General features: G+C 41.7%; 3 protein-coding genes, 1 long non-coding RNA gene and 1 pseudogene across 7 annotated transcripts; 2 read left to right on the top strand and 3 right to left on the bottom strand.

Annotated features, from left to right (window-relative positions):
* Positions 1-15,074: 15,074 nt before the first annotated feature.
* On the bottom strand, positions 15,075-17,498 carry LOC110487756 (annotated as a pseudogene).
* Positions 17,499-21,221: 3,723 nt separating this feature from the next.
* Positions 21,222-24,098, top strand: LOC110489477. The gene is made up of 6 exons (XM_021562175.2): positions 21,222-21,393; positions 21,792-22,142; positions 22,378-22,734; positions 22,905-23,021; positions 23,134-23,189; positions 23,332-24,098. The coding sequence occupies exons 1-6, from the start codon at positions 21,351-21,353 to the stop codon at positions 23,461-23,463; spliced, it is 1,056 nt and encodes a 351-aa protein (XP_021417850.2). The 5' UTR covers positions 21,222-21,350; the 3' UTR covers positions 23,464-24,098.
* A 24,967-nt stretch (positions 24,099-49,065) lies between these two features.
* Positions 49,066-130,794, top strand: LOC110489029. Its single transcript, XR_002468511.2, has 3 exons — positions 49,066-49,269; positions 130,330-130,399; positions 130,520-130,794. It is a non-coding gene; the product is annotated as an uncharacterized LOC110489029 (long non-coding RNA).
* Positions 82,006-109,858, bottom strand: LOC110489026 (NXPE family member 3-like). Of its 3 annotated transcripts, none has more exons than XM_021561574.2 (6): positions 109,700-109,858; positions 90,815-90,891; positions 84,470-85,242; positions 83,756-83,823; positions 83,164-83,370; positions 82,006-82,911 (listed from the first exon to the last, which is right to left on the bottom strand). In XM_021561574.2, exons 1-6 carry the CDS (start codon positions 109,770-109,772, stop codon positions 82,367-82,369), a joined length of 1,743 nt encoding a protein of 580 aa, XP_021417249.2. In that variant the 5' UTR covers positions 109,773-109,858; the 3' UTR covers positions 82,006-82,366. The 3 variants fall into 3 exon arrangements, with proteins under 3 accessions (XP_021417249.2, XP_021417251.2, XP_021417250.2); XM_021561576.2 differs by having other exon boundaries at positions 109,651-109,743; XM_021561575.2 differs by lacking the exon at positions 109,700-109,858 and adding an exon at positions 108,311-108,492 and having other exon boundaries at positions 82,007-82,911.
* Positions 122,470-128,421, bottom strand: LOC110489028. Of its 2 annotated transcripts, XM_036943183.1 has the most exons (6): positions 127,939-128,421; positions 127,287-127,660; positions 126,768-127,095; positions 124,670-124,786; positions 124,471-124,523; positions 122,470-124,334 (listed from the first exon to the last, which is right to left on the bottom strand). In XM_036943183.1, the coding sequence occupies exons 1-6, from the start codon at positions 127,979-127,981 to the stop codon at positions 124,203-124,205; spliced, it is 1,047 nt and encodes a 348-aa protein (XP_036799078.1). In that variant the 5' UTR covers positions 127,982-128,421; the 3' UTR covers positions 122,470-124,202. The 2 variants fall into 2 exon arrangements, 1 of the variants encoding a protein (XP_036799078.1); XR_005035958.1 differs by lacking the exons at positions 126,768-127,095; positions 127,287-127,660 and having other exon boundaries at positions 124,191-124,334; positions 127,939-128,029.
* Positions 130,795-131,328: the final 534 nt, after the last annotated feature.

The following is a 131,328-nucleotide window of genomic DNA, read 5'->3' as shown; positions in this document are numbered from 1 at the left end:
ACTTACCATATGCAAGAACGAAAAATAAATAATAATAATACATTGAGAACTACCAAATATTTGACCAAATATACATATTCACAGTGATGGAAAAAGTATTAAATTGTTGTACTTGAGTAAATGTAAAGATTCCTTAGATTCCTTAGAAAATGACTCGAGTGTAATGAGTACGTTTGGGTGTCAGAGAAAATGTATGGAATAAAAAGTACATTATTATCTTTAGGAATGTAGTGAAGTAAATGTAAAGGTTGTCAAAAATATGAATAGTAAAGTAAAGTGCAGATACTAAAAAAACTACTTAAGTAGTACTTTAAAGTATTTTACTTAAGTGCTTTACACCACTGCATATTCACAGATTTATGAAGTATGTGTTCATTCTATGATACAAGTTCAAATGAAACTTAATGAACTAGAGTTATAAGTCTCTGTTTTTCAGTTAAAAACTCCATTTGAAATGGATATAAGTTGTTATAAATGGTATATCAACAAAGTATTATAAAAAGAGACGAATTAACTCGATTATTAATTATTCTGAACAGTACTGACACATACAGTTACTTTGTAAAGTATTCAGACCCATTCACTTTCTCCACATTTTGTTAGGTTACAGCCTTATTTATTTACATAATTACATTTGCAAATTTATTTACATAAGTATTCAGACACTTTGCTATGAGACTAGAAATTGAGCTCAGGTGCATTCTGTTTTCACTGATCATCTTCGAGATGTTTCTACAACTTGATTGGAGTCCACCTTTGGTAAATTCAATTAATTAGACATGATTTGGAAAGGCAAAAACCTGTCTATATAAAGTCCCACAGTTTACAGTGCATGTCAGAGCAAAAACCAAGTCATGAGGTAAAAGGAATTGTCCTTATAGCTCCGTGACATGATTTTGTCAAGGCACAGATCTGGGGAAGGGTACCAAACAAAAGTTTGTATCCACCAAGAACCTTCTTAAAGCTGTCTGCCCAGCCAAACTGAGCAATCGGGCCTTGGTCACTGATAGAGTTCCTCTGTGGAGATGGGAGAACCTTCCAGAAGGACAACCATTTCTGCATCACTCTACCAATCAGGCCTTTATGGTAGAGTGGCCAGACGGAAGCCACTCCTCCGTAAAAGGCACATGACATGTTATGGTGAGTGAATGAGGACCCAAAAGCGAACTAACTTAAACAGAGCTTCTTTAATAACAAAACATAGGTAGGCTCAGATAGACCGGCAGATTCCGACAGGACAGGACAAGGTTACAGCAAACATGACGATAGTCTGGCTCAGGCATGAAACACAAACAAACAAGAATCCGACAAGGACAGGAGCAGAAACAGAGGGAGATATAGGGACCTAATCAGAGGGAAAAAGGGAACAGGTGGGGAACGGGGTGAATGGGTAGTTAGGAGGAGACAGGGAACAGCTGGGGGAAAGAAGGGGAGAAAAGGTAACCTGACACGACCAGCAGAGGGAGACAGGGTGAAGGGAAAGGACAGAGACAAGACAACATGACAGTACCCCCCCACTCACCGAGCGCCTCCTGGCGCACTCGAGGAGGAAACCTGGCGGCAACGGAGGAAATCCTCGATCAGCGCACGGTCCAGCACGTCCCGAGAGGGAACCCAACTCCTCTCCTCAGGACCGTACCCCTCCCAATCGACAAGGTACTGGTGACCACGGCCCCGAGGACGCATGTCCAAAATCCTGCGGACCCTGTAGATGGGTGCGCCCTCGACAAGGATGGGGGGGGGGGGGGGGAAGACGAGCGGGGGCGCGAAGAACGGGCTTAATGCAGGAGACGTGGAAGACCGGGTGGACGCGACGAAGGTATCGCGGAAGAAGAAGTCGAACTGCGACAGGATTAATGACCCGAGAAATACGGAACGGACCAATGAACCGCGGGGTCAACTTGCGAGAAGCCGTCTTAAGGGGAAGGTTCTGAGTGGAGAGCCAAACTCTCTGACCGCGACAATATCTAGGACTCTTAGTTCTACGCTTATTAGCAGCCCTCACAGTCTGCGTCCTATAACGGCAAAGTGCAGACCTGACCCTCTTCCAGGTGCGCTCGCAACGTTGGACAAAAGCCTGAGCGGAGGGGACGCTGGACTCGGCGAACTGAGATGAGAACAGCGGAGGCTGGTACCCGAGGCTACTCTGAAAAGGAGATAGCCCGGTCGCAGACGAAGGAAGCGAGTTGTGGGCGTATTCTGCCCAGGGGAGCTGTTCTGACCAAGACGCAGGGTTGCGAAAAGAAAGACTGCGTAAGATGCGACCAATAGTCTGATTGGCCCGTTCTGCTTGACCGTTAGACTGGGGGTGAAAGCCGGAAGAGAGACTGACGGAAGCCCCAATCAAACGGCAAAACTCCCTCCAAAATTGAGACGTGAATTGCGGACCTCTGTCCGAAACGACGTCTGACGGAAGGCCATGAATTCTGAAAACATTCTCGATGATGATTTGTGCCGTCTCTTTAGCAGAAGGAAGCTTAGCAAGGGGAATGAAATGGGCCGCCTTAGAGAACCTATCGACAACCGTAAGAATAACAGTCTTCCCCGCTGACGAAGGCAGTCCGGTGACAAAATCTAAGGCGATGTGAGACCACGGTCGAGAGGGAATAGGAAGCGGCCTGAGACGGCCGGCAGGAGGAGAGTTACCGGACTTAGTCTGCGCGCAGACCGAACAAGCAGCCACGAAACGACGCGTGTCATGCTCCCGGGTGGGCCACCAAAAACGCTGGCGAATGGAAGCAAGCGTACCCCGAACGCCAGGGTGGCCGGCTAACTTGGCAGAGTGAGCCCACTGAAGAACGGCCAGACGAGTAGGAACGGGAACGAAAAGAAGGTTCCTAGGACAAGCGCGCGGCGACGGAGTGTGAGTGAGCGCTTGTTTTACCTGCCTCTCAATTCCCCAGACAGTCAACCCGACAACACGCCCCTCAGGGAGAATCCCCTCGGGGTCAGTGGAGGCTACTGAAGAACTGAAGAGACGAGACAAAGCATCAGGCTTGGTGTTCTTAGAGCCCGGACGATAAGAAATCACGAACTCGAAACGAGCGAAAAACAGCGCCCAACGCGCCTGACGCGCATTAAGTCGTTTGGCAGAACGGATGTACTCAAGGTTCCTATGGTCAGTCCAAACGACAAAAGGAACGGTCGCCCCCTCCAACCACTGTCGCCATTCGCCTAGGGCTAACCGGATGGCGAGCAGTTCGCGGTTACCCACATCATAGTTACGTTCCGACGGCGACAGGCGATGAGAAAAATACGCGCATGGGTGGACCTTGTCGTCAGAGAGGGAGCGCTGAGAAAGAATGGCTCCCACGCCCACCTCTGACGCGTCAACCTCGACAACGAACTGTCTAGAGACGTCAGGTGTAACAAGGATAGGAGCGGATGTAAAACGATTCTTGAGGAGATCAAAAGCTCCCTGGGCGGAAACGGACCACTTAAAGCACGTCTTGACAGAAGTAAGGGCTGTGAGAGGAGCGGCCACCTGACCGAAATTACGGATGAAACGACGATAGAAGTTCGCGAAGCCGAGAAAGCGCTGCAGCTCGACGCGTGACTTAGGGACGGGCCAATCAATGACAGCTTGGACTTTAGCGGGATCCATCTTAATGCCTTCAGCGGAAATAACAGAACCGAGAAATGTGACGGAGGAGGCATGAAAAGTGCACTTCTCAGCCTTCACAAAAAGACAATTCTCTAAAAGGCGCTGGAGGACACGTCGAACGTGCTGAACATGAATCTGGAGTGACGGTGAAAAAATCAGGATATCGTCAAGGTAAACGAAAACAAAGATGTTCAGCATGTCTCTCAGGACATCATTGACTAATGCCTGAAAGACAGCTGGAGCGTTAGCGAGGCCGAAAGGAAGAACCCGGTATTCAAAGTGCCCTAACGGAGTGTTAAACGCCGTCTTCCACTCGTCCCCCTCCCTGATGCGCACGAGATGGTAAGCGTTACGAAGGTCCAACTTAGTGAAAAACCTGGCTCCCTGCAGGATCTCGAAGGCTGAAGACATAAGAGGAAGCGGATAACGATTCTTAACTGTTATGTCATTCAGCCCTCGATAATCTATGCAGGGGCGCAGAGACCCGTCCTTCTTCTTGACAAAAAAAAAACCCCGCTCCGGCGGGAGAGGAGGAGGGGACTATGGTACCGGCGTCAAGAGCTACAGACAAATAATCCTCGAGAGCCTTACGTTCGGGAGCCGACAGAGAGTATAGTCTACCCCGGGGGGGAGTGGTTCCCGGAAGGAGATCAATACTACAATCATACGACCGGTGTGGAGGAAGAGAGGTGGCCCTGGACCGACTGAACACCGTGCGCAGATCGTGATATTCCTCCGGCACCCCTGTCAAATCACCAGGCTCCTCCTGTGAAGAAGAGACAGAGGAAACAGGAGGGATAGCAGACATTAAACATTTCACATGACAAGAGACGTTCCAGGAGAGGATAGAATTACTAGACCAATTAATGGAAGGATTATGACAAACTAGCCAGGGATGGCCCAAAACAACAGGTGTAAAAGGTGAACGAAAAATCAAAAAAGAAATGGTTTCGCTATGATTACCAGAAACAGTGAGGGTTAAAGGTAGCGTCTCACGCTGAATCCTGGGGAGAGGACTACCATCCAGGGCGAACAAGGCCGTGGACTCCCTTAACTGTCTGAGAGGAATGTCATGTTCCCGAGCCCAGGTCTCGTCCATAAAACAGCCCTCCGCCCCAGAGTCTATTAAGGCACTGCAGGAAGCTGACGAACCGGTCCAGCGTAGATGGACCGACAAGGTAGTGCAGGATCTTGAAGGAGAGACAGGAGTAGTAGCGCTCACCAGTAGCCCTCCGCTTACTGATGAGCTCTGGCTTTTACTGGACATGAAGTGACAAAATGACCAGCAGAACCGCAATAAAGACAGAGGCGGTTGGTGATTCTCCGTTCCCTCTCCTTAGTCGAGATGCGGATACCTCCCAGCTGCATAGGCTCAGCTCCCGAGCCGGCAGAGGAAGATGGTAGTGATGCGGAGAGGGGGGCAACGGAGAACGCGAGCTCCTTTCCACGAGCTCGGTGACGCAGATCAACCCGTCGCTCAATGCGAATAGCGAGTTCAATCAGGGAATCCACGCTGGAAGGGACCTCCCGGAAGAGAATCTCATCCTTTACCTCTGCGCGGAGACCCTCCAGAAAACGAGCGAGCAAAGCCGGCTCGTTCCAGCCACTGGAGGCAGCAAGAGTGCGAAACTCAATAGAGTAGTCTGTTATGGATCGATTACCTTGACATAGGGAAGACAGGGCCCTGGAAGCCTCCTCCCCAAAAACAGATCGATCAAAAACCCGTATCATCTCCTCCTTAAAGTCCTGATACTGGTTAGTACACTCAGCCCTTGCCTCCCAGATTGCCGTGCCCCACTCACGAGCCCGTCCAATAAGGAGAGATATGACGTAGGCGACACGAGCAGTGCTCCTGGAGTAAGTGTTGGGCTGGAGAGAAAACACAATATCACACTGGGTGAGGAACGAGCGGCATTCAGTGGGCTCCCCAGAGTAACACGGCGGGTTATTGATTCTGGGCTCCGGAGATTCGAAAGCCCTGGAAGTGGCCGGTGGATCGAGGCGGAGATGGTGAACCTGTTCTGTGAGGTTGGAGACTTGGGTGGCCAGGGTCTCAACGGCATGTCGAGCAGCAGACACTTCCTGCTCGTGTCTGCCTAGCATCGCTCCCTGGATCCCGACGGCTGAGTGGAGAGGATCCGAAGTCGCTGGGTCCATTCTTGGTCGGATTCTTCTGTTATGGTGAGTGAATGAGGACCCAAAAGCGAACTAACTTAAACAGAGCTTCTTTAATAACAAAACATAGGTAGGCTCAGATAGACCGGCAGATTCCGACAGGACAGGACAAGGTTACAGCAAACATGACGATAGTCTGGCTCAGGCATGAAACACAAACAAACAAGAATCCGACAAGGACAGGAGCAGAAACAGAGGGAGATATAGGGACCTAATCAGAGGGAAAAAGGGAACAGGTGGGGAACGGGGTGAATGGGTAGTTAGGAGGAGACAGGGAACAGCTGGGGGAAAGAAGGGGAGAAAAGGTAACCTGACACGACCAGCAGAGGGAGACAGGGTGAAGGGAAAGGACAGAGACAAGACAACATGACATGACAGCCCGCTTGGACTTTGCCAAAAGGCATCTAAAGGATTCTCAGACCTTGAGAAACCAGATTCTCTGGTCTGATGAATCCAAGATTGAACTATTTGGCCTTAATGTCAAACGTCACATCTTGAGGAAACCTAGCACCATCCCTACGGTGAAGCATGGTTGTTGGAGCATCATGCTGTGGGAATATTTTTCAGTGGCAGGGACTGGGAGACTAGTCAGGATCGAGGGAAAGATGAACGGAGCAAAGTACTGTGATATCCTTGATGAAAACCTGCTCCAGATCGCTCAGGACCTCAGACTGGGGCAAAGGTTCACATTCCAACAGGACAACGACCATAAGCACACAGCCAAGACAATGCAGGAGTGGCTTCGGGACAAGTCTCAAGTCTTTGAGTCTCCCCGGACATGAACCCGAACGATCATCTCTGGAGAGACCTGAAAATATCTTTGCAGTGACGATCCCCATTCTACCTGACAGAGCTTGCAGAGAGGAATGGCAGAAAGTCGCCAAATACAGGTGCCACATCCAAGAAGACTCGAGGCTGTAATCGCTGACAAAGGTACTTCAACAAAGTACTAAGTAAAGCATCTGAACACTTATTAAATGGTTGCTTTTTGATTTTTTAAAACAACTTCTACACATCTGTTTTTTCTTTGTCATTATGGGGTATTGTGTGTAGATTGATGAGGGGGGGGGAACTATTTAATCGATTATAGAATAAGGCTGTAACGTAACACAATGTGGAAAAAGTCAAGAGGTCTGAATACTTTCTGAATGCACTTGTACGTGGACATTTAAAGATTAATTCCCTACTGCTACTTGTTGACATCAGCTAGCTCAAAGTAAGTGGACCACTCCAGAAGACATTTTGAGCAGAAACATGGATGTCATTCCATTGTCTATGGTATTGCATCAGGATATTGTATTGTAATATTGTAAAAGTTCATTCGAAAGCAATGTCCTGAGATTATTTAACCAAAACGCTTACATTTTGTCTAAATAGAGATGCTTGACTGAGATAATTTTGTCCATGCTGTATCTGAAACTAAGTTCTCTCCCAGTCTCAGTACCTGATATCAGAGTACACACTCTCCTATGGTGTCTCTCTCTTCTTTCTTCCTCTTTTAGTTTTCTTCTCAGAGAAATACAATGCAGCATAATTCAAAATATCTGTGTATGGCACCTAAGTAAGAGAGTACAGTAAATAAAACTAAATTGTGCACAATAACAGAAAAGTCTAAATAATAACATTATCAATAATATGTTCAAAGGAAATGTACATTCTGAGTCTAAGATTCAATTACCTACATAGGGAGCTGGACTGCCAACAATGTAGCTTTTAGAGTTATTTTCCCTGACATTTGAGGATATTGCTTTCACGGTGAACACTGCAGACATCAGCTCAGAAAATATCTTTGAAATTTCAAGCGTGCTATAACACCGATCTAACGTGGATCTGAGTGAATCCCGTCGTAGTGTTATATTTTTTCTTACTAGTTAATGACAGGCTATGGCTATGCAAATTAATGTTTAACTAGCAATACAAGCAAATTGTCATAGCTAGCTAAAGTTAACCAATTGGTTCAATATTAGCTAGCTAACATTAGGCCATAACTAACAACGCAAAATGGCATTCTGAGAGAACATCACTAACGTTACACACACCTTATACACATAAGTTAACGTTAACTAGCAAGCCAGCCACCTAACATCAGATAATGTTATCTAGCTAATAATAAACTTTAACTTGGGATCTTTTTTTTTTGTGCCTTCGTTTATGTTTTTTTAGGGCCTCCCCACTACACGAGGATGAGGAAGTGTTTTGCTGTTTGGGGTAAGTTTCTCAAAAACATGTGATATCACAAAAAGGTGTCTGGACCTTTCTGTAACATGCCATTTACATCAAAAATATAGATATGGTTTAAAAAAAGAAAACCTATACTTTAACAATCAGACTCTCTTGGGCCAAGGAGAGCAATTGGGCTGACAAGTCTCAGGCAAGGTTACCTCATCAGAGGACAAGATTCTAAATCGCCTCCGATACACCTGGATTCTACTTTAAAGTTCTCTTTGGAAGGCACTTCATTTGTATTTCTAAGATGACATGTAATGACATGTAGCATTCAGTAGCAAAGTGTGGCCTCACCTGGGGAACCCTAACCAAGAAGGTAGCAAACTGAAAGAAGTGGTGCTGTCTTGTGGATATCTTATCTGCCTCAAAGCACGAAGAGGATTAAGTAAGTAAGTTCAGTAGCAAAATTGGCTTTCCATCTTGTTCAGCACCCCGGCTGACTGGGTGTTACCAGTAGCTTTTCTAGCATGTATGATGATTAGCTAGGTATTTTTTCACATAAAAGCAGCCAGATATAGCCTCTTTTGTCGTGCTAGGTATCTAGCATTAGCTTACGTTATCTAAACGTAATCACCTATCTAATCAGCTAGCTAGAAATGTACCAATCAAAATTATTCTGTGACTTACTCAGAAAATGCATTGCAGAAATAGCTACCAAAGGGGACTCAATTCAGGGAACTAGGCATGTGACCCACATCACTACTTCACAGGAGAGGCATTTGAATGTAATGCTTTTTTTCACCAGAAATGCCTTCTGGAATAAGTGAACGTTCATGTGCCTTAATAACTAACTTGTATACCACCTGTAAATACAAATAAAATGGTTGTATTACGTTGGTTTAGCCACGGAAAAAGTCCAGAACGTTGCCGCTACCCATGATTGGCTGAGATAATGGATAGGTTGGACGTGCCGAGAGACGAGTTTGGATTGGTCTACCATGTTGCATGCTTCTGTCTATAACATGAGCTACTCAGTATATGATAGATAATCATTTTTACTATGGCTTTTTTGAAAAATATGGTGATGAACTCCAAAAGTGTTGCTACTGCTATCGACTTTCTGGAGAACGATTGTGCCATGCTGACTCTGAAAATGAATCAGACGATGAGGAAATCCCTGATTTAGATAAAAACATTTTAATTGAACCAGACGTTGTTGAGTCTTCTGATGACAGTGATGGGGAAGAAACAGTGATCAACAGTGTTTTTGTCACGGAAGAAGTTGACTGACTTTTGAAATCAGTGGAATTCCTGGTGTAAGTATTGGCTATTGCATTGGCAACATTGGCTATTGCCATGTTGTCAAGTACCTCAGTACACATTTTGGTCATGTAACCTACATAATTGATACATTGACATGTACAGTTGCTTTAACACTAAAAAAATATTGACCTAAAGGAAACACTGTGTGTTTGGCACCAGATCGAAATTTACTGGGGGGTAGAGGTTTCCAAAATAGGGGAGGGTTGTCAAACTTTTTTTTGTTGCTTTGGGGAGGGTCGTGGGTTTTTTGGAGGAGCACATGGGAGGGTACTGTGTTTTTTCTCTGGTTTACATTTGCTCTTCTGCTCGTATTTTCCTTATAAACAATGGCTTGACTTACTTTTGAGATCACCCTAAAAAAAGTTTAGAATCGTTTGTGATGGTTTGGTATGGTGTGGCTATTATTAAGCTTTCGCTACTGCAGCCCTATGATATGAAGGCAGTGTGCCCCGACGCCCCAACTGTCTCCGACGAACTTGAGGTGAGGAAAACTGCCTACCAGCATTACTCCTATAATCTAACAATATAATGCTTATCTTTATACAAAATATTCTGATCGGAAATTGACAAATTACCCTCCCTCTGTATGTTTATATCTGTATAGCAGATACAGTAGCCATTTGACATAAAGAAATGCATGTCTGTGTCGTAGGATGCCACCAGCATATCTCTATATCTCTGGGGTTAGGCCAAAGCTTCTCTTCCTTTCATATATAGAAGTTTAAAGCCGGATTTGGATACAAAAAGATTTCCCAAGCTTTAAACATCCCAAGGAGCACTGTGCAAGCGATAATATTGAAATGGAAGGAGTATCAGACCACTGCAAATCTACCAAGACCTGGCCGTCCCTCTAAACTTTCAGCACATACAAGGAGAAGACTGATCAGAGATGCAGCCAAGAGGCCCATGATCACTCTGGATGAACTGCAGAGATCTACAGCTGAGGTGGGAGACTCTGTCCATAGGACAACAATCAGTTGTATATTGCACAAATCTGGTCTTTATGGAAGAGTGGCAAGAAGAAAGCCATTTCTTAAAGATATCCATAAAAGGTGTTGTTTAAAGTTTGCCACAAGCCACCTGAGGGACACACCAAACATGTGGCAGAAGATGCTCTGGTCAGATGAAACCAAAATTGAACTTTTTGGCAACAATGCAAAACGTTATGTTTGGCGTAAAAGCCACACAGCTCATCACCCTGAACACACCATCCCCACTGTCAAACATGGTGGTGGCAGCATCGTGGTTTGGGCCTGCTTTTCTTCAGCAGGGACAGGGAAGATGGTTAAAATTGATGGGAAGATGGATGGAGCCAAATGGTTCAAAAATAAACATATCCAGGTGTTAGAATGGCCAAGTCAAAGTCCAGACCTGAATCCAATCGAGAATCTGTGGAAAGAACTGAAAACTGCTGTTCACAAATGCTCTCCATCCAACCTCACTGAGCTCGAGCTGTTTTGCAAGGAGGAATGGGAAACAATTTCAGTCTCTCGATGTGCAAAACTGATAGAGACATACCCCAAGCGACTTACAGCTGTAATCGCAGCAAAAGGTGGCGCTACAAAGTATTAACTTAAGGGGGCTGAATAATTTTGCACGCCCAATTTTTCAGTTTTTGATTTGTTAAAAAGTTTGAAATATCCAATAAATGTCGTTCCACTTCATGATTGTGTCCCACTTGTTGTTGATTCTTCACAAAAAAATACAGTTTTATATCTTTATGTTTGAAGCCTGAAATGTGGCAAAAGGTAGCAAAGTTCAAGGGGGCCGAATACTTTCGCAAGGCACTGTATTTTCTATTTGTCTAGTTATTGTGGTGTTGAAACTGCAAACCATGATATAGAAGTGACTGAAGTCGGTATGTGAAAATATTTGTAACTTTGGGGGTGGGTGCTTTTTTTAATGACACTTTGAGTTGGACAAGTCCCTCCCCCCAATACATTCTCCAGCCTATCAGATAGGTCTGTGAGTATAGACTTGCCATTTTTGCATTTCATGGGCAGAGGACAACTGCAACAGACGTGTAAGAGCTACTCACCAAGATGATCAAAATGGGAGTGATTGTGGTACTTCTCAGTTTGATGTGTAAGAGAAATTCCAACCTTAACCTATTTTTCAATCATTAATCATTAATCATCAATGGCTTATTTCCTAGACCCTAGTTCTGGACTAAAAGTATTCTTAATGGAGATGGCCTAATCTGTGTCTGGGAAAGCAGCCGTTTATCATGTATTTCTAATATGCAGTTCATGATACTATTTTGAAGTCTTAAAGGAAACATGGTGCATATGGATAAAGACTGTGAACGTTAAATAAATTGTAAAACGTTTCACCTCAAACACAATTGAAGGTGTTACAGAAATTAAATACATATTTTCCCATTTAAGTTGAGTGCTTCTTGTAAATGCATTTATAACGTAGGCAATAGTTGTATATTAATTGGCATGGTTCTAAAATGTGTTTTTACAGATGTGACGAAATGCAATGATCAGTATCAAACTCAAGTTCGGGAGGTTCATCCTGGGGACCCAGTGACACTATACTGTGTTTTTTCAAAGGAAGATATCAATATGTTCTGGTACAAACAAATGGTGGGGCAAAAGCCTCAAACTATTGTAACAATGACCAAATATGATATGCCTGTATGGCACAAGGACTTTAACCATTCATGTGTCAATGTGGAGAAGGCTGATGCTGATGGGATGTATCGACTTGCTATTACAAACACGGACCCAACAGATGAAGCCGTTTACTATTGTGCAGTGAGAACAGCCTATGAAGTCAACTTTATCAATGGGACTCTTTTACTTTTGAAAGGTAATCATAGTATCTTAAAACTATTAACATTAGTACATTTACATGTTATTCACACAGCTCGCATCGTACCCACTGTGATGTTTATTTTTTTAATGCCAGTTAGTAGCATACACATATGTGTTATTACAAAAGAAAAACCCTCATTAATGTATACAATTAGCTGACAAAACTGAACTCTTCCAATCTTTGTGAAGCATGTGATACATTAGAGAATCAAAACATGTATCCCGTTTAGGTAAGAATCACCAAAGGTCACACTACCATACCGTGGTGCAGAGGCCAGTGTCTGACCCAGTCCATCCAGGACACTATGTGACTCTACAGTGTACAGTATTCTCTGAGACCTGTACAGGAGAACACAGTGTGTACTGGTTCAGAGCCAGATCAGGAGAATCCCATCCAGGATTCATTTACACCTCTGGGAACAAGAGTGATGAGTGTAAGAAGAGCCCTGAGACTCCTTCTACTACACATAGCTGTGTCTACAGCCTCTCCAAGAACAACCTCAGCCCCTCTCATGCTGGGACTTACTACTGTGCTGTGGCCACATGTGGTGAGATCCTGTTTGGCAACGGAACAAAACTGGATGTCAAAGGTACTTTTATGACCACTATTAATGCAAATGATCAGATGGGAAGATGCCTCGTAACCTTAGAACTGATTAACATTGCACCATAATAACAAACAGAGGTCAACAATCAATTAAAATGCCTACTAGGATATATGGAACTTACAATGCAGCCTTTTAAAAGGTTGGACAGAGAAGTTCCTGTTGTTCATTATTATTATTTTGTTTTTAGATCATAAAAAGCTGTTTTCATTGTATTGTTGTTATGTTCACCATGTATTTGTAGTAGGGATGGACTGTAATGCACTGGTTCCAGTTGGTATTGGTCTGTGTGGAGCATTAATGCTGAATGCTGTGTTACTGTTCTTCATCCACTCAAGTCAAAAGGAAACAAACGGTGAGTATTAAACTGGTGCTGTAATTTAATAACTTTTGTCATAATTAAATAACTGGTGCCATAATTTGCCATTTTCTTGACTACATGAAACATTGAATTTTAAACAATTAAATTGTTTAATTATATTTATCCAAATCATCATGTTGAGAGGCTATTCAAAGTTTGACTTTTTTTTATTTTATTTTTATAATGTAGTTCCTATGTACACAATTTGGTTGGAAAAAATACTTACTTGTTTGAATATTTTCCTGTAGTCTAATCAATGTTAGTGTGATTTATTAGTGTCCTCAGCAACCAGTCTAGAGACAATAAGCTCAGAGCAGCTATTCAAAGAGTGTGAGCTGGTTACAAGTCAAGTGCTCTAATTTCCTATTTATCTTTATATATCTCTGACATTGTGTCACAGTGTCAACTTGCTCACACACTCCCAACATGCTGTTATGCTGGCAAGATACTGTTATGCAGGCACCATTCTTGGTGTTTTTCTCCATCATGTGCACTTTTACTAATCCAGTTGTTACTGGAAAAATCACACTGTTCTTGCTGTTGTTTTTTCTAATGATTTTGTCATAATTTCAATGACTTATGCTGTGGAAACAGATGACACATCTCTACAAATCTGTGATGCCATTCTCAGTGCTGACCAGTTGGGTCAACAGGTACAAATCCTAGCTTTCAAAAAGTATGTCCTCCTCCGAGGGGAGGTGGTGGTGGATGTGCTTAATACATTTTTTTTAAGTATGTGACTAGTATCTTACTTAATGAATAACATCAATGCTATATTTTTTACTGAGGCCAGCAATTTGAGATGCCTGCTCTGCCACTCTACTATTCTGTAACAAAGCCTTGTGGAAGTGATTCACTCATCTCAGGAATTGTTGTTTTTCTCTCCATGTTTCTTCTCAGGGATTCAGTGGTGACTGGCTACAATACACTGCAGTGAACTTTACGACCAAGACAACTGGAACCAGGAGAAAGAAACGAAAGAACAAGGGGAGCATCCAATCGGTCAACCATTTTAAGTTGCAAGCTGACAGAAACAAGCAATATTTTTTTACAGACATAGATTACAGTTTGTTTTCTATAGTTTAAAGGGGTGTACATCCCAGAGTTACTAACCAATCCTGCTTGTGCTTTCTTGTTTCTTTGATCATTTCTGAAATTAAGTGTGAATGCATGTGCAGTATGTTTAATTAGTAGTCCATTTCAAAGAGTTGAACTTTGATGACAATTGTGTAAATCAACTTTGTAATTTTATTAAAAGCTCCATTTTAAATAATGTGATGAATCAGACAATGTTTAAATGTAAAGTGGTTTGATGATCCGACACAGCCCTGCTGGTACATGCTGGTGCATTATAGCTATAAACATGCTGTTGGAACTCAAGAAATACTGTAGAACGTAATTAACCTACATTAAATACAATGTTTAAGAAGGTATGCTATCTTATTGTTTGTTTCATGGGTTACAGTAAATACCACAACAATCATACATTTAGGAAGAATTATTAAAACAATAAAAATATAACTATTATACAATTATGCATTATTGCAAATAGAGAAAAATTACTTTGAAAAATGTGTAATACTTTTAAATTGCAACAAACTTTACTGTCGATAAAATAGTTAAGTAATCCTTGTCTGATCCAGAACGGCTCATAGGTTCAATATTTAATAATGGAATGCAGCTTGATGTACAAGTATACCTCCTGGACAGGACACTTAACCCAATCCATCTCCTTTATACTGAGTGCCAAGCAGAGAGGCACCCAGTCCCATTTTTAGAGTAATTGGAGTGACTTGACCAGGGATCAAACCCTCAACCTTCTAATCTCACGGTGAACAATAAGCACACGGCAACTTAGTTGGCTCACAGTTAAACAGTATGTCTATACAAAAGGCTAAGACACAATAGATATGATACAAGAGAAGAATATAGAATCACTAAAGAAGTCTAAAATAACAAAACAATCACAGATTAAGATTAAAGACCAGATTTTAGATTAAAGATAGATTTTACTGCATGATTTAAAGACCTCAATGGTTTCTGGCCCTCTACCTCACAGGACAAGCCATTCCATAACAGTGGTGCTCTGACAGAGAACACTCCTAGAATAACAAGTTTATTCTATGATACATTATAGTACCAGCGAGGCTAAAATGTCATGACTGTCTGAATACATTATATACATCTATACTAATAAGAGTTTATTGACCAAACTACATCCATTCCTCTGCTCATAAACAACATTCAGTCCCAGTCTGAACACCTGACATCAGAGTACACACTCTCCTGAGGAGTCTCTCTCTTCTTTCTTCCTCTTTTAGTTTTCCTCTCAGAGAAATTCAATGCAGCATAATTCAGCGTAACTCCATCTTGATCCTGTGAACCTTCATGTTTTTTTATAAATAAATGTAGTCATAATAATAGTAATAGTCGGGCAACAGGAGTTTCTAGAATCATATTAAAAATCTTCCACAAACAGCCAAACTAAAAATGTCTACCAACAGGCCAATATTATAACAGTTGTATTTATTTACCTGCTCACATTCGGTGGTTGAGTTGTCATGTCCAATATGCTGAGCAACACTCACTGCTAACATGAATAAAAACAAGCATCAACATGACAAAAGTCAAGAAAGGTAAAAGACAAAGGTTTTATAGTTGACGGCAAATATTGTGTATTAATCATAAAATGTATTAGGTGATCAACTACAGTTTGTAATACCAAAGAGCTCAACTTTATAATATTCACAAATTGGTTTTTGTTTTTCTGGTGAAGACGAGGATAATGATTACAACCACACAGAAAACAGATGTCACTCCCAGTCCAATGACGACATAATCCAGCGATCTTTCTAAAGGGAAGGAAAAATGTAACAGTAAGATGGCTGACTAAATACTTTTTTGCCCCACTGTATACTGCATATATATATATATACCTCCCTTATATTAAAATATAATAAATAGTATAGAGATACTGTATATAGCACCCTTAAATAAAAATACAATTGTAAGAGCGATATACCACCCTTGTATTAAAATAAAATACTATAAGAGAAATACCACCCCTAATTAAAATAAAACAATAAGAGAAATAGATACCACCCTCAAGATTGGCTCTTCCATATTGACTATGGCGAAATAAGGTCGCCTAGGTAGAGAGCTCTGTAAATATTGTACATATTTTCATTATTATTATTATTTTAAAGTGTTTTGTTTTTGCTTATTTTTTTATTAATGTTTTGGTTTTGAATGTTCTAGGGTTTCACTTATTTTTTGTGGTCTTGACTTACAAGGTTACTGGACGGAGATGAAAAGTCTGTTCGGCTTTATAGCTGGCTAGCTGGTTGGAATGATACAGCAGCATCAGCTTATTTTGTTTCATCTGCTAGGGAAGATAACAAGGACAGAAAAGAGTGTCTGGAAATGGCAGAGGAGATTCAGGGACAGGGACTGTTGATGTGTGAACGCATTTCCAGAAGACATGGCAACACCCAGGTGGTTGCTACGTTTTTGGTAATGGCGAACCAGTACCGACAGAAAGCAGCGGCTTCTATGGAGCAACTGAATGCAGGAGAAGCAGGTGTGGTGCTCTGATGAAGAGCCACTGGCCTGTTTGTCAGACTGTCTATGTCTCTCTCTTTCTGTACCATTGATGCCCCCTCTGCTCAAACTATACTGCCTTTCCAACCCAAACTGACTCAACTCCCATTCCATCCTCCCCAGCTAACTATAGACATTCAATCTCCATCCCCATCATCTCAATTTTAATTTGTTGTGTTGAATATTTGTTTGATTACAAGCTAAATATATGATTATTATTATCATATTATGTACATTGGTTGAATGAAGCCACATATTGAAGGATATATTTGATTAAATAGCTTGTGTTTGAAGTTAAGTTTAACTATCAATAGCTTGTATTTTGTTTTTAGCATTTTTTTTGTATATACTGTAGTTTAACATTAATTTCTGGTCAATAATGAGAATATTGTCATAGCAAAATGTACTTCAACCCCTATGCTATATGCACCACTTAAATATTACTTTTTTTCTACATTACAACTCATAATATTCATTACCTACCAATATTTGGGTTTGTTCCGTCGCCAAACAGGATCTCCCCACATGTGGCCACAGCACAGTAGTAAGTCCCAGCATCAGAGAAACTGAGGTTGTTCATGGAGAGGCTGTAGACACGGCTCTGTGTAGGAGAGGGCCTCGGGGCTCTTCTCACACTCATCACTCCTGTTCCCATGGGTGTAAATGACTCCTGGATGAGATTCTCTTGATCCGGCTCTGAACCAGTACACACTGTGTTCTCCTGTACAGGTCTCAGAGAGTACTGTACACTGTAGAGTCACAGAGTCTTCTGGTTGGACTGGGTCAGACACTGGCTGTTGCTCTACAGTCTGGTAGTGTGACCTTTTCTGACTGACACCTAATTGGGGTTGTTTTTATGAAAGAAATGTCAGTGTCACGTGAATACACAATTATTGCAGTTTGGCTCTCTAGAATCATATGTATGCAGCACCCTCAGCATCTATAACTATGGATAACTTAAAAAACAAAACTGTTGTGATAAACATTGAGATAAGAGTCTCCTGGATGGACTGGGTCAGACTCTGGCTGCTGGTCCACTGTCTTGTAGTCAGACTTCTAACCATTTCCTAAATTAATCAGAACATAATGAGCAATTATCAGACTTTCAAATAGTATAAGAGAAACATATTTTACTGCAATCTTTCTGTAGGCTGAGAAATTACAAATGTACTTAGCAAATATTTTGTTTAATTACTGAACAAATTATTGTCCAATTAACATAACTTATAAATATAGATTAAAATGATTTTACCTTTCAAAGACAGAAATGTGCAGTCTCAAAATTCCACTGTCATCTCTCTTCCAATTGCACAATAGTACATGGCTTCATCTTCTGGGATCGACTTCATGATACTAAGGCAAAACATAATCTGATCCAATTTTACATTAAAGTGTGAATTATTAAATCCAAAGTGAAACACAGGCTCTGTTAAATATTTATTCATTGATGAGACAAGTTGTGGAATACCTCCCACAGTTTGCTTGTACCAGTGCATTTGCTCATCGTTGAATTCCTCTTCTGGGAAAACACATAGCAGTGTTACAGGATCACAAAGTTGAACAGTGATCACAGGACTTAGCAGGTTAACATGGTCTACATCTAAATCAAATGGAAACAGAAACACAAGCATACTGTAGTTATCACACAGACAAGGACAAATGTTAAACAAGAGAAAACAGTAGTCTGTGAAAATCATTCCAGATTAAATACATTTATTTAGCTTTCTTTGTTTCTTAGCACTGACTCAAGTTTTAATTTCTTTTTAGATGGTATGTGGGTTGGTTGAACGTTCTAAATGTCAATTTATCCTACCCTTCAAGAAGCTTGAATTGTATTGAATTGCACGGCACCACAACAAAACATGTTTTAATATTCTACCAGTGATGAAATTGTACTTACACACTGCACTGAGAATAATCACAGCAACTCCTAATCTGACCATCATGGTATAATTTGGGGAGGTGGTGTTTGTTTTGTCGGTGCTTAAATGACAACCAAATATCAAATATTCAAACTTGAAAACATACCTCATTGGCTGGAACATAGTGTTCAATACTTCCTGTAAAATTGTCCAACCCGTGACCCATTTCTTCGGTAAACCTGACAAGCCTGTTGTCATAAGGTCCCCACCGTAGCTTACATGTTACTGTATACTATGGTGTCTCATATATAGTTTATTTTTAAGTGCCTAATTGTCCTATCCACATTACTTTTTGTTGTATGGATACATTTGTATAGATTATGTAATGTATTTTGGTGATGCCTGTACCATTTTTGACCGTGATTGTTTTTAGTGTCTCAAATGTGGTCTCAATGTGGTTTTAAAAATATCTGTATTTTGTATAATTGTATCGTTGTGGTTTGAAACTTAAATACATTTGTCTAACTAACTATATCAATGAATTTCTTGTTTTTTCTGTCTGTCTGCACAGTACATTTGCTGTATATTTCCAGCCTTTTAACTTGTTTTTTTAACCTGTTTCATTGAATTGTTTTTGTCATGAAAACATCTGACTGAAAATGCACTTGTTTCCCTTGTAGGTGTTTTGACTACAACACTGTGAAGTCCTATATCGAAGTGGTCTGGGATCATTTAAGGTAGACTGGGTTGATTACCTGAAAGCTCTCAAGTGTCAGGCTAAACAGGCAGTAACCAGTGGACCGCTCAGAAACCCAACGTCTTAAAGGATACAAGCATGTACAAGCACTGCGCTACACCCACAACAACATCTGTTAAATATGTGTATGTGACCTATAACATTAGATTTGGTTTGATAATTATTTTTTACAACAAAATGTCTATTTTTGATGTAAATGGCATGTTATAGAAGGGTCCAGACACCTTTTTGTCATTTCAAATTTTTAGAAACTTACCTCAAATAGCAAATCACTTCCTCATTATTGTGTGGTACAGAGGCCCTGGAAAAACCCAAACAAAGGCTCCAAAAACACCCAAATATGTCATTTTAGAAACGTCAAAGCTCTCAGTATAGGGATGCAGGTCTTAAGATGTTTACCACATGAGATTGTGTAATTACAAACTTTATCCACAATGTTATATTCCCTTTTGTGTGACTCGAGACATTTCCCCTAACCAGCTGTTCCAGTGTTCATGTAACCAGCTGCCACATACACACAGTCAACTAAGTGTATGTTATCTTCTGACCCACTGGAATTGTGATACAGTGAATTATACGTGAAATTATCTGTCGGTAAACAATTGTTTGGAAAATTACTTGTGTCATGCACAAAGTAGATGTCCTAATCCACTTGCCAAAACTATCATTTGTTAACAAGAAATGTATGGTGTGGTTGAAAAACAAGTTTTAATGACTCCAACCTAAGTGTATGTAAACTTCCGAATTGAACTGTATATATATAAAATATGAATATCATGGTGGACACCTAAGACTTTGTACGCAATGCCCTGATACATTTAGTGCTCAAATCTCTGACAACTGAACAATGAGGTGGGCACAAGGAATAGTGTTTTGTCATTTGTTATAGGCTGTTTTTAAGGACACGTAAATGTGGCTCATATGGCCAACATCCCTCATTTATTGATGACGCTAGCTGCGCCAGGTTGGATCTATATATGGATGTCAATTTAAAAAATCATATGGCATATTGTTTTTATGAAGATTGTCAAACACTCTTGCAAGTGGGCTAGTCCAGTGTCACTTTGATTATGCCTGCACATCATGGTTCACCAGCAGCCACAAACATCTAAGGATTATGCTTCCAGCCAAACAAACGTGTAAGAATTGTACCTGAACTCCCCCCTCATCTGGAGGTTGAGCATTTTTTGTCTCTATCTCTGTAATGTGTCTGTTTCTATGTAATTGTATATGTATTTACGTACAAAATAGGGACCACAATGGAAATAGGTCCCCGACTTTATTGTGCAATACACAAAAAAAAGCCTTCAATACTTGGTGAGTCTACAAGGTAGGGAGGGATGTATTTTCTGTTTGTCGAGGTTGCCACAGTCTAGTTATTGTGGTGTTGAAACTGAAAACCATGATAATGAAGTGTCCGAAGTCAGTAAGTTTTCTTTATTGGTTGTGTGGTGCATTGGCACATAAACTTGTCGGTGGAACATCCATTGCATATATTTTATATAATTATAAATACAGCATCAAAATGTAGAAAATCTGATTCCCTCTAGCTGATCATTGTTTGCAGCTGGCTCTGATCGTAGTGTAATGAAACAGGCAGGGAGAGTGAGCACATCTGCAGTGGTCGGTGAACCCTCAACCTTCGGGCCCATAGCCCTGCGTGGCATCGACTGTGCCACAAAAGCAAGCTAAAGTGGCAAAGTCAATATCCACGTTTATAAACACAGTTATTGTTATTTGTGGGTGTAAACATTATTTTGAGTAAATTCTGTAAGGGAGGAGAGTGTTCAGTCTATTTTACAGTAGAACAGTACAACATTTGAAAATATTTTTAACTTTGGGGAGGGGGGTGCTTCTTTTCTGACACTTTGAGTTGGACCAGCCCCTCCCCCCAATAAAAGTATATCTGTCCCTTAGATAACCAACCAGGTTGTTGGTGGGAAAATCTAACAGGAAGTGTAGCATGATTTAGTTTTCTCCAGCCTATCAGATAGGTCTGTGAGTATAGACTTGCCATTTTTGCATTTCATGGGCAGAGGACAACTGCACCAGACGTGTAAGAGCTACTCACCAAGATGATCAAAATTGGAGTGATTGTGGTACTTCTCAGTTTGATGTGTAAGTGAAATTCCAACCTTAACCTATTTTTCAATAATGAATGGCTAAATTCCTAGACCCTAGTTCTGGACTAAAACTATTCTTAATGGAGATTGTGAAAAGCATTCTAAATGGAGATGGCCTGATCTGTCTCTGGGAAAGCAGTCGCTTATCATGTATTTCTAATATGTAGTTCATTAAACTAATCTGAAATGTTAAAGGAAACATGGTGCATATGGATAAAAACGGTGGACATGTTTCACCTCAAACACAATTGAAGGTGTTACAGAAAAAAATATTTACGGAAAATATTTTCCCATTTAAGTTAAGTGTTTCTTGTAAATGCATTGCATTATCACTTTATAACGTAGGCAATAGTTGTATTTTAATTGGCACGGTTATGAAATGTGTTTTTACAGATGTGACACAATGCAATGATGTTCAGTATCAAACTCAAGTTCGGGAGGTTCATCCTGGGGACCCAGTGACACTATACTGTGTTTTTTCAAAGGAAGATCTCAATATGTTCTGGTACAAACAAATGGTGGGGCAAAAGCCTCAAACTATTGTAACAATGACAAAATATGATAAGCCTGTATGGCACAAGGACTTTAACCATTCACGTGTCAATGTGGAGAAGGCTGATGCTGATGGGATGTATCGACTTGCTATTACAAACACGGACCCAACAGATGAAGCCGTTTACTATTGTGCAGTGAGAACAGCCTATGAAGTCAACTTTATCAATGGGACTCTTTTACTATTAAAAGGTAATCATAGTATCTTAAAACTATTAACATTAGTACATTTACATGTTATTCACACAGCTCGCATCGTACCCACTGTGATGTTGATTTTTTTTAATGCCAGTAGTAGCATACACATATGTGTTATTACAAAAGAAAAACCCTCATTAATGTATACAATTAGCTGACAAAACTGAACTCTTCGAATCTTTGTGAAGCATGTGATACATTAGAGAATCAAAACATGTATCCCGTTTAGGTAAGAATCACCAGAGGTCACACTACCATACCGTGGTGCAGAGGCCAGTGTCTGACCCAGTCCATCCAGGACACTCTGTGACTCTGCTGTGTACAGTACTCTCTGAGACCTGTACAGGAGAACGCAGTGTGTACTGGTTCAGAGCCAGATCAGGAGAATCCCATCCAGGAGTAATTTACACCTCTGCGAACAAGAGTGATGAGTGTAAGAAGAGCCCTGAGACTCCCTCTCCTACACAGAGCTGTGTCTACAGCCTCTCCAAGAACAACCTCAGTCTCTCTGATGCTGGGACTTACTACTGCGCTGTGGCCACATGTGGGGAGATCCTGTTTGGCAATGGAACAATCCTGAATATTAGTAGGTAGTATATATGTATATATCTCAAATCTAAAACATTCTTAACTGAAGCCATGATTAAAGGTTGAATAGTATCAGTTCTTGTGGTTTTACACTTAAAAAAGCATCTATATAACTGTATTTCACATAAGTATGAATGTCAGAACTATGATTTTGTTTTACATTTCTAGAAAAAGCAACAGATCCTGTAATCATTGCTCTGGGAGTGACCTCGGCCGTCTGTGTGATTGGGATCCTTATCCTCATCTGCACCAGACATACTAGATCAGTTTGTGAACATTGTAAAGGTCAACTATTTAACTTTGCAAATTGTTATTTAAGGATTATCTGAAACGGTTTTGCAAATTTCCCTTTGAAAGTCTAGTAATGTTGATGCTTTGTTTTTATTAATGGAAACAGTGGGTGCTTCTCAGCATATCAGACCTGACAACTCAACTAGAGAATCAAGCAGCAAGGTAAACACAGCAAAGTTGTCTAAACAATATTGTCCAGAAATGTAACATGGCATTACTTTTCTCACCGTATTATTTTAAAACTACATATCCTGTTAGGGTTTAATATTGTATAATAGTTTGATGAAAATACGACTATTCACAGGATCAAGATGCAGATACCCTGAATTATGCTGCATTGCATTTCTCTGAGAGGAAAACTAAAAGAGGAAGAAAGAAGAGAGAGACACCACAGGAGAGTGTGTACTCTGATGTCAGGTGTTCAGACTGGGACTGAACGACAGTGCAGAGGAATACATTTGTCAAAAATCTATTTTTTAATTGCTATTATATACTTTGTCAAGACAAAAAGCAACACTCTTTTTGTATCATAGAGCTTCGGGGTTTTTCTCATCTCTGCAACCAAGAATCAAATCCATTTTCTAGACTAATGTGAGTAGCAGAATCAAGACAGTCTCTTTCCTGTACGTTATTGTTCATGTTTTCACTTAATTCATGAATTGATCCCAATTGTTGTTGTAATGTTAAATTAACCTTGTGATATTTACCACAGCATTTCTTGAGTTCAAATTTGAATTTATGAATCTGTTGATGTACAGTATATTTTGCTTTATTACATTACAAAATGTAACATTGCACATTAAAACACATTTCACCAGAAAATATTGTTTCCATGTGAACCCAGTGCAGTCTCTCAAAGTTATATTAACAATGTCATAATGAAATCATGACAAACCACCATACTGCTTCCCATTGGTGATCTGGGCACCCTTTCCAACCATGTACATACTGTATGTCCACATGGTACCGTCCTCATTCAAGAACTTGACAACACTCCCTCTTACAATTCCTACAAGATACCCACACTGCAGTTTCACTTATACCCTGTTCATACTGAAAAACTGAGCTTTACTGCACTGCCCTGGTTGTCTGGCAAGCATAAAGATGTAGGATCTTAATTTGATCACACTGTTACATGATCAAATTGTATTTTTCACATGCTTTGTAAACAACAGGTGTAGACTAACAGTGAAATGTTTACTTACAGTGCCTTGCGAAAGTATTCGGCCCCCTTGAACTTTGCGACCTTTTGCCACATTTCAGGCTTCAAACATAAAGATATAAAACTGTATTTTTTTGTGAAGAATCAACAACAAGTGGGACACAATCATGAAGTGGAACGACATTTATTGGATATTTCAAACTTTTTTAACAAATCAAAAACTGAAAAATTGGGCGTGCAAAATTATTCAGCCCCCTTAAGTTAAAACTTTGTAGCGCCACCTTTTGCTGTGATTACAGCTGTAAGTCGCTTGGGGTATGTCTCTATCAGTTTTGCACATCGAGAGACTGACATTTTTTCCCATTCCTCCTTGCAAAACAGCTCGAGCTCAGTGAGGTTGGATGGAGAGCATTTGTGAACAGCAGTTTTCAGTTCTTTCCACAGATTCTCGATTGGATTCAGGTCTGGACTTTGACTTGGCCATTCTAACACCTGGATATGTTTATTTTTGAACCATTCCATTGTAGATTTTGCTTTATGTTTTGGATCATTGTCTTGTTGGAAGACAAATCTCCGTCCCAGTCTCAGGTCTTTTGCAGACTCCATCAGGTTTTCTTCCAGAATGGTCCTGTATTTGGCTCCATCCATCTTCCCATCAATTTTAACCATCTTCCCTGTCCCTGCTGAAGAAAAGCAGGCCCAAACCATGATGCTGCCACCACCATGTTTGACAGTGGGGATGGTGTGTTCAGCTGTGTTGCTTTTACGCCAAACATAACGTTTTGCATTGTTGCCAAAAAGTTCAATTTTGGTTTCATCTGACCAGAGCACCTTCTTCCACATGTTTGGTGTGTCTCCCAGGTGGCTTGTGGCAAACTTTAAACAACACTTTTTATGGATATCTTTAAGAAATGGCTTTCTTCTTGCCACTCTTCCATAAGGCCAGATTTGTGCAATATACGACTGTTGTCCTATGGACAGAGTCTCCCACCTCAGCTGTAGATCTCTGCAGTTCATCCAGAGTGATCATGGGCCTCTTGGCTGCATCTCTGATCAGTCTTCTCCTTGTATGAGCTTAAAGTTTAGAGGGACAGCCAGGTCTTGGTAGATTTGCAGTGGTCTGATACTCCTTCCATTTCAATATTATCGCTTGCTCAGTGCTCCTTGGGATGTTTAAAGCTTGGGAAATCTTTTTGTATCCAAATCCGGCTTTAAACTTCTTCACAACAGTATCTCGGACCTGCCTGGTGTGTTCCTTGTTCTTCATGATGCTCTCTGCGCTTTTAACGGACCTCTGAGACTATCACAGTGCAGGTGCATTTATACGGAGACTTGATTACACACAGGTGGATTGTATTTATCATCATTAGTCATTTAGGTCAACATTGGATCATTCAGAGATCCTCACTGAACTTCTGGAGTGAGTTTGCTGCACTGAAAGCAAAGGGGCTGAATAATTTTGCACGCCCAATTTTTCAGTTTTTGATTTGTTAAAAAATTTCGAAATATCCAATAAATGTCGTTCCACTTCATGATTGTGTCCCACTTGTTGTTGATTCTTCACAAAAAAATACAGTTTTATATCTTTATGTTTGAAGCCTGAAATGTGGCAAAAGGTCGCAAAGTTCAAGGGGGCCGAATACTTTCGCAAGGCACTGTAAATAGAAAGATAACACGAGGAATAAATACACAACTAGTACGATTAACTTGGCTACTGTATATACACAGGGTACCAGTACAGAGTCATTGTGAGGGGGTACGAGGTAACTGAGGTAGATATGTACGTTTAGGTAGGGTAAAGTGACTAGGCAACAAGCTAGATAATTAACAGTAGCAGCAGCATATGTGAGTCAAAAGACTTAGTGCAAACAGGATCAATACAGATAGTCTGGTGTCACGAACCGGCTCGAAGCCCGTAACAAAAGGGAGACAACGTGGAGATGAGGAATAACAAAATATATTCATTAACTAAGGTAACCTAAATGCAATTTACTTCTTACAGCTCCCCCCTACTTTGTGCAATTTCCGCCTGAAGACATTCCCAAATCTAACAGCCTGTAGCTCAGGCACAGAACCAAGGATATGCATATTCTTGGTACCATTTGAAAGAAGTTTGTTTACATGTGAATTGAATGTAGGAGATTATAACACAATAGATCTGGTATAGATAAAACAATGAAAAAAAACATATGTTTTTTATTTTTATTTTTGTGTCATCATCTTTAAGATGAACAAGATAAAACAAACATTCAGATAGGATGATGGGGACAATTTCAGTAAAGAATATAAGAGGGCAACAGTACTTGTGCCATGTTTCAGAATGATAACTTCCAAAATGAGTGTGCTACATGACATTTATCATGAAGTCACTCAGGTGTCCCACACAAGTAGCCCAAATGTACCCAAGTGGCCAAATTGGTGAAGGTATACATTTTGAAACAAATAACTATATTCAAAATAACAAAATGGTATTCTAACACCCCCCCCCCCCCCCAAAAAAAAAAAAAAAATTGAGAAAAATAAATGAAAAAAAAACATGGAGAAAAAAATCATTATTGATTAAAAAATATATGAAAAAAAATATATATATACATTTACAAAATAACATGGGCAACTATTTACACACTTTCAATATTTGGAAGACCCTTAGTCCTCTATCAAATCAAATCTATTTATATAGCCCCAGCCTAAAATCCCAAACAGCAAGCAATGCAGGTGTAGAAGCACGGTGGCTAGGAAAAACTCCCTAGAATGGCAAAAACCTAGGAAGAAACCTAGAGAAGAACCAGGCTATAAGGGGTGGCCAGTCCTCTTCTGGCTGTGCCGGGTGGAGATGACAGTGGTTGTAGAGGGTGCAACAGAACAGCACCATAAGAGTAAAAATGAACCGTTTAGGGTTCCATAGCCGCAGGCAGAACAGTTTAAACTGGAACAGCGGCAAGGCCAGGTGGACTGGGGACAGCAAGGAGTCATCATGCCAGGTAGTCCTGACGCATGGTCATAGGGCTCAGGTCCTCCGAGAGAGAGAAAGAGAGAATTAGAGAGAGCATACTTAAATTCACACAGGACACCGGATGAGACTCCCATTCGGAGTCAGTGTCACTGTGAAAGAAAATGTTCAGTTAGAATAGTTTCACATATGAGCCCTGTATCAACAGGTAGAATAAACAGATAAATATAGAGAGTTGAAGGTTGAAGGTTGAATATATTAGGTTGAATATATTATTATAGTATTATTACCTGCTAGAACTACTGTCTCTTTTATATTGTGAAATTTCAGCTAGATCTACTGTCTCTATTATATTATGACAGACCAGCTAGATCTACTGTCTTTATTATATTACAAAAGACCAGCTGTATCTACTGTCTCCATTTCACTTTGGCCATTGATGTGGTCCTGCCCTCTCCTCAACAGCCTCAAATAGGCTATTTCATGTGGGTTGGGGTGGGGCGGCAGACACACGCATCTCACATTGCATGACATTACATGTTTATATATTGCTTCTAAAATTAGAAAAAAATCACAAATAATATTTTATATTATTAATTTCAAAGAAGGGCATTAGCATGATAAATCCTGTTGATGCGAGGAGTTCCTCTAGAGGAACACCTCCCCCCCCCCGTTCAGCTCAAACCTTGGCCCATGGAACGCAAAAAATATTCTTAGAAATATTTAACCTCCACACATTAACAAGTCCAATAGCTCAAATGAAAGATAAACACCTTGTTCATCTACCCAGCATGTCAGATTTTTTAAATGTTTTACGGCGAAAACACACCACATATTTATATTAGACCACCACCGAAACCAAGACAAGCGGCAGCCATTTTGTCCCAGAAAATATAAAATTATAAAAGCAGGATTAAAAAATAAATCGCTCACTAACCTTTTGAAAATCTTCATCAGATGACAGTAATAGGACATGTTACACAGTACATTTTTTTTTTCAATAATATGCCATATATATCCATAAATGTCCATTTACAATGTGCTCATGTTCAGAAATTACTCAAAAATGCCCGCAGGAAATCTAGGTAGCTCGGCAAGATAACGTAAATAGACATCATAAACTTTGGCTAAATATACATGTTCTACATATAGTTAGAAAGATACACTGCTTCTTTATGCAACCGCTTTGGTACATTTATTTTTAACGTTACAGAAATCGCACACTATTCAATTTGCTGAGACGGCGCTCAGATATAAGCTACATTTCTCCGTAATGTTGGAGTCAACAGAAACACAGATTTAAGCATAAATATTCCCTTACCTTCGATGGTCTTCGTTCAGAATGTTCTGGAAGGGTTCATACTTACCCAATACATCGTTTGGTTTCAAGTCTTGCATCTTTGTATTAGCTACAGCTAATAACATCAGCTGAAATGCACCCAAAATGTCCTCTGGTCCGGAAACGTTGCACATCAAAACTTCAAAATGACATATTATATGTCGACTAAACAGGTCAAACTAAGTGCAGAAGCAAGCTTTATGATGTTTTTAACACACAAAACAAATTTCAATTCAACCGGGCATCGTTTGCTCTTCCCAGGAGTGCTGGAACAAAGGAATGGCTGTGACCAATTCGCGCACTAACGCACAGGTTTTTTTCTCGCGGCACTTACTCAAATCACTCCCATAGGGCCAATTCTCGCGCGATTTGAACGATTAAACGCTCTACAGAAAGAGGACATCTAGTGGAAGAGATGGAAAGTGTCCCCAAGATCCATAAGTGGTTGGGAAGGGTAGGGGCGATGACGTCAAAGTTGCTCCAACTTTCATGACCACAAAACTAGTTTGGAAGAATGCATGCCCTGTGAGTTCTGCTATACTTACAGACATAATTCCAACGGTTTTAGAAGCTTTGGAGTGTTTTCTATCCAATAATAATTATTATATGCATATATTAGCAATTTTTGACAATTTTTTTTTCAGTTTACTAGGGGTACCCAATTTCTCCAAAGGGGGCGTAAATCTGCCATGCCCTCAAAGAGATTTACCAGTCCAAAACGATGTCCTCTCCCGTTCAAAAAATATTCCTCCGCAATCGCTAAATGAAGCATCCTACAACAATCTCTGTCTCACATTCCCAAATCAATTTATTCTAAAATTGTGTCTACATCTGTATATCTAGACTTAGATTTAGCTTTCCCTGACTTAGTCGCCATAATGATTGATATATAAACAGCTGAATCTGCGCGTTTACCAAACAATGCAGTGCGTAATATGTGCTTCTCCTTCCGGTATGAAACTTCAATAGCGAATGACTCACTTTACACCGGAGCTTATTACATGGGTTGGTCTTGCAACACATAAACATGGCATATTGCCATTTAGCTCAGCTCATTGGCTATCTACCCAGCTAGATTTCAAGACGATCAGTGGTCATTGGGTTAAAAGACAGTCAATCAACGAAACAGCAGGCAAATCATTGGTGCACAATGATGTCATGACTTGTTGTCTTCAAATCGGTTTCTTTCAGTCAATACGTCCCACGAAATGGCCCATCAGGTTTGATTGTGTTACAAACAAACCAGTTGATTGCAGTGAAACCAAACATGACTGGAAAAGTCACATTCTGTGTGGGTTATTTACCTGGAATGTATCGTCGAAAATGGAATGAGACGGAATTCACAACACAAGCGGTTCACAAAATGTTTTCTGTTAGGCTAAAAAACGGATTTTATCAAACAAAAGATCATTCATTGTGTAACAATGAGCATTGGAATTGCAAACAGACAAAGATCGTCTAAGGTAAACAATTTATTTAAATGCAGTTTGTGATTATGTTACGCCTGTGCTGGTTAAAAAATAAAAAAAAATATGGGGCTCTATGCTCAGATAATAACATCGTATTCTTTCGCAGTAAATCATTTTTTAAATCTGACGACGCAGTTGGATTAGCAAGATTCTAGGCTTTCGATACATGTGAGACACGTGTATTTTCATGAATGTTTAATATGACTATTTATGTAGCGATCACCGTATGTTGTGGAATTTCAGCCCGCTAGCGGGTTCCGTGCACAGAGAGGTTAACAATGGCATGTGTAATCAGTAATCAGTAGTGTAAGTGAGTGTTTTGCATGCATAAATGTGATAATGCGGGGTGTTCAAAGGTGCCAAAGCAAACAGTCAAAAGGCCACAAAAATACCACAACAAAATCTATGAAGGTGTCTGCATGGAGAGAGTCTTCCCAATGAATCTGGAAGAGGTCTATTTATCCTGGGACACACCTGGGCCCAGGTGTTTCCCATGTAGCTGACGACCCTCCCAACTCCGCCCACCGGTATCCTAATAAGGAAACAAGAACAAAGAGAGAATAGGGCAGACTCCCCCTTATAAAACCGGGGATCCAACAAGGACCCCGGAACAACATACCCTGCCCCAGCCAACCTCATCCTCAGACCTCAGCAACCTATGCGCACAGGAAGCAACTTTTAAGAGGAAAGAAGAAAACAAGACCAGGAGGGAACAGACAGGAAAGAGAGAACATGACAATACCAAACAATGGTGAGTCACGTAAACATTCAGGAACAGGGCGCACGAGAGAGTGCATCAGCAATCACATTATCAGTCCCCCGGAAGTGCCGCACATCGAGATGGAATGATTGTAAAAATAAACACCATCTCATTATCCTCTGATTAGGACACATCATGGACCTCAAAAAGGTGAGAGGGTTATGGTCGGTGTAGACCACAATAGGTACTACTCCCGACCAGACATACATGTCGAAGTTTTGTAGCACCCAAATGAGTGCTAGGGCTTCTTTTTCAATGACCGAATAGTTCAACTGATAATGGTTAAACTTTTTGGAAAAGAAACTAACAGGCCTCTCAACCCCAGACACATCTGCTTGCAGCAAAACTGCACCTGCCACCACATGACTAGCATCCACCTGCAAGGTAAATGACAAATCCACGCAAGGAGCTGCCAACACCGAAGTTGAGGTAAGCAACCTCTTTGCATCTTCAAAAGCCTGTTGACAACGAGTAGACCATACGTAAACAGCCTTAGCTTTCAGCATCTGTCAAGGGATCGAGTTTTACAAAAACTATGGTAATAACCAATCATGCCCAAGAAACGCACCAGTTCCTTTTTAGTATTTTGTGGTGGAAAATCCTCAATAGCTACCACTTTAGCCAGAACAGGACGCACTTCACCCTGCCCAAAAACCTTCCCAAGGTATGTAACAGTCGCCTGAGCAAACTCACATTTAACCAGATTGATCATGAGGCGATCCGCAGCCAGACGTTCGAACAAGGCTTGATTACGGGACAGATGTTCCTCCAAAGTATCTGCATATATCACTGCATCGTCCAGATAAACAGCGCACCCGGCCAGACCGGCGACAATCCTGTTCATGAGTCGCTGAAAAGTGGCAGGTGCATTACGCAGACCAAAACTCATAACCAAATACGAGTACAGACCAGAGGGTGTAATAAAGGCAGAGATTTCACGTGCCCTACTCGTCAGTGGCACCTGCCAATAGCCCTTTAACAGGTCAAAGTTGCTCACAAACTTAGTTGCGCCGACTTGATCAACGCAGTCCTCCATCCGAGGAAGAGGAAATTAATCTGGTTTAGTGACACTGTTTACCTTACGGTAGTCCGTACAAAATATGTTTGTTCCATCCGGTTTACTGACGAAGATACAGGGAGAAGCCCAACTGGAGAAAGAAGGCTCTGCTGTCTTACTCTCCAGCATGTACCTGACCTCAGCATCCAGACAAAGCAGTTTCTCTGAAGAAACTCTATAGAACCGCTGACGAATGGGGTCAGCATCTCCAATGTCAATATCATGTTCTATTAAGTTTGTACGTGTAGGTGTATTAGAAAACAAACCTGGAAATCTCTGAAGCAGACCAACCATCTCTTTCCGCCCATCAAAAGGTAGATGAGTGAGAAGGCTGTCTAAAATATCCAGTGTCTCTGAATTTTTCATTCTACGCTGCAGTATGCAATTGTCGGGACCAGGAACATCTTCCTCCTCATGCACAGATCTAGCATGACAAGAACCCAAGGAATAACGGTACCAGTCAAAATAACAGGTTTACCGTCCTCTGTAGACTCCCACTGTTCAGTTTCAGAGGAACGTGCATAATAGGGTTTTAACAAATTTACATGGTACAGTTGGTGTGCTTTCCTCCGTTCTGGAGTGGCAACTAGATCATTTTGCTCAGTGTACTGGCACACCACTGTATATGGACCTTGAAACTTGGCTTGAAAAGGAGAACAAACAATTGGCAGCAGAGCAAGAACCTGGTCACCCGGACTAAAGAGACGAGGCTCAGTTCGGCGATCAAATATGCCCTTCATCCTCTCCTGTGAAGATGATAGCTTCTCTTTAGCCATTTCACCAGCGCCGGACAAGTGTCGCCGGAAATCACACACATACGATAACAGGGACTGAGGAGGCTCGGGAGACTTCCAGTCATCTTGGAGAATAGATAGAAGTCCACGCACCCTATGTCCAAAAACAAGATCATTTGGACTGAACCACGTACACTCCTGTGAAACCTCCCTAGCGGCTAACAGTAACCAAGGCAACCCCTCCTCCCAATCCTTATCCACAATAAGCTCTCAACAAAGACTTAAGTGTTTGATGGAAACGTTCCAGTTCTCCTTGACTTTGCGCATGATAGGCGCTAGACAAATTGTGTTTAATGTGGATCTGGTACAACAACCTAATCACCTCCCCCAGAAAACAACTACCATGAGACACCCACTTTCTCATCAGGACATCCTCTTGGAGAAAATAGCCATGGGCGACATCTCCCAACTGTTCCACAGGCACAATTTGGTCACACAACTCTTCTAATGTGGGATCAGTCCTTTGCACATTGATTAGATCTGAGCGGGTTACAGATAACGGGATAACAGGGAAAGTAGTGACATACTTGCGTTATTCTCATTAGCCGGCGCAGTGACCAGTTCGCCACGGCTCATAGAACGCATTACTGCACACGCAGAGAACACCTCTGGGAAACTCTGTACACTCATCAGGAATCCCAACAAATGACGGCTTAGTGGAAACCACTAGAGATGGAAACACGACAGGCCACACACGCTCACCAGCCAAGTTACTCCCAAGGATAACGTTGATACCCTCAATAGGCAATGAAGGACGCACCCCCACAAACCTCACCTTTCACCAGTCCACAATCCAACATCAGTTTATGCAATGGAACTGACAGAGTGTTCAAACCTATTCCGCTAATTAGAACACTATTCCCCAAATCAGTCTCAGTAGAAAAGTGTAACACAGACTCCAACATAAACGATTCAGAGGCACCTGTGTCTCTCAAGATCTTCACTGGCACTAGGTCCTTACTTCCTAACATAGACACAAAACCCTCGGTAATGAAAGGTAAATAGTTTGGGTCAATATGGACTTTCACATGCCCCTGGGCCTGAGACAATGTGTGAACTGATGTGGAACAGACGCAGCTAACACTGTAGGCTTAGATTTAACATAAGCACACGTAATGAATTTACCCTTTGCCCTGAGAACCGGACATTCGTTTTTACAATGACCTGAACCTTGACAGTAGTGACACTCTTGACACTCTTGACCAAAGTCAGCTTTACCACGGGAGTCAGGCGCAACCCTAATTGAATGGAACTTGAATGGAACTTGAATGAACCAAAGTATCTCGGTGAGCGAGGCGCAAATCTCTTTGAACGCCCCCACTCACTCCGAATACGAGGATCTGCAAAGACACTTTTGTGAGTCAAAACATATTCGTCTGCCAAAACCGCAGCTTCAGCGACAGTCTTTACTTTTCGTTTGTTAATGTACGTGGCAATACGATCAGGGATTGTGTCATTACATTTCTCTAACATAATCAGATCACACAGCCCTTGGAAAGTCATAACACCAGCAATTAAACTGTGAAGATCATTCTCACACAAACTCAACTTGAGTCTGTTTATCATCCCTTTTTAAAGTTCAAAATCGTTGGCGGTAAGCCTCAGGAACCAATTCGTAAATCTGTAACACAGCTGTTTTAACCTTATCATAACTGGCACTGTCGTGTACACTAAGAGCTGAATATGCTTTCTGCGCTTTACCAGTCAGCACACACTGCAACATTAAAGTGCCGTCAGAATCAGGCCAACTCCTAGCATCAGCAACATGCTCAAACAATGAAAATAATGTATCAGGGTCCTTTTCATTAAATTGAGGCAACAACCGTAAGTTCCCAACAATATCAAATGTGTCCGGTGCACGACAAAAAGACGAACGACCACTAGGTAAATCTGGGTCACCTTCCCAGAACAAACTCCCCCCTGAGATCTTTCCTTCCGTAACCAACTCTATCCACTCTTGTTGCAGCTTGATTTTAGCAAGCTCCATATCTTGTTTAAATGCCAATTCCTTTTCATATTTTACACGATCATGCTCTAGCTTCTCATGATCATGCTCTAGCTTCTCACGATCATGCTCTAGCTGTAACAGAAGCAGTTCTTTCTGCTGTTCAAAAAGACTACTAGGACTAACCGATGGCATGGCCATTGTAACGTTACGGGGAGACGGTGAGACCTCAGCAGAGGCAGCCCCAGTGGTAACTTCAAGAATACCACTCTCCATCAGATTGGCCCTCAATATCAACCTAATAGAATTTCAGACGTTTATCACTAATTTCAACCTTGTAGTGTTCAGTGACCTTCAACCGCTGTTCTTTAGTACATAATTCTAACATTTCCCCTGATGGAAAGTGAGTGAACTTGTCTACATAAGATGCCATAGTCACAAGAAAATAGCAAACATGGAGAGAGTCTTCCCAATGAATCTGGAAGAGGTCTATTTATCCTGGGACACAGGTGTTTCCCATGTAGCTGACGACCCTCCCAACTCCGCCCACCAGTATCCTAATAAGGAAACAAGAACAAAGAGAGTGTACGGCAGACAGTGTGGGAGGGTCGTCACACTGCGTAAACTATTTTGCACTCTTACGGCTTGGGGGTAGAGTTGAAAGACTTGGCCAGGTCGATGAAGATGGCTGCACAGTACTGGCTTTTATCAATGGTGGTTATGATATTGTTTAGTACCTTGAGCATGGCTGAGGTGCACCTGTGACCAGCTCGGAAAACGGATTGCACAGCGGAGAAGGTACGTTGGGATTCGAAATGGTCAGTTATCTGTTTATTAACTTGGCTTTCGATGACTTTAGAAAGGCAGGGCAGGATGGATATAGGTCTAATAGTTTGGGTCTAGAGTATCACCCACTTCGAAGAGGTGGATGACTCGGCAGCTTTCCAATCTTTAGCGATCTCGGACGATACGAAAGAGAGGTTGAACAGACTGGTAATAGGGGGTGCAACAATGGCAGCGGATCATTTTAGAAAGAGAGGGTCCAGATTGTCTAGCCCAGCTGATTTGTACGGGTCCAGGTTTTGCTGCTCTTTCAGAACATCTGCTATCTGAATTTGAAGTAGAAGCTGGGGAGGCTTGGGCAAGTAGCTGCGAGGGGTGCGGAGCTGTTGACCGGGGTTGGGGTAGCCTTGCAGTCGGATGCCAAGCAGTTGCCATACCAAGCAGTGATGCAGCCAGTCAAGATGTTCTCAATGGTGCAGCTGTAGAACATTTTGAAGATCTGAGGGCCCATGACAAATCTTTTCAGTCTCCTGCTAAGTAAGAGACGTTGTCTCTTACATTTGTATTTCCATTTCTATTTATTAGGGATCCCCATAAGCTGCAACCAAGGCAGCAGCTACACTTCCTGGGGTCCAAACACACCAAAGCACCCACATTACATATAAAACAAAAGATGAAACAGTGAACTATGTTTGTACTAAGTGAGCTAAAGATTAAACAGTACATCATATAACATCCCTACACCACCACATATCCACAGCCAAAATGTTCAATTCCACCATACAACATTATCACAATGTGTGAGTATGCATGTGTCTGTACCTTTGTGTGTGTCTCTTCACAGTCAACATTGTTCCATAAGGTGCATTTTTACCAGTTTTTTTAATCTGATTCTACTGCTTGCATCAGTTACCTGATGTGGAATAGAGTTCCATGTAGTCATGGCTCAATGTAGTACTGTGCGCCTCCCATAGTCTGTTCTGGACTTGGGGACTGTGAAGAGTTTTCTGTAGTCCACGATCAGCTCCTTTGTCTTGCTGACATTGAGGGATAGGTTGTTGTCCTGGCACCACACTGCCAGGTCTCTGACCCCCTCCTTATAGGCTGCCTCATCGTCGTCTGTGATCAGACCAACCACCCTCGTGTCGTCAGCAATCTTGATGATGGTGTTGGAGTTGTGAGTGGTCATGCAGTCGTTGGTGAACAGGGAGTACAGGAGGGGACCATACACACACCCCTGTGGGGCACCGTGTTGAGGGTCAGCGTGGCAAAGGAGATGATACATATCCTCACCAGCTGGGGTTGGCCCGTCAGGAAGTCCAGGATCCAGTTGTAATGGGAGGTGCTCAGTCCTAGGGTCCTAAGCTAGGGCGTCAACCATGGCTCTCCACCTCCCTCATTTCTCTGCGAGGCCTTTTTCCTCTTGTCAGGTGATCCATGTTTTATTCAGTTCCTGTAGAGTGGAGCATCTCTAGTTGGTTTTTGGTCTGTTTATTTCATATCCCAGCGCTTGTCTTGTTATGTGTATTATGTCTTTCCTGAGTGATCCTGAGTGATCTCCATTTTCTTCTCCTCAGACTGATGATGACCTCTTTCTTCTTCATTCACAGCTCTTGGTTTGTTATGTTGTTGGGCCACTATATCCTCAGTATATACTGCACCATTGTAAGTTATTGATAAATATTCTGAGTGAAGCCCTTTTATATAATAATTGAATTGTGGCCTTGATCTTTCCTTGACCTCGTTCTAAAGTCGCTAAAGCAGCTATTCCTTGACCATAAAGGCCTGGACTAGAATAGCACTGTCCTATGCTATCCAGTTTGTCGGGTAGGATCTCTGTAACACGTGTACCATTGCTGTACTTACACTCTACCTGTCTATGTAACCACCAGGTTAATACATAGGTATCGTTGGAAGACAATTACTTTTAACTAGGTGTAATTTCTAACAAAAGATAATATTAGAGTTGATGTTGTGCTATCTTGATTATTATATTACCTGTACAATGAGCTCAGAACTTTGATAACTTTTTGTTGGCTATTCCTCTTCACATAACTATCAGCAGTGACTTCCTTTGGCATGACATTATCTGAAAACTGTACAAATAGCAATGAAGCCTATTTGACATTACCCTCTTGTAAAGCACTTCCGGAAAGAGTTGCAGGTGTCTATATAATAGAAACATTGAAAAGTGACACAACTTTAGCAAATAACAGAATAGTGGCCTAAATGAAAAACTGCAGGGGTAACTGTTTGGGTAACCAAAAACACTGTTGCTAGTTCGGAAATGTAACAGGAAGTATTGTGTTTTTTACACCAGCCTATCAGGTTGGTCTTTGACTTCAGAACTGCATATTGGTACATACTTATTCCAAGTGTTTCAAGAGGACTAACCTGAAGTTGGAGCTACACACCACGATGATCAGAATCTGGGTTGTTGTGGTATTGTTTAGTACAATATGTAAGTCTGGTAATTCCTACCTAGACTTGTCTAACCATAATGTGGTTGAGCTTTCGTCAGTCCATCAGGTCTAGTTCTTCTGATTAACCTAAACTGTTTTGCAATTTTAGATGTGACAAAATGCAACAATGTTCAGCGGCATATTCAAGTTCAGGGTGTTCAAATTGGTGACCCAGTGAGTCTCTACTGTGTTTTCTCAAATCAAGTATACAATGAGGGAAACATGTTCTGGTTTAAGCAAATAACAGGGGAAATCCCTCAAGTTGTTGCAAGAATGCATAAATTTCAGCCCAAGCCTGTACTGTACAAGGAATTTAACAATTCACAACTCAATGTGGAGAGGGCTGAAGCTGACGGGATATACCGTCTTACAATCCCAAAGATGGAACCAATGGATGAAGCTATTTACTATTGCGCAAGTAGGACAGACTATGAAGTGAACTTGATCAATGGGACTTTTTTAGTAATAGAAGGTAATGAGAAGATGTTAATGCCCTTTCTTTTTTGTTCAGGGTTCTTACGTCTTCATATGTTTTCAATGTGTCTGTGTGGTTTTAACATTCGTGTGCATTTTGGAAAGTTTTGTTTCAGACTGATTCATATGAAACTATAAATGTAGCATTTAGGTAAGAATCACCAGAGGTCAGATTACAAGACTGTGGTACAGCGGCCTATGTCTGACCCATTCCACCCAGGAGAAAATGTGACTCTGCAGTGTACAGTACTCTCTGAGATCTGTACAGGAGAACACAGTGTGTACTGGTCCAGAGCGAGATCAGGAGAATCCCATCCAGGTGCCATTTACACCCCTGGGAACAGGAGTGATGAGTGTGAGAAGAGCCCTGAGACTCCCTGTAGACACAGAGCTGTGTCTACAGCCTCTCCAAGAACAACCTCAGCCCCTCTGATGCTGGGACTTACTACTGTGCTATGGCCACATGTGGTGAGATCCTGTTGGGCAATGGAACAAAATTGGACATGGCCACTGACACGAAATGCAATGAGTCAGGTAGAATCAGTTGAATTAAAGTGTACAGATGTAGGATCTTAATTTGAGCCAGTTTTCTAAAACAGGAAAATAATCGTTCAGCAACATGAACTCTGGATATAATTAATAGACGATTTTGTAGGGGTTGATACATTTTTTGGTTAGGGCAAATTAAATCTGCAATTTCAAAGTGGAAATTACAAACTTTAGAATCCTTCAGAAAACTCAAAGCACTACAAGTTCGCATTTCCTGCTGTGCAGTAAAAAATTTATTAACATAAGAGTGATAAAATTAAGATCTTACATCTGTAGGCCTAATCATTAATTTATATTGCCAATACATTATGTAAGCCAATACATTTTTCTTGGATAAAAATTATGATAGATACTTCATGACATTCATATTTATCATTGTTCCAGAAAAGGCTATGGTAGTAGTGGTTGTTGTTGTTTTGGCAGTGGCGTTTGTGTTGTGTGGAATTGGGATCATCTTCCTTGCCTGCACCAGAAGTAAAAACAAGTCTGTGAAAATTGTCAAGGTAAGCAATACAATTACGAAAATATGCAAGATAACTTTTGCTACCCCCAGTAGTTTTGAATTGCTATGGAGATTTATCTTGTCTTTCGTCCCTGTCTGATGACAACCTTGTAACTCCATTTTTGCCAATGTACATTTTTTTTTAACTTTTACAATTTTTTCCCATTTCCTGACAAGTTTCTGTTTTGGAGATGAGAGGTTTTCATCAGACAGCGACGCTTTGTTTGATTTATTGTTTGTTTTCTATTGAAGCAGCAGCAGCCTGTCGGGGAGGAAGACATGGTGGATTAAGGGGAGAACAGGTATATTAACATTGTGAAATGGATCAATTCCAATTTGAGGGTGAAATTTGTCAATGACTCCACTACATAGCTCATGATAACCCTTGAAAACGAGTCTATGTGATTAATAACGAGACAGTAATTATTATTAAATATTTTCCAACCAATACTGTCTCATAGAAACTTTCAGTATTTCTGTGAACACAACCTTTATAGTTTGAAGATGTAATATGAAAAGCATGTATCTGAAAAGTATTTATTTGTAATAATCATGGTGTTACTGTGTTTCTAAAATATGTTCCTCCTTAGGATCAAAATGGAGATACGTTGAATTATGCTGCATTGAATTATGCTGCATTGAAAACTAAAAGAGGAAGAAAGAAGAGAGACACCACAGGAGAGTGTGTACTCTGATGTCAGGTACTCAGACTGGGAGTGAACTTCGTCTATGTGCAGAGGAACTTAGCCAGTGAACTTAGCATCATCATTCTAAAATGTAACATTAATAATACTTACATTTGTAAGTCAGTGCTCCTTCTACACAGAGAAAATATGAGAATATCACACATTTAATAAAACATGTATAAAAATCATGATCAAGCAGAACATTCATTCACTCAATGGAAGAAAAGCTATAGTTTTTCTTAAAGGGATATTTTTCTCCCCCAAAATGTTTTAAACGTTTTGTTAGTCCACTGGATACAGTCCCAAACAATTGTGCATGTCAGCATTTAACAAAATAGAGCAGTTTCAGTAAACATCTATAGGTTTGATGATCTTCCTCGTAATCATCATCATCATCCTCATCATCATCGTCAACACCATCATCATCACACGTTTAGCTTTGTACCGAAAGTGCTCTACTTTGTCAAACTCATGATTTAAGACTAGAGACCCTGGGATCCAGACCACGTGGTACAAGACAAACATATTGTGTTCTGCTGAAGCTCTTTTTTCATTCTTGCTGTTTGGATTAGAAAGTAAATGGTTGTACAGCTAAGGGGTTGTACTGCTGTAGAGCTGTGTGGGTGGCTGTTTGAGTGAAACAGATGTGGAGGAGAAGGAACCAGCACAGCCATCTCGATATTGATGCATCCTGTTGACAACATCAAAAGAACCTCCCCAGTTACATAGATTAGACTGAAGCCCTTTGTTCCACAATGAAACACAACTGGTGTTAACCCAACGTGAAACACAGCTGGCATTAACCCAACATGAAACACAACTGGTATTAAACCAATATGTATAAAAGAGGTTCAAAGAAGGGAATATATTGATAAATTTATCAAAACATATAATAATGATTAAAAAAATGGTGAATTTAAAAATAAATAACCAACTAGGTCAAAACACTAAAGCCCTGGCTTTATTTCACAGAGCCTCAACCTCGAACTAGCCTCAACTCAATCACCTCCCCTCAGAGTAGGGGAATGGAAAAGGGTTACAGTATACAAGAAAGAATCCATACTGATAGTCAGTTACAAACAGAGTGAGAGAGTCCTGACCCACCCCTAAATGAAGATAGCAAAGTGTTACTAATGTCATAGCCTTTAGCTCCGCCCATCAAGGGGAGGAGGTACCAGTAATGCTCCAAACTAGTGTAGCAAAAAATAGACTGGTCAATCTGCCGTACAGAGAGATTGTTCTCAGGTTTTATCTGAATATGAATACTTAATTTGCATTGGCATTAAAAAAATTAACAGGTGAAACATAAAATGGTTTGTTGTACTCAGTTGAACAAGTAGTATTAGTCCCAACATGATGGAGTGGGTTTTTGTTACTAGCTATTGTTAAAATCTTCTGCTGTAGTTCAAGATATGCCCAGTACTTACAGTGCCTTGCAAAAGTATTCGGCCCCCTTGAACTTTGCGACCTTTTGCCACATTTAAGGCTTCAAACAATAAGATATAAAACTGTATTTTTTTGTGAAGAATCAACAACAAGTGGGACACAATCATGAAGTGGAACAACATTTATTGGATATTTCAAACTTTTTTAACAAATCAAAAACTGAAAAATTGGGAGTGCAGAATTATTCAGCCCCCTTAAGTTAATACTTTGTAGCGCCACCTTTTGCTGCGATTACAGCTGTAAGTCGCTTGGGGTATGTCTCTATCAGTTTTGCACATCGAGAGACTGAATTTTTTTCCCATTCCTCCTTGCAAAACAGCTCGATCACAGTGAGGTTGGATGGAGAGCATTTGTGAACAGCAGTTTTCAGTTCTTTCCACAGATTCTCGATTGGATTCAGGTCTGGACTTTGACTTGGCCATTCTATCACCTGGATATGTTTATTTTTGAACCATTCCATTGTAGATTTTGCTTTATGTTTTGAATCATTGTCTTGTAGGAAGACAAATCTCTGTCCCAGTCTCAGGTCTTTTGCAGACTCCATCAGGTTTTCTTCCAGAATGGTCCTGTATTTGGCTCCATCCATCTTCCCATCAATTTTAACCATCTTCCCTGTCCCTGCTGAAGAAAAGCAGGCCCAAACCATGATGCTGCCACCACCATGTTTGACAGTGGGGATGGTGTGTTCAGCTGTGTTGCTTTTACGCCAAACATAACGTTTTGCATTGTTGCCAAAAAGTTCAATTTTGGTTTCATCTGACCAGAGCACCTTCTTCCACATGTTTGGTGTGTCTCCCAGGTGGCTTGTGGCAAACTTTAAACAACACTTTTTATGGATATCTTTAAGAAATGGCTGTCTTCTTGCCACTCTTCCATAAAGGCCAGATTTGTGCAATATACGACTGATTGTTGTCCTATGGACAGAGTCTCCCACCTCAGCTGTAGATCTCTGCAGTTTATCCAGAGTGATCATGGGCCTCTTGGCTGCATCTCTGATCAGTCTTCTACTTGTATGAGCTGAAAGTTTAGAGGGACGGCCAGGTCTTGGTAGATTTGCAGTGGTCTGATACTCCTTCCATTTCAATATTATCGCTTGCACAGTGCTCCTTGGGATGTTTAAAGCTTGGGAAATCTTTTTGTATCCAAATCCGGCTTTAAACTTCTTCACAACAGTATCTCGGACCTGCCTGGTGTGTTCCTTGTTCCTCATGATGTTCTCTGCGTTTTTAATGGACCTCTGAGACTATCACAGTGCAGGTGCATTTATACGGAGACTTGATTACACACAGGTGGATTGTATTTATCATCATTAGTCATTTAGGTCAACATTGGATCATTCAGAGATCCTCACTGAACTTCTGGAGAGAGTTTGCTGCACTGAAAGTAAAGGGGCTGAATAATTTTGCACGCCCAATTTTTCAGTTTTTGATTTGTTAAAAAAGGTTGAAATATCCAATAAATGTCGTTCCACTTCATGATTGTTTCCCACTTGTTGTTGATTCTTCACAAAATAATACAGTTTTATATCTTTATGTTTGAAGCCTGAAATGTGGCAAAAGGTCGCAAAGTTCAAGGGGGCTGAATACTTTCGCAAGGCACTGTATCTGGCAATGCACACAGGTAGCCTACAATATTGATTCAAATGTGAATAAGTTGTTTAATTAAAGATTTCGTATCGGAGGCCACAAAGACAACATCACATGCAGTGTTTCTACAGGAGGCTGCTCAGGGGAGGATGGCTAATAATAATGGCTGGAACGGAGTGAGTGGAATGGCATCAAACACGTGGAATACCTGGAACCATGTGTTTGATGTATTTGATACCATTCAACTCATTCTACTCCAGCCATTACCACGAGCCCATCCTCCACAATGAAGTTGCCACCAACCTCCTGTGGTAGTATGCCCTGTATATAACTAGGTGGTACCATGTGTCCTGTATATACATTAACTCGGTGTTACCGTATGTCCTGTATATACAGTAGCAGTCAAAATTTGAAATTGTGTATCTAGTTATTCAAACATTTACAGCAATCCTTTCATTAAAGTTATTTAGGTTCTTTATTAAGTAATGAGCCAACATAACCCTGATGTAAATAAGTCAACTTTGCGTAAAAAACACTGCTATTTGAAATAATGTTAAAGAACAGCAGATCTATTACCCAGGCCTGTTTCACCTCCCCACTAGCGAACAGCAGACCTAATAATATTTTTGTATAACTTTTTTAAACCTTTGTTTTACTAGGAAAGTCAGTTAAGAACAAGTTATTTTTTACAATAACTCTAGCCCCTAACCCCGATGCTTGGCCAATTATGCACCGCCCTACGGGACTCCCAATCACGGCCGGCTGTGATACGGCCTGGAATCTAACCAGGGTGTATGTAGTGATACCTCAAGCACTAACGTGCGGTGCCTTAGACCGCTGCGCCATTCGGTAGCCCTTAGTAGTTTGTCCCTATATGACTAGAGTAGCCCTAAATGACTACAGTTAGCCATATATGACTAGCCCTATATGACTAGCATAGCCCTATATGACTAGAGTTAGCTCTATGTGACTAGAGTTAGCCCTGCATGACTATAGTTAGCCTTACATGACTATAGTTAGCCTTATATGACTATAGTTATACTCTACTGTAGACTATAGTAGAGTAGCCCTATACGATTATAGTTAAGACCTTTATGCCTAGAGTTAGCCCTATGTGACTAGAGTTAGCCCTGTGTGACTATAGTTAGCTTTATTTAATAAGAACAAATTCTTATTTACAGTGACGGTCTACACTGACCAAACCCTATCGACGCTGGGCAAATTATACACAGCCCAATTTTTATTTCATTTAACCAGGCAAGTCAGTTTAGAACAAATTCTTATACGCAATGACAGTCTACCCCGGACAAACCTGGACGACACTGGTCCAATTGTGCATCGCCCTGTGGGACTCCCAATCACAACCAGAAGACATGCAGCTTGGATTTGAACCAGTGTTGCGACCCAGTGATGCCTGGATTCGAACTAGTGATGCCTCTTGCACTGAGAAGCAGTGCCTTAGACCATGTCACTGTCATGTGTCAGGCTGTTTGTGAGACTGTGTATGTAACACGTTTCAGGTAAGACCCAGATGCAGACAACGTCGAAGTAACAACTGTTTATTAATCCAACAGGGGCAGGCAAAAGACAGGTCAAAGACAGGCAGGGGACAGTAATCCAGATAGGTGGGGCAATGGAACAGGACAGCAGGCAGGCTCAGCGTCAGGATAGGCAGAGGTCAGTAATCCAGATAGCTGTGGCAAAGGTACAGGATGGCAGGCAGGCTCAGGGTCAGGGCAGGCAGAAAAGGTCAACACCGGGAAAACTAGAAAACAGGAACAAATCGAGAAATAGGAAAAGAGGGGAAAACGCTGGTAGGCTTGACGAAACAAAACTAACTGGCATCAGACAAACCAGGAACACATGTATAAATACACAGGGGATAATGGGGAAGATGGAGGACACCTGGAGGGAAGTGGAGACAATCACAAAGACTGGTGAAATCAATAAAGGTGTGACAGTATGGGAGTAAGTGATGGAGTGTGCAAGATGGGAATAAGTGTCTCTCTGTGTGTATACCCATGTGCTGGTAATTTTGTGTTAGTAGGTACACATTGATATGAGTGAGACTGATCATGCATGTGGGTGTCCCTGTATGTTTGCTGTTGGTGTGTAGACCTGTGTGTTTGTGTGTAAGCATGTGTGCGTGTCAAGCATGTTCCAAGGTTGTATGTTTTGTTTAAAGTGTAAATATGCAGTTTAAACAGTAACAAAGGGGTCACTCCACCACTGAGGGGTATCCTACAAAGCAGGTTTGAGGAGTTAGCGAGGTAACTTTGGTCAACTCTGAGTTCATCTCAGGATAGCCAGTCAAATGAAATTGCGTCATCATCCCCTTAATTGATTATCTCAGTAATTTAATTGGATTACTTTACGTCACCTTTGGATTACTTTCCCCTTTAGGAGGCTTTGAGAAGAAGACAAAACGGATCCATCAAACGCACTTAGTGTGTCATCATATTGGTCTCTGACTTGTGGTCAGACTCGCTCAGTTGGAAGACATGGTAACTTTTTTCAATGCTGAATTGAACGTCATTGAGAAAACAGAAAGGTGTAATTAATTTTTCGCAAACATCTGAACATTTAAGAATTTTAAAGTAATCCAAGAAGTAATCATCTTGTTTTTAAAAGTATCTATAATCTGATTTCAATTTTTTGGGTTGTAAACATAACCAATTACATTTACCCGTTTTGACATGTAATCAGTTACTCCCCAACCCTGTACAGAAGAGAACATGAACATGACTCATGTGGACTGTATGACCAAGCATCTGTAATGATCTGTAGGGCTTTGTAACATTTCCTTTGTTATTTATCTAAATAAAAGAATGTTTGCATTTGTACGAATGTGTGTATACCAGCATATGTGTGTCTGTGCGTGCATGCATATGTGCATCAACAGTCATGAGGACCAGTCAATATGAGTCAAACCTTGCTGGCCATTTCAATATACTTTTGCTCTTTTGTTTTGCAGCAGTGTTGCTGGCATGTTTTGCACGCCCACGCTTGTCAAGTGGTGAGCCGGTTCACAGTGGTTTAGCTCATAGGTGTAGGTTGCGGCGGTCCATCTCTGCACTTTGGACAGACCTCTGAGCTGTTTACTCCCTACAGGACTGTCTTCGCTGCCTGTGTGTGTAGCCACAAGATGCACAGCTATGTTATGGCTGTGAGAGACTTTGACAAACAAGCTAATTTTAGCAAACCTGTTAACTTGAGAGTTGTAGGGCCAGCTTCACAGACATAGAATAAAGTTTGGAGTGAGCCTTGTTCTCACTTAATACATGTCTAACATTTACCCTCAACAAGTCTTGATCTAATGTAAGTATGTTTTTACTTGAAGGCATACTTTTACTGACAGTTAGTAAAAGTCCTCTAGGAGCACATCTAAAACATGTTGTTAATGCAGTGTTCAATGCAACATATGAAAAACTGGTCATGAGGTTCCTATACATACATGTTCGTTGATGTTTATGACATTGTCATGACATGTCTTACACTCAAGATGTGCTTTTCAACTGATATCTGCAGTGTGCTTGGCCTAAGTATTGAACATTTACACAGGGAGGCTGTTACAGAAACACTGAACACTGAAAAGCCCCACTCAGCTTCAGCTGCTTGGCCAGGATGACATGTCTGCTAAGGGAGTGTGATTTGGTTAATCAGTAACTCTCTGAGACTCACCACGTTGATGTGACCTATTTTCAGACAGAGCTGTTTCTATGACTTACCGGATGTATTGTATCCCTGTACAACAAAACTCTTTTCAAAGTGCCAGTCCTTTGTGCGTCCAAAATGTAACCCTATTCAATTATTGTTGGATAGTGTTATAAAATATGGGATTTTTGATGTCTTCAATTATTTCTGGCTTGTCGTTCATCTTCATGTAGGAAAGATTGAAGCACAGAGAGCAGAGGCTTTTTAGATAACCATGATGATATTGATGAGGATGAGGAACATGATGATACTGATGATACTGATGATATTGATTATACTGATGATACTGATGATACTGATGATACTGATGATGATGATTAAAATGATCATGAACTAACATAGAATATGCTGTGAAAGAACGTAATTTTCTGAAATCAAGTCATTATTGCCAACGTTGTTAAAGACACTCATAGTCTATGATAGTACGAGGGGGGGGTTTCATATTTTTTTCAACCAACTTTTAACCTAAATCCAATGACATGGTTACATTTGTTGTTGATTTCATGTCGAATTCACAGTTCGTTGACAGCTCAACCAAATGTAAATCAAAACTACTCGTTGAACTGACCCAGTGGGTGAACCTGAATGTCTTTGTTGAGCCCCAATAAATCCCCCAATAAGTTCCAAAAGTCTTGCTGCTACTCTGCAGAATATGTGAATGATATGCAGTTGTGTTTTGCCTCATAGAAACACACAAGTACAGTCAACATCATGTGGAGCTCTCAACAAAATATAAATCCAGCAAATTATATACAATGGCACATAATTGTTGTTTGTTAGCTGGTCTCAACCTCATGTGAGAATGTCTCTATGATATTTTCCACCCACAGTGCACCTGGTGTGAGAGTGAGTCTGTTATAGGAAGAGTAGCCTCTAGAATTCACACCTCTAACACCAAAACCACACTGATGTTCAAGTTTCCAGGCATCATTGTTTGTCTCTGGACATGTTTTGTGTTTGTTGGTTTCATTGCGGATGGCTAAAAGACCACAGTGGAAAATGTCACAGCCCTCTCGTTCTGGAAGCCCTCCCTCCTTATTCAAGCCAAACACAGATGGAACCCCTGGGTCTTATTCCCCTGAATGTGACCCCCTCACCCTTTTCACTATATCCACTGATGTAGCTACTTCTACCCGTTAGGAATAAGAACTTCACTATAACTCCATACGCTTGCTGTTATTCTCAAACAATAGGATATATTTGACTACAAGATATTGGCTGAAGAGTGAGTTTGATTCTCCCCAGTAGTCCACTCTACTGTTAGTTTTGACAATACTGAGTACAGTATTTGAATTTTGAGGGGTCAAGCCTCTCTACTTTTCCAGCTGATTCCTTTACACTTGTGTGTATAAGGTAGTTGTTGTGAAATTGTTAGGTTAGATTACTTGTTGGATATTACTGCATTGTCGGAACTAGAGGCACAAGCATTTCGCTACACTCGCATTAACATCTGCTAACCATGTGTATGTGACAAATAAATCAAATTTGATTTGATAAAACAGAATGAAACATTAGCTCATGTTAGTAAGGGCATATTTGATGATTTAATTGTTTAATGAGATAAAACAGTGAAGGCTAACAAGATAAATAAAATTGGTTGCATAAACCATGACCAATAGACTACAGCATATTAGCAGTATGAATAGATTACAACTGAGAGAGAACATCGATGTGGTTTATAATTATAAGATTTAACACATTGACCTACGTTTTGACTGTGAGACTGGTAAGATAATTATGTTCTAAACTGGTGAAACAGCGGCATCTGGTGAAAGACTACCAGAGCACCATCATGTAAAATGTTCCTTCCTGATGCTGTATCAATTGTAATGTCGTTGACAGAAATGTGACCATGTTCATGTTACACCACTCTGTTATGTCTTACAATGTAACATGTGCTTTGAATTATTCCTTACTCATTGAATAACTAAAAAAACACATCTACTGTCAAGATGAAGTTTCACTACTTTAGACAAATAACAGCTGTTATCACGACAGTGATCATGACAGTGAGCAGTTACATATTGTACAAGTTCTCCTTTTAGCCATTTCTCATGGTCTTGCACAGTTTTCCATTTAGTATTATCAAGCGATCAACACCGTACAGTAGAGTATCACTGGTTTGCCGCTGTGAACACACCAACCAGATTTTTGATCGGTGTGAAGTTCCTCATATCCTTAGAATGGAACAAGGTAAATATTAACAAAACCAATCAAACAATAAACATGTGAAATGCTTGAGTTATTTGAGCTAAATTCCCCTTGAACCACACCCTGTCTGTCACCACTGTATACTGCAGCCAGTGCCGAGTCCATTTCTGTAGTGTTGCCTTTTCCATTCTGCTTCACAACACGAGGACACCACAGAAGAAGCTATTGGGTTAGCTAGAACAGAGAGTTGTACCAACAATACCTACATGACAATTCAATGGTGGGGCCTTTTACTGGAACAGTGGTTTATTTTGGCCTGCCTACCATTTCACATATCAAAATGGTGATCCAGGAAGCATATTTGGATTCTTCCTGGCACTGCACCAACAACTGAATCCTGTCAATAAGAAACTGTGAGTTGACCTCTTATAAGAAATGATTAACAGTGTTCATACATACTATTATCTGATCTTGCTTGTCATATATAAACTTATTTGTGTGTCCTCTATCCTGTCTGATTACCCATCTGTCTTATATAAGTACACAATATGAACTGAGAAACGAACTAGCCTTAATGGCTACTCTTAATCTCTAGCCGGTACAACCAGAAGAGAATGGGCCACCTCTCTGAGCCTGGTTCCTCTCTAGGTTTCATCCTCAGTTCCTTCCTTTTAGGGAGTTTTTCCTGGCCTCTCTGTTTTCACGTCTGCTTTGCTTGCTCTTTGGGGTCTAGGCCGGATAACTGAAAAGCACTGTGACAACTGCTGATGTAAAAAGGGTTTTGTAAAATAATATTGATTGATTGGTTGAATGATACAACTCAGACCAACAGTGAAAAAGTTTTTTAGTTAGAATATTTTATTGTAGAGATGCATGTGAATTTTACATCAATTTACAACAGTCTGATGTATTTTTCCTACATTGCTGGTTGGAGCACCGCACAGCTTCGAAAAAAACTCTTGTTTTCAAACTAGGGAGTTTGTGCACATTTCAGGAGAGGAGATATTATTGTGATGCACGCTTTCTATAGGTCTTGTTAAAGAACCAGTTCAGTCAAAAATGAGTTTTTTCTGTGTTTAATATACAATATTTTCTCCACACTACGAGGTTGGAATAATATTGAGAAAATTATGATAATGCCTTTTTAGTGTAGGAGCTGTTTGAAAAGACAACCTGAAATTTCAGGCTGTTTTTTTAGGATGGAGTTTTGGCCTGCTTAGTGACATCACCTGTCATCACCATGGGGGAAATTGGTTGATAGACCATTAAGAAAGATAGTTCCAAACCTCTCTGCCAATAACAGCTAGTTTTCAGATTTCCCTCCCCACTCAGACCACTCAGTCTTACCAAATTCTTGCTTGAGAAATTGCTCTTAGCCAAGAAGCTATTTTTGTTTCTTTTAATCCATTTTAATTGAAAACAATCACAGTAAGATACTTACAGTTCCTTCAGAAAGTGTATTCACAGCCATTCACTTTTTCCACATTGTGTTGTGTACAAGGGCCTGAATTTAAAATGCTTCCAGACAAACGACACACCTTCTGCCCGCTTTGAGGATAATAAAGTGCCACCGACACGGCCCGCTACCAAGGACTGTGGGCTCTCCTTCTCCGTGGACGACATGAGTAAGACATTTAAACGTGTTAACCCTCGCAAGGCTGCCAACCCAGACGGCATCCCTAGCCGCGTCCTCAGAGCATGCGTAGACCAGCTGGCTGGTGTGTCTACGGACATATTCAATCTCTCCCTATCCCAGTTTGCTGTTACAGAGACTGAAAATAGCTTTTATCTCAAGGCCAACAGACTGTTAAACAGCCATCACTAACACAGTGAGGCTGCTGCCTAGATAAAGACTTTAAATCATTGGCCACTTTAATAAATGGATCACTAGTCACTTTAATAATGTTTACATATCTTGCATTACTCATCTCATATGTATATACTGTATTTTATACCATCTATTGCATCTTGCCAATGCCGCCCGGCCATTGCTCATCCCTATATGTATATAGTCTTATTCCATTCCTTTACTTAGATTGTGTGTATCAGGTGGTTGTTGTGGAATTGTTAGATTACTTGTTAGATATTGCTGCACTGTCAGAACTAGAAGCACAAGCATTTCGCTACACTCGCAATAACATCTGCTAACCATATGTATGTGACCACTACAATTTGATTTGATTAATTTCAGATTTCTTTTTCAATTTTCACTGGCCTACACACAATAACCCATAATGTCAAAGTGGATTTAAAAAAAAAAACGTTTCAATGTCTTGAGCATTCAACCACTTTGTTATACATTTGCTTAACAGGTAACATAATAGGGTTTAACATAATTATTGAATGACAACTAGATAACCCCACACATACAATTATCTCTATGGTCCCTCAGTCGAGCAGTGAATTTCAAAAAAAGAATCAACCACAAAGACAGGGAGGCTTTCCAATGGCTCACAAAGAAGGGCACCTATTGGTAAAAAACAAACAGACATTGAATAGCATGGTAAAGTTATTTATTACACTTTGGATGGTGTATCAATACAACCAGTCACTACAAAGACACAGGCGTCCCTCCTAACTCAGTTGCCGGAGAAGAATGAAACCGCTCAGGGACTTCACCATAAGGCCAAGGGTGACTTTAAAACAGTTACAGAGTTTAATGGCTGTGATAGGAGACAACTGAGGAGGAATCAACAACATTGTAGTTACTCCACAATACTAACCTAAATGACAGAGTGAAAAGAACGAAGCCTTTACAGCAGGGTACCCCAACTGGAGGCACTCAGGCCCCCAAGTTCTGTTTTTTTTGTTTATATATGCATGTATATATATATATATATATATATATATATATATATATATATATATTTATATATACTGTGGGGAGAACAAGTATTTGATACACTGCCGATTTTGCAGGTTTTCCTACTTACAAAGCATGTAGAGGTCTGTAATTTTTATCATAGGTACAGTACACTTCAACTGTGAGAGACGGAATCTTAAATCTAAATCAAAAATCCAGAAAATCACATTGTATAATTTTTAAGTAATTAACTTGCATTTTATTGCATGACATAAGTATTTGATCACCTACCAACCAGTAAGAATTCTGGTTCTCACAGACCTGTTAGTTTTTCTTTAACTGATTTTTGTCCTCTGACGTCCTTGGGTAGGCAGAGGGAATCTGGAAGGGCATCAAGGAATCTTTGTGTTGTTTGTGAATTTATACCACGACTTTGATGCTCCTTGGTTGGGGTCTGAGCAGATTATTTGTTGCAATTGCAAACGTAATAAAATGGTGGTCCGATAGTCCAAAATTCTGAGGAAAAACATTAAGATCCACAACATTTATTCCATGTGACAAAACTAGGTCCAGAATATGACTGTGACAGTGAGTAGGTCCAGAGACATGTTGGACAAAACCCACTGAGTCGATGATGGCTCCGAAAGCCTTTTGGAGTGGGTCTGTGGACTTTTCCATGTGAATATTAAAGTCACCAAAAATTTGAATATTATCTGCTATGACCACAAGGCCCGATAGGAATTCGGGGAACTCCATGAGGAACGCTGTATATGGCCAAGGAGGCCTGTAAACAGTAGCTATAAAAAGTGATTGAGTAGGCTGCAGAGATTTCATGACTAGAAGCTCAAAAGACGAAAACATATATTTTTTTTTGTAAATTGAAATTTGTTATCGTAAATGTTAGCAACACCTCTGCCTTTGCGGGATGCATGGAGGATATGGTCACTAGTGTAACCAGGAGGTGAGGCCTCATTTAACACAGTAAATTCATCAGGCTGAAGCCATGTTTCAGTCAGGCCAATCACATCAAGATTATGATCAGTGATTAGTTCATTGACTATAATTGCCTTTCAAGTAAGGGATCTAACATTAAATAGCACTATTTTGAGATGTGAGGTATCACGATCTCTTTCAATAATGACAGGAATGGAGGAGGTCTTTATCCTAGTGAGATTGCTAAGGCGAACACCGCCATGTTTAGTTTTGCCCAACCCAGGTCGAGGCACAGACATGGTCTCAATGGGGATAGCTGACTGTGCTAGTGGCAGACTCCACTAAGCTGGCAGGCTGGCTAACAGCCACCTAAATACCTCCTTTTGTTAGTGCGTTTAGTAAACAAATCAAAACTCACGAGGCGCGGTTAAGTTCAGACGAAAAGTTTAAAAAGTTATATTACAGTTCGTAGAAACATGTCAAACAATGTATAGAATCAATCTTTAGGATGTTTTTAACATAAATCTTCAATAATGTTCCAACCGAAGAATTCCTTTGTCTTTAGAATTGCAATGGAACGCAGGTCGCTCTCACGTGAGCGCGCGTGATCAGCTCATGCCACTCTGGTAGTCCCCTGACTCAATCAGCTCTCATTCCCCCCTCCTTCACAGTAGAATCCTCAAACAAGGTTCTAAAGACTGTTGACGTGTAGTGGAAGCCTTAGGAAGTGCAATATGACCCCATAGACACTGTATATTCGTTAGGCAATGACTTGAAAAACTACAAACCTTCAGATTTCTCACTTCCTGGTTGGATTTCTTCTCAGGTTTTTGCCTTTTTATTTATTTTTGATTTATTTATTTATTTCACCTTTATTTAACCAGGTAGGCTAGTTGAGAACAAGTTCTCATTTGCAACTGCGACCTGGCCAAGATAAAGCATAGCAGTGTGAGCAGACAACACAGAGTTACACATGGAGTAAACAATTAACAAGTCAATAACACAGTAGAAAACAAAGGGGGAGTCTATATACAATGTGTGCAAAAGGCATGAGGAGGTAGGCGAATAATTACAATTTTGCAGATTAACACTGGAGTGATAAATGAGCAGATGGTCATGTACAGGTAGAGATATTGGTGTGCAAAAGAGCAGAAAAGTAAATAAATAAAAACAGAATGGGGATGAGGTAGGTGAAAATGGGTGGGCTATTTACCAATAGACTATGTACAGCTGCAGCGATCGATTAGCTGCTCAGATAGCTGATGTTTGAAGTTGGTGAGGGAGATAAAAGTCTCCAACTTCAGCGATTTTTGCAATTCGTTCCAGTCACAGGCAGCAGAGTACTGGAACGAAAGGCGGCCAAACGAGGTGTTGGCTTTAGGGATGATCAGTGAGATACACCTGCTGGAGCGCGTGCTACGGATGGGTGTTGCCATCGTGACCAGTGAGCTGAGATAAGGCGGAGCTTTACCTAGCATGGACTTGTAGATGACCTGGAGCCAGTGGGTCTGGCGACGAATTTGTAGCGAGGGCCAGCCGACTAGAGCATACAAGTCGCAGTGGTGGGTGGTATACGGTGCTTTAGTGACAAAACAGATGGCACTGTGATAGACTGCATCCAGTTTGCTGAGTAGAGTGTTGGAAGCCATTTTGTAGATGACATCGCCGAAGTCGAGGATCGGTAGGATAGTCAGTTTTACTAGGGTATGCTTGGCGGCGTGAGTGAAGGAGGCTTTGTTGCGGAATAGAAAGCCGACTCTTGATTTGATTTTCGATTGGAGATGTTTGAACTCTCTGGAAGGAGAGTTTGCAGTCTAGCCAGACACCTAGGTACTTATAGATGTCCACATATTCTAGGTCGGAACCATCCAGGGTGGTGATGCTAGTCGGGCATGCGGGTGCAGGCAGCGATCGGTTGAAAAGCATGCATTTGGTTTTACTAGCGTTTAAGAGCAGTTGGAGGCCACGGAAGGAGTGTTGTATGGCATTGAAGCTTGTTTGGAGGTCAGATAGCACAGTGTCCAATGACGGGCCGAAAGTATATAGAATGGTGTCGTCTGCGTAGAGGTGGATCAGGGAATCGCCCGCAGCAAGAGCAACATCATTGATGTATACAGAGAAAAGAGTCGGCCCGAGAATTGAACCCTGTGGCACCCCCATAGAGACTGCCAGAGGACCGGACAGCATGCCTTCCGATTTGACACACTGAACTCTGTCTGCAAAGTAATTGGTGAACCAGGCAAGGCAGTCATCCGAAAAACCGAGGCTACTGAGTCTGCCGATAAGAATATGGTGATTGACAGAGTCGAAAGCCTTGGCAAGGTCGATGAAGACGGCTGCACAGTACTGTCTTTTATCGATGGCGGTTATGATATCGTTTAGTACCTTGAGTGTGGCTGAGGTGCACCCGTGACCGGCTCGGAAACCAGATTGCACAGCGGAGAAGGTACAGTGGGATTCGAGATGGTCAGTGACCTGTTTGTTGACTTGGCTTTCGAAGACCTTAGATAGGCAGGGCAGGATGGATATAGGTCTGTAACAGTTTGGGTCCAGGGTGTCTCCCCCTTTGAAGAGGGGGATGACTGCGGCAGCTTTCCAATCCTTGGGGATCTCAGACGATATGAAAGAGAGGTTGAACAGGCTGGTAATAGGGGTTGCGACAATGGTGGCGGATAGTTTCAGAAATAGAGGGTCCAGATTGTCAAGCCCAGCTGATTTGTAAGGATCCAGGTTTTGCAGCTCTTTCAGAACATCTGCTATCTGGATTTGGGTAAAGGAGAACCTGGAGAGGCTTGGGCGAGGAGCAGCGGGGGGGGCGGGGCTGTTGGCCGAGGTTGAAGTAGCCAGGCGGAAGGCATGGCCAGCCGTTGAGAAATGCTTATTGAAGTTTTCGATAATCATGGATTTATCGGTGGTGACCGTGTTACCTAGCCTCAGTGCAGTGGGCAGCTGGGAGGAGGTGCTCTTGTTCTCCATGGACTTCACAGTGTCCCAGAACTTTTTGGAGTTGGAGCTACAGGATGCAAACTTCTACCTGAAGAAGCTAGCCTTAGCTTTCCTGACTGACTGCGTGTATTGGTTCCGGACTTCCCTAAACAGTTGCATATCACGGGGACTATTCGATGCTATTGCAGTCCGCCACAGGATGTTTTTGTGCTGGTCGAGGGCAGTCAGGTCTGGGGTGAACCAAGGGCTGTATCTGTTCTTAGTTCTGCATTTTTTGAACGGAGCATGCTTATCTAAAATGGTGAGGAAGTTACTTTTAAAGAATGACCAGGCATCCTCAACTGACGGGATGAGGTCAATGTCCTTCCAGGATACCCGGGCCAGGTCGATTAGAAAGGCCTGCTCACAGAAGTGTTTTAGGGAGCGTTTGACAGTGATGAGGGGTGGTTGTTTGACTGCGGCTCCGTAGCGGATACAGGCAATGAGGCAGTGATCGCTGAGATCCTGGTTGAAGACAGCGGAGGTGTATTTGGAGGGCCAGTTGGTCAGGATGACGTCTATGAGGGTGCCCTTGTTTACAGAGTTAGGGTTGTACCTGGTGGGTTCCTTGATGATTTGTGTGAGATTGAGGGCATCTAGCTTAGATTGTAGGACTGGCGGGGTGTTAAGCACATCCCAGTTCAGGTCACCTAACAGAACAAACTCTGAAGCTAGATGGGGGGCGATCAATTCACAAATGGTGTCCAGGGCACAGCTGGGAGCTGAGGGGGGTCGGTAGCAGGCGGAAACAGTGAGAGACTTATTTCTGGAGAGAGTAATTTTCAAAATTAGTAGTTCGAACTGTTTGGGTATGGACCTGGAAAGTATGACATTACTTTGCAGGCTATCTCTGCAGTAGACTGCAACTCCTCCCCCTTTGGCAGTTCTATCTTGACGGAAGATGTTATAGTTGGGTATGGAAATCTCAGAATTTTTGGTGGCCTTCCTGAGCCAGGATTCAGACACAGCAAGGACATCAGGGTTAGCAGAGTGTGCTAAAGCAGTGAGTAAAACAAACTTAGGGAGGAGGCTTCTGATGTTGACATGCATGAAACCAAGGCTTTTTCGATCACAGAAGTCAACAAATGAGGGTGCCTGGGGACATGCAGGGCCTGGGTTTACCTCCACATCACCCGCGGAACAGAGAAGGAGTAGTATGAGGGTGCGGCTAAAGGCTATCAAAACTGGTCGCCTAGAGCGTTGGGGACAGAGAATAAGAGGAGCAGGTTTCTGGGCATGGTAGAATATATTCAGGGCATAATGCGCAGACAGGGGTATGGTGGGGTGCGGGTACAGCGGAGGTAAGCCCAGGCACTGGGTGATGATGAGAGAGATTGTATCTCTGGACATGCTGGTTGTAATGGGTGCAGTCACCGCATGTGTGGGAGGTGGGACAAAGGAGTTATCAGGGGTATGAAGAGTGGAACTAGGGGCTCCATTGTGAACTAAAACAATGATAACTAACCTGAACAACAGTATACAAGGCATATTGACATTTGAGAGAGACATACAGCGAGGCATACAGTAATCACAGGTGTTGAGTTGGGAAAGCTAGCTAAAACAGTAGGTGAGACAACAGCTAATCAGCTAGCACAACAACAGCAGGAAAAAAATGGCGTTGACTAGGCAACGGGGCCAACAGGTAAAACAAACAAGCAGAATGGAATACCGTGATTAATGGACAGTCCAGCGTGCATCAGCTATGTAGCCAAGAGATCAGTGTCCAGGGGGCAGCAGTGGATGGGGCAGGGAAGCTGGACTGGCGAGTGTTATCCAGGTTAAAAAAACGAACAATGACTAAATAGCTTGTAGCTAGTTAGCTGGTTAGCTTCTGGGGGTTCTTGAGTGTGTACTAAAAATTAAAAATAATATATATATTCACATTGGGTGAGGCAGGTTTCCGGAAGGTATAAACAAGTTAAAAATCAAAAAGAGATAGAAAGTAAATATGGATCCAGTGAGTGTTTGGGACGCGGCGATTCAGACGGTTAGCAGGCCTGTGCTAACAAGCTAACAGTTTGTAGGCCCGGGCTAAACAAGGTAGCAGTTAGCGGACCGGAGCTGGACAAGCTAGCAGTTAGCAGGCCGAATTAGCAAGCAGGGAGATAGCGAGGGCTAGAGAGTTAGCCTTTGGGGGACGTCGCGATGGGGTGAGTCTGTTTATTCCTCTTCATGCGGTGACATCGATAGACCGGTCGTGGGCCCGGGTATTGTAGCCCAGGAGTATGCTACGGTGGTAGCACAGGTGCGCTGGCCGGGCTAGCTTCAAGCTAAGTGGGTGGAAACGCTAGCCAGGAGTAATCATCCGGGGTTGCAGTTTAGCTAGATAGGTAGTTGTGAAGATCCAGCTGAAAAATGTTCCGTTTGCGGTGGGAATCCGGGGATGAATCCGGGGATGAAAAATAAATAGGTCCGTTATGCTCTGGTTAGAGTCGCGTTGTTCGAACTGGCGAGAGCTTTCCGAGCTAAAGGTTAGCTGATGACCGGTTAGCTGAAGACCGCTAGCATAGCTGGTGGTTAGCTGGCTAGCTTCAGTTGAGGGGTTCCGGTTCCGAAGTAAATATAAATACTTTAGGAAAAATAGCTACATTGGGTGAGGCGGGTTGCAGGAGAGTATTTGGAAGCTTAGGTTTAGCAAAATGTTTTTAAAGAGATATGCGAAGAAAAATATGTAAAAAACGAAAAAGAAACGATATATACAAGGGACACGACACGACAGGACGACTTACTGCTACGCCATCTTGGACACAAAGCCTGCCATATGAGTTCTGTTAAATTCACAGACATCATTCAAACAGTTTTAGAAACTTCATAGTGTTTTCTATCCAAATATACAAATAATATGCATATATTAGCAACTGGGCCTGAGTAGCAGGCAGTTTACTCTGGGCACCTTATACAAGCTACTCAATACTGCCCCCAGCCATAAGAAGTTAAGTGCATTGCTCAAGTGCACATCTACACATTTTTCTTTCAACTTTTTCAGGTTATCTTCATAAATAAAGGTTGTGGGAGTGATAACATTTGCCAAAGTAACTTGGAGCTACAGTACAGGTTCTGTTCCAGACCAAAACTACTGGGTCAAGATGTATTCACCCCACTGCCCAGGTAGAAACTAAATGTGTGATTAGAATTTTACCCAGAAGTCCCTCTTGACTACATTCAACTTATTATGTATTTGGTTACATGAACCCTGTAATGCAGTGGTGGCTGGTGGGTAGAGATATAGGAGGACACGCTCTTTGTAAAGACTGGGTTAGAATATATGGAAAGATATCAAACAAAGAGTTTCCATGTGTTTGATACCTTTTCATTCCAGTCGTTGCAATAAGCATGTCCTCCTATCTCCGCCAACCAGCCTCCTCTGCTCAATATGGCTGTTGTCAATGTGGTGCTTTGGTAATGATAAGGCTCATGTCTTTCTAGTGAAAGAGGTATTCTAGTAATCTCTGCTGGAGATGAGGACATAGCTTTGGAGGTCAATGTGACCAATAAGGAGGGTGATGATGCCCATCAGAGTCATCTGATCATCAAACTCCCTGACTCTCTTTCATTCTCATCATCATACTTCAACCACATTTTAGTAAGTCACTGGCCTTCCATACATTTTTGGTAAAATCATTGTACAGTATACTGGCCTTAGGAGTTAAAATAATGTTAATTAGCCACGATTCTATTCAGGATACTGTAAAATCAATGAAAATATGACCACCCATCTTCTTGATTTCTGAAGTTAAACATCACCAATACCGTAATTGTTCCAGGGTAATAAATAGGTACATTATATATACAAAAGTATGTGGACACCACTTCAAATTACTGGATTTGGCTATTTCAGCCACACCCGTTGCTTACAGGTCCAATTTATGCCCTGCTAGAACTGCCCCTGTCAACTGTTATTGTGAAGTGGAAACGTCTAGGAGTAACAACAGCTCGGCCGCGAAGCGATAGCGTAACCGGCCGCGACCGGGAGGTCCGTGGGGCGACGCACAATTGGCCTAGCGTCGTCCGGGTTAGGGAGGGCTTGGTCGGTAGGGATGTCCTTGTCTCATCGCGCACCAGCGACTCCTGTGGCGGGCCGGGCGCAGTGCGCGCTAACCAAGGTTGCAGGTGTATGGTGTAGCCTCTGACACATTGGTGCGGCTGGCTTCCGGGTTGGATGCGCGCTGTGTTAAGAAGCAGTGCGGCTGGTTGGGTTGTGTATCGGAGGACGCATGACTGTCAACCTTCGTCTCTCCCGAGCCCGTACGGGAGTTGTAGCGATGAGACAAGCTAGTAGCTACTACAACAATTGGATACCACGAAATTGGGGAGAAAAAGGGGTAAAAATTCAACAACAAAAAAATAAATGAATACATAAATTTAAAAGTAGTGCATTACATAGGGAATAGAGTGCCATTTGTGGTGAAGGAATTAAGGTTTAATGTGTTTGTTCTCAGACTGGCCAGGCCCTCCCAGGTCAGCTTTGGAGGAGCTGTAAAGGGAGAGAGCGCCATGAAATCAAAGGACGATATTGGAACCCTTGTGGAGTTGTGTGATTTGTGGTTCAAAATGCTATTGTTCCCTGGTGATTATCGAAATTCTATATGCCTTAGTCCTGAGAGAACACACAGGATTTATAGTATATCCTTTAGTTTCAACACACCTGATGTTACGGTGCGTGAATGAGGACCCAAAAGCGAATTAACGTAAACAGAGCTTCTTTAATAACAAAACAAACGTAGGCTCAGATGGACCGGCAGATTCCGACAGGACAGGACAAGGTTGCAGCAAACATGACGATAGTCTGGTTCAGGCATGACTAACACAAACAAGAATCCGACAAAGACAGGAGCAGGAACAGAGAGAGATATAGAGACCTAATCAGAGGGAAAAAGGGAACAGGTGGGAAAAGGGGTGAACGAGGTAGTTAGGAGGAGACAAGGAACAGCTGGGGGAAAGAGGGGGAGAAAAGGTAACCTAATAACGACCAGCAGAGGGAGACAGGGTGAAGGGAAAGGACAGAAACAAGACACAACATGACAATACATGACAGTACCCCCCCACTCACCGAGCGCCTCCTGGCGCACTCGAGGAGGAAACCTGGCGGCAACGGAGGAAATCATCCTCAGGACCGTACCCCTCCCAATCAACTAGGTACTGATGACCACGGCCCCGAGGACGCATGTCCAAAATCCTACGGACCCTGTAGATGGGTGCGCCCTCGACAAGGATGGGGGGGGGGGGGGGGGGGAGACGAGCGGGGGCGCGAAGAACGGGCTTGACACAGGAGACATGGAAGACCGGGTGGACGCGACGAAGATATCGCGGAAGAAGAAGTCGAACTGCGACAGGATTAATGATCTGAGAAATACGGAACGGACCAATGAACCGCGGGGTCAACTTGCGAGAAGCGGTCTTAAGGGGAAGGTTCTGAGTGGAGAGCCAAACTCTCTGACCGCGACAATATCTAGGACTCTTAGTTCTACGCTTATTAGCAGCCCTCACAGTCTGCGCCCTATAACGGCAAAGTGCAGACCTGACCCTCTTCCAGGTGCGCTCGCAACGTTGGACAAAAGCCTGAGCGGAGGGGACGCTGGACTCGGCGAACTGAGATGAGAACAGCGGAGGCTGGTACCCGAGGCTACTCTGAAAAGGAGATAGCCCGGTCGCAGACGAAGGAAGCGAGTTGTGGGCGTATTCTGCCCAGGGGAGCTGTTCTGACCAAGACGCAGGGTTGCGAAAAGAAAGACTGCGTAAGATGCGACCAATAGTCTGATTGGCCCGTTCTGCTTGACCGTTAGACTGGGGGTGAAAGCCGGAAGAGAGACTGACGGAAGCCCCAATCAAACGGCAAAACTCCCTCCAAAATTGAGACGTGAATTGCGGACCTCTGTCCGAAACGACGTCTGACGGAAGGCCATGAATTCTGAAAACATTCTCGATGATGATTTGTGCCGTCTCTTTAGCAGAAGGAAGCTTAGCAAGGGGAATAAAATGAGCCGCCTTAGAGAACCTGTCGACAACCGTAAGAATAACAGTCTTCCCCGCTGACGAAGGCAGTCCGGTGACAAAATCTAAGGCGATGTGAGACCACGGTCGAGAGGGAATGGGAAGCGGCCTGAGACGGCCGGCAGGAGGAGAGTTACCGGACTTAGTCTGCGCGCAGACCGAACAAGCAGCCACGAAGCGACGCGTGTCATGCTCCCGGGTGGGCCACCAAAAACGCTGGCGAATGGAAGCAAGCGTACCCCGAACGCCAGGGTGGCCGGCTAACTTGGCAGAGTGAGCCCACTGAAGAACGGCCAGACGAGTAGGAACGGGAACGAAAAGAAGGTTCCTAGGACAAGCGCGCGGCGACGGAGTGTGAGTGAGTGCTTGCTTTACCTGCCTCTCAATTCCCCAGACAGTCAACCCGACAACACGCCCCTCAGGGAGAATCCCCTCGGGGTCAGTGGAGGCTACTGAAGAACTGAAGAGACGAGATAAAGCATCAGGCTTGGTGTTCTTAGAGCCCGGACGATAAGAAATCACGAACTCGAAACGAGCGAAAAACAGCGCCCAGCGCGCCTGACGCGCATTAAGTCGTTTGGCAGAACGGATGTACTCAAGGTTCCTATGGTCAGTCCAAACGACAAAAGGAACGGTCGCCCCCTCCAACCACTGTCGCCATTCGCCTAGGGCTAAGCGGATGGCGAGCAGTTCGCGGTTTCCCACATCATAGCTACGTTCCGACGGCGACAGGCGATGAGAAAAATACGCGCAAGGGTGGACCTTGTCGTCAGAGAGGGAGCGCTGAGAAAGAATGGCTCCCACGCCCACCTCTGACGCGTCAACCTCGACAACGAACTGTCTAGTGACGTCAGGTGTAACAAGGATAGGTGCGGATGTAAAACGATTCTTGAGGAGATCAAAAGCTCCCTGGGCGGAAACGGACCACTTAAAGCACGTCTTGACAGAAGTAAGGGCTGTGAGAGGGGCTGCCACCTGACCGAAATTACGGATGAAACGACGATAGAAGTTCGCGAAGCCGAGAAAGCGCTGCAGCTCGACGCGTGACCTAGGGACGGGCCAATCAATGACAGCTTGGACCTTAGCGGGATCCATCTTAATGCCTTCAGCGGAAATAACAGAACCGAGAAATGTGACGGAGGAGGCATGAAAAGAGCACTTCTCAGCCTTCACAAAAAGACAATTCTCTAAAAGGCGCTGGAGGACACGTCGAACGTGCTGAACATGAATCTGGAGTGACGGAGAAAAAATCAGGATATCGTCAAGGTAAACGAAAACAAAGATGTTCAGCATGTCTCTCAGGACATCATTGACTAATGCCTGAAAGACAGCTGGAGCGTTAGCGAGGCCGAAAGGAAGAACCCGGTATTCAAAGTGCCCTAACGGAGTGTTGAACGCCGTCTTCCACTCGTCCCCCTCCCTGATGCGCACGAGATGGTAAGCGTTACGAAGGTCCAACTTAGTGAAAAACCTGGCTCCCTGCAGGATCTCGAAGGCTGAAGACATAAGAGGAAGCGGATAACGATTCTTCACTGTTATGTCATTCAGCCCTCGATAATCTATGCAGGGGCGCAGGGACCCGTCCTTCTTCTTAACAAAAAAAAACCCCGCTCCGGCGGGAGAGGAGGAGGGGACTATGGTACCGGCGGCAAGAGCTACAGACAAATAATCTTCGAGAGCCTTACGTTCGGGAGCCGACAGAGAGTATAGTCTACCCCGGGGGGGAGTGGTTCCCGGAAGGAGATCAATACTACAATCATACGACCGGTGTGGAGGAAGAGAGGTGGCCCTGGACCGACTGAACACCGTGCGCAGATCGTGATATTCCTCCGGCACCCCTGTCAAATCACCAGGCTCCTCCTGTGAAGAAGAGACAGAGGAAACAGGAGGGATAGCAGACATTAAACATTTCACATGACAAGAGACGTTCCAGGAGAGGATAGAATTACTAGACCAATTAATGGAAGGATTATGACAAACTAGCCAGGGATGGCCCAAAACAACAGGTGTAAAAGGTGAACGAAAAATTAAAAAAGAAATGGTTTCGCTATGATTACCAGAAACAGTGAGGGTTAACGGTAGCGTCTCACGCTGAATCCTGGGGAGAGGACTACCATCCAGGGCGAACAAGGCCGTGGACTCCCTTAACTGTCTGAGAGGAATGTCATGTTCCCGAGCCCAGGTCTCGTCCATAAAACAGCCCTCCGCCCCAGAGTCTATTAAGGCACTGCAGGAAGCTGACGAACCGGTCCAGCGTAGATGGACCGACAAGGTAGTGCAGGATCTTGAAGGAGAGACAGGAGTAGTAGCGCTCACCAGTAGCCCTCCGCTTACTGATGAGCTCTGGCTTTTACTGGACATGAAGTGACAAAATGACCAGCAGAACCGCAATAGAGACAGAGGCGGTTGGTGATTCTCCGTTCCCTCTCCTTAGTCGAGATGCGGATACCTCCCAGCTGCGTAGGCTCAGCACCCGAGCCGGCAGAGGAAGATGGTATAGATGAGGAGAGGGGGGCAACGGAGAACGCGAGCTCCTTTCCACGAGCTCGGTGACGAAGATCAACCCGACGCTCAATGCGAATAGCGAGTTCAATCAAGGAATCCACGCTGGAAGGAACCTCCCGGGAGAGAATCTCATCCTTTACCTCTGCGCGGAGACCCTCCAGAAAACGAGCGAGCAAAGCCGGCTCGTTCCAGCCACTGGAGGCAGCAAGAGTGCAAAACTCAATAGAGTAGTCTGTTATGGATCGATTACCTTGACATAGGGAAGACAGGACCCTGGAAGCCTCCTCCCCAAAAACAGATCGATCAAAAACCCGTATCATCTCCTCCTTAAAGTCCTGATACTGGTTAGTACACTCAGCCCTTGCCTCCCAGATTGCCGTGCCCCACTCACGAGCCCGTCCAGTAAGGAGAGATATGACGTAGGCGACACGAGCAGTGCTCCTGGAGTAAGTGTTGGGCTGGAGAGAAAACACAATATCACACTGGGTGAGGAACGAGCGGCATTCAGTGGGCTCCCCAGAGTAACACGGCGGGTTATTGATTCTGGGCTCCGGAGATTCGAAAGCCCTGGAAGTGGCCGGTGGATCGAGGCGGAGATGGTGAACCTGTTCTGTGAGGTTGGAGACTTGGGTGGCCAGGGTCTCAACGGCATGTCGAGCAGCAGACAATTCCTGCTCGTGTCTGCCTAGCATCGCTCCCTGGATCTCGACGGCTGAGTGGAGAGGATCCGAAGTCGCTGGGTCCATTCTTGGTCGGATTCTTCTGTTACGGTGCGTGAATGAGGACCCAAAAGCGAATTAACGTAAACAGAGCTTCTTTAATAACAAAACAAACGTAGGCTCAGATGGACCGGCAGATTCCGACAGGACAAGGTTGCAGCAAACATGACGATAGTCTGGTTCAGGCATGACTAACACAAACAAGAATCCGACAAAGACAGGAGCAGGAACAGAGAGAGATATAGAGACCTAATCAGAGGGAAAAAGGGAACAGGTGGGAAAAGGGGTGAACGAGGTAGTTAGGAGGAGACAAGGAACAGCTGGGGGAAAGAGGGGGAGAAAAGGTAACCTAATAACGACCAGCAGAGGGAGACAGGGTGAAGGGAAAGGACAGAAACAAGACACAACATGACAATACATGACACCTGATTCAAGTATATTCTACTACTCAAAATCAAGCCCATGATTACAGCAGTTTCAGTTGTATCACCTATATTAGTACTGGGCTGTAACAATAACTTTCACACCCTGTGGGTTTCCAAGGATCAGGATTTATATACATTGCCTTAGACCTTTCATGTCATCATGTCCACTGGTCATTTTGATTTACTTGGATTTGTTTACAGGGCAAGGCCAGTAGTCAATGTCAGAGAGGATTTACAGAGCACTGTGACAAACTTATGCAATGCGTTCTCTTCCAAAAGCTGTCAACTATGCCTTCGAGGCTGACGCTGAGACGAGCAAACAGGCGTTCCTCCAGGATGCAGTTTATTTGTCAAAGGTAGCTCTCCTTTTGAAAGTTTTTTATGGGAGTGAAATTGGATGACAACTGGAGGTCTACTTTGTCAGTTGGAGCTACAGTATGTTTAGCCTGGCATCTGTCAAGGTACAGCTACATGGATAAGACAGAGATCTATTATGGTACAATACAGCTACGTAGATTACAGACAGGCTTCTATCGTGGTACAGCTACATAGATAGATAACAGACAGGCATTGATTCTGGTGGTCCTGGTAGGTATGGATAAGTATTTCAAAATAATAGGGATAGTGGTACGTATCTCAAAATATAACCCGTCATGGTAATTGGTGATTTGAATATAGATAGCTATAAATCCAATGGTTTGGCTGACAATAGGAAAATAATAGCAGTTGTTTGGACATGGCTAAAGGAGAACAATTACCATATTTATTGTTTACAGGAAACTCCTTCGATATCTTCTGACGAGGGTGCATAGGAAACATTTTAAAATCTATTTCTGTCAAAAAGTGTTATGATCCTACTGAAAAACAGTTTAGATCTTAAGGGGCAATCCATTAAAATAGATCCTCAAGGAAGATGGATTGCCCTAATATATATTACTTGATGATACGCCGATGTGGCTCATAAATCTATATGGACCCAATAATGATGATCCAAACTTCTTTCTACAGACTATCAGTAACATTTCAACTATCTACTCACCCTTACCCTAACCCTAAATAACTGTAACCCTAGCAAGAAGTTGCTTATCAACAGATAGTTTGTGATAATATGACACGTGTCTAAAGATGAACTATCCGGATTATACAAATAAAGTGTGACCAAATACTTATAATATTCTAATTAGTCTCCAGGATACAAATAATGATATTATAATGGTAGGGGACTACAACACAGATTTGATGCAGATGCACAGCAATAGACTGTAAAGGCAATCATACTACTAACTATCACCCCTGGTGCTCAAAGAAATAACGAAGATTATGGACACCTTGGAATTGACTGATATTTGGAGGCTTTAAAAAAAACTGGATCTTGTGAGATATACTTGGAGGAGACTTAATCAAGCTAGCTGGATTTATTATTTTCTGGTATCCTTTTCTATGGTGCCAAAAGTGAAAAAAAGTATTGATTGTAGGATTGAATGTGTCAACTTATATCCCTCCAGATAACTATGAAAGGCTTTCCACAAGGAAGGGGATATTGGACATTTTCATCAGGATTTATTGACTGACAGTACTTTCTTAACAAAAACAAAGAAATTCATAACAGATTTTTCCTGCACAATACAGGTTCAGCGGATCCACATATTGTATGGGATGCCTTTCAATGTGCCTTAGAGGCCACTCAATTCTGTTTTCATCCCTAAAACAAAAATGGTTTAGATCAGCAGAGAAATTATTTACAACAAACAGAAATAGAAAAACGAACATTACGCATCCATGATGTTGATGAATGTACTACTGAAACACTGAATAATCTAGATATGAAAAGATCGGGATTCATTTATCTAAAAAACAGAGCAAATTGGATGGAGAATGGCAAAAAAAATCACACGTTTTTTCTTAAACTTTTCAACACTAGAAACACAATCAAAAAGAAGAAAAAGAAAAAATGTTAAAGATGGAGAAATCCTTATCTCACCAAAGGAGATTTTGAATGAAGAAGTAAAATATTTTTAACAAATGTTCTCTCGTCAAGATCTTCCAAACTCACTTGATGATAGCTTTTGTGATTTCCTTCTAAAAAATCGGAGAAAAAATAAATATTGTGATGGCCTAATTACGCAGGACCGACAACAGTTAGCAATTGATTAATTTCAGACAGAGAAAACCTCTGGTCTCAATCCAATAGAGATACTGTACATCACTTTTTATGAACTACTGAAAGATCCACTACTATGATCTTTTAATTACTTGTGTGTATATATACTGAACAAAAATATAAATGCAACATGTATTTCCCATGCTTCATGAGCTGAAATAAAAGAAATCGTAGAAATGATACATTATCTCAAATGTTGTTTGTATCCCTCTTAGTGAGCCTTTCTCCTTTGACAAGATAATCCATCCACCTGACAGGTGTGGCATATCACAAAGCTGATTAAACGGCATGATCATTATACAGGTGCACCTTGTATTGGGGACAATAAAAAGCCACTCTAAAATGGGCAGTGTTGTCGCATAACACAATGCTACAGATGTCAAGTTTTGAGGGAGCGTGCAATTGGCATGCTGAGTGCAGGAATGTGCAGCTGAACTGTTGCCAGAGAATTGTATGTTTATTTCTCTACCATAAGGCACCTCCAAAGTCGTTTTAGAAACCTGCGTACTCACTAGACATGTCAGAGCATGTTTGGGATGCTCTGGGTCGTCGTGTATGACAGCGTTTTCCAGCTTCCATCAATATAAATAAACTTTGCACCACCATTGAATAGAAGTGGGACAATATTCCACAGGCCACAATCAACGGCCTGATCAACTCTATGTAAAGGAGATGTGTCGCACTGCATGAGGCAAATGGTGGTCACGCCGGATACAGGTATCTTTTTAGCCCTCTATTGATGGGGTCATGATAGGGGCTGCACCAAATGTTTGATCTATAATCGTCGATGGAAGGATCGGACCAAGGTGCAGCGTGGTAAGGGTACATTTTAATTTATTAAATGAACACCCAAAAAACAACAAATACAAAACAAAACGTCTAGTAGGGCTAAACAGCACGGTACCAAAAACAAGATCCCACACTCTACAGGTGGAAAAAGGCTGCCTAAGTATGATCCCCAATCAATTAACAATATATATATACATTATAAGGTTTTTAAATTGTTCCACCGTCTATTCTAAGTCTCTGCCTCTTATAAAGAAATGGTCTGTGAAATGTGTGAAATATTTTATGGGGTCTCTGAGGAAGCACTTCAAAGATAAACATAGAGCCCTGCAGGGGAGTAAAAGAGATAAGAGGCTAGTCAGACATACCTCTATAAATCAACTTGGGGGAGTGGACATTTATTGCTGAGGCTTTAGAAAACACTGGGACTATTGTCAGGAGAAACATCAGTTGTATCTGTGATGTTTGATCTTTGACTTCTGTCTACAACTGTATTTTGATTAAAATTGTTATGAATTATAAGTGGACATTTTGAGTGTTCCTTATTTGTTAAGTAAATAAAACGGAGCACAGAAAAACGGAACCAACGTTATCACCATACCTGTTTATTGTGGCCGTTGAAATGTTAGCGATAAAAATCTGATCCAGTGATAACATTAAGGGGCAAAAAAATGCATTGGTTAGAGACAAAATAATTAATGTATGCTGATTCAAGTTTTCTCTTGAATCCTCAATCTTCAACCTTGAAGGGCCTTATTGAGGTTTCTGTTGACTAAAACTCCACTGTGATAAGTGTACTATTTTACGTTATGGGTGTCTAAAAGATACAAACTTTAAATTGCCATGTGGTCTCCTAATTAAATAGGTGGATGATGAAGTTGTTGTGCTTGGTGTACATCCTGGAAAAGTCTAACGATTTTGCAACTATTAACTTTGATAGGAATTTGGTCAAATAGATACAGTAGGATCTTGAAGCATTGGAGAGGGAAAGACCTGTCCATCTACGGCATAATTACCCTGCTTAATTTCCTAGTAGTTTACATATCTATTCACTGCTCTACCGATTCCAGGATATTCTTTTTTCCAAGTAATGTGAGCATTTGTTTTTTAGTTTTTTTAATCTGGGGTTAAAAATATCAAATATTAAGGAATTAACCTCTCACTTAAAGCCTCCATTATACCTAAATTATATCTACAGTAAATCCAAACTGTCTTTCCAGCAGACTACTAAAAGAGGCACATCCAATGTTCAAAAGGGGTCTCTTTGCCATTATGCAGATTAAAACAAACCATTTCTGGTGGGTTGACAATGGAACCGTGTTTAAAGTATCCTACTTTTTAAATTAAGCCATACAGAGTTTGTTACAATTCCAATTTTGTCCTCCAGACAGAACAAATATTACAGAAAATAATATGGCTGTACTGATAGAGGAAAGACCAATTTTGGGGGGGAAGTATAAGCAAGGTGTCATGTTTATGAATGACATTGTAAATAAGGCCGGTAAAATGTTGTCACACAAGCAATTAACAAAGGTGTATGAAGATGTATGCTCAAGACAACAGTTAATTCATTGTCTGGGGCATCATCGGACTGAGCTTATTTTCATTGACAATGCCACCAGCCATACCGCTCTTTCTGTGAGTGATTTCCTGCAAGCCAGGAATGTCAGTGTTCTGCCATGGCCAGCGAAGAGCCCGGATCTCAATCCCATTGAGCACGTCTGGAACCTGTTGGATCGGAGGGTGAGGGATAGGGCAATTCCCCCCCAAAAATGTCTGGGAACTTGCAAGTGCCTTGGCGGATGAGTTGGGTAACAGCTTACAGCAAGAACTGACACATTATTCCATTTTTGTAAGACACATGTCTGTGTCTGTGAGACACATGTCTGTGAGTTTATAACAAACTCATCGCAGCACTGCAACAAAAATGGAGGAGGCATTTATTCAAAAGCAAAAGGAATTAATTAGTTTGTCTGCCGCCAGTCAAAAACTATGCACGGCGTAGCCCTTCATACGCGTACTCGTATGGGTTTAAAATGTCAGATTTGAGCATTGATAAATGCCTAAATTGAAACGCTGTTACTGTACAGTAACATGCTGTACATGACGTCATAGCACTGGCTCTGCGCTTTACAGCGCTGTATCGGTTTTGACAGACAACCATTTTAAACTTGAGCACCTAGCATGACGGCAAGTTGCCCCCATCCCTCCCGCTAATTGGGCAACTTTTGCACATTTTTGGTTGTCTGATGGATGGAAATGCTGTACATTTAAGATAACTATGTATTTGGAAAGATGAGATGTTGAGAATTATAATAAATACCACTTTGATATCATAGAAGCTAGTCAAATACCCATGAGTCCTGGAGACACCAGTTAGTCCTCTCACTCAAATCCTTGAAACTTTTTTGTCTTATTTTGCACTAAATCAACCCATTTGTCAAATATGTTGCTTTCATCAAAAAGTGAAGGATTTAATCACCCCACTAATACTTGTGATGGATTTGTTGCCTTTTTTATGTTGTCTGTTTCTTAGAAACTGCTTGACCGATCTACACCAAATTTGGCGTGAAGCATTAAGGGCAGTAGTTATCTTCCCAGCATATTTTTCATGAATGTAGCTCAAACAAAATGGTCGCTATAAGGAAACTGCTGGTGGCACTTTTGTAAGGTGGCTGCAACGCCCCCTGGGTACCAAATCTGTGATGGCCCAATATCTAAATCTTTTCAGGATAGATAAACCTACCTAATGTGCCAAATTTGATGCTTTTAACACAAACTGAACAATGCATTTTCTTAGCCATCCCACTAAAAGGAAATATTCCCAAACAAAACCAAGCTCAAGAATCCTTAAGAGAATCAAAACATTTTCCAGCAGTATTGTTAGTTAGTCATTACTAAGGCCCTGCACAAGATGTCACAGGAACATATAAAAGTAAAACTGTCCAAAACTAAAGTGCCTTCGGAAGGTATTCAGACCACTTGACATTTTCTCAGTACTTTCTTGAAGCACATTTTGGTAGTGATTACAGCCTCGAGTCTAATTGGGTATGACACTACGAGCTTGGCACACATGTATTTGGGGAGTTTCTCCAATTATTCTATGCAGATCATCTCAAACTCTGTCAGGTTGGATGGTTACTTGAACTCTGTGAAGCCACAATTTGGGCTGCAATTTCTGAGGCTGGTAACTCCAATTAACTTTTCCTCTGCAGCAGAGGTAACTCTGGGTCTTCCATTCCTGTGGCAGTCCTCATGAGAGCCAGTTTCATCACAGCACTTGATGGTTTTTGCGACTGCACTTGAAGAAACTTTCAAAGTTCTTGAAATGTTCCATATTGACTTTCATGTCTTAAAGTAATGATGGACTGTTGATTCTCTTTGCTTAATTGAGCTGTTATTGCTGCAATTTGGACTTTACCAAACCTTGTCACAACACAACTGACTGGCTCAAACACATTAAGAAGGAAAGAATTTCCACAAATTAACTTTTAACAAGGCACACTAGTTAATTGAAATGCACTCCCGGTGACTACCTCATGAAACTGGTTGAGAGAATGCCAAGAGTGTGCAAAGCTGTCATCAAGGAAAAGGGTGGCTATTTGAAGACTTTCAAATATAAAATATATTTTGATATGTTTAACACTTTTTTGTTACTACGAGATTCTATATGTGTATTGACCCGATTGGGGGAGGAAGAACAAACTTCCATTTAAGAATGATGGAGACCACGGTGTTCTTGGGGACCTTCAATGCTGCAGAAAGTTGTTGGTGCCCTTCCCCAGATCTGTGTCTCGACATAATCCTGTCTCGGAACTCTACAGACAACTCCTTCTTGTGGCGTGGTTTTTGTTTTGCCATGCACAGTCAACTGTGGGACCTTATATAAACAAGTGTGTGTGTCTTTCCAAATCATGTCCAATCAATTGAACTTACAACAGCTGAACTCCAATCAAGTTTTAGAAACATCTCAAGGATGATCAATAGAAACAGCAGGCACCAGAGCTCAATTTCAAGTTGAGGGGTCTGAATACTTATTTAATCATACATTTGCAAAATTGTCTATAAACCTTTTCTCGCTTTGTCATTATGAGGTATTGTGTGTAGATTGATGAGACAAATATATAATTTAACACATTTTAGAATAAGGCTGTAACGTAACAAAATGTGGAAAAAGTCAAGGTGTCTGAATGCTTTCCAAATGCACTGTATGGGCGATACCATACTTTCGATACCCTTGGACACCATAGACCCTTTGGTAGAAGCACTGCACTCTACTACTAAGTTGCTGTGGATAACAGGGTCCACCAAGTGACAAATGTAAATGCACAATGCCAACATTGACAGCTTAAAAAGGCCCTACTTGTCCTTCTCAGTGGTGCATGACATCGAAGCCCCGAATATGAAAAAGTCCAAAGTCCAAAGATCATACCTGAGTTTCCTAGTCATAATCAAGAGCTGGATGTGCAGCCGAGAACCTGTCACTTTTCACCATGTTACACTACCACTTAATACAATTGATCTCCTGTTGCAGAAATACAATAATTGTATTATTGGACCACTCTATATGGCATATAAACACGAAGTACACTGTACCAGACGTGAGTACTATTGCTCACTAATCTTTTACCAAAAAATGTCACAGGAGCTCATAAAAATAGGAGCCACTGATGTGTTTTTTCTATACTGCAAAATAGGGTGGTACAACATACAATGTGTGACCGCGCACCTACGCTAAGCACAGATGGCAAACCAAACATAAATCCTTTCTTACAAACTTTCAACATACAGTAAAAAAAAATAATAATAATTTAATCCCTCACCACAGATCCAATGACATTGACAAAGTAGATAAAACATGAATAAAAACCGTATAAAACATTTAACATACCCAGTGATGAGTTATAAACTTTAAATATTGTTAATTATCAGGTATCCTATTGGAATATTGAGTACCATAGTCAAGTTTCTATACCACAAGTCAATGGTTATATGTAGGCGGAATGTATTGAGTAAAGGAAGAGCAATTACAGGCACTGATAAGGGTGGAGAGATGTGGTTTAGTGAGGAAGGGAGTCAAGGTCAGGTCAGGTCACATTAAGGAGGAGGAACAGTATATGGCCCGCATCACTTAATTTCCTGCCTAGCGATAAAGGTCTAATGTTTAGAGAGAAGGAGGACGTCACCCAAATTGGGGTGTGTATATATATATATATATGTATAGATTTACACTACCACTGGTGGAACCATGTCTTTGTCTGTGCAGCTGTATAACCCAATTGGTGAATGAACTTGGTTTGAGCTTTACTTATCGTCAGTGAAAAAACAAGAAACGTTGATAAGACACACAGTGTTACTTTAAGGACAAAGTGTAATGTCTATCTATTAGATATTAACTAAACATCTGAATGCCCTTTATTATAGAACTGCTATAAAACACATTTCAAATTGGATCATTCAAAACGTTTTTGAATATGTGGGTGTGTTTTAAAAAAAACAGCAGATGGTGACCGTGGCTAGTTAATTGAATCTAGGGGGCACTATTTTCATTTTTGGAAAAATAACGTTCCCAAAGTAAACGGGCTATTTTGTCAGGACAAGATGCTAGAATATGCATATAATTGACAGCTTAGGATAGAAAACACTCTAAAGTTTCCAAAACTGTAAAAAATATTGTCTGTGAGTATAACAGAACTGATATTGCAGGTGAACGCCTGAGAAAAATCCAATCAGGAAGTGACTCTTATTTAGAAACCTCTGCGTTCCTATGCGTCCATATTGAGCAGTGAATGAGATATCAACCAGATTCCTTTTTCTATGGCTTCCCTAATGTGTCCAGTGTCACAATACATAGTTTCAAGCTTTTATTTTGAAAAATTAGCCTGAACGTCAACATTGCGTCAGTGGTCGCAGGAGTCTCTCAGAGTGTTTTGTGCGTAAGGGACAAATGCGGCCATTGTTTCTCTCTTTCCTACTAAGAAGCCATTTGTCCCGGTTGATATATTATCGAATAGATATTTGAAAAACACCTTGAGGATTGATTATAAACAACGTTTGCCATTTTTCTGTTGATATTATGGAGCTAATTTGGAATATTTTTCGGCGTTGTCGTGACCGCAATTTCCAGTCGAATTCTCAGCCAAACGTGAAGAACTAACGGAGTTATTTCAGCTACAAAAATAATATTTGGGGAAAAAAGGAACATTTGCTATCTAACTGGGAGTCTTGTGAGTGAAAACATCCGAAGCTCATCAAAGGTAAACGATTGAATTTGATTGCTTTTCTGATTTTCGTGACCAGGTTGCCTGCTGCTAGCTAGGCATAATGCTATGCTAGGCTATCGATAAACTTACACAAAAGCTTGCCTTGCTTTGGCTGTAAAGCATATTTTCAAAATCTGAGATGACAGGGTGATTAACAAAAGGCTAAGCTGTGTTTCAATTTATTTCACTTGTGATTTCATGAATATGAATATTTTCTAGTAATATTTTTGTACGTTGCGTTATGCTAATTATTGTCAGTTGATGATTACGCTCCCGGATCCGGGATGGGTAGTTACAAGAGGTTTTAAACATGCAAATTTTGTCTATCAAATCCAATCAAATGTTATTTGTCACATACACATGTTCAGCAGATGTTCATGTGGGTGTAGCTACATTCTTGTGTTACACAACGTAAAAGTAAAAGAATGGAATTAATGAATATATAAATATTAGAATGAGCAATGTCGGAGTGATATAGACTAAATACAGTATCATAGAACACAGTAAATACATATGAGATGAGTAAAGCAAAAATATGTAAACATTATTAAAGTGACTAGTGTTCCATTATTAAAGTGGCCAGCGACTTCAAGTCTATGTACAGTTGAAGTCGGAAGTTTACATACACTTAGGTTGGAGTCATTAAAACTTGTTTTTCAACCACTTCACAAATGTCTTGTTTTGGCATGTCGGTTAGGACATCTACTGTGTGCATGACACAAGTAATTTTTCCAACAATTGTTGATTATTTCACTTATAATTCACTGTATCACAATTCCAGTGGGTCAGAAGTTTACATACACTAAATTGACTGTACCTTTAACCAGCTTTGAAAATTCCAGAAAATTATGTCATGGTTTTAGAATTGAAATAATTTGAGTCAATTGGAGGTGTACCTGTGGATGTACAGTTGAAGTCGGAAGTTTACATACACCTCAGCCAAATACATTTAAACTCCGTTTTTCACAATTCCTGATATTTATTCCTAATAAGAATTCCCTGTCTTAGGTCAGTTAGGATCACCACTTGATTTTAAGAATGTGAAATGTCAGAATAATAGTAGAGAGAATGATTTATTTCAGCTTTTATTTCTTTCATCACATTCCCAGTGGGTCAGAAGTTTACATACACTCAATTAGTATTTGGTAGCATTGTCTTTAAACTGTTTAACTTGGGTCAAACATTTTGGGTAGCCTTCAACAAGCTTCTTACAATAAGTTGGGGGAATTTTGGCCCATTCCTCCTGACAGAGCTGGTGTAACTGAGTCAGGTTTGTAGGCCTCCTTGCTCGCACACAATTTTACAGTTTCTATAGGATTGAGGTCAGGGCTTTGTGATGGCCACTCCAATACCTGACTTTGTTGTCCCTAAGCTCTTTCTGGATAGCGGGTTCCGCTAGCGGAACATCTGGCCCACAGCCAGTGCAATTGCAGGGGGCCAAATTCAAACAACAGAAATCTCATAATTAAAATTCCTCAAACACACAAGTATTATACACCATTTAAACATCTTGAAGCAATGCGGCAGTATTTTGATGTTTGGATAAAAAACGTTCCCAAAGTCAACTGCCTATTTCTCAGGCCCAGAAGATAGAATATGCACATGCATATTGGATAGAAAACAGTTTACCGTCCAGTTGAAATATTATTGATTATTTATTGTAAAAACAAACTGAGGATTGATTATAAAAAAACGTTTGACATGTTTCTACGAACTTTACGGATACTATTTTGAATTTTCGTCTGCCCGTCGTGACCTGCACGAGCCTGTGGATTACTCAACAAAACGTGCCAACCAAATGGATGTTTTTGGTTGGATATAAAGAGAATCTTTAAGGAACAAAACAAACATGTATTGTGTAACTGAGAGTCTCGTGAGTGCAAACATCCGAAGATCATCAAAGGTAAGCGATTAATTTTATTGCTTTTCAGACTTTCGTGACCAATCTACTTTGCTGCTAGCTGTTTGTAATGTTTTGTCTGCTGAAAGCTGTCCTCACATAATCGCATGGTTTGCTTTCACCGTAAAGCTTTTTTGAAATCTGACATGCCAGGTGGATTAACAACAAGCTAAGCTGTGTTTTGGTATATTGAACTTGTGATTTCATGAAAATAAATAAATAAATATTTTTAGCAATTTAATTTGAATTTGGCGCACTGCAATTCACCGGATGTTGACGAAAATGATCCCGCAAAAGGGATTGGTGCGCCAAGAGGTTTTAATGCCCAAATAACATGCAAAAAAATATTATGTCAATTATATGAATAATATAAATATAGTGCCAGTCAAAAGTTTGGACACGCCTATTCATTCAAGGGTATTCTTTATTTTTACTATTTCTACATTGTAGAATAATAGTGAACACATCAAAACTATGAAATAACACATGGAATCATGTAGTAACCAAAAAAGTGTTTAACACATCAAAATAGATTTGATATTCTTCAAAGTAGCCACCCTTTGCCTTGATGACATATTTTCAAACTCTTGGCATTCTCTCAACAAGCTTCATGAGGAATGCTTTTCCAACTGTCTTGATGGAGTTCCCACATATGCCAAGCACTTGTTGGCTGCTTTTCCTTAACTCTGCGGTCCAACTCATCCCAAACCATCTCAATAAGGTTGAGGTTGGTTGATTGTGGAGGCCAGGTCAACTGACCAGGTGACTACTTCATGAAACTGTTTGAGAGAATGCCAAGAGTGTGCAAAGCTGTCATCAAGGCAAAGGGTGGCTACTTTGAAGAATTTAAAATATATGATGATTTATTTAACACTTTTTTTGTTACTACATGATTCCATATGTGTTATTTCAAAGTTTTGATGTCTTCACTATTATACTACTATGTAGAAAATAAAGAAAAACCCTGGAATGAGTAGGTGTGTCCAAACTTTTTACTGGTACTATATATATTAGGAACTTAGTCATGGTCTCAACTTACTGTTGTCAGCTAACAAATTAGTTTAGCAACCAGCTGTCTAAACTTGTTACTATGCTTCTGCGTCTGCAATGCTTGCTCAGATATAATATTAAAAATTGCAAACATTTCCCCCCACCCTATGTCAAAATGTTTACAATTACGGGAAATGAACTGTAAAACATCACATTTTCTTATCCGCCCCATGGCAAAATGAGTAGAAGCGAGAAACTGTGGCCGCTCATGAGTTCAGATTTTTGGGGCCAAATCTACACTGAATCACCAAGAAGACCGTAAATATTCTTGAGTGGTCGAATTACAGACTTAAATCTGCTTGAAAATCTATGGCAAGACATGAAAATTGTTGTCCAGCAATGATCAACAGTCAATTTGACAGATCTTGAAGAATTTTGAAAATAATAATGGGCCAATGTTGAACAATCCAGGTCTGGAAAGCTGTTAGAGACTTATCCAGCTGTAATCGCTGCTAAAGGTTATTGTAACAATTATTGAACCAGGGGGTTGAAAACTTATGTAATCAAGATACTTTAGGTCATGTTGTGTACGTGGACACCTGCTCGTCGATCATCACATTCCAAAATCATGAGCATTAATATGGAGTTGGTCCACCCTTTGATGCTATAACAGTCACCACTCTTCTGGGAAGGATTTTCACTGGATGTTGGAACATTGCTGTGGGGACTTGCTTCCAATTAGCCTCAAGAGCATTAGTGAGGTTGGGCACTGATGTTGGGCAATTAGGCCTGGCTTGCAGTCGGCTTTCCAATTCATCCCAAAGGTGTGCGATGGTGTTGAGGTCAGGGCTCTCTGTTCTTCTGGCATCCACCAAACCCAGATTTGTCCATCGGGCTGCCAGAGGGTGAAACGGAATTCATCACTCCAGAGAATGTGTTTCCACTGCACTTTACACCACTCCAGCTGATACTTGGCATTGCGCATGGTGATTTTAGGCTTATGTGCGACTGCTCGGTCCTGGGAACCCATTTCCTGAAGCTCCCGACAAACAGTTATTGTGCTGACGTTGCTTTCAGAAGCAGTTTGTAACTCGGTAGTGAGTGTAGCAACCGAGGACAGACGATTTTACGAGCTAAAAACTTCAGCAATTGGCAGTCCAATTCTGTGAGCTTGTGTCGCCTACCACTTTGCAGCTGAGCCGTTGTTGCTCCTAGATGTTTCCACTTCACTCTTAATAACTATTTAATCAAACTGTATATTTAACAAGTTTACCAAGGTCTTAATTTTCTCCTCACACAAGTTTTTGAATTCAATTTTTTCACACCGGATGCTTTATCTGGACATAGATCCCCCCCCCCTCCAAAAAAAAAGACACCTAAGCAACATTATGCCTTCTCATTGCAGTCACTGTACTCTTAATATACAGGAGAATGATCTCCTTATGTTGAGGATAGACGAGTTTCAAGCTCCGCTTCAGACACAATCGTTACGCAAGGGCAATTTAAGTGTAGGAAAGGATGATACATCATCTGTGCCACCAGTAAATGTAGGTAGTAGTGTTAATCCCCATGCACAGTCCACGCTGCCGGACAATTTTCTCATGGCTTCTGGAAAGAAATTGTTATGGAAAATGGGATGTTTGTGCTTTTCTAATAAACAATTTCTAGGTTCATGCAAGTGACTGATTGATGAAGCCTGGGAGGAATCTTTACTATCAGTATTAGCAATTTGACAGTACGTCCAGAACATTGTTTTGAGAACTGAAAGGGGAGTCAGTTTCAAGGTCTCATAATGGAGAGAAGAAGCCTTGTGAGGTATTGGTCTGTCACACGCATGAACCAAACATTGAGGATGAATTCATTATGAATAATGACTAAGCTAAAACATGCAAATATAACTTGTCTCTTACAGCAGTACCTCAGAGAACTAACGCGACTGCTCCGACAGAGCTTCTGATCAACCTGTACTGAGTGTGCAAAGGTTGTTGTAACCTCTCCAGCTTGCTGATAAAAAAAATATATGATTAATTTAAATTTGACTTCAGGTGTTCCTGGTGGTAATTTCCATGACAAAATGCTTGCGGCATGCTCAACCAGTGTCGCTAATCCGGCCGATATAAACTTGTAACCAGTTTTCCCCACTAAGCATCCAGTAGGAGTCAGAGCTCAAGCCTTCTCAGGTCTCTCCTCTACCCGCTATGGGGTCTGATCCTCCGAAGCCTACCACCATTAGCTCTGACGAATTGAAAACCCTAGTCATTGTCGACTTCATTACCCACAATATTAGACATCTAAAGAATCACCCAGCAATCATACATTGTTTTCCACTGGACAGGGCTAACGACGTAAAAGCTTATCTGAAGATGGTACTGGCTGAGACTAAAACTGGCGAGTGTAGTTTTTGATATTGTTATACACGTCGGCACCAACAATGTTAGGATGAAACAGTCAGACGTTACCAAAGAATCATTCAGCAATATACATTGTTTTCCAGTGGACAGGGCTAACAGCATAAAGATGAATCTGAAGATGATGCTGCCTGAGACTAAAACTTGCAAGTTTACATAGGGATATTGATATCACGTCGGCATCAACAATTTTAGGATGAAACAGTCAGACGTCACCAGGCACAACATAACTTCAACGTCTAACTTAGCTAGAAAGGTGTGTTGGCATCAAGTAATTGTCTCTGGCCTCCTCCCGCATGACTCACAATGACAACGTGAACGATATTGGTCGACAGTCTACTGGATGGGGCATTATATGTTCCTTCATTCATTGCATTCCTATCTCCTTTCTATAATATCTCTGGCAACGGCACCATGCAATGCACCCTGGACTAAAGAGGCAGACAAATAGAAACTGCGTTAAATTACACATTTTTCAAGGTAGGAATATCCCCAAAATATGATCAATGGCTCATTTGAGAGAAGACATCCTCCCAAAATATGACATCAGCCAGTATTGAAATCTGACACGTATGCAACAAATTTGCAACCTATCTTCCATGTTCTCTAATAGGGCTGGGAATTGCCAGAGACCTCACAATTTTTATTTATTTTTTATTTTACCTTTATTTAACCAGGCAAGTCAGTTAAGAACAAATTCTTCTTTTCAATGACGGCCTAGGAACAGTGGGTTAACTGCCTGTTCAGGGGCAAAACGACAGATTTGTACCTTGTCAGCTCGGGGATTTGATCTTCCGGTTACTAGTCAAACGCTCTAACCAATAGGCTACCCTGCCGCCCCAATACGATATTTTTACCATACTTAGGTAATGTCTGGATATTTTTTTGCGATTTGATACAGTGATTTGATTGAGATTCAATGTTCAAAACATATTGCTCACCATATAGTATGTATTCTGCAGAGGGACAAGAGCCATGAAAAAACTGTTTTTGATCAGTAATGGAAATAAATGGCTCCTTATTTAAAAAGAAGATGGAGAACAAACTATGAAGGCAAAATACTGGAGTTTTGGTGCAGGTATAGCCAACAGCGCAAAAATAATATTGCGATAGTCAAAACAATACGATATGATATATCGTCAAAAGTAATATTCTGATACATAACTGTATAGGTTATTTCCCCTATCACTATAATCTAATATGTTAAGACAAGCTAAGACCATGGTATTTATTTAAAGGCCCAGTGATTTTTCTGTGTTTTAAATATATTTCCACACTGGAGTTTGAATAATACTGTGAAACTGTGAAAATTATGATAATATCCTTTTTGTGTAAGAGCTGTTTGAAAGTCCTAGCAACATTTTTATCACTGTAAGGTACCTAACTAAGCATGTGCTTAGTGAGTCCACCAGATCAGAGGCAGTAGGGATGACCAGGGATGTTCTCTTGGTAAGTGTATGAATTAGACAATTTTCCGGTCCTGCTAAGCATTCAAAATGTAACGAGTACTTTTGGGTGTCAGGGAAAATGTATGGAGTAAAAAGTAAGTCATTTTCTTTAGGAATGTAGTGAAGTAAAAGTAGTCAAAAATATGAATAGTAAAGTACAGATATCCCAAACAAATGAATTAAGTTGTACTTTAAAGCATTACTCCTTAAGTACTTTACACCACTGCTTTTTGGAGTATTTGTACCAAAGATATTGGGTCTTTAAACAATTTCTCTTTAGTATACAGAGGAAGGGGTCTGCTGAGACTTATAACCATCAAAAATGGTTGTAGCCAAACTTCTAAGTAACTGACTTTATTTTAAGACAACTAAGTCCATGTCGTGTTGTCCATGTGTGGTTCCTTAGAAGAAAAAATGATTGAGAAAGACAAGCTAAGATATTTATTTTCAAAGTTAAAGAAACTGTTCTTGTTTTAAAGAAAAGTTATTTCAAAATATATATATTTATGTTTAAGTTGAGGGACTGCAGAGAAGAATGGGAAACTCCCCAAATACAGGTGTGCCAAGCTTGTAGAGTCATACCCAAGAACACTCAAGGCTGCAATTGCTGCCAAAGGTGCTTCAACAAAGTACTGAGTAAATAACAATCTAACAAAAGATTGTCACTTGCTTTTCTATAATCTGTGGATAAGAATATAAGAATAAAGGTAACTGCAAATCTCACGTGTCCTTCTCAATTGCACATCATGTATCTAACAGCAAATTCACATAGTCTGTATTAATAATAATCTATCAAATTCTATTTAAATGAAAATCTCATGAAGTGCTTAAAATCAAACCAGGAGCACTGGGTATCAGCGCTTCTCTTGAATCGATTCTCTGTGGATATTAATAGTTATGCTATTCTCAGAAATGTGTGAGAAACAGAAATGATAAAGGTTGAGGGGATTTTGGTTGTAAAGAAAACATTGAGCTCTGTGGTTTGCCATAGTTTTGGCGAGTGTTCATAGTTAAAGTAGTTTTTATTTTAAAATAAGGCCAGTTAGAAAAGCTTTACATTCATTTTGAAAAAGGCAAACAGTTTTTAAAGGAATTATCTTCCTAACATTACAATCCCTTTTCCAATATACTGTAGAATCCTTTTGGAGACAGCATTTTGTATACAGTAAGGCACAATGTTTTTACAGGCATGACTACAACATTTTTGACTGTGGACAAACAAAGGACAGGAAGAGATCCACTTCATTTTGGATCACCACAGAGGGCGGGTGAATGTTGTCCGGAGAATAGTGGCAGGAGGTCATCTGCCAAACGTCGATGAGGACCACGGGCAAGTCCCTGAAAATGTCCCTGAGTGCCATGTCGAGCTGCCAGGAGAGCCAGTCGCTGCCATACACATCCTTGTAGCCCGTGTTAGCTGACTTGATCACTACCAGAGTAGTGGGAGATCGGCTAAGGAGCGACGCCACAGCCCTACGGATGACGACCAGACGGTGTGCGTACATAGCCAGTGGGTACGTGGTGAAATGAGCCCAGATGGTGAAGACGACTACAGAGTGTGCACCCCCTGCCATATCCTCCAACTCCCTGGCGATGTAGTGAAGGTCAGCCCAGGGGGTCTTGCTTGTCCGTATAGGGATCCCATGGGCCCGCCAGATGATACGGGTGTTGGACTGGGTGTCGACTGCCTCAAAGGGGCCCGATTTGCTTGATGTGTGAAGGTTCAGGCGTATCAATGCTGCAGAAGGATCATAAGTTTAATGCAAATATATGAATTCAGACAAACAATGCGCTGGGATACGCATTAAAGAAAGAAGTTATAAAAGTTATTATTACACTTTTGCCGTATACCATGACTTACATGGGTGTCTTTGCATTCAACAATACTAGTTACATAATTGCCTGGCCAAAGCTTTATTGACCCATTTGAACGCATGGACTTGACTACAAACATATTAACATAATAAACTGATTACAAACTATATCATACTTGGCACAGTTTTCTCCAGGTAGTCGAACCACTGACGGAGAGTGGAGTCACCCATCATAAGGATCTGTTTGTCCTTCAAGCATCCAGATATCAGTTTAGCTGAGGGAAAGGATTTTGAGTCACACACCAGGGACGTCCAGTGATCCTGGAAGTAGAATCCAGCTGGTACTGAGGTGTGCAAACCAGGACGACATTTTGTTTGTGATCCTAGAGAGAGAAAAAATACTTTCAGGCCTATGTTAGAACAACATGGGGTTAATAGATAACAGTGGGTTAATAATTAATCATATGTGATTAATTTAAATGTTTTTAGTATTATCTATGAACATAAATAATTCAAATGATTGTTAAACAAGCTTTCACTTTGGAGTAATGTCAAAACAAATTGTACTGGCAAAGGACTTGCATCACCTTGAAGCAACCATTGTGGTTATGTTTTTTTTTTTTTTTTTCTGAAAGTCAAAGCTGTGAGAAACACATACGGATGTCTCTGCAAAAATATTGTGAGTTGCAGTCAATTAAATAGGCCTATGTCAGACTTGGCTGTTGGTTCATAAGTTTAGCAAAGGAGAAGTAGTTTGGAACAACTTACGGATTTCAGTGTCCTGTTGCTGGACATCGATAGCTGAATCGTTACCTGGTACAATAATGTTTGTGGAACTGCAGAGAAGAAGGAAATGTTAGTTTACAATCGTTTCAAACGTTGTAACCAAAAGTGTTTTCTTGAGATTTTGTTCTTAGCACTGTTTACTACGTGGCTACTGTGCCGTGTGTTTCAACATCTTTGCTGCAAGAAACTTTCATGTTTCACACCAGAAATATATATATTATAATGGTTTCAATCACTAACGATTGAATGTGGGCTGGTCTGACCTAATTCCAGTAAGGGAAATATCCCCCAAAATTAAAATATTGTGTAGTATTTAGGTATTTCCTACACATTCCCATTTTATGTCATAGTTATCTGACTGTATAGTGGTGAGCAAAATGGGGACGTGCAATTTAATGACATCATAACATTGTATTCTTGAGATGACTAAAAGAGAATTCTACATAGTCATTTTCAGCATCAAATGGGAAACCTTCCAAGCAAATCAAACTGTAATACATTACACATTACAAATGATCATTGACCTCTACAGGATTGATTGGTCCCACTCGAAACGTTTGAGCTAACATAGGCTAATGCACTTTGTCATTATGGGGTATTGTGTGTAGATGGGTCAGAAAACAAATCCATTTAATCCATTTTCAATTCAAGCTGTAACAAAACAATGTGGAATATGTCAAGGGGCACTGTATCTACCTCTTTAGAAGGGTCATCTCCACCTTGGAGAGTACTGCCTGGTAACCGCCCATGCTGTGATAGGTCAAAGCATGGCAAGGCAGGGAAGATGGCCGCCGACAGAACCAGGTCTCCCCAGTGACTGGCTCTCTGTACTCACAGCAACACTGTGACTCGTTCCCCACCAGCCTAGGACTTCTCTGGGCATTGCAAATCGCCGTTTCCTGCTTGCCACCCTCCTCAAAGTAGCCTTTGAAGTAGACCTTATCTGGGTCTTGTTCCCTTTGCCTACACAGTACCTGCACGGCCTCGCTAGAGTGCACTAGGCGGATGGACACCTTGGCAGGTCCGGGCCAATGCAGGGCCAGACGGGCAGTGTAGGTGCCATTAAAGTGGTCTGTTACAGCTCCATAAGTACTGGCCTTAAGTTCTGAGTTAAACAACTTGGCCTGAAAAAAGTCCCCTCCATAGGTTTTGATCCTGTTTTTAGTATCTCTAGCTATCAAAATCACATCTATAAACCCTCCAACTGTGTGGTTTGAATTGGGGTTGACAACAGAGAATGAGCACTTAGTGGGGTTTGTGGCCTCATCTGTGGATAAGGGGACAACAGGCGGTAATGACCATTGTAGCTCTGTGAGCAGAGATTCCCATTCCTCTTTACTTATTAAGGAGTCATTGGTTGGTGTAAATGTCCTGTTGGTGATTCCACTACAACTTGTGAAGCTAGTGTGGTTGTATTTGAGATGATTGGATGGTGACACATTCAGCAGGCACTGGTTGAATTGACATACCTACAGTGAGACAAAGAAAGAATCTGTTTATCACCAAACAAACTATTGGCCTAATCATTATATTGACTAAAGCCTAGAGGCACATATAAAGTGTACCTTAATACCTCTTGAGCTTAGTATAGCTGTCTTACCCCATCAATACCCCAAACACAGTGCATTCGGAAAGTATTCAGACGTCTGGACCTTTTCCACATTTTGACAAGTTACAGCCTTATTCTAAAATTGATTTTTTTCCCCTCATCAATCTACACAGACAATACCTCATAGTGACAAAGCAAAAACGGGTTTAGAAATGTTAGCAAATGTATTCAAACTAAAAACTAATATCACATTTACATAAGTATTCAGACACTTTTTACTCAGTACTTTTGTTGAAGCACCTTTGGCAGGGATTACAGCCTTGAGTCTTCTTGAGTATGACGCTAGAAGCTTGGCACACCTGTATTTGGGGAGTTTCTCCCATTCTTCTCTGCAGATCCTCTCAAGCTCTGTCAGGTTGTATGGGGAGCATTGCTGCACAGCTATTTTCAGGTCTGTCCAGAGATGTTCAATCGGGTTCAAGTCCGGGCTCTGGCTGGGCTACTCAGAGACATTAGGAGACTTGTCCCGAAGCCACTCCTGCGTTGTCTTGGCTGTGTGCTTAGGGTCATTGTCCTGTTGTAAGGTGAACCTTCACCCCAGTCTGAGGTCCTGAGCGCTCTAGAGCAGGTTTTCATCAAGGATCTCTCTTTACTTTGCTCCGTTCATCTTTCCCTTGATCCTGACTAGTCTCCCAGTCCCTGCTGCTGAAAAACATCCCCACACCATGATGCTGCCACCACCATGCCTTAAGGTAACCTTTATTTAACAATGCAAGTCAGTTAAGAACAATTTCTTATTTGCAATGACGGCCTACCGGGGAACAGTGGGTTAACTTACCTTAAATGCAATGACATCTCCTGGTTTCAATGATGTTTCTAGAGACAATATCTCTCTTCATCACTCAATACCTAGGTTTACCTCGACTGTATTCACATCCTACCATACCTTTGTCTGTACATTATACCTTGATGCTATTTTATCGCCCCCAGAAACCTCCTTTTACTCTCTGTTCCAGACGTTCTAGACGACCAATTCTTATTGCTTTTAGCCGCACCCTTAATCTACTCCTCCTCTGTTCCTCTGGCGATGTAGAGGTGAATCCAGGCCCTGCAGTGCCTAGCTCCACTCCTATTCCCCAGGCGCTCTCTTTTGATGACTTCTTTAACCGTAATAGCCTTGGTTTCATGCATGTTAACATAGAAGCCTCCTCCCTAAGTTTGTTCTATTCACTGCTTTAGCACACTCTGCCAACCCGGATGTTCTAGCTGCGTCTGAATCCTGGCTTAGGAAGACGACCAAAAATTCTGAAATTTTCATTCCAAACTACAACATTTTCAGACAAGATAGAACTGCCAAAGGGGGCGGTGTTGCAATCTACTGCAAAGATAGCCTGCAGAGTTCTGTCCTACTATCCAGGTCTGTACCAAAACAATTTGAACTTCTACTTTTAAAAATCCACCTCTCTAAAAACAAGTCTCTCACCGTTTCCGCCTGCTATAGACCACCCTCTGCCCCCAGCTGTGCTCTGGACACCATATGTCAACTGATTGCCCCCCATCTATCTTCAGAGCTCGTGATGCTAGGCGACCTAAACTGGAACATGCTTAACACCCCAGCCATCCTACAATCTAAACTTGATGCCCTCAATCTCACACAAATGATCAATGAACCTACCAGGTACCTCCCCAAAGCCTTAAACACGGGCACCCTCATAGATATCATCCTAACCAACTTGCCCTCTAAATACACCTCTGCTGTCTTCAACCAAGATCTCAGCAATCACTGCCTCATTGCCTGCATCCGTAATGGGTCAGCAGTCAAACGACCTCCACTCATCACTGTAAAACGCTCCCTGAAACACTTCAGCGAGCAAGCCTTTCTAATCGACGTGGCCGCGGGATACTGGAAGGATATTGATCTCATCCCGTCAGTAGAGGATGCCTGGATATTTTTTTTAAATGCCTTCCTAACCATCTTAAATAAACATGCCCCATTCAAGAAATTTAGAACCAGGAATAGATATAGCCCTTGGTTCTCCCCAGACCTGACTGCCCTTAACCAACACAAAAACATCCTATGGCGTTCTGCATTAGCATCGAACAGCCCCCGTGATATGCAGTTGTTCAGGGAAGCTAGAAACCATTATACACAGGCAGTTAGAAAAGCCAAGGCTAGCTTTTTCAAGCAGAAATTTGCTTCCTGCAACACTAACTCAAAAAAGTTCTGGGACACTGTAAAGTCCATGGAGAATAAGAACACCTCCTCCCAGCTGCCCACTGCACTGAAGATAGGAAACACTGTCACCACTGATAAATTCACCATAATTGAGAATTTCAATAAGCATTTTTCTACGGCTGGCCATGCTTTCCACCTGGCTACTCCTACCCCGGTCAACAGCACTGCACCCCCCACAGCAACTCGCCCAAGCCTTCCCCATTTCTCCTTCTCCCAAATCCGTTCAGCTGATGTTCTGAATGAGCTGCAAAATCTGGACCCCTACAAATCAGCCGGGCTAAACAATCTGGACCCTTTCTTTCTAAAATTATCTGCCGAAATTGTTGCCACCCCTATTACTAGCCTGTTCAACCTCTCTTTCGTGTCATCTGAGATTCCCAAAGATTGGAAAGCAGCTGCGGTCATCCCCCTCTTCAAAGGGGGGGACACTCTTGACCCAAACTGCTACAGACCTATATCTATCCTACCATGCCTTTCTAAGGTCTTCGAAAGCCAAGTCAACAAACAGATTACCGACCATTTAGAATCTCACCATACCTTCTCTGCTATGCAATCTGGTTTGAGAGCTGGTCATGGGTGCACCTCAGCCACGCTCAATGTCCTAAACAATATCTTAACCGCCATCGATAAGAAACATTACTGTGAAGCCGTATTCATTGATCTGGCCAAGGCTTTCGACTCTGTCAATCACCACATCCTCATGGGCAGACTCGACAGCCTTGGTTTCTCAAAGGATTGCCTCGCCTGGTTCACCAACTACTTCTCTGATAGAGTTCAGTGTGTCAAATCGGAGGTTATGCTGTCCGGACCTCTGGCAGTCTCTATGGGGGTGCCACAGGGTTCAATTCTTGGACGACTCTCTTCTCTGTATACATCAATGAGGTTGCTCTTGCTGCTGGTGAGTCTCTGATCCACCTCTACACAGACAACACCATACTTCTGGCCCTTCTTTGGACACTGTGTTAACAACCCTCCAGGCAAGCTTCAAACAACTCTCCTTCCGTGGCCTCCAATTGCTCTTAAATACAAGTAAAACTAAATGCATGCTCTTCAACCGATCGCTACCTGCACCTACCCGCCTGTCCAACATCACTACTCTGGACGGCTCTGACTTAGAATACGTGGACAACTACAAATACTTAGGTGTCTGGTTAGACTGTAAACTCTCCTTCCAGACCCATATCAAACATCTCCAATCCAAAGTTACATCTAGAATTGGCTTCCTATTTCGCAACAAAGCATCCTTCACTCATGCTGCCAAACATACCCTTGTAAAACTGACCATCCTACCAATCCTCGACTTTGGCGATGTCATTTACAAAATATCCTCCAATACCCTACTCAACAAATTGGATGCAGTCTATCACAGTGCAATTCGTTTTGTCACCAAAGCCCCATATACTACCCACCATTGCGACCCGTATGCTCTCGTTGGCTGGCCCTCGCTTCATACTCGTCGCCAAACCCACTGGCTCCATGTCATCTACAAGACCCTGCTAGGTAAAGTCCCCCTTATCTCAGCTCGCTGGTCACCATAGCATATCCCACCTGTAGCACACGCTCCAGCAGGTATATCTCTCTAGTCACCCCCAAAACCAATTCTTTCTTTGGCCGCCTCTCCTTCCAGTTCTCTGCTGCCAATGACTGGAATGAATTACAGAAATCTCTCAAACTGGAAACACTTACAGTATCTCCCTCACTAGCTTTAAGTACCAACTGTCAGAGCAGCTCACAGATTACTGCACCTGTACATAGCCCACCTATAATTTAGCCCAAACAACTACCTCTTTCCCTACTGTATTTAATGTATTTATTTATTTTGCTCCTATGCACCCCATTCTTTTTATTTCTACTTTGCACATTCTTCCATTGCAAATCTACCATTCCAGTGTTTTACTTGCTATATTGTATTTACTTTGCCGCCATGGCCTTTTTTGCCTTTACCTCCCTTATCTCACCTCATTTGCTCACATCGTATATAGACTTGTTTATACTGTACTATTTTACTCCATGTGTAACTCTGTGTCGTTGTATGTGTCAAACTGCTTTGCTTTATCTTGGCCAGGTCGCAATTGTAAATGAGAACTTGTTCTCAACTTGCCTACCTGGTTAAATAAAGGTGAAATAAAAAAATAAAAGTAGGGCAGAACAACAGATTTTGACCTTTTCAGCTCGGGAATTCAATCCAGCGACCTTTCGGTTACTGGCCCAACTCTAACCACTAGGCTACCTGTCGCCTTAGGGATGGTGCCAAGTTTCCTCCACGTGACGCTTGACATTCAGGCCAAAGAGTTCAATCTTTGTTTCATCAGACCAGAGAATCTGTTTCACATGGTCTGAGAGTCTTTAGGTGACTTTTGGCCAACTCCAAACGAGCTGTCATGCCTTTTATTGAGGAGTGGCTTCCATCTGGCCAATTTATCATAAGGGCCCGAATGGTGGTGTGCTGCAAAACTGGAGCAGAACTGGAGCTCTGTCAGAGTGACCATTGGGTTCTTGGTCATCTCCCTGACCAAGGCTCTTCTCCCCCCACTGCTCAGTTTGGCCGAGCTGACAGCTCTAGGAAGAGTCTTGATGGTTCCAAACTTCTTCCATTTAAGAATGAAGAAGGCCACTGTGTTCTTGAGGACCTTCAATGCTGCAGATATTTTTTTGTAGGCTTCCCCAGATCTTGGCCTCGATACAATCCTGTCTCGGAGCTCTACGGACAATTCCTTCGACAACATGGCTTGGTTTTTGCTCTGACATACACTGTCAACTGCGGGACCTTATATAGACAGGTGTGTGCCTTTCGAAATCATGTCCAATCAATTGAATTTACCACAGGTGGACTCCAATCAAGTTGAAGAAACATCTCAAGAGTGAGCGACGGAAACAGGATACACCTGAGCTCAATTTCGAGTCTCATAGCAAAGGGTCTGAATACATATATAAATAAGGTATTTCTGTGTTTTATTTTTTATTAATTTTCTAAAATATTGTGAGGCATTGTGTGTAGATTCATGAGGATATTTATTTATTTAATCAATTTTAGAATAAGGCTGTAACATTACAAAATGTGGAAAAGGGGAAAGGATCTGAATACTTTCGGAATGCACTGTATAATCTTGTATCAATAATGCTGTCGTAAACAATGTATAGCTTCAAAATGGTTAAAACAAAATAAATGTTTAAAATGATCCTGTGGATGGCATGCCAGTCTTAACATTTGAAGCTCTGTCTATACATTTGGTATGGGTTCCATTTCAAAACTTACAAATAAAAGATAAATGCAGATCAATAGAATCAAAGCCAATATCAGTAGCTGAAGCAGTCTTCCCATCCTCCATATATCTGTTGGTAAATTAAAGAGAACGTCAAAGTGAACTTGAGCACAGTAATAATAAACAGTCACAATTATACCAATCTGAATGAAAATGTGTAAATTAATAGAATGGATATATAATGTAGGTCAGGTTTATTCTCAGAGGGGAAGCTGAATTTATCAAGTGTTCTCAGCAGGATTGATGGGGCATATCTATTCGGACTCTGGAGAGAAGTTCACTGCTAGAGAGAACCACATGAGGATGGTGGACGATAAAGTTAGCTATCTAGATAGCTAGATATTGACTGCATGTATTGTTTTTTCAACTTTCTGCTTGTCTGGTCACACTTTCAGTTCTGTTTGGTAAAGCCTACCACTCTTGTTCGTGATGAAAATAGAGAGCTGCTAATTCAACGGTTGTTGCTAGCCTGCATGAAGCTATATACTGCAGCTCGTGCTCGCACTGGAGGAGACGCAGATGGGCACAGTCTGGAGGCTCAATAGAGAGCAATAGTAATTGTAGGCCCTAACTCCGCCATGGCTCGTTAGCCAACGCCTATAGGGAAATTAATTGTTTAGATAAATGCCACAAATAAGGTCTGAGGTAAACACAGGCTTTGGAGATCTTCATCAGCTAATGTAAGTTTTTGTAAATCTTGACGTATTTATGTAATCCAAAAATCACTTAAAGCAGAAAGGTTTCATACTTCATAAAGGTCATGGTAACTCAATGATGTTATTGTTGTTCATTTTCTCGATATCTAAAGGCAAAACCTAGATTTGAGCCAATGTCATAATAGCTGAAACTGTAATTACTACAGTGAAAGTGTCAAAGTGGGCCTCCCGAGTGGTGCAGCGGTACTAAGTCACTGCATCACAATGCTTGAGGTGTCACTACTGACCCGGGTTCGATCCTAGGCTGTGTCACAGCCTGCCGTGACCGGGAGACCGATGAGGCGGTGTACAATATGCCCAGTCGTCCAGGTTAGGGGAAGGTTTGGCTCACTGTATTTCCTTGTCCTAGCGACTCCTTGTGGCGGGCCGGGCACCTGCAAGAAGACTTCAGTCGCCAGGTGTACGGTGTTTCCTCCGACACATTGGTGTGGCTGGCTTCCGGGTTAAGCGAGCAGTTTGTCAAGAAGCAGTGCGGCTTGGCAGGGTCGTGTTTCGGAGGACGCATGGCTCTCCACCTTTGCCTCTCCCGAGACTGTATGGGGAGTTGCAACGATGGGACAAGACTGAAACTACCAATTGGATATCACGAAAAACAGGTAAAAGCACACAAAAAAAGTGACAAAGTGACAGGTTTTTGTTTGATCAAAAACAACTTTGTATTGAAGGCTACTATTTGTTTTGTAACAGAGGGGGTTAATATAAGCCTTGCTGTCTGGCTGTCAGACCTCATCAACATCATTACGGACATATCCAAGTAAATACCAATAGAACAAAGCTCAAATAAACAAAAATGCAGCATGTGTGTCATTCCAGGTGCAATGTTTGACATGACTGTGGAAGCTGAAATTTGCTAGCTTGCTAGCTAGCAAGTGACACGAACGTTAGCAAAGATACTGGTAAGATATCTCAATATATCTCATCAGCGTCGTTTCCAATGGGAGAAAAATAAGCATAGTGTGCAGAACAAGCAAGGGGGTGGACAGAGCCAAGCAAGAGTTAGCGAGATCCTATTGGCATGTTTTAGCATGTATTTGCATATTTCCGTCAGGGAACGCCTTCTCTCTGAAGTGCACATGTGCAATAACTCAATTTGCCCTTGTACTCCTGTCATGATGTTGGCCTGTTTGTGAAGTTTATGACCCTCCATAAATACCTTTCCCCCATTCCTCTCTCTCTACTCTACAGAGTGACTCTTGGAAACTCTCTTTGTTAACATAGAGAGAGTCGGGTAACATCAAAAGGGTTGTGAACAGAACCATATTTTGGTAATCCAACCAGTTGAAAATATGCGTTGGTATTAAACAATATGATATAAGATCAGTTGTCATCTGGGACATTTTTACTGATGATAGGACGACATAAACTGTATCTTAGAAAGTCTACACATTATAGTTATCAGATTAACATGGAATTGTTGTGCAATTTAAATGTTTAAATATGTAATATATCCTAGAATATTAAATAAGTGAACTAGCCTCAACTCAGTGGCCCCGCCCATGTGATCAGACATTGGTTGTGAACTATGAAACACGCACTTCTCTCCCTACTACATAAGCCCTTTACGAAAATGTAACATTTGTGTTCCCGATGACGTGAGGACGGCTGTCCAGATGTTAAAAGGGCTGATATCAACTACAGAACTGAGACAACAACCTAACGAAATTAGCATCGTGTTCCAGACGACGTGAGGGCTGCTGTCCAGAAGTTAAAAGGGGCGAATTTCAACGTGGAGGTGACGATCGACACGTTGAAGAGATGATTTTTAACTATACTAGCCAGAATATAGCATGAGCATATAATATGGCAACTTGGTATAAACTTTGAACTCTTATTCACTAAAGAAGTGATACTTCCTAGCCGTTGAGTTAGCAGCAGCAGCTGTAAACATGGGCTTGGAAAGGACGGACAAAGTTTCTGTTCTACCACATGGCGACGGTACTACAATGTATCCACTCTACCACCAGACATTCTTCAGAGGACAAGAGATCCCTGCTGGGCAACCCGGCCTTCCATCTACGACCAACCTATTGAAGTGCAGCTCACAGTAAACATTTCTTGCATTTTCATTTTCCAAATGGGCGGTTATTTACGATAGCATGGCTTCCCAAGGTCCGATAGAGTCCCAAACCCTTTGTTCCTCAGCCGTCATATCTGTTCCGTCCGCTAGAGACGTCGTTTTGCATGACCTAATTAGTAATCAATGTATGACCCACCCTGTGTATATGTAATTCTGTGTTATTGTTTAGGTATTTAATAAATAAGGTGGTGGACCGGACAGACATACAAGCATACATTGGTCTCTTGATTTTGGCTGGTGTGTACAGATCCAGAAACAAATCTACCACCAGTTTATGGGATGCAGAGTCTGGTCGGGCAATTCTTCGTGCCACTATGTCACTCCAGACATTTCACGTGTTGTCACGGGTGATTCGCTTCGACAATCGTGATACAAGACCAGACCGCCGTCAACAAGACAAGCTGGCAGTGATCAAAGAGGTTTGGCACAAGTGGGTGAAGAGCCTGCTACTCATCTATAACCCAAGTCCAGATATCACAGTGGAAAAGCATCTGGTCACTTTTAGGGGACGCTGCCCATTCAAACAGGACATGATGAGTAAACCGTCTAAATATGGAATAAAGATATGGGCAGCATGTGAGGCCAGGACAAGGTATGCCTGGAGCATGCAGGTTTACACTGGGAAATCTGCTGACGGTGTTCCCGAAAGGAACCAGGGGAAGCGGGTGGTCCTGGAAATGACTGCACGTCTCCAGGGGAACAACATCACGTGACACTTTCTTCACCTCATATGCTCTTGGTCAGGAGCTGCTCCGAAAATAAATTACCATGTTCGGGACGGTCAGAAGGAACAAGCCTGCGTTGCCTCCTGCCTTACTCACTACCAAGGACAGGGATCGTTTTTCCTGTACATTTGCCTTCACAGATACACACACTCTTGTGTCCTACTGCCCCCAAAAAAATAAGAATGTGCTCCTGATGACAACTATGCACAGGGATGCCGCTGTGAGTACCAGAGAGGACAAGAAGCCCAACGCTGTCCTGGATTAACCTTGACCTCTGTAACTTTTTTTATCTCATGTACTTTTTTTCTACTACCAGATTGTTTTTTCTGCACCATAAAAACAAGACATGTTGTTGTTTGGTGAAATGCTCATTGAAGTTGTGAACAATATGGAGTCAATTCTATCCATTTGAATATGTAAATATGTTTTAGATGTGATAAATTAAAACAACGCTTTGATGCAATTTTTCACGTTATTATGCAAGACATGAAGTATCACTTGTACGTACTCATTTTTTATTTACTGATGGTTGCACTTTTGCAGGTTACTGGCACATACTCTTGTAAGAGGATGCCGGTACGTTGGACAATGGAGGTGTTCTTCAATATCCTAGATATATCAGTCTACAACGTGTTTGTGGTGTGGATCGAGGTGAATCCAGGCTTGAAGCAGGGGAAATTCTTCAAGGGGAGACTATTCCTAGAAGAGTTGGGGAAAACCATGGTGGCAGCCCTCATTCAAAGGCGCCAACACCTTCCTCAAACACCATCCTCGGCTGGATTGGTGAGAGATATACAAGGGCCAGAAGCAAGATCTATGGCCGCAAGAGACAGAAGAAGCAAAAGGAAGAGGTGCAATCTGTGTGCGCCAAGAGATGTCAAAACGAGCATTATGTACCATAAATGCAGTGCATATATTTGCAAGGCACATGCAACAACCACCACGTATTGTTCAACATGTGCATGAGCATACTTGAAATGTAACCACCATTGATTTACAGATTGGGAACATGTTAATGTTTTTGTTATTGTTAGTAATTCTGTTATTGTTACTGTTGTTCTTTAATGTGTTCAGACATTCATTTTGTAAAATGGTAAAGTTTTCATGTGTAGTTTTGGGCCTATGTCCTTTCTTTACTATTAAAATCATACCTGTCAGTTTTGACCGGGAAAACAGCATATGTTATTTTGTGCCACTACTTAAACATGTGAAATGGATTCAAAACAAATGTCCTTGTTAAACTTTGACACAAAGTAGTCTGTGATAAATAGCACAATATGTTTCATCTGAGTATTTGTTACAGTCAAAATAATCCTTACAACTCATTTTTGAGTAAAAAAAAAAGATCATGTATCGGCTCAGGTCAATGAGGCCTGCAGGCCATAAATAGCAAATAGAAGTTCAAAATGTGCAATGTTCACAAGAACTTAAGTTGATAAAAATATTAACACAATATTAGGTCATATAATATGTATTATTATGGTTTTATAATCAGCTGTAATGGGGGCGGTCATTTTGGACCGGGAACACAGAATTAAAACTTCTTAAGGATAGGCGTCCCGCTAGCGGACAACAAAGTCAAGGACAACAAAGTCAAGGTATTGGAGTGGCCATAACAAAGCCCTGACCTCAATTCTATAGAAAATTTGTGGGCAGAACTGAAAAAGCGTGTGCGTGCAAGGAGGCTTACAAATCTGACTCAGTTACACCAGCTCTGTCAGGAGGAATGGGCCAAAATTCACCCAACTTATTGTGGGAAGCTTGTGGAAGGGTACCCGAAACGTTTGACCCAAGTTAACTTTTTATGGCTGCAGGGGCAGTATTGAGTAGCTTGGATAAAAAGGTGCCCATTGTAAACGGCCAGCTCCTCAGTCTCAGTTGCTAATATATGCATATTATTATTGGTATTGGATAGAAAACATTCTATAGTTTCCAAAACTGTCAAAATATTGTCTGTGAGTATAACAGAGCTGATATTACAGGCGAAACCCTGAGGAAAATCAAAACAGGAAATGGCTTCTATTTTGGAAACTCCATGTTCCAACGCCTCCCTTTGCTGGATTTAAAGGGATATGAACCAGATTCCTTTACCTTTCGCTTCCTCAAGGTGTCAACAGTCTTCAGACATAGTTTCAGGCTTTTATTTTGAAAAATAAAAATGGTCACATGAGTTTTGCTCACGCAACAGAATTTGGACAGCTATTGCTTTTCCCTCTCCTACTGTGAAAGACATTTGCGGTTTATATATTATCGATTATATATATTTAAAACAACCTGAGGATTGATTATAAAAAACGTGACATGTTTCTGTGGACATTATGGAAACTATTTAGAATTTTCGTCTGTGTTGTCGTGACCGCTCTTTCCTGTGGATTTCTGAACATAAAGCAACAAACAAACGGAGGTATTTTGGATATCAAAATAATCTTTATGGAACAAAAGGAACAATTGTTGTGTTACTGGGAGTCTCGTGAGTGAAAACATCCGAAGATCATCAAAGGTAAACAATTCATTTGATTGCTTTTCTGATTTTCGTGACCAAGCTTCCTGATGCTAAGTGTACTAAATGTTTTGTCGTGCGATCGATAAACTTACACAAACGCTTGGATTGCTTTCGCTGTAAAGCATAATTTCAAAATCTGACATGACAGGTGGATTAACAAAAGTCTAAGCTGTGTTTTCCTATATTGCACATGTGATTTCATGAATATAAATATTTGTAGTAATATTTATTGAACGTAGCGCTATGCTATTTAGCGGCTGTTGATGACACTTATCCCGATATGGGGATTGCAGCCATAACAAGTTAAATAATTTAAAGGCATTGCTACCAAATACTAATTGAGTGTATGTAAACTTCTGACCCACTGGGAATGTGATGAAAGAAATAAAAGCTGAAATAAATAATTCTCTCCACAATTATTCTGACATTTCACATTCTTAAAATATTATTAATGATCATTAACTGACCTACGACAGGGAATCTTTACTAGGGTTAAATGTCAGGAATTGTGGAAAAACTGATTTTAAATGTATTTGGCCAAGATGTATATAAACGTCTGACTTCAAATGTATTTTTTAACCGAACCCATTCAACATTCTGGCAACAACATCGACATCCTCTGGGACAAAACAGTTGATGATGAGATGGCGGCCCAGAAAATAATGGGTACACTGAACCGGTAAGAATTATAAACATACTACTATACACTAAGTGTACAAACCATTAGGAACACCTTCCTAATATGGAGTTGCATTCCCTTTTGCCTTCAGAACCGCTTCGATTTGTTGGGGCAATAACTCTACAAGGTGTCGAAAGCGTTCCACATGGATGCTAGCCCATGTTGACTCCAATGCTCCCCACAGTTTTCTGGATATCCTTTGGGTGGTGGTGGACCATTCTTGATACACACAATAAACTGTTGTCATGACTGTCTTGATCAGGTCAGGTTACAGGAGACCACAACCCTACAGATTATCTCTCACCCCCAACAGAGGAGGAGAGATCTAGGGGTCTGAAGACGTGGGGGGTTTTATGGCCCCTGGTAAATCTCAGGCCACAGACAAATTCCTTTGTCCGGTCACTATGAAGAACCAGCCTCAGAACATTAAACATGAAATAAAAGGACTTTGGAACAATGGTTTCCGTCAGCCACAACGGAGATCATCACCACGTAATTACATCATTGTATTCTGACCCATAAGAGAGGCAGTTTGAGACAAGGCTAGGGTTAGAATAGCATAGCTGACAAATTCACCCAAATGTATATTTATCTTGTGTACTATTTGTTTTCCTCTCTCTTTTGAAATTCCCATTGTGGGTAACACACCCCATAGTGTGTTGGCCCGTTAGGCTATTGATTAGAACTTAGTATATAATGTGTTTTGTCTATGTGTATCTTTTATCATCATTTTAGCTTTTAGTAAATAAATATTCAGTTAAGATTGGTGTGGTACGAATTCATTAGTGGGACCCGGGTCCGTGCAGATTCACGGGCTATACGACGTTCAGAACGAGACTGTCAGAGGCAACTGCTTAATTAGCGGCTGTTGTAAAATCGATATTCTGATATTCTTTGAGTTAATTTGGGAAATAGAAACTCAATAAAAACTAGTTTTCCCATGGTGCCCCAGGTTAATGAGTTAATAAGAAACTTTAATCATTCGATGAGCAATAGTCGTCACATTAACTAATACAACGTCACGACATATTGGTGCCCCCGTGGTGAGGAATCTGATATAGGAATAGGCCGCACTGTTGGGTTAATTCCATACCAATTGTGTAACAAGATACATTTATACCATTAATAGCTATAGGCAGGACTGGTGCGGGAGAGAAGAGTGTGTGTGCGACGTTCAATGGCACCCAGAAACTGGTCTGGAGAGAACCACACCTGTAGTATTTCTGAAGAAAGCCAGTGGGTAGGGGGGGTCTACTGAATGCTATGAGCTAGGGCATAAGTACCAGTATTGAGTAGCTTGGATGAAAGGTGCCCAGAGGTACCCAGAGTAAACGGCCTGCTCCTCAGTCCCAGTTGCTAATATATGTATATTATTATTAGTATTGATTAGAAAACACTCTGAAGTTTCTAAAACTGTTTGAACGATGTCTGTGAGTATAACAAAACTCATATGGCAGGCAAAAGCCTGAGAATAAATCCAAACAGGAAGTGGGAAATCTGAGGTTGGTCGATTTTCAACCCAGCCCCTATTGAATACACAGTGGGATATTGATTATGTTGCACTTCCTAAGTCTTCCACTAGATGTCAACCGTATTTAGAAACTTGAATGAGGCTTCTACTGTAATGTGGAGCCGGATGGGAGCTGTTTGAGTCACTCGTCTGGCAGAGAGCCAGGTCCTGGTCATGCGCATTTCACATGATAGTGACCTGTGTTCCATTGCTTCTCTACAGACAATGGAATTCTCCGGTTGGAACATTATTGAAGATTTATGATATCAACATCCTAAAGATTGATTCTATACTAAGTTTGACAAGTTTCTTTGACCTGTAATATAACTTTTTGAAGTTTTCGTCCGACTTTCGGCTGGACCTGCACGAGCATTTGGATTTGTGTACTAAACGCGCTAACAAAAGTAGCTACTTGGACATAAATAATGGACATTATCAAACAAAACAAACATTTATTGTGGAATTAGGATTCCCGGAAGTGCATTCTGATGAAGATCAAAGGTAAGGGAATATTTATAATGTTATTTCTGATTTCTGTTGACTCCAACATGGTGGATAATTGTATTTTTTTCTGAGCGCCGTCTCAGATTATTGCATGGTGTAAGGGATTTCTTCCATTGACGGAGAGGCGGACCAAAGCGCAGCGTGGTTATTTTGACTCATGTTTTAATAAATCACTTCACATGAACAAACTAACAAACTAACAAAAACAAGAAACGTGAAAACCCAAAACAGCCCTATATGGTGCAAAACACAGAGACAGGAACAATCACCCACCAACACAGTGAAACCCAGGCTACCTAAGTATGATTCTCAATCAGAGACAACTAATGACACCTGCCTCTGATTGAGAACCATACTAGGCCGAAACATAGAAATACCCAAATCATAGAAAAACAAACATAGACTGCCCACCCCAACTCATGCCCTGACCATACTAAATAATGACAAAACAAAAGGAAATAAAGGTCAGAACATGACAGTACCCCCCCCCCCCCCCCTCCCCAAAGGTGCGGACTCCGGCCGCAAAACCTTGACCTATAGGGGAGGGTCTAGGTGGGCGTCTGTCCGCGGTGGCGGCTCTGGCGCGGGACGCGGACCCCACTTCACCATTGTCTTAGTCCGCCTTATTGTCCGCCTCCGTGGCTTTCTCACCATGGCCACCGTTCTCAATGACCCCATTGGACAGAGGGGCAGCTCGGGACAGAGGTGGGGCAGCTCGGGACAGAGGTGGGGCAGCTCGGGACAGAGGTGGGGCAGCTCGGGACAGAGGTGGGGCAGCTCGGGACAGAGGTGGGGCAGCTCGTGACAGAGGTGGGGCAGCTCGGGACAGAGGTGGGACAGCTGCTCGGGACAGAGGTGGGACAGCTGCTCGGGACAGAGGTGGGACAGCTGCTCGGGACAGAGGTGGGACAGCTGCTCGGGACAGAGGTGGGACAGCTGCTCGGGACAGAGGTGGGACAGCTGCTCGGGACAGAGGTGGGACAGCTGCACGGGACAGAGGGGCGGCGGCTCTGGGCTGAGGGGCTCTGGCGGCCCCTGGCTGACTGGCGGCACTGGCGGCCCCTGGCTGACTGGCGGCCCCTGGCTGACTGGCGGCCCCTGGCTGACTGGCGGCCCCTGGCTGACTGGCGGCACTGGCGGCCCCTGGCTGACTGGCGGCACTGGCGGCCCCTGGCTGACTGGCGGCACTGGCGGCGGAGAGGCGGGAGACTCCGGCAGCGCTGGAGAGGAGGGAGACTCCGGCAGCGCTGGACAAGCGAGGCGCACTGTAGGCCTGATGCGTGGTGCTGGCACTGGTGGTACTGGGCCGAGGTCACGCACAGGAAGCCTGGTGCGGGGAGCTGCTGTGGGGCAGCTCGGGACAGAGGTGGGGCAGCTCGGGACAGAGGTGGGACAGCAGCTCGGGACAGAGGTGGGACAGCTGCTCGGGACAGAGGTGGGACAGCTGCACGGGACAGAGGGGCGGCGGCTCTGGGCTGAGGGGCTCTGGCGGCCCCTGGCTGACTGGCGGCACTGGCGGCCCCTGGCTGACTGGCGGCCCCTGGCTGACTGGCGGCCCCTGGCTGACTGGCGGCACTGGCGGCCCCTGGCTGACTGGCGGCACCTGGCTTACTGGCGGCACCTGGCTGACTGGCGGCACTGGCGGCCCCTGGCTGACTGGCGGCACTGGCGGCCCCTGGCTGACTGGCGGCACTGGCGGCGGAGAGGCGGGAGACTCCGGCAGCGCTGGAGAGGAGGGAGACTCCGGCAGCGCTGGACAAGCGAGGCGCACTGTAGGCCTGATGCGTGGTGCTGGCACTGGTGGTACTGGGCCGAGGTCACGCACAGGAAGCCTGGTGCGGGGAGCTGCTACCGGAGGGCTGGGGTGTGGAGGTGGTACTGGAAAGACCGGACCGTGTAGGCGCACTGGAGCTCTTGAGCACCGAGCCTGCCCAACCTTACCCGGTTGAATGGTCCCGGTCGCCCTGCCAGTACGGCAAGGTGGAATAGCCCGCACTGGGCTATGCAGGCGAACCGGAGACACCGTGCGAAAGGCTGGTGCCATGTAAGCCAGCCCAAGGAGACGCAATGGGGACCAGATGCGTAGAGCCGGCTTCATGGCACTTGGCTAAACGCTCACTCTAGCCCGGCCGATAAGCGGAGCTGGAATGTACCGCACCGGGCTATGCACCCGCACTGGAGACACCGTGCGCACTATAGCATAACACGGTGCCTGCCCGGTCTCTCTAGCCCCCCGGTAAGCACAGGGAGTTTGCGCAGGTCTCCTACCTGGCGTAGCAATACACCCTGTTAGCCCCCCCCCCCCAATAAATTTTTGGGGCTGACTCTCGGGCTTCCATCCGCTCTGCCGTGCTAGTTCCTCATAATGCCGCCTCTCTGCTTTTTCTGCCTCCAGCTCGGCCTTGGGGCGGCAATATTCTCCTGGCTCTGCCCAGGGTCCTTTCCCGTCTAGAATTTCCTCCCAAGTCCATTTCTCCAAGTAGTGCAGCCTCTCCCACTGCTGCTGCTGCTGCTCCTGCTGCTGCTGCCTCTGTTGCTTCTCCTGCTGCTGCTTCTTCCGTTGCCCGTTACCACGCCGCTTGGTCCTGTTGGGGTGGGTGATTCTGTAAGGGATTTCTTCCATTGACGGAGAGGCGGACCAAAGCGCAGCGTGGTTATTTTGACTCATGTTTTAATAAATCACTTCACATGAACAAACTAACAAACTAACAAAAACAAGAAACGTGAAAACCCAAAACAGCCCTATATGGTGCAAAACACAGAGACAGGAACAATCACCCACCAACACACAGTGAAACCCAGGCTACCTAAGTATGATTCTCAATCAGAGACAACTAATGACACCTGCCTCTGATTGAGAACCATACTAGGCCGAAACATAGAAATACCCAAATCATAGAAAAACAAACATAGACTGCCCACCCCAACTCACGCCCTGACCATACTAAATAATGACAAAACAAAAGGAAATAAAGGTCAGAACGTGACACATGGTTGGCTTTTTCCGTAAAGTTTTTTTTAAATCTGACCCAGCGGTTGCATTAAGGAGAGGTATATCTATATTTCCATGTCTAACAATTGTATTTATCGACATTTATAATGAGTATTTCTGTAAAATGATGTGGCTCTCTGCAATATCACCAGATGTTTTTGGAACTAGTGAACTTAACGCGCCAATGTATATTGAGATTTTTTTATATAAATATTAACTTTATCAAACAAAACATACATGTATTGTGTAACATGAAGTCCTATGAGTGTCATCTGATGAAGATCATCAAAGGTTAGTGATTCATTTTATCTCTATTTGTGCTTTTTGTGACTCCTCTCTTTGGCTGGAAAAATGGCTGAATTTTTCTGTGAGTTGGTGGTGACCTAACATAATCGTTTGTGGTGCTTTCGCTGTGAAGCCTATTTGAAATCTGACACTGTGGTGGGATTAACAACAAGATTACCTTTAAAACGGTATAAGATACATGTATGTTTGAGGAATTTTAATTATGAGATTTCTGTTATTTTGAATTTGGCGCCGCCCTGCACTTTCACTGGCTGTTGTCATATTGATCCCGTTAACGGGATTGCAGCCCTAAGAAGTTTTTTAAATCATTCTTACACTATGATTTTGAACATTCAAAGCAACTGAGAAACGTCCATGGCCGGCATTGTTGTCACCTTAGCTTGCTATATAACTTCTGAGTGATAGGAAGCACAAGCACCACCACCAATCATCCTACACTACCGAACACACACCAGTCGTTACTATGACAAATAGCGTAGCCATGTTAGCAAATGACTATCTGAACACACACAAGTCTGACTTGCTGTTTAGACAGTCAGTATTCCAAAACGGATTTGAAAAACCAAACTGATTTGAGCATTAAGGCCCGCAGTGTGAACAAGGCTTAAGTGTAGAACATGGGGATGTGTGAAACTTGCTCCTCAGCCTGAAATGAGCCTCGGTGTGAGCCAAATAAGGAGGAAGCAATACTCGCAAGCAGGGTGACACCCTATGCATAAGCAGTAAAATCTAAACAGATCATCAAAATGCCTCTTCCTTAAAACTCTAAGCACATTTTCAATTCACTGACAACAACAAGCAAATGAACAAAGTACTTGTTCACTGAACCAAATCACTCTTTCAATTTGGATACATATTCAATATAAGTATCTGCCTTTCACGGTGCAATATTCAGTTTACTTTTGAAATTATTTTCTTGTCATTTGTTATTCTTGTCACTTGTCAATACAATCAACTATCACTTAAACAAACTGCTCAGAAGTGAAGTGAAGCAAAATTATGTAGTAGATAGTCAAAGATGCACTATGCAAAATCACTCTGCCATTTCCTAGTTGCTAAAATTGTAATAGTTTGCCTAATTTCAGTTAATGTGATAAAACAAGCAATTATAGTCTAGAGAATCATTGCACCATCTAAACCGCTGTGAAATATATATTTTCCATAACCAAATAGATTGTATTTTCAGCTGTTTGAAGCTGGTGTAGAAAACTGAAAGTAAAGGATGCAAAAACAAAACTAGCGTACGTAGAGCAGATCTACCGCTTCTTAGACTTGCATTCATTGAGAATGACAGATCTATAACTCACATTTCTATGTGAATTTTGTCAGGTCGCCCAAAAAGTTACATATTGCAGCTTTAACGTATATAGTTTGATAACTGCTAAACACTGTTCATTTCTAGATGTTTTTTCCATCATAAATGTATCAATTTGACATCAATATATGTTGGAAGGTAAAACCAAATCCTTTATGGATGTGGCTGTAAATACTACATCATTATTTTCCATCAGCCAGTGTGCTTCAATAGGACAAAGTGGAAAGAATCACTCTATAGGGCTCCTGAGTGGCGCAGGGGGTCTAAGGCAATGCATCTCTGTGCTAGAGTTGTCACTACACACCCTGGTTTGATTCTAGACTGTGTGCACAATTTACATTTGTATCTTGTTTTTTTGTACTATAACTTTCTTTTTTTTTTATTACCAAATAACGAACCTATAATTTTCCTATGTATTGGTGACTAAATGTTGACATGGTACTTCACAAAAACAATACAAAAATAAAATAAACTTTAGCTGGCTCGGCGCAATTGTTTGCAGTGTTCATTATGTATGTGTATTGGCACTATTCCATTTTGGTTCAAAATGTATTAGTTTGGAGCAGTTTTATTATGTGAAATGTACTGTTAACAAATGACAAGAAAATCGTATCAAATGTAATGTGAATATTGCATTGTAAAAAGCAGATGTATGCAAAAGAGTGATTTGGTGCAGTGAACAAGTGAATTTGTGAATTTGTTTGTTGTACTCAGTCAATTGAAAATGTGCTTAAGAGTTTTGAAACGTGCCATTTTGATGATCTGTTTAGACTTTTGTGCTTAGAGTTGTGAAAATGTACCACACTCTTGTGAAAATTGCACTAAAGTGAATGGGGGAAAAAAACGGTCAAACTGAAATGACCCCAAGAAAGAGAATCTTATCAATGTACTGTAAAAATGATGACGCCCTGGAGCTGTTTTCTGTTAAGCCTACTCATCAAAGGTTCCTCCTTGCCACTCCTATGGCTACAACCAAAGCTAGTTTACAGGCACGGTTTGCACCAAACCTTTGTTCATGGGAACATGGATGTCTAGAAGGCCAGCATCCCGGAGCCGCCTCTTCACTGTTGACGTTGAGACTGGTGTTTTTCGTGTACTATTTAATGAAGCTGCCAGTTGAGAACTTGTGAGGCATCTGGTTCTCAAACTAGACACTAATGTCCTTGTCCTCTTGCTCAATTGTGCACCGGGGCCTTCCACTCTTCTTTCTATTCTGGTTAGAGCCAGTTTGCGCTGTTCTGTGAAGGGAGTAGTACACAGCGTTGTACGAGATCTTCAGTTTCTTGGCATCTCTTGGCAGCCTTCATTTCTCAGAACAAGAGTAGACTGACGAGTTTCAGAAGAAAGTTATTTGTTTCTGGCTATTTTGAGCCTGTGATCGAACCCACAAATGCTGATGCTCCAGATACTCAACCAGTCTAAAGAAGGCCAGTTTTATTGCTTCTTTAAGCAGAATAACAAATTCAGCTGTGATAACATAATTGCAACAAGGGTTTTCTAATGATCAATTAGCCTTTAAAAATGATAAACTTGGATTAGCTAACACAATGTGCCATTGGAAACAGGAGTGATGGTTGCTGATAATGGGCCTGTATGCCTATGTAGATATTCCATAACAAATCTGTTGTTTCCAGCTACAATAGTCATTTACAACATTAACAATGTCTACACTGTATTTCAGATCAATTTGATGTTATTTTAATGGACAAAAAACGTTATCGTCTTTCAAAAACAAGGACATTTCTAAGTGACCCCAAACTTTTGAACTGCGGTGTACATTAAACACAGACAAATCAAGTTTTTGATGCACTGGGTTTTTAAAGTAATCCAATAATTAATCATCTATTTTTTCAAAAGTATACATCACCTGATTACATTCCTTTTGCTGGTAAAGTACTTGATTACAGTTTCAGGGTGTTTGCAAATAAATTATACATACGTTAAACCAGTTACTCCCCAACACTGTTGACAGGAATTAATACTCAGTCACGTCTACCTGAAGCAAGGAATGAGGTCTCTGTAAATGTAGCCTATTGGGCAGGCTGTGCTGCAGCTGGTGCATGTTGGGATATGTCCTTTCCACTCCAGCATAGCTGTAATGTATTTGCACTTCAAAAAGACTCATTCAAACTTGGTTTCTAGTAGGCAACGAACATGTCATAATGACAGATGATGTTCAAACCCTTTATGCTGGGTTTGTTTGAATACAGGCTATATGTATTATATCTAAACATAATTAAATTTCCCTGTAAAATAGCGTAAACAGAGGAGTAGGTCCCTCTGAAGATTGCAATCTTGCACCAACTATGGGGCTTTCACAACTGCATAAATAGCACATGACTCTTTGCCATTTGTTACAGCCAAAGCTTCCTACTTCTGACAGTCAAAGGCTGTAGTTAAATCAAACTAGAGCATCATAAATAGTCAGCAAATAATCCAAAGGTGTTTACAGGCTATCTGAGAGTTTGTTCTTATTAAAATTATTTTTCAATCCAAGAGTGGTGTTTTTCCTTATTGATCACCAAAATACAAAGTGTACGAAATACCTTCAAAACGGTCACTGTTGGCTCTTATGCTCTTTTGTATATGGGCTGAACAACCATGATTGACAATTCATATAGGCCTACTGAAGTAAGTCATTATAATAATTATAATAATAATGAAAACATAATGATGCATTAGATATATTAACCTAATATTCGTATAGGTCTGATAATGACACTGCTTTAGTGAAGACTAAGCCACCATAATTGTTATTTTGCAATAATATTAAATTACTCGAAAAAATACGTTTCCATGAACTTGTCCATTGATTTGTTTTGACGACATTTAGAAAAGTCGCACGTAGAAAATTGTATTCGACAATTGCCAGTCATCTACGGTGCATTTCCATTTAGCCATCTTTGTGTCGCAATAGCTGTCTTTTATCGGTGCAATAAAAGACAGACAATTCATTCATCAATTAAATTGTAGGTGAACATACAGGCCTATTTAGGACGAAAGTGACAAATATGATGATTGAAAATAGTTGAAATGTTGGCTAGGCGGCTATTTCAGTGGCTGATTGACTGATGTGCTCTGTACAGCTCTGACATCATTACAGGCGAGAGTTCTTTCAAGGTAGGATTTCAACGCTATTGATAGATTACAATTGTAACACTTTCAGAGCCCTTATATTTGCAAAAAACTATAGTGTCGAATAATAATGAGGTGATCGAAGTGTTCCCATTACCCATTTAGGCCAATTGCGCAGTTTCATGTCTCCGGCCCGAACAGATATAATGCAATAATTTAGTAATCTTTGTCATATTCTAATAATTATAATGTGCCAACGTATCGCCACGGTCCGTGCCATGGTGAAACGTGGACTCCTGTAGATCGGAAACAATTGGATGGTTAAACTTGCCAGACAACCACAAAAGGCCAAGCCATTCAGGCATTTTTGAAAGTCAGGACAATCCTGCAAATAAACATTATTTGTATAGTTTAATGTTTATTTTGCAAGCAGTAGGCATTTAAGATTAAATGTGAAGTGGAACGTTAGTTACACCGTGACATAACGTGCCCTACGTAGAGCTACCTTCAAATGATTCGGCAATGACCCTTTTTTCGAAAAACACAATTTCCATCAACATTTGTCGCAATAAAGAAAGTTCTACAAAACAAAAATTCACCCCTGTGGAACGAATAAAAATGTTTCCGATCTTTAGAAGGTTTCTCCTGTATCTGCCGCTTCTATAAGACGTAATTATTTTTGCGACATTGCTTTTTTCGAATAAACCTGTGTCAATGGAAACATGTCTAATGTAGGCTACATTCACTTTTTAGGTTAACAATTGTAGGTATCAAAAATATAAAGAGGTAGGCCTACTGATTTCTATTATACCATGTAAAATTAGGCTATGGAGTATTTTGATAACTGACTAATATGGGTAGTTAATAAAAGCCCGAAACATTTACAATACCTTCTTCAATGGATAAGCAGAGTATAAATAATCAAACTAATCTTAGAAAAACGTTCCAGATAATATGTTAAATGTTACCCTTTTTCCTTTAGTCCAGTAGCCTAATCTACAAAACGGATATGAAATAATATTCTCCATACACTCTCTAAAGTCTCATTTATTCACCAGGTATTATTTAGAAAATATTTTGTACTTACTAACGTAAAGGTCATTACAACAAGCGCTGCTCCACAAAAATACCCTCTTGACGCACTCGTAGACGGTGCTGAATGGTCAGTCATTTATGATTATCTCCAATAATGGCTTTCGACCATCTCTCCCCACCTAAAAAGAGTGTACCAACCTACAGCTATCCACCCTATGACTGTAGCTGAATTTAAAAAGGTCTAATGAAGCCGTTTTAATCTCAATATCAAATCAAACCAAACATATTTCAAATTCTGACATGACAGGTGGATTAACAAAAGGCTAAGCCGTGTTTTCCTATATTGCACTTGTGATTTCATAAATTTACATGTTTATAGTAATATTTATTGTATGTAGCGCTATGCTATTCAGAGGTTGTTAATGACACTTATCCCGATAGGGGGATTGCAGCCATAACAAGTTAATACACTCTGCTCGCCTGCACTTGACTTCGCCTCCCGTACACACCCCTGACAATCAAACTGCCTTCCACTATTAAATATTGAACCTATGAGCCGTTCTGGCTCGGACAAGGATTACTTAACTATTTTATCTACAGTAAAGTTTGTTGCAATTTAAAAGGTATTTCACATTTTTGTTGATCATCCCCCATTTGAAGTCATTTCTCTATTTTCTATTTTTATTTTTATTGTTTTAATAATTCCTAAATGTATGATTGTGGTATTTACTGTAACCCATAAAAACAAACAATAAGATAGCATACCTTCTTAAACAGCCGGGTAATCTAGTGGTTAGAGCGTTGGACTAGTAACCGAAAATATTGCAAGTTCGAATCCCCGAGCTGACAAGGTACAAATCTGTCGTTCTGCCCCTGAACAGGCAGTTAACCCACTGTTCCTAGGCCGTCATTGAAAATAAGAATTTGTTCTTAACTGACTTGCCTAGTTAAATAAAGGTTAAAAAAAAACAAAAAAACATTGTATTTAATGTAAGTTAATTACGTTCAACAGTATTTCTTCAGTTCCAACAGCATGAGTATAGCTGTAACGCACCAGCATGTGCGTTAGGGCTGTGTAGAATCATCAAACCACTTTATCATTAAACGTTGTCTGATTCATCACGTTATTTAAAAAAGTGAGCTTTTTAAAAGCTGAGCTGAGCTGAGCTGGACCCAAGGAAATAAATAATAAGTATCCAAAACCACCCCTAAGCTAGACTAGCCTACTTCACCAACAGCTTACTAACTAACCCAAAATACAGTGGGTGGTCCGACCAGTTCTAACTAGTGTTTTTATACAAAGTATTCCTACGGGTAATGTATGCCCACGGGCGACTTGTCTTGGTTCCCCCTTTTTCCACCATCAAACACCATAACACAAACAATACTCACAGGTGGGTACAAAGTGATCTGGAGATGCTAAAACAAGCAACAGACCTACCGAGAGATTGTATGACAGTGAGATTGAGACACAGAGAGATTGAGACACAGAGATCGAGCTTTAGAGGAAACATGGGACAGGGTTTTTAAACCAAGGGAAAGGGGATGTGATAGGGTAATGGAAATAGGTGTCTTCTGATTGATGATTGATTGGTGACTGATTGGGGAGTGATGATTGCCACCTGTGAGGAGAGAAGGAAAGAAAAGAACACAGGATACACACACACTGCATACCTGTATCCGTAACATCAGAGATACATAAAGATAAACAGGAAATTAGAGCACTTGACTTGTAATCCAGCTCACACTCTTTGAACAGCTGCTCTGAGCTTATTGTCTCTAGACTGGTTGCTGAGGACACTAATAAATCAAACAAACATTTATTAGACTACAGGAAAATATTCAAACAAGTCAGTCTTTTTCCTAACTAAATTGTGTACGTAGGAAGTATGTTATTTTTTAAACGAAATGGTCCAACTTTGAATAGCCTCCCAACATGATGATTTGTATAAATATAATTAAATGATTTAATTGTTTAAAATTCAATGTTTCATGTAGTCAAGAAAATTGCAAATTATAGCACCAGTTATTTAATTATGACAAAAGTTATTAAATTACAGCACCAGTTTAATACTCACCATTTGTTTCCTTTTGACTTGAGTGGATGAAGAACAGTAACACAGCATTCAGCATTAATGCTCCACACAGACCAATACCAACTGGAACCAGTGCATTACAGTCCATCCCTACTACAAATACATGGTGAACATAAGAACAATACAATGAAAACAGCTTTTTATGATCTAATGACAAAATAATAATAATGAACAACAGGAACTTCTTTGTCCATGTCACGATCTTCGTAAGCATACTCAGATCAAAGCTCAGCGTGATATGGGTTCCACATTTTTTATTATAAGTGAATGTCACGAACCTCGCCGAGGATGGTGCCTCTTCCTGTTCGGGCGGTGCTCGGCGGTCGTCGTCGCCGGCCTATTAGCTGCCATCGATTCCCTTTCCGTTTGTTTTGGGTTATTGGTTAATTGGGTACACCTGTTTTGTATTAGGATTTGTTTGCAGGGTATTTAAGGGCACTAGGCCCGCTGGGTATTTGTGCGGGCTTGTTTTTGTTACTCTGTGTTTTGTTGGTGTGATTTATTATTGTATTTATTCTCTGGACTGTTTAGTCCTGTTGTTGTTTTGGACTAGCAACGTATTTACGCCCTGTGTGTTGGCGTGACTGTTTTTGTTGCGCTGGGGAATAAATCTGAGGAAAACGACTGAACCCTGCTCTCTGCGCCTGATTCCACCCACCACACCTAGTAGATCGTAACAGAAGCCCGCACCCTTTGAAATGGAGTCAGCAGGAGCAGCGACCACTCCTCTCCCCACTATGGAGGAGCGCGTTCATCACCATACAGCTGTCCTCCATCGGATTGGTACCGCGATGGACCAGATGATGGAGAGGATGGAACGATGGGAGAGGAGTGGTCTCCCGACATCTACCCCAGCTCCCCCACTCCCGACACCACCTACTCCACCTACATCGTCCTCTGGGTCCGGCGCACTACGTCTCTCCCCCCCGAGGGAGTACGATGGAGCGGCTGCTGGGTGCCAGGGATTTTTGCTCCAGCTGGAGCTCTACCTGGCTACCGTGCGTCCGGCTCCCTCGGGTGAGGAGAGTGTGAGCCTCCTCGTCTCCTGTTTAACGGGCAGGGCCCTGGACTGGGCTAACGCAGTCTGGAACAGTCCAGACTCAGCTCGGGACAACTACCTGGAGTTCACCCGCCGTTTCTGAGCAGTGTTCGATCATCCACCAGAGGGTAAAGCGGCGGGTGAGCGACTGTTCCACCTCAGACAGGAGACGAGGAGCGCGCAGGACTTCGCGTTGGAGTTTAGGACCCTAGCTGCTGGTGCTGGGTGGAATGACAGGGCCCTGATGGACCATTACCGGTGTAGTCTCCGGGAGGACGTCCGCCGGGAGCTGGCTTGCAGGGACACAACTCTCTCCCTGGATGAACTAATAGACATGTCTATTCGATTGGACAACCTGCTAGCTGCCCGCGGGCGTTCAGAAGGGGTCCTGTTAATTCCACCGTCCAGCTCTCCCACTCCCACTCCGATGGAGTTGGGAGGAGCTGCATCTAGGGGGATCAGAGGGGGCTCCTCCTGCTCCTATTGTGGACGGAGAGGACACACTTCGGACCGGTGTTGGAGGAGTCCCTCTGGGAGTCGAGATGGTCGGCAGAGCGCTCCTCGGCCACCCCAGGTGAGTAAGCACCAAACTCACCCAGAGCTCCCTGTTGGTCACATGTTTTAATTTTTTTCCCTGCATTTTTCCCCTCTCTTCAGCATAAGGCGCTAGTCGATTCAGGCGCAGCTGTGAGTTTTATGGATCATGGACTCGCCCGTAAATTGGGTATTCCGTTAGTGCAGATAGACCCACCTGTCCCCGTGCACTCCTTAGATAGCCGACCGCTAGGGTCAGGGCTGGTCAGGGAGGCCACGATTCCGCTGGACATGGTAACGCAGGGGAATCATAGGGAGAGGATCAGTTTCTACCTTATTGATTCACCTGGGTTTCTGGTGGTGTTGGGGGTTCCCTGGCTGGCTATTCACAATCCCCTTATTTCCTGGAAACAGGGGGCTCTTAAGGGGTGGTCAGACGAGTGTTCAGAGAGGTGTTTAGGAGTTTCCATCGGTGCCACGACGGTGGAGAGTCCAGACCAGGTTTCCACCGTGCGCATTCCCCCCGAATATGCCGATTTGGCTATCGCTTTTAGTAAGAGGAAAGCGACCAAATTACCACCCCATCGACGGTGGGATTGCGTGATAAACCTCCTGGAGAACGCTGCACTTCCCCGGAGTCATGTGTACCCACTGTCACAGGAGGAGACGCTGGCTATGGAAACATATGTCACGGAAGCTCTGAGACAGGGGTACATTCGGCCCTCCATGTCACCCGTCTCCTCGAGTTTCTTTTTTGTGAGGAAAAAGGAGGGAGGTCTGCGTCCATGCATTGATTATCGAGGTCTCAATTCGATCACAGTGGGTTTTAGTTATCCGCTACCTCTCATCGCTACGGCGGTGGAATCATTCCACGGAGCGCGTTTCTTCACAAAACTGGACCTCAGGAGCGCGTATAATCTGGTGCGTATTCGGGGAGGAGACGAGTGGAAAACAGCGTTTAGTACCACATCAGGCCACTATGAGTACCTCGTCATGCCGTATGGGTTGAAAAATGCTCCAGCCGTCTTTCAATCCTTTGTAGATGAGATTCTCAGGGACTTGCACGGGCAGGGTGTGGTAGTCTATATTGATGACATCTTGATTTATTCTGCCACACGCGCCGCGCATGTTTCCCTGGTGCGCAAGGTTCTTGGGCGACTGCTGGAGCATGACCTATACGTCAAGGCTGAGAAATGTGTTTTCCAAACCAGCCGTTTCCTTCTTGGGTTATCGCATTTCCAGCTCGGGGATGATGATGGAGTGTGACCGCGTTAACGCCGTGCGTAATTGGCCGACTCCGACCACGGTAAAGGAGGTGCAGCGGTTTTTAGGGTTTGCCAATTACTACCGGAGGTTTATCCGGGGTTTTGGCCAAGTAGCGGCGCCCATTACCTCATTGCTGAAGGGAGGGCCGGTGCGTTTGCGGTGGTCAGCAGAGGCTGATGGAGCCTTCAACCACTTGAAGGCACTGTTCACTGGGGCTCCCGTATTGGCGCATCCGGACCCTTCGTTAGCATTCATAGTGGAGGTGGATGCGTCCGAGGCTGGGGTTGGAGCCGTGCTGTCTCAGCGCTCGGGTACGCCACCGAAGCTCCGTCCCTGCGCTTTCTTTTCTAAGAAGCTGGGTCCGGCAGAGCGGAACTATGATGTGGGGGACCGGGAGTTACTAGCTATGGTAAAGGCCCTGAAGGTGTGGAGACACTGGCTAGAGGGGGCTAAACACCCTTTTCTCATCTGGACTGATCACCGTAATCTGGAGTATATTCGTGCAGCGAGGAGACTGAATCCGCGCCAGGCTAGGTGGGCCATGTTCTTTACACGTTTTAGATTTACGATCTCTTACAGACCAGGTTCCCTCAACACTAAGGCTGACGCGCTGTCCCGTCTCTATGACACTGAGGACCGGTCTATCGAACCCACTCCCATCCTTCCTGCTTCTCGGCTGGTGGCCCCAGTGGTATGGGAGGTGGACGCGGACATCGAGCGGGCGTTGAGGGTTGAACCTGCGCCTGCACAGTGTCCGACTGGCAGAAGTTACGTACCGCTTGGTGTTCGTGATAAGTTGATTCGGTGGGCTCACACACTACCGTCTGCGGGTCATCCGGGGATCGATAGGACAGTGCGGGGTCTTAGAGGGAAATACTGGTGGCCCACCTTAGCTAGGGATGTGAGGCTCTATGTCTCTTCCTGTTCGGTATGCGCCCAGAGTAAGGCTCCTAGGCACCTTCCTAGAGGGAAGTTACAGCCCCTCCCGATTCCACAACGGCCATGGTCCCATCTCTCGGTAGATTTCCTTACTGATCTTCCCCCTCCTCAGGGGAACACTACCGTTCTGGTCGTTGTGGATCGGTTCTCTAAGTCCTGCCGTCTCCTTCCATTGCCTGGTCTCCCTACGGCCCTACAGACTGCAGAGGCTCTTTTTACCCACGTCTTCCGGCACTATGGGGTCCCAGAGGATATCGTCTCCGATCGGGGTCCCCAGTTCACATCTCGGGTTTGGAAGGCGTTTATGGAGCGTCTGGGGATCTCGGTCAGCCTTACCTCTGGTTATCACCCCGAAAGTAATGGGCAGGTGGAGAGAGTAAACCAGGAAGTGGGCAGGTTTCTGAGGTCGTATTGCCAGGACCGGCCAGGAGAATGGGCAAGGTACGTCCCATGGGCAGAGTTAGCCCAGAATTCTCTTCGGCATTCGTCCACGAATATGTCGCCATTCGAATGTGTACTGGGTTACCAGCCGGTCCTGGCTCCGTGGCATCAGAGTCAGACCGAGGCTCCTGCGGTGGAGGAGTGGGTACAGCGCTCTAGAGAGACCTGGCGGGCAGTCCAGGATTCTCTCAGGCAGGCCAGTGAACGGCAGAAGAGAGACGCTGACCGCCACCGCAGTGAGGCCCCGGTGTTCGCACCAGGGGACAGGGTCTGGCTCTCGACCCGAAACCTGTCCCTCCGCCTGCCCTGCCGGAAGCTGGGGCCGCAGTGTGTGGGGCCATTTAAAGTCCTGAGGAGGATAAACGAGGTGTGTTATAGATTGCAACTTCCCTCTTATTATCGTATTAACCCCTCGTTTCATGTGTCTCTCCTCAGGCCGGTGGTAGCTGGTCCCCTACAAGACGGTGAGGTACCGGAGGTCCCTCCACCCCCTCTGGACATCGAGGGGTCCCCGGCGTACACAGTACGAGCTATTCTGGACTCGAGACGCCGGGTGAGGGGCCTGCAGTACCTCGTGGACTGGGAGGGGTACGGTCCGGAGGAGAGGTGCTGGGTACCGGGGAGGGACATTTTAGATCCTTCCCTCGAGGGATTTCCATCGCCTCCACCCGGATCGCCCTGCGCCTCGTCCTCCGGGTCGTCCTCGAGGCCGGGGTCGGCGCGCTGCGGGAGCCGCGCGTCAGGGGGGGGGTACTGTCACGAACCTCGCCGAGGATGGTGCCTCTTCCTGTTCGGGCGGTGCTCGGCGGTCGTCGTCGCCGGCCTATTAGCTGCCATCGATTCCCTTTCCGTTTGTTTTGGGTTATTGGTTAATTGGGTACACCTGTTTTGTATTAGGATTTGTTTGTAGGGTATTTAAGGGCACTAGGCCCGCTGGGTATTTGTGCGGGCTTGTTTTTGTTACTCTGTGTTTTGTTGGTGTGATTTATTATTGTATTTATTCTCCGGACTGTTTAGTCCTGTTGTTTTGGACTAGCAACGTATTTACGCCCTGTGTGTTGGCGTGACTGTTTTTGTTGCGCTGGGGAATAAATCTGAGGAAAACGACTGAACCCTGCTCTCTGCGCCTGATTCCACCCACCACACCTAGTAGATCGTAACAGTGAACCGCACAACAAAACAACAAAGAATAAGCTAAACGTGATGTTTTGGAGTGCTCACAGGTACCAACACAAAAACAAGATCCCACAAAACACAGTGGGGAAATGGCTGCCTAAACCAAAATAGAGAATAAAAAGGCTCTCTATGGTCAGGGCGTGACAGTCCAACCTTTTTAAAGGCTGCATTGTAAGTTCCATATATCTTAGTAGGCATTTTAATTGATTGTTGACCTCTGTTTGTTATTATGGTGCAATGTTAATCAGTTCTAAGGTTACGAGGCATCTTCCCATCTGATCATTTACATTAATAGTGGTCATAAAAGTACCTTTGACATCCGGTTTTGTTCCATTGCCAAACAGGATCTCACCACATGTGGCAACAGCACAGTAGTAAGTCCCAGCATCAGAGAGACTGAGGTTGTTCTTGGAGAGGCTGTAGACACAGCTATCTGTAGGAGAGGGAGTCTCTGGGCTCTTCTTACACTCATCACTCTTGTTCGCAGAGGTGTAAATGACTCCTTGATGGGAGTCCAGATCTCCTGATCTGGCTCTGAACCAGTACACACTGCGTTCTCCTGTACAGGTCTCAGAGAGTACTGTACACTGCAGAGTCATAGAGTGTCCTGGATGGACTGGGTCAGACACTGGCCTCTGCACCACAGTATGGTAGTGTGACCTTTGGTGATTCTTACCTAAATGGGATACATGTTTTGATTCTCTAATGTATCACATGCTTCACAAGGATTCGAAGAGTTCAGTTTTGTCAGCTAATTGTATACATTAATGAGGGTTTTATTTTGTAATAACACATATGCTACTACTGGCATTCAAACAATTCACACAACACAGTGGGTACGATGCGAGCTGTGTGAATAACATGTAAATGTACTAATGTTAATAGTATTTAGATACTATGATTACCTTTCAAAAGTAAAAGAGTGCCATTGATAAAGTTGACTTCATAGGCTGTTCTCACTGCACAATAGTAAACGGCTTCATCTGTTGGGTCCGTGTTTGTAATAGCAAGTCGATACATCCCATCAGCATCAGCCTTCTCCACATTGATACGTGAATGGTTAAAGTCCTTATGCCATACAGGCATAATAATACCTAGTGAATAAATTAGACTTTGGAGAGTGGAACCAGACTTAATGAAAAATGGTAACATTTAAGTATCAAAAGTACAAGTAAAAGTACAAATCATTTCTAATTCCTTATATTAAGCAAACCAGACAACACCATTTATTTTCATTTTGTATTTATAGATAACCAGGGGGACCCTGCAACACACAGACATAATTTACAAACCAAGCATTTGTGTTTAGTGAGTCTGCCAGATCAGAGGCAGTAGGGATGACCAGGGTTGTTCTCTTGATACATGTGTGAATTGGACCATTTTCCTGTCCTGCTAAGCATTCAAAATGTAAACTACTTTTGGGTGTCAGGTAAAATGTATGTCTTAAAAAGTACACAATTTTCTTAAGGAATGTAGTGAAGTAAAAGTAAAAGTTGTCAAAAATATAAATAGTAAAGTGAAGTACAGATTCCACAAAAACTACTTAAGTAGTACTTTAAAGTATTTTAACTAAAGTACTTTACACCACTGCTTTTATAATGACATATTTTCTAGATTGATTACTACTCCACCTTCTATTACTATGTTAGGACTACTGCACGTATCCCATGAGGGTTTAATATTGTATAACAGTTTGATGAAAATATGATTATTCACAGCATCAAGATGCATATATGTTGAATTATGCTGCATTGCATTTCTCTGGGAGGAAAACTAAAAGAGGAAGAAAGAAGAGAGAGACACCACAGGAGAGTGTGTACTCAGATGTCAGGTGTTCAGACTTGGAGTGAACAGCAGTGCAGAGGAATACATTTTGGTCAATAGCACATGTTTCTATTGCTACTACATACTGTAATATTAAAGACAAACCAGCAACACTATTTTTGTATCATAGGGCAGCAGTGTTTTTCACATCTCTGCAACCCAGAACCTAATTTAGTTTCTAGACTACTGTGAATAGAGGGACCAGGAGACATCCTCTATCCTATATTTTATTGTTCATGTTTTCACGTAATTCAAGTATCCCAATTGTTTTTGTAGTGTTAAATTAACCTCATAAAATAAATGTCATTCTAATTTACTATAGATAATGTCATAATGAAATCATGACAAACCACCATACTGCTTCCCATTGGTGATCTGGGCACCCTTTCCAACCATGTACATACTGTATGTCCACATGGTACCGTCTCCAATCAAGAACTTGACAACACTCCCTCTTACAATTAATGTAAGATCACCACACTGCAGTTTAATTTATACCCTGTACACATGGGTGAGCTTTACTGCACTACCCTGGTTCCCTGGCAAGCATAAATATGTAGGATCTTAATTTGATCACCCTGTTGAATGAGAATCTCCTGCAAGCAGGACATTTTAAACTTCAATTCAAATTGTATTTGTCTCAAGCTTTGTAAACAACTGGTGCACAATAACAGCAAAATGCCCTTCCCAAATATGACACATTTTTAAATGGTAGAAAGATAATAACACAAGGAACAAATACACAATGAATACCAATAACTTGGCTACATACACTGGGTACCAGTACCGAGTCGATGTGCAGTGGTAGGAGGTAATTGAGGTGGATATGTACATATAGGTAAGGGTAAAGTGACTAGACAACAGGCTAGATAATTAACAGTAGCAGCAGCATATGTGAGTCAAAAGAGGTAGTGCAAATGGGATCAATACAGATAGTCTGGGTAGCTATTTGGTTAACTATTTAGCAGTATTACGGCTTGAAGGTAGAAGCTGTTCAGGGTCCTGTTGGTTCCAGACTTGGTGCATCGATACTGTAGCAGAGAGAACAGTCTATGACTTGGGTGGCTGGAGTCTGACAATTTTTAGGGCCATCCTCTGACACCGCCTGGTATAGAGGTCCTGGATGGCAGGGAGCTCGGTCCCACTGAAATACTGGGCCGTACGCACTACCTTCTGTAGCGCCTTGCGCTCGGATGCCAAGGAGTTGCCATACAAAGCGGTGAAGCAGCCAGTCATGATGTGCTCAATGGTGCAGCTGTATAACTTTTTGAGGATCTGAGGCACCTTGCCAAATCTTTTCAGTTTCCTGGGAGGAAAGAAGCATTGTCGTGCCTTCTTCACGACTATGTTGGTGTGTGTGGACCACGTTAATTCCTTAGTGATGTGGACACAGCAGAACTTGAAAGTCTCTACCCGCTCCACCACAGCCCTGTCGATGTGGATAGGGGCGTGGCGTGCTCTGTCCTCCATTTCCTGTAGTGCACGATCAGCTCCTTTGTCTTAATGACTTTGAGGGAAAGGTTGTTGTCCTGGCACCACACTGCAAGGTCTCTGACCTCCTCCTCATAGGCTGCCACATCGTCATTGGTGATCAGGCCTTCCACCGCCATGTCATCAACAAACTTGATAATGGTGTTAGAGTCTGTTTTGCATTTTTAGATGTGACACAATGCAACAATGTTCACCAGCAGGTTCAAGTTTAGGGGGTTCAAATTGGGGACCCAGTGACTCTCTATTGTGGCTCTCTATTGTGAACCAGTGACTTGGAAAATTCAGTCCAGGCCTGAACTGTACAAGGAATTTAACAATTCACATCTCAATGTGGAGAGGGCTGAAGCTGACGGGATATACCGTCTTACATTCCCAAAGATGGAACCAACGGATCAAGATTTTTACTATTGTGCAAGTAGGACAGACTATGACGTGAACTTGATCAATGGGACTTTTTTAGTAATAGAAGGTAATGAGAAGATGTTAATGCCCTTTCTTTTTTGTTCAGGGTTCTTACGTCTTCATATGTTTTCTATGTGTCTGTGTGGTTTTAACATTCATGTGCATTCATGTGCTGTAATTTAATAACTTTTGTCATAATTAAATAACTGGTGCTAAAATTTGCCATTTTCTTGACTACATGAAACATTGAATTTTAAACAAAGCATCATGCTGGGAGACTATTCACAGTTGGACCATTTTGTTTTTTAAATAATGTAGTTTCTATGTACACAATTTGGTTGAAAGAAATACTTACTTGTTTGAAAATTAACCTGTAGTCTAATAAATGTTTGTGTGATTTATTAGTGTCCTCAGCAACCAGTCTAGAGACAATAAGCTCAGACAGCTATTCAAAGAGTGTGAGCTGGTTACACGTCAAGTGCTCTAATTTCCCGTTTATCTTTATATATCTCTGACATTGTGTCACAGTGTCAACTTGCCCACACACTCCCAACATGCTGTTATGCTGGCAGGATACTGTTATGCAGGCACCATTCTGTTATGCAGCCACCATACTTTATGCAGACACCATACTGTTATGCAGGCACCATACTGTTATGCAGGCACCATAGTGTTATGCTGGCACCATAGTGTTATGCAGGCACCATTCTGTTATGCAGACTCCATTCTTGGTACTTTTCTCTCTCATGTGCACTTTTACTAATCCATCTGTGTCTGGATAAATCACACTATGTTGTTAATTTTATGATTTACATTTTTTTATTTCCTAATAATTTCAATTAACTCTGCAATGGAAACAGATGGCACATCTCAACAAATCTGTGATGCCATTCTCAGTGCTGACCAGTTGGGTCAACAGGTTCAAATACTAGCTTACAAAAAAGCATGTGACAACTATCTTACTTAATGATCAACATCATCGTAACATGTGACAACTATCTTACTTAATGATCAACATCATCGTAACATGTGACAACTATCTTACTTAATGATCAACATCATCGTAACATGTGACAACTATCTTACTTAATGATCAACATCATCGTAACATGTGACAACTATCTTACTTAATGATCAACATCATCGTAACATGTGACAACTATTTTACTTAATGATCAACATCATCGTAACATGTGACAACTATCTTACTTAATGATCAACATCATCGTAACATGTGACAACTATCTTACTTAATGATCAACATCATCGTAACATGTGACAACTATCTTACTTAATGATCAACATCATCGTAACATGTGACAACTATCTTACTTAATGATCAACATCATCGTAACATGTGACAACTATCTTACTTAATGATCAACATCATCGTAACATGTGACAACTATCTTACTTAATGATCAACATCATCGTAACATGTGACAACTATCTTACTTAATGATCAACATCATCGTAACATGTGACAACTATCTTACTTAATGATCAACATCATTGTAACATGTGACAACTATCTTACTTAATGATCAGCATCATCGTAACATGTGACAACTATCTTACTTAATGATCAACATCATCGTAACATGTGACAACTATCTTACTTAATGATCAACATCATCGTAACATGTGACAACTATCTTACTTAATGATCAACATCATCGTAACATGTGACAACTATCTTACTTAATGATCAACATCATCGTAACATGTGACAACTATCTTACTTAATGATCAACATCATCGTAACATGTGACAACTATCTTACTTAATGATCAACATCATCGTAACATGTGACAACTATCTTACTTAATGATCAACATCATCGTAACATGTGACAACTATCTTACTTAATGATCAACATCATCGTAACATGTGACAACTATCTTACTTAATGAGCAACATCATCGTAACATGTGACAACTATCTTACTTAATGAGCAACATCAAGTCTTTTGGACATTATTCACTTATCTTAGGAATAGTTTTTTTTCTCCATGTTTCTGCCCAGGGATTCAGTGGTGACCGGCTACAATACACTGGAGTGACCTTTACTACCAAGACAACTGGAACCAGGAGAAATAAATGAAAGAATTGGGGGAGTATCCTGTTGTTCCACTATTGGAAGTTGCAACATCACAGAAACAAGCTAATCTTTTTTTACAGACATCGATCACAGTTTGTTTTCTATAGTTTAAAGGGGTGTAATTCCCAGAGTTGTGCTATTTTGTTTCTTTGATTATTTCAGAAATGAAGTGTAAATGCAAGTATGTTTAATTAGTAATCCATTTCAAAGAGAAGATCTTTGATGACAGTGTGTAAATCAACCTTTGTACCATTATTAAAAGCTCAATTTTAAATAATGTGAAGAATCAGACGATAAAGTGGTTAGATGATTCGATATAGACCTACAGGTACCTAAATGTACCTAAATTCTGGTACATTATAGCTATAAACTGTCACGGATCTCTCCGGAACTTTCATTACGCACACCTGTCCCCTATTCCCACTGATTAGTGCTTGCATAAGTGTGTCTTTGGTTTCCATTGGGCGGTCAATTATTGTTCAAATGTCTGTTGTTTCTTGTGAGTACCTGTTCTATGTGTGTTTTGGCTTTCGTGCCATAGTGGATTGCGCAGATGATTACGGGTCGCGTCCTGTGTGTTAATCATTGTGCGCTTGTGTTATTTACTCGAGGTACTCCTCGCTCTTTTGTTTGGGTTTCTACCCTTTGTTTTCTTTAGCGTTTGTTTAGTCTTCGTCCCCATGCCTTTACACGGTATGCCGTAATTTGGGTACAATAAAAACCAGAGGTGGGACCAAGTCATTGTTTTACAAGTCACAAGTAAGTATCAAGTCTTAGCACTCAAGTCCCAAGTCAAGTCCCAAGTCAAGACAGGCAAGACTCAAAACTTTGAGTTTCGAGTCCTAAGCAAGTCATAATGCACTCAAACACCAAATGTAATACCATTTAATATTTTTAACGAGTAATAGTATACTACATTTACGCAAATCATGAATGCTTTAAAAAATATATTTATTACTTTCCAAATAAACATATTTCCATGGAAACACATGGGTAGCCATGAGAAAGACCGCACCATAACGATTGACTTTCGCAGTAGCATCAGCAGTAACATCAGGCAGGATTTAAGCTACAAACTGCCTAGCCAGTTGTAGCTCAATCTTGGGTGCAATGATCACGTTCCCGGACTGACTGACTGTGTGGAGGCTCATTGACTTAATGTTACTTAGCCTACATGCTATACAAGCAAAGTTATATATAGCTGTCGGCTATATTAGCCACGACTTACCGTTCTTTATGCAGCTTCAAATGTCAAACCAAGTTGGAAGATGTTGCGTCTCCGTCTAATTTTCTTCCCACATGTTTTGCTAGTTGCAATCTGTTTTTTGTTGACTATAGTATAGTCTTCATATTCGAAAATAATAATTTGGGGTATCATCTTTCTAAGGGCTCCGACTGAATTCACCCACTGACATTCCTCTGCATTGCCACGCGCAAATATTTTTCAGCTGGCACAATTTGATTGGCTGCTGTCCGATTCAAACTGTAATCCGCTAAATAAAGAGTTGATGCGCTGCACACTTTTTTTAATAGCATCATTTTTTATATTTGGGCTTGGGGAGGGTATCAAGTCAGTTCAAGTCAAAGGGCTCAAGTCCAAGTTAAGTCATGAATCATTGGTGTTAAAGTCAAAGTCGAGTTGCAAATCATCATATTTGTGACTCGAGTCTGACTCGGGTCCAAGTCATGTGACTCGAGTCCACACCTCTGATTCCTGCGCCTGAATCTCTTCATTCCAACGTGACATAAACATGCTGTTGGAACTCAAGAAATACAGTAAAATGTAATTAACCTACATTATATACAATGTTTAAGAAGGTATGCTATCTTATTGTTTGTTTCATGGGTTACAGTAAATATCACAACAATTATACATTTGGGAAAAAGGATTAAAACAATCCAAATAGAACCATAATACAATTATACATTATTTCAAATAGAGAAAAATGACTTCAAATGGGGGCTGATCAACTCTAATTGTATTTGAAATACAGTTAAATTGCAACAAACTTTACTGTAGAAAAATAGTTAAGTAAGAAATCCTTGTTCGAGAACTGCTCATAGGTTCAATATTCAATAGCGGAAGGCAGCTTGATGTACAAGTACACCTCCTGGACAGGACACTTAACCCAATCCATCTCCTTTATACTGAGTGCCAAGCAGAGAGGCATTCGTTCCCATTTTTAGAGTAATTGGTATGACTCGACCGGGGATCAAACCCTCAACCTTCTAATCTCACGGTGGACAACAAGCACAAGGCCACTGAGTTGGCTCACAGTTAAACAGTATGTCTAAACAAAAGGCTGAGATGCAAGAGATATGATACAAGAGAAGAATATAGAATCAATAAGGAAGTCTAAAATAACAATACAATCACAGATTAAGATTAAAGACAAAGCAAAAAAGGTAGATTTTTCGGCATGATTTAAAGACCTCAATGGTTTCTGGCCCTCTACCTCACAGGACAAGCCATTCCATAACAGTGGTGCTCTGATAGAGAACACTCCTAGAAGAACAAGCTTATTCTATGATACATTATAGTGTATCAAATGTCATGACTGTCTGAATACATTATATACATCTTAACAAGAGTTTCTTGACCAAACTACATCCATTCCTATGCACATAAACAATGTTCAGTCCCAGTCTGAACACCTGACATCAGAGTACACACTCTCCTGTGGTGTCTCTCTCTTCTTTCTTCCTCTTTTGGTTTTCCTCTCAGAGAAATTCAATGCAGCATAGTTCAACGTAACTCCATCTTGATCCTGTGATTCATCATCATGTTTTTTTATTAATAAATGTAGTCATAATAATAATACTTGTCAGGTAACTGGAGTATCTAGTATCATATTAAACATCTTCTACAAACAGGACAAAATTATAACAATTGCATTTATATACCTGATCACATTTGGTGGTTGTGTTGTCAAGTCCAATATGCTGTGCAACACTCACTGTTAACGTGAATAAAAACAGCATCAACATGACAAAAGTCAAGATTGGTAGAAGACAGAGGCACAATAGTTGGTGACAAGTATTAGGTATTCATCTTTAAATGTTTTAGGTGTTCATCTACAGTTTGTAATACCAAAGAACTCACCTTGATAATGTTCACAAATTGGCTTTGTATTTCTGGTGAAGACGAGGATAATGATTACAATCACACAGAAAACTGATGTCACTCCCAGTCCAATGACAACATGATCCAGAGATCTTCCTAAAAGGAAGAAAAAATGTAATAAATAGAAACAAATATATACCCTTATGTTAAAGTAAAACATTAGGAGATTTATACCACCCTTTATATTAAAATAAAATAGTAAGATAGATATATACCACCCTTTATAATAGACTAAAATAGTAAGAGAGATATATAACAACCTTATATTAGACTAAAATAGTAAGAGATATATACCACCCTTTATATTAGACAAAAATAGTAAGATAAATACATACCACCCTTTATATTAAAATAAAATAGTAAGAGATATATACCACCCTTTATATTAAAATAAAATAGTAAGATAGATATATACCACCCTTTATAATAGACTAAAATAGTAAGAGAGATATATAACAACCTTATATTAGACTAAAATAGTAAGAGATATATACCACCCTTTATATTAAAATAAAATAGTAAGATAGATATATACCACCCTTTATAATAGACTAAAATAGTAAGCGAGATATATAACAACCTTATATTAGACTAAAATAGTAAGAGATATATACCACCCTTTATATTAGACTAAAATAGTAAGATAAATACATACCACCCTTTATATTAAAATAAAATAGTAAGAGATATATACCACCCTTTATATTAAAATAAAATAGTAAGATAGATATATACCACCCTTTATAATAGACTAAAATAGTAAGAGAGATATATAACAACCTTATATTAGACTAAAATAGTAAGAGATATATACCACCCTTTATATTAGACTAAAATAGTAAGATAAATACATACCACCCTTTATATTAAAATAAAATAGTAAGAGATATATACCACCCTTTATATTAAAATAAAATAGTAAGAGATATATACCACCCTTTATATTAAAATAAAATAGTAAGAGATATATACCACCCTTTATATTAATATAACATAGTAAGAAAGACATATACCAACCTTGTATAAAAAAATAAAATAGTAAGAGATATATATATACCAACCTTATATTAACATAAAGAGTAAGAGACATATACCACCCATATATTAAAATAAAATAGTAAGTGAGAAATATATAGCACCCTCAAAATTAGTCTCCTCCATATCGACTATGGCGTCATGAGGTCGTCTAGGCATAGAGCTCTGTAAATATTGTACATATTTTCCTTATTTTAAAGTGTTTTCTTGTTGTATTTTTTTAAATTAATGTTTTGGTTTTGAATATTCTGCTATTTTCTTATTAATTATTTTTCCTTTATTTAGCTATTTAGCAGTTAAGGAGAAATTCTTATTTACAATGACGGCCTACCAAAAGATAACAAGGACTGAAATCCGTGTCTGGAGATGGCAGAAGAGGATCAGGGACTGTTCCTAACCACTGTTGATGTGTGGTGGCATTTGCAGCACTTTTCAGCAGCCATGGCATCACCCAGGTGGTTGCTACATTTTTTGTAATGGAGAACCAGTACCGACAGAAAGGAGCGGCTTCTATGGAGGAACTGAATGCAGGAGAAGCAGGTGTGGTGCTCCGATGAAGAGCAACTGGCCTGTTTGTCAGACTGTCTATGTCTCTCTCTTTCTGTACCATCGATGCCCCCTCTGCTCAAACTATACTGCCTTTCCAATCCAAACTGACTCAACTCCCGTTCCATCCTCCGCAGCTAACTATAGACATTCAATCTCCATCCCAATCATCTCAATTTAAATCTGTTGTGTTGAATATTTGTTTGATTACAAGCTAAATAACGTATTATTATTATTATCATATTAAATACATTGATTGACTGAAGCCACATATTGAAGGAGATATTTGAATAAATAGCTTGTGTTTAAAGTTAAGTTTAGCTATCAATAGCTTGTATTTTGTTTTTAGCATTTTTTGAATATACAGTATATAACATTATTTTCTGGTCAATGATGAGAATATTGTCATAGCAAAATGTACTTCAACCCCTGTGCTATATGCACCACTTAAATAGTCCTACTTTCTACACTACAACTCATAATATTCATTACCTACCAATATTTAGGTTAGTTCCATTGCCAAACAGGATCTCCCCACATGTGGCAACAGCACAGTAGTAAGTCCCAGCATCAGAGAGACTGAGGTTGTTCTTGGAGAGGCTGTAGACACAGCTCTGTGTAGGAGAGGGAGTCTCAGGGCTCTTCTTACACTCATCACTCCTGTTCCCAGGGGTGTAAATGACTCCTGGATTGGATTCTCCTGATCCGGCTCTGAACCAGTACACACTGTGTTCTCCTGTACAGGTCTCAGAGAGTACTGTACACTGTAGAGTCACAGAGTCTTCTGGATGGACTGGGTCAGACACTGGCTGTTGCTCTACAGTCTGGTAGTGTGACCTTTTCTGACTGACACCTAATTGATGTTGTTTTCATGAAAAAAATGTCAGTGTCACGTGAATACACAATTATTGCTGTTTGGCTTTCTAGAATCATATATATGCAGCAACCTCAGCATCTGTAACGATGGATAACTTAACAAAACTGTTGTGATAAACATTGAGATAAATCATATTACTGAAATCAAGTTACCTTTTACAGCCAAAAATGTTCCATTTCTAAACTTCATCTCATACACTGATCCTATTCCACAGAAGTATGCTGCCTCATCTGATCTGCTGATATTGTTGATGATGAGAAGATATCCAACTTTTACTTTCTCCATTGTGAAACGTATGTCATTAAACTCTCCATTAAGAACAAAATCAGCTGATTTTCTCTTTTCTACAGTTGCCACAACTTGGGGCATTTGACCAGCAGTTTGCTTGTACCAGTACAGCCATTGGAAATAATCAATTGTCTCTGAGAAGAAACATGGAAGAGATACAGACTCTCCGAGCTGAGCTGTGGTCAGTGGAATTTGCAGAGGAACTTCTTCAGAGTGAATCAGGACTACACAAAAATTGAAAGAAATCATTTTTTCAGCTATGTTATCCATTCATTCCGACAATTAGTTAAGAATATATATATCATATATATATATATACATTATAAATATTGTGATCCAATCTTTGCACTTGAATTTCCCACAAATATATTGCCATCTTAATTGCATCATATTGAATCTGAAGACATAACTTTTCAATCAGACATCATTATATGATCCGTTTTAAATGTTTCTCTCCAGTAAGACAGTACAGTATGGAACCGTTGGTTAAACTGGTACTTACAGATTTGACTGACTAACATCCAAACAAGGTTGATTCTGATCATCTTGATGTGTTGTAACAACAGTTGGTCTACAGTCCCCAAGTGAAATGACTAATGTAAAGAGAAATATAGGTTGGTTTCAATTCTAAGAATTACCTGATTGGTTGAAAAAAAAATAGTTCAACATTTCCTGTTCCATTCCCAACCAATAAGCAGTCAGTGTAATCAAAAGACCAGTGATATGTATCTGGGACTATAGTTCTATAATGCTTCTCTTACTGTAATCTGTTGGCTGAATGCTTTAGGCCTACTAATTGATACCATACTTATGTCATATACTTCTATTTGACCATAATGCCTTTTGCATGGTTTACTAGGCCTTCTTCTTAGCCCACCTATCTTAATTGCCTCTCCTCAGTAAGATCTTAGCATAATCTCTTATGTAAATTAACTTCTTTAAGTGACATTATTGCCTTAAAGAGATATTATTAAAAAAATATGAATTTATTTGATGGCATAAAAATTATTCTAATAAAATGGTTTTATCTATAATTTGACACACTGCCATGCAATCTCCATAGACAAACATTGGCAGCAGAATGGCTTTACTGAAGAGCTCAGTCACATTCAACGTGGCACTGTCATAGAATGCCACCTTTCCAACAAGTCAGTTCATCAAGTTTCCGCCCTGCTAGAGCTGCCCCGGTCAAGTGTAAGCGCTGTTATTGTGAAGTGGAAACATCTAGGAGCAACAATGGCTCAGCCTGCAAAGTGATAGGCTACACAAGGTCATAGAACGGGACTGCCGAATACTGAAAAGCATAGCGCGTAAAAATCGTTTGTCCTTGGTTGCAACACTCACCTCTGAGTTCCAAACTGCCTCTCGAAGCAAAGTCAGCACAAGAACTGTTCGACGGCAGCTTAATGCAATGGGTTTCCATGGCAGAGCAGCCACAAACAAGCCTAAGATCACCAAGCGCAATGCCATGCATCGGCTGGAGTGGTGTAAAGCTCGCCGCCATTGGACTCTAGAGCATGGAGTGATGAATCGCGCTTCAACATCTGGCCGTCCAACGGACGAATCAGGGTTTGGCGGATGCCAGGAGAACGCTACCTGCCCCAATGCATAGTGCAAACTGTAAAGTTTGGTGGAGGAGAAATAATGGTCTTGGGCTGTTTTTCATGGTTCGGGCTAGGCCCCTTAGTTCCAGTGAAGGGAAATCTTAACATTACTGAATACAATGACATTCCAGATGATTCTGTCCTTCAACTTTGTTTGGGGAAGTCCCTTTCCTGTTTCAGCATGACAATGCCCCCATGCACAAAGCGAGAACCATACAGAAATGCTTTGACTGACATAATTTTGTCCATGCTGTATGTGAAACAAAGTTCAGTCCCAGTTCGTTTACCTGACATCAGAGTACACAGTCTCCTGTGGTGTCTCTCTCTTCTTTCTTCCTCTTTTAGTTTTCTTCTCAGAGAAATGCAATGCAGGGTAATTTAACAGAGATGTCTTTGGCACTTAAGGAATAGAGTACAGTAAATAATAACTCCATTGTGCACAACAACAGAAAAGTAAAATAATAACATGGTCAAGGGAAATGTGCGTTCTGAGTCTAGGATTCATTTATTAGCACAGGGCGCTGGAACACCGACAATGCAGCTTTTTTGTCAGCTGTGCTATAACACAGATCGAATGTCTATCAGATTGAACCCCGGTCTTAGTGACATGTTTTTTCCTACTAGTTAATGACAAGCTATGGCTATGCAAAACCAATGTTTTAATCAAACAAAAAACGTTTCTAAAGCCTTTACTTTGTAAACCCAATAACTAAACTGATGTTTTCAGCATGTTGACATTGTTCAAGAAAATATTTGAAGTTACACTACAGATTTCTGGACAATAAATAAGCTATTGAATATGAGGGTAATTTAACGTCTTAAAGCCCCACAACACTGCCGCAACATCTCATTGGTTACTGCTGTACTTTGTCATTTATTCACAAATATACACATATACACTAATATGAGTAACGGTATAGCTTCCGCCCCTCTCCTCGCCCCCAACCTGGGCTCGAACCAGGGATCCTCTGCACACATCAACAGTCACCCTCGAAGCATCTTTACCCATCGCTCCACAAAAGCCACAGCCCTTGCAGAGCAAGGCGAACCACTTCTTCAAGGTCTCAAAGTGAGTGAGGTCACCGATTGAAACACTATTAGGGCGCACCACTGCTAACTAGCTAGCCATTTCACATCGGTTACATATGCACACTCATGTGTAACAGGTAATGTACCTCTTGTTTTCACACACTGGATAATACAGATGTTACATACCTGACCACTTGACTGCTCTGATGAGAGGTTATCATCATGGTGAATGTGCTGAGAGACACTTGTTGTATCAACAGATAGAAACCCAAGCATGAAAATGGAGACGGAATGTACAGTAAAACATTCAACGCTGAATCAGAAAATGAGGTGAGACTTTACATTTAGATGATCATAGCTAACACGTTTGAAATTAACAAATAGATATGTATCTCTAAAATGACTTACCTTTACAATGATAACATGTTTGTCTCTTGTTTTTGGTACAAGCAAGAATAAAAATGACCATCACACACACAGCCACTGCTGCTCCCAAGCTGAGGACAATGGGATCCACTGTGCTTCCTGGGATGAAAATACATTTAACATGTTTGTTTGATGTTTTATGTTAAGCTTGCATAGTTGATAACACAATTTATTTCGATTTGACCCATTTAAACTAAATAATGGTACCTATAAAATATGCTTAAATGTTTCGATAAAGAAGTGTAAGGTGCTTTATCAATTTAATAAAAAGTTGTACCTTTAATGATGTTAAGTTTTGTTCCTTCACCAAACAGGATCTCCCCACATGTGGCCACAGCACAGTAGTAAGTCCCAGCATCAGAGAGACTGAGGTTGTTCTTGGAGAAGCTGTAGACACAGCTTTGTGTTGGAGAGGGAGTCTATGGGCTCTTCTTACACCCATCTCTCCTGTTCCCAGGGGTGTAAATGACTCCTGGATGAGATCCTCCTGATCTGGCTCTGAACCAGTACACACTGTGTTCTCCTTTTACAGGTCTCAGAGAGTACTGTACACCGTTGAGTCACAGAAACTTCTGGTTGGACTGGGTCAGACACTGGCTGTTGCTCTACAGTCTGGTAGTGTGACCTTTTCTGACTGACACCTAATTGGGGTTGTTTTCATGAAAGAAATGTCAGTGTCGTGTGAATACACAATTATTGCAGTTTGGCTCTCTAGAATCATATGTATGCAGCACCCTCAGCATCTATAACTATGGATAACTTAAAAAACAAAACTGTTGTGATAAACATTGAGATAAGAGTCTCCTGGATGGACTGGGTCAGACTCTGGCTGC

This window comes from Oncorhynchus mykiss, chromosome 14 (genome assembly GCF_013265735.2).
Source record: "Oncorhynchus mykiss isolate Arlee chromosome 14, USDA_OmykA_1.1, whole genome shotgun sequence".
NCBI classification, from domain to species: Eukaryota; Metazoa; Chordata; class Actinopteri; order Salmoniformes; family Salmonidae; genus Oncorhynchus; species Oncorhynchus mykiss.
The sequence above is the reverse complement of the archived record's forward strand: the minus strand, read 5'-3'. Positions and strand labels throughout refer to the sequence as shown.

Excerpts from the sequence above, each read along its gene's own strand:
- LOC110489477 (XM_021562175.2), top strand. The coding sequence starts at position 21,351 with ATGATCAAAATTGGAGTGATTGTGGTACTTCTCAGTTTGATGT. Across the intron at positions 21,394-21,791 it reads GGTACTTCTCAGTTTGATGT|ATGTGACACAATGCAATGAT; the intron begins GTAAGTGAAATT and ends GTGTTTTTACAG. Across the intron at positions 22,735-22,904 it reads TGGAACAATCCTGAATATTA|AAAAAGCAACAGATCCTGTA; the intron begins GTAGGTAGTATA and ends TTACATTTCTAG.
- LOC110489026 (XM_021561574.2), bottom strand. The coding sequence starts at position 109,772 with ATGTTTCCTCTAAAGCTCGATCTCTGTGTCTCAATCTCTCTGTGTCTC. Across the intron at positions 83,824-84,469 it reads GAGATGACCCTTCTAAAGAG|TTCCACAAACATTATTGTAC; the intron begins GTAGATACAGTG and ends TCTTCTCTGCAG. Across the intron at positions 82,912-83,163 it reads CCTGGAGAAAACTGTGCCAA|CATTGATACGCCTGAACCTT; the intron begins GTATGATATAGT and ends ATCCTTCTGCAG.
- LOC110489028 (XM_036943183.1), bottom strand. The coding sequence starts at position 127,981 with ATGATCAGAATCAACCTTGTTTGGATGTTAGTCAGTCAAATCT. Across the intron at positions 127,096-127,286 it reads TAAAAGGTAACTTGATTTCA|ACTGTAGAGCAACAGCCAGT; the intron begins GTAATATGATTT and ends TCACACTACCAG. Across the intron at positions 124,335-124,470 it reads CAACCACCAAATGTGATCAG|GATCAAGATGGAGTTACGTT; the intron begins GTATATAAATGC and ends GATGAATCACAG.